The 135,143-nt window shown below is 37.1% G+C and overlaps 5 protein-coding genes across 8 annotated transcripts in view; 4 read left to right on the plus strand and 1 right to left on the minus strand.

The window, feature by feature from the left end:
* The window catches only part of LOC105233649 (uncharacterized), a 175,400-nt gene extending 135,899 nt beyond the window's left edge, over positions 1-39,501 (plus strand). Inside the window, exons 3-8 of one of the 2 annotated variants that reach the window (XM_049446695.1) lie at positions 14,383-14,443; positions 34,355-34,715; positions 34,779-35,013; positions 35,965-36,166; positions 36,220-36,542; positions 36,600-39,501. In XM_049446695.1, the coding sequence (XP_049302652.1) occupies positions 34,372-34,715; positions 34,779-35,013; positions 35,965-36,166; positions 36,220-36,542; positions 36,600-38,909 (3,414 nt within the window). In that variant the 5' untranslated portion in view covers positions 14,383-14,443; positions 34,355-34,371 and the 3' untranslated portion in view covers positions 38,910-39,501. The remainder of the gene's footprint in view (positions 1-14,382; positions 14,444-34,354; positions 34,716-34,778; positions 35,014-35,964; positions 36,167-36,219; positions 36,543-36,599) is intronic. The other variant, XM_049446696.1, reaches the window with a different exon arrangement.
* A 9,352-nt stretch (positions 39,502-48,853) lies between these two features.
* Positions 48,854-49,587, minus strand: LOC105233650 (thioredoxin-like protein 4A). The gene is made up of 2 exons (XM_011215783.4): positions 49,384-49,587; positions 48,854-49,307 (listed from the first exon to the last, which is right to left on the minus strand). The coding sequence occupies exons 1-2, from the start codon at positions 49,459-49,461 to the stop codon at positions 48,957-48,959; spliced, it is 429 nt and encodes a 142-aa protein (XP_011214085.1). The 5' UTR covers positions 49,462-49,587; the 3' UTR covers positions 48,854-48,956.
* A 270-nt stretch (positions 49,588-49,857) lies between these two features.
* LOC105233656 (leucine--tRNA ligase, cytoplasmic) lies at positions 49,858-55,714 on the plus strand. Its single transcript, XM_049446694.1, has 8 exons — positions 49,858-50,016; positions 50,188-50,781; positions 50,848-51,089; positions 51,155-51,726; positions 51,784-52,242; positions 53,333-54,573; positions 54,659-54,890; positions 55,308-55,714. The coding sequence occupies exons 1-8, from the start codon at positions 50,014-50,016 to the stop codon at positions 55,511-55,513; spliced, it is 3,549 nt and encodes a 1,182-aa protein (XP_049302651.1). The 5' UTR covers positions 49,858-50,013; the 3' UTR covers positions 55,514-55,714.
* Positions 55,715-58,137: 2,423 nt separating this feature from the next.
* Positions 58,138-61,173, plus strand: LOC105233651 (trypsin-1). The gene is made up of 4 exons (XM_011215784.3): positions 58,138-58,593; positions 60,108-60,313; positions 60,379-60,413; positions 60,506-61,173. Exons 1-4 carry the CDS (start codon positions 58,518-58,520, stop codon positions 61,059-61,061), a joined length of 873 nt encoding a protein of 290 aa, XP_011214086.2. The 5' UTR covers positions 58,138-58,517; the 3' UTR covers positions 61,062-61,173.
* An 8,749-nt stretch (positions 61,174-69,922) lies between these two features.
* LOC105233653 (protein timeless) lies at positions 69,923-118,416 on the plus strand. 3 transcript variants are annotated; one of them, XR_003845482.2, is made up of 18 exons: positions 69,923-70,216; positions 72,993-73,256; positions 86,157-86,417; positions 86,513-87,289; positions 87,422-88,283; positions 88,347-88,488; positions 88,545-88,832; positions 89,872-90,092; positions 90,156-90,354; positions 90,433-90,560; positions 90,628-90,781; positions 90,857-91,012; positions 91,073-91,241; positions 92,670-92,870; positions 93,384-93,756; positions 95,266-95,427; positions 96,430-96,840; positions 111,515-111,735. XR_003845482.2 is itself a non-coding variant. In XM_011215785.4 (18 exons), exons 3-18 carry the CDS (start codon positions 86,321-86,323, stop codon positions 116,785-116,787), a joined length of 5,001 nt encoding a protein of 1,666 aa, XP_011214087.2. In that variant the 5' UTR covers positions 69,923-70,216; positions 72,993-73,256; positions 86,157-86,320; the 3' UTR covers positions 116,788-118,416. The 3 variants fall into 3 exon arrangements, 2 of the variants coding, with proteins under 2 accessions (XP_011214087.2, XP_049302655.1); XM_011215785.4 differs by lacking the exon at positions 96,430-96,840 and adding an exon at positions 116,694-118,416 and having other exon boundaries at positions 111,515-112,492; XM_049446698.1 differs by lacking the exon at positions 96,430-96,840 and adding an exon at positions 116,694-118,416 and having other exon boundaries at positions 69,923-70,163; positions 111,515-112,492.
* Positions 118,417-135,143: the final 16,727 nt, after the last annotated feature.

Here is a 135,143-nt window from a genome sequence, read left to right on the forward strand (position 1 = left end):
AACTTAACCTTCTTATGGAGCCAAGAAATACGTGTACCAAGTTTCATCATGATATCTCAATTTTTACTCAAGTTATAGCTTGCACGGACGGACAGACAGACATCCGGATTTCAACTCTACTCGTCGCCCTGATCACTTTGGTATATATAACCCTATATCTGGCTCTTTTAGTTTTAGGACTTACAAACAACCGTTATGTGAACAAAACTATAATACTCTCCTTAGCAACTTTGTTGCGAGAGTATAAAAACAATATCAGAAGCCTAAGGACAGACAGTAAAATCAGAATTTCAATGGGACGAAATTTTAAGCGCCTATAATATAGAAACCAGACCTATCATTTGGTCTTCTCGCTCTTACGATTTTGTTCGGCTCCTCTACCCATACCCTTGTATGGGTACTTCAAACCAACGGACTAACCTAAAAGCTACTATCACTAACCAGTTGGACATTAAGAGAGCAAGATAACCACAAATAAAATTGCTTTTCAATTTAACTTGCTTTCCTTACGAAATCATACAAAAAGTTTCTTTAATGTAAATCCAGACACCTTTCGACCTCTTAGACAATAATATACTCAAACAATAATAATACTCAAACTTCCACGTAAAACCCAATCAAATAACATTTTTAATCAGCTTTAAAATATTTTAAAGAAACATTTTCCAAATTACCAAAAGGTTTTCATTATAAAATCATAAATTTTGTGGTTTCCATTTGCATATTACAAATGTCATTCAAATGAATTGGCGGCGACACTTCGTTACAGGCCTAATTACATACAAACATGTGCCGTTAAATGCGTCAAAAGTTTGCATATTTCAAGAAGTGAAGTGAATGAAAATTGTCGAAATTCTTGGCATTTTCTTTGCGGTTGGCTGCCTGATTAAATTCCTTGCAGTTAACATATATTCCGTGTACAAATATACCTTATACATTATATATACACACATTAAGGTGCACGGCTTTTTTCAAATTGAATTTTTTTCTTATAGAGAACCTAAAACTTCAGTTTTTGTCATAAAAAAAAATTAATGTAAAAAAGCTGCATATTTTCAATTTAAATTGTGCCTAAATATTAATTATTTTCCCAAGTATGTATTTATTTTTTTAATTTTTGCTTTAAGCAAATAAATCTACAACTCTGAAGCCATCATGTTCTAAAACAATATTTCCTACATTACATACAAGATGTGAATATTTTTACCATACAAACATTCTTTCAAAGTTATACGCAGTTTAAGCTATCCGTCAATGTACAAGTGCCTTATGAATCCTATGTTGCTCATACGGCATGGTGTACTAAATGCATATAATACATTTGATTCTTAGCTTTAGCCCAGTACAACTTCTAAGCTTTAATAAAAAAAAATAATCGACATATTTTTTGTAAAGCGGATTTTTTTTTTAAATTTCACTGTTTTACAGTTGAAGACTTTTTGTCGAAAAAAATTTTTAAATAAAAAAATTTTAATTTTTTAAAATAAATTTTTTTTAAATTAAAATAAAATTTTTTTAATATTTAAATTTTAAATTTATTTTATTTCAAATATTAAAAAAAAATAAAAAACTAAAATTTGTTTATTTAAAATAAATTAAAATTTTTTAAATATTTAAAATAAAATAAATTTAAATATTAAAAAAATTTTATTTTTTTTAAATAAATTTTTTTTTTAATATTCAAAAATTTAAAAATTAAAAAAATTTTTTAATTAACAGCTCGTACTTGAAAAGACTTTCTCAAGGCTATCTAAACATATATTTTTCAGAATATCAAGTGAAAATGAAATTTATTTTGACCCACCCTAATATGCATATTATATACTTTTCTAAGAAACCAGTATGAACCCACCAATTTTTTGTTGTTGCAATAAAAGTTTTAAGCTACTTATACTTTGATAAAGGTGTGTTTACCATATATATGAAACTTTTCGTTATTGTTGTTGTTGTATAGGCACCTTGGTTATAGCAAAGATTTACTTACCGCTTTGTGTAAACTTTCGCTGTCAGGTAAAAGTTTATTTTTAAGGCAGCAATGTTGTTGTAGTTGTTGCACAATGAATGCGCTGTTTGCAAATGCTGGCTATACACATTCTTATATGTATGTGTGTGTGCGCATAGGTGAGTAACTGTAGGTAGCTTTGTGTGCATTCGTACTTGTTGCGAACACGTTCGGTTGACTGCTTGTGCGGCTTTGTGAGCAAACACACACATACACATGTACTGTTACATACACACACATGTACCTTTACATACACAAACACATAGATATATATATCAATATTATGACTTCGGTTGCCTTTGTTGGCATGTAGCGATGATTCCGTAGCGCCGTTGGCACATTTCACTGAGTTGGAAGATAATTTACGCGCCTGTCGCTGCAAAATGAAAGGAGAGAAAATCATAATCATAATAATAATAATAATATGAGGATGACACAAAAGCACAAGAAGCAGACGACATAATAAAGGGACACTGTGGAGTAATATATGTGGCAGAGAAGTATGAGTTTAGGCAAATGAAATTGGCACACACGCCATACAAAAACGTATATATATCTAAAACGTGCGGCCACAAATAGAAAAGTCTTAGCGCCCATTAATTTTAGCACAAATCTTTTTCATTCGCGAAATTATAGTAATTTCGTCTAACGGTTTACTGGCGCCATTGCTTTTAACGGTAATTACATTGATTACCTTGACTGTCTCACCTGCGACCAAATTTTGCATAGAATGTTTCAAATGTTGAAATTTGGCAATTATTAGTGCACGAATTTGGCTGGTATGGCCTTTAGGAAATACAAATGTATCTGTAGTGGTAACATTTCCTTAAGATAGAAGTTGGACTTGATAAATGATAGAAATGAGGTTTCTTCTGCCGTCTCAAATTTTTTAGTTAATGATAATATCGCAATATCTGATTCTAGGGAAAGGTTGAAAAAAACAAAATGGCACCGCCGAAAAACAAACCATTTTTGTATCACATTTTTTCGACTATTTCGAATTCAAAAAAAAAAAGTAACAGAAACATTAAATTTTGGGATAAGAATAGTTCCAAAGAGAGACCAGTCTATAAAAATTTAAGGTAACTCAGCCAAGTAGAATCTGAGAAAACGTGGGTATAACTTTGAAAAAAAAAAAACAGTTCCGAGAAAAGTTTCGTTAACTATCCGAACCAGTTTGAATGCCGTGTCAACAAAAAATCTATATCTCTGAAAAAATCTGAATTTTGAAAAATGGTCTTGCAGACATATTTTCTAACAGTTAAAACACTGAAAATACATTGGGACAAAAAAGCACCTGGAATTTTTAATTAAAGTGCCAGAGTTAATGATATTTCAAATTTATTTGTTTGTATTTTGCTAAGTTGGTAGGACTATTCTTAATTACTCTGCCAAATATGAGCGCGATCTGTTAACCAGTTTGTTTACAACAGCTGCTTAAGTCGGTACACCTCAGTAGAAAGAAATTGTCTCAAATTTTTTTTGTAAATAACGTGTGTGGAATCGTTGAGTGCATCATACCGGACGACCTTCGACTTCTGAAACAACCGATGAAAATATTAAATAGAGAAGGATATGGCGAGTCCAATCGAATGATTTTGGTGAATATTTGGGGTTGAAACGCGTTCTTGCTCGACCCATATTTCAAAGGGGCTAAATATCAACCTGGCAAAAACAACCGTGGTCCCTTTTACTAAGCGAAGATCTCTTTCGGTCTTGATTCACCTAACACTCGGTGACAGGAAGTAAGAGGTGTCTAATGAGGTTAAATTGTTTGGCCTCACATTAGACTCAACCTTATGGTGGAGTAGGCATATGGATCTAACATTGGCCAAGGCACTCACGATATGCAGACGCCTAGACGGGAGATCCTGAGGCTGCAAGCCAGGTATCGTAAGATGGCTGTATACCATGATCGTAAGGCCTGTTATCACTTATGGAGAAGTTGCTTGGGCACCTAAGGCAACGTAGACTTCGGTAAGCCTTCAACCAACCGAAGCTGCAAAGGCTCGCCTGTGTCTGCGCTTCAGGAGCAATGCGCACTTTCCCCACTGCAGCAATTGAAGTCATACTGGAGCTCACACCGCTACATCTAATGACAAATAAGGTAGCGAATCAAACCATGTTGCTAATAGCAGCAGAGAGTCTCGGCAAAGGGAAAATAACGTCGTCTCAACAAATGAAGACCGTGGGGGAAAACACACCACTCGCCCTTCTTCCAAGAGACGGCGTTACAAACAGGATTAACTTTACAAATAATTTTAGAGTTACTCTCGGTAGCAAGGCGGCGTGGAATGACTGATGAGAGGCAGCATTGATACACTGACGGCTCGAAGAACATTGGAGCAGGCATTGCGGGACAGCATTCCAAACTATCAATACCAATGGTATATTTTCCGAGTATCTTTCACGCACAAATATTTTTTATAGTCAGTGCGCAGAACTCAATCTCCACCACAACTATCGCAACCAACGTATTGCCTTACTTAGCCACAGTCAAGCGGCACCAAAGGCGATCTCAGCGTATGAGGTTAAATCGCTTTTAGTGGAAGGCTGAACCGTCTATCAATGTGCAACTGGGTACACCTAACTTGGGTGCCGGGGCATAACAGGGTAGCCAGCAATGAGCTGGCAGATGAACTTGACCGCTCTGCGGCAGCGTTCAGGATGATGGAGCCAGAACCATGCATTGCAGTGGAATGGCAACATATTTTGAAAAAGCTGCTCCGCACGAGGAGAAAGTGTGGAGAGAACAGTATTGGCAGAGGGAATGTGATATGCCCAGCTGCTTCTTGGAGAGTACAACCTCGCAAGGTTTAAGGAAATAATCAACCTCTCCCAAAAACTAATTCCGCCTTCTTGTTGCGCTCTATACAGGGCATTGCAGACTCTGGAAGCACTTGGCTAACTTGGACATAGTTTCCTGGCAAACTGCCGGTTCTGCGACAACAAAGCTTCGTCCTTTTTGTCTATTTAATATCAGATTGATTTGCTGTTACATAAAGCGCCATCTTGCAATAGTCACTAATACGAATACTTCGGTTTTGGGCAAATCTGGCAGTGGTTTTGACGCGTCTTTTTATTCTTCAAATACTTAAAAAAAAAAGTGCAAAAAAAAATGCATTTGAAAATACGAAAATATTCAAATATATTCTCCCAAATGAAGAATCGACTTAGCAAGCCACCTATTTGGTCGTGAAAACAAATTCTTACCACATAAATGCAATCACCTTTCATACCCCTTCACCCAACCAAAACCAATTAGAAAATTTCATTCATCGACAAAGAAAATTTCCATTCGAGGACGTCACATTTCCGAAATCAAATGAGCGCAAACGAAAATGCTTCCATTTCGACACGATTGCACTTTAAGGAGGATAAAAGAGTATTTAGCGTGACAAAATAGTCTGCTACGCTTGGCTACCGCTGAGCGTGACTCAGTTGACACAGACGTAACGAAGAAGACGTAGAAAAAGCAGTAAAATACTAAGAGTTATAGGAGCACATTGTGAAAGTAAGTATTAAAAGTGAGTGAGGGTGAAAGGCAGACGTTGCTCCTACATACATTCGCTATGATGCTACATTCTCTGTGATGCTGTAGGTATGCGAGAAGAAAAGCAGAAGAATAAGTTGAATTTCACAGTCGGCGAACGCGTGCAAATTTGTTGCTCAACTAATTTCAGGAACCCCTGGAAATGAACTTCAAAAGGTAAGAGCAAGCAGCGCTCATTATGCAACTTGAATACTTAGTGTGATGGTTTTCTGCTCGATTTTTCGTCGATTTATATGATTGTAAAATTGTGTAAGAATATTAATGGTGAAAAAATAGATACATAAATATATTCAGGGTTTGTTCGTGCACCACTAACATGAGAAATAATTGAGATATTCTGACAAAACTTGATACATGTGTTCTCTCGAACTCTGAATTGGCCAAAACGTGCCTTTAATAAAAACCAAAATATAAAAAATAGGAATAATTAGTGAAACTCCTTACTAACCATTGAAGCAAATTCTGCCATAGCCGGTCCGAAGCCGTCAAGGGTTGTCAAAGAAGGAGGTTTGCATGTGGCACTCCGATTGATCTCAAGTAAACCTCACGGGAAATAGGAGAAAGAAACGAACATACGGTTAAAATGCTGAAAAATCGAGATGAGCGAAGGTGACAACAGCTTCGGCTCACAAGTGAACAAAAAAGTTGGAAAGAAGGAATTTTGATAAGAGATGCAGTGCTCAAACAGCAGATACTGGTTGTTGGAACCAACTATCAAGACGGTGAGGTCGTCCCTACAAATAAGAAACTTCAGTAATCAGGAAAACGACTTTGAACATAGGAGGTCACTACAAGCAAGAGACGGACAGAACGAGACAGTTATGGACCATCAGTTTCGAGGACCAGTAAGACCGTTCCTCCGACAGTCGGGTTTACGTATCCGGAATGGAGCCGAATTTTTTATCCGGCGAAGGACAGTGAACTTGACAGAATTCTGCCGCTACAACAACAACATGGCCAGTAAGATGAAAATCCCTAGTGATAAGGTAGGGGGAGATAGGAAATCTTACGCGGATACGACCCGTCATAATCCACACTGGTCGAACCCGAGAAAGTATGTCGGCGGAACAATAGTCCCTGTTTCCTTTTCAGCGATGGTCTAACCTAATGACTTATCCCGTCGTCAAAGTCGAATAAATTGTTATTTAGAATAGACTTGGCTCGCTTCGAAAGATGAGCTTCATTGCGTGAACTCTGCCGGACCTATGGGAGAATAACAAACAGCGCCTTGTGCGTGACAAAAAAAGTCATAAGTCCCATCAAATTTCGCATCTTTATTAGTGGTAAAATGGCCGTAATGTCCAAGGAGTTGATACTGATCTGATACTGGCCCAACAAAACACAGAATTGAGGACCAGTCTGTGGGAGGTATACCATTGTGACGGCACCCTAGGAAGTAATTCATAGTTGTAGGTGTAGACCAAGACTCGTATTTATTCTTCAGGTCCATAGGTGATGTGGCTCACTTGTCATTCTCCCACATTCAGTTCAAGGTCGGCCACCCCAGGACGCGAAATCACCTTCTCAAAAAGTTTTACATTGCCAACACTAGACAAGCGGGTGCCTAAAGGCGGTTGGAATTGCTATCGAACAAGACGTTTGCCGAAGAACACCCGGCAGTTTTCATATATTGTAATATCTATACATTCTCATACCAGAATTTGAAAACAGGTTAAATCGGACAACAACCACAACTACTTTCGAAATAGCATCATTATAAATTGCATTACTATTATACAGTGAAGGAAGTATAGCCGCCGTAGCTGAGAATATACACGAAGACCGTGGACTGACATATGGGACGACTTGGCACATTTTACGTTGAGATCAGAAATTTAAAGCGCACCAAATACAACTTGTGCAAGAACTGAACTCGATCTTCCCAAGCGACATGGCTTGCTCTATGGGCTCTTGAAAAGTTCCACGAAGATCAAACGTTTACGAGCCAAATTTTGTACAGCGATGAGGCCCATTTTTGGCTCAATGGATATGTAAACAAGCAAAATCGCCATCTTTGGGACAAAGAACAACATGAAAAGATTGAAGAGATGCCCTTTCATCTAGAGAAAACAAGGGTTTGGTGTGGTTTGAAGGCCGGTGGAATCATCAACACTTATTTCTTCAAAAATGATGCCGCTGAGAATATAACCGTCAATGGCGACCGTTTTTATGACATGATAATCGACTATTTGATGCCTGAAATTGAAGCTTGTGATCAAGCGCTGTCTTCCCACACGTCGCATCTACTAATGGATTTATTGAGAGCACTTCGTGGAGCAGATAATTTCGTTACGACTTTTTCCTATAGGAATATGTATGTAAAGTCTAAAATCTATTCGGACAATCCCTCTTCGAATGAGGCCTTGGAGAAAAACATAACGCGTGCATTCGTCAGTTAGCAGTCGAAATGATCGAACGAGTCATCGAAGATTGGACTCAACGGATGAACCATCTGAGACGTAGCCGCGGTCACATTGGTTTTTCTTTACAAAATAGTAGGAAATCTCGACATTGATCAGCCATTATTACCAAAGAAATGTAGTTTTAAAAAGCAAAGATCGAATAATAATATAATCTGAGAAGCGGACTGTCTAAAGCTTCCGAAAATCGAGCTCAAAATTTAAATTCTGCACAAATTGTACTCTTTTCCATGACTGATTTTCAGTTCTCACTTAAATTTGTCTTAATTAAATTAACTTAATGATTTTATGGTTTGCAGAAAGCGCACGAAAGCCGTTGAGAGGGTGTTGCGAGCACTTGGGAAATGTTGCGGCTTTCACGGCATGCACAGGCACGCACCTGCAAATGAATGTGTAAAATAATATGTACATACTTACATATGTGCATCTATATATGTGTAAGTATGTATGTGGGTGCATAGCAAAAGCAAACGTTAGTCGCGAGCAAAAAGGCAACTGCCAAGTGTTGAAGCGTTCCGCGCTTTTTGTTTGCGCCGCAATGAAATATTTTACACACACATGCGTGTATATACATATGTACAGTTATTTGCACGAATGTAAGCAAACGCAGTGTGCTGTGTACGCATAGCGCGCTCACAATTTTCCAAAACGATTACAAAAGTATTTCCACAAGAGAACGACAAGTATTTATTTAATGAGTGTCGAGGCGGAGGAGCAGTGCAAAGTGCAGCGGAAACGGAAATGGAAGACGCAGCTAAAATATAAAACGTTGTTGTGTTGAGCATTTTAATATGGAGATGTGCGTTTGTTGCAAGTGCAAAGTACAGTTAGTAGTATACGTACGTACGTATGTATTTATATACATTGCCTGCTTGTAGCAGTACAACAGGTGGCCCAATTGTGTCAGCAGCGCACACATTTAAGCATATCGAAATATTATGTATAATACAAGCACACATACACTTGCACATACACGCACACGAACAATAGCATTAAAATGCAGTTGGCACAGCGTTATAATGCACGCAATGTCCTTGTGATAGCACAACCAGTTGTTGCTGCTGCCACAAAGCTGTTGCTGCAACTGTTGATGCTGTCAGCCAGCCTGCCTGCCTGCCTGCTGTCGTTGGCATTTTCCGCCGCATGTCAACATTTTCCTATACATTCTCACTTTTTTGCCATTACTTTGCCACGGCTTCCTACACAATGTTTTCCCTTTTTTGCACGATTATAAACACTAGCGTCTGTAGGTAAACATATGCAACTTGGGTATACATATGCTACTACTGCTGCATACAGCTAGGTACAGGGTGTGCCATTTTTTAAGTTGGCATGCTTTGGAAACAAAATACAAAGAAAAACGTGTTTTTTGGTTGGCTTAATCGCTCAGTTTGTATGGCAGACATACGCTATAGTGGTCCGATCTTAACAATTTTTTCAGATATTGTACTGCAGCCTCAAACAATAACTCGACCGGAATTTAGTGAAGATATCTCGTTAACTGAAAAAGTTTTCCATACAAGCACTTCGTTTCAATCGGTCAGTTTGTATGACAACTATATGCTATAGTAGACCGATCTGAACAAATTCTTCAGAAATTCTACTGTATTCTTAAACAATAACTCCAGCCATATTTCGTGAAGATATCTCATTAACTGAAAAAGTTTTCCATACAAGGACATGATTTTTATTGTTCAGTTTGTATGGGAGATACACGTTATATTGGTCCGATCGGCACAATTTCTTTGTATGTTATATAGTTATCTTCAACAATAACTCTATTTAAATTTCATGAAGATATCTCGCCAACTAAAAAAGTTTTCCATACTAAGACTTGGTTTTGAACGGTCAGTTGTATGACAGCTATATGCTATATTGGCCCGATCTGAACAATTTTTTCAGAAATTTTACTGTATCCTTAAACAATAACTTCAGCCAAATTTCGTAAAGATATTTCGTTAACTGAAAAAGTTTTCCATACAAGGATATGATTTTTATTGTTCAGTTTGTATGTGAGATACACGTTATATTGGTCCGATCTGAACAATTTCTTTTTATATTATATAGTTATCTTCAACAATAACTCTGTTTAAATTTCATGAAGTTATCTCGTCAACTGAAAAAGTTTTCCATACTGGGAGTTGGTTTTGATCTGTCCTTCATTAAAAGCCGAAAGCGACTTAAAAACTGACACACCCTGTATTTACTAAATATTTATATCATCCATTTCCTTTGTAAAAGTATATATAATTTTTTGCAATTTGAATGGCGCCGCTTTGCTATTAAAAGTTGCAGGCAAAATATGCAAATAACGGCGGAGCTGGTGCATGCTCAGCGCACACACATGAACACATGCTCGGCCATATGTGCTTAAATGGATATGCGTGTAAACAGCGGTGGGAGCGTTATAGCATCACGTATTTCATAAACAAACAAACAAACAACAAACACATGCAAAGACACGACCAGTTATTGCAAATCTGTTAGGTAAACCAAACAACGGATGTTTGTAAGTCACCTTTTATAGGGACACCGTTGGAAAGTTGGCTTATCGCAACACCTTGAACTTGATGCGGAGTATTTTAAGGTCACGGCTTGGAAGAAAAGTCTAAAAATAGCAGAAAAGTCTTTTCACGGGCGGTTAAGTAAAAGCCAGTCAGATGAGGATCACTACTGTGCCATTTATGTTTCCCTTATGACTACACAAAGTAATGTATTAAAATAAATATTTTTTTTTAAAGAAAGCAATTAAGCTTGTATAACTTTGTAAGCCGAAAATGAATAAAGTGATACCTAGCTGGTTGATGTCCTCGTAAGAGTAAAGGCTGACATCACCGTCTACCAAGAAGTGCGATGGACGGGACAAGGATTGTGACGAGGTTCTTATGGCATTTACTACAGTGGTTATATAAAGGCTCAAATTTGTGTGGGATTCGTGGTGGAAGAGAGACTCCGTCGCCGAGTCCTGGCATTCACCCCGGTGGATGAACGTCTACCTCCAACCGAATCAAAGCGAAATTCTTTAACATATCGCTGATTTGTGCCCAAGCCTACGAAAGAGAAGGAAGAGAAGAACGAGGTGACGAAAGATGTCTTCTATGAGCGCTTGAAGCACACCTTGAGAGCTGCACCCGCTCCGATGTCAAAATCGTGTTTGGCGGCTTTAACGTCCGGGTGGGCAAAGAAGGTATCTTTGGTACAACGGTCGGTAAATTTATCTCTATGATAAAACATTGTCAATTGGGTTGAGGCTGATCGACTTCGCCGGGGCCCGAAATATGGTTATCTGTAGTACTAGATTCCAGCATAAGAAGATACATCAAGCTACCTGGCTGGCCCTGGATCGAAAAACCACCAAATAGATCGATCATGTTGTGATAGACGGAAGACACGTCTCCAGTGGTTTAGACGTACGTACGCTCCGAGGTCCTAACATCGACTCGGACCACTCTATTGTTGCAGAAAAAATGCGCACCCGCCTCTGTATAACAAAAAACGCCCATCAACAAACACAAGGAAGATTCGAGGTCGAGAAGCTGCAATCACAACAAAAAAAAAAGACCTGGACAAGCTTACTGACAGGGGTAATGCTCGAAAAATCTACGAAAAAAGATGCAGCAACTAACAGAAGGCTTCATGACCGGAACATACTCTTGTAGAACCCCGAGAGGTGATCTAGTGTTTTACGCCCAGAGCTCCGCAAATTATGGAGGGAACAGCATAACAACTGGTGATGGTGAACCCGATTCCACAATCGTTGACCACAGAGCAGACACACACCACTTCTTCTTTTACTTCCAAGGTTCCGCAAATACTGAATTTGGTATCTCCGCAAAAACTTATACAGCTGTATAAACTCATGTTGAGTAATACCAAAAGCTCGGGCATTGGCCATAATAACCCCGCGGTTAGTTCTGCTCTCATCAAGTTGGGCAAAGAAGCTAAGAAATTGGGTCTAGAAGTGAACGAGTGCAAAACGAAATATCTCCTGTCATCAAACAAACAATCGTCACACTGCCAATTTGGCTCCCACTTCATTGTTGGCAGTCATAACTTCGAAACCAGTAGTAATACCAAAACTAACGCCAGCCTAGGATGACTCTTGCCAACAGGTGCTACATCGCATTTGATAGAACGATAAGCTGTATGAGATATACGAAGACATTAAACCGGTGAGAACGTAACCATAAATGGCGATCGCGCCCAGATAACCCACTATTTCTTGACTGAAATTGAAGCTCGTGATCTTGGCGAGTATTGGTTTTAACAAGAAGGCACCACACACATCGCATAAATCAATGAATTCATTTAGAGAACACGTCTGTGAGCAGATAATTTGCCGTTTTGGATCGGTTGATTGGTCACCAAGATCGTGTGATTCGCCAATTACTAGTCGAAATGCTCGAACGAATTATCGAAAATTGGGCTTAACGGATGGAACATCTGAGACTTAGCCGCGTACGACATTTGAAAGAAACAATCTTCAAAAAATAAATGCCAACGAATGTTCTTTAATATGAAGTTTCTGTGTTTTTCATTAAAAAAGTAGGGAACCTCGAAAAGGATCAGCCTATAAAAGTAATAGAGATATGAAATTAAGGCTTGTTAAGAAATAATATTCCTTTCGACGTTGCCATCCGTTTTTTCATAATACTCTGTGATCAAAATGAAAGGTGAATTTTGCCTATTTCATGTCCTTCGTTAAAGGAAAAAAACAATTTACCGACTCAAAAAATAATAAACGATCGTTCGAAACATCCTAAAATAATTCAAATTGAAATATAAAATCAATACGAATGTCCGAAGCTTCACTTCCCAGCTCCACAACTTTCCTTCAATTATTCACTCTCTTAGTGCGACTTTTAAGTCGTACGGCGCCCTTAAAATGGGTGAAAATACTTCATTAAATGGTCGAAGCGTGCGCAGACATGCTTTTTCGCACACACTCGTATTTCTACTTGAAAAGTGTGATACTATTAACTATAAAATTAAATTAAATGGCGGAGTCATGACTCGGTCGTGCGCCAATTTCACGAGAATCAAGCGAAGGAGAAGTTAAGTGAACACATGAACTCAGCAAAGTGAGCAAGTAAGTGAGTGAAGAATCGTGTGTGGAAGTGAAATATATTTATTTATATTTAAGATAGTTTATATGTGTACAAGTGCAAGCAAGTATGTATATACATATGTATATATTATATGCTTGTGAGTATATTACATTGCAAGGTTCAAGCTCCTTAATAAGCGCATCAGCCACGTCGTCTTACACCGTTGCTAATACGTACATATCGTATAGTGTATGCGATATTTTGTGTGGTTTAGATTGTAGTTGTTGTTGTTGTTTGATGCTTTTAGCAGCACAACCTGCAACATGCAACACAAACTGTGATTTAATGACACTAAACTGAAACGGCTTTTAGCTTAAGTCGCATCTTAGCTGCTGTTGTTTTTATTATTTTTACCGTTACTAACAAGCATAGGCAGGCTAGGCTGCGGGCTTGAATTTAGCTATGCAGTGCTGAGGTTGATGAAGCAAACGTGTTAGTTAGTAAGGAAAATAAGGCTATTGTTCGCTTAATGCTATAATATATGCACCTTACACAGGCTGTATGTGAGCATGTGTGGGTGCATACAAGCATCACACATTTGCGTGTGTGTATAGAGCTTATTCCTACTCTATGCCAGCACGCACAGGGTATCAATTACATTTGAAAGATTACAACAAACACACACACTTACGATCACACTCACAGCCCTCAAAAGCAATATGGGAATTACTGTTAGTAAACACATACACACACATGTAAACACCTATCCAATTACATACAAAAGTAGATACTTTTGCAGCGAGTACATCCGCATATGACCGCCAAAATGGGTGTGGCAACTTCCACACCTCATTTAAACGCCTGACCGCTTGCTTGCCTGACCTGCCACCGTCGGCGATAAATTTAGCGGAGCGACGTTTAGTTGCGCAATTTATTCTTAGCCCTTGTCTATAATTACTGGTAGTTAGCCTTTAGCTTGTACTTAGTTACGTGTTGCTCGATTGCAATTTAATAGGTCAGCAAAGTGTTTTATTAATACAAATTGCGAATTTATTTTAAACGGAAAGGTAATAAGTTCATTGAACCGGATATAGACGAAGGGGCTTAAGAGTCTTTGGTGTATATTTGTTATTTTTTCTATTATAATTATATGATAAAGTAAAGATAGAGTATTAGAAAAACGACATTTTAAAATGAGTCAGAAAAAGTTATAAAGTTATAAAAAAATACAGCAAAAATGTCCAGCTCTCTTTGAAATATTTTTAAATAAATCTACTAAATTAAATAAATAAAAATATATAAATAAATATAATATTATGCATATATTTCTAATGCTCAATCATTCTTTAACTTTTTTTCAGCTATTTTCGGAATCAGTTTGCCTACTTTCGTTTGCCAGTGAACGCAGTTATTCGATGAAGTAAGTGAAAATTTGCAAAAATGCTAATAAATTTTACGAATATGACAAGTCATGGCATTTATTTTTTTGTAACGATCTTAAAATGAATACAATAGGGGTATTCAGACCAGCCTTGTTAATTCGTTAGTCGGTATTCGGTCGTTTTTTACATGTATTTTGTTTTTGTAAAATTAACAGACTATCGTTTTACCGAGTAATGAACTATCCATCTGGCAAGCTTGATAATTGCTTCGTTACTCGGTAATATCACATCAGCTGTTCTCCTGCTCCTCTGTACATCAATTTAAAGTACTTACCAGTAATAAATTTGATCTGCCCCACATAAAATGACTGACAATTTTTGAGTTTGCACTTTGTTGAGGCATTTTTACTCTTTAATAAAATTGAATCAGCTGTTTCGGAATAAAATTTACCATACTACAGAGGTAGAACAAAAAGTATGTTCACAGTTAAGCTTTTTAAGGAAGTATCAACTAACGAATTACCAAATTAACAGGCTTCGGTCTGAATACCCCTAATGAAAAAAGTACTATATATAAATGTAGCCTGAACAAGGTGTATTTAGCCTACCATGAAGTTTATAAAGCCAAGCAGAAAAACCATGAGAAACCCTATAAAATATAAACAATATAAATATATATAGTATATGATCAGTACGATCATTCAACAGAGGCGATTTAGCCATGTTCATCTGTTCTACTCTCTGTATAATTTGTGATAAAAAATCACCCAGAAATCCCAGTATTTGCTTAGTTAGTAGGACGGTCCTTAATTACTATGCCACATATGTATGAGCAAAATCAATGTCAACTAGTAGTTTGTTTACAGCAGCAGTTTAAGAGGGGAGCCTGCTTTAGAGGGCTCGATATATGAAAAATATGTCACAAAGCACCCCACGCTTTTCTCACAATAATGCAGGAATTTTTCTTTCATTATTATTGTTAGTTTATACAAAGAATTATTTTTCACTTTTTAGTTTGATATGCTTTAAAAGCGTGTTTTTTAGTTTTTTTAAACTATATTTATTTTTAAATTTTTAGTTTGATGCGAGAAACCCCAAATTTATTAAAATATGAACTATGACATGTAGTATTGGTTAAGTAAATCGATAATTAGGCAGCATTTAATATCTACTCGTAACCTTTCATTGACTAATTGTTACATTATTTGCGACCAAGTTCTATTGACGACTTTACGAATTATTACTTCTTAATTGAATCATTTCTTCTAAATCTTCACTGTTACATGGGGTTTTACCTGTCAACTTTGAACAGTCTAGTTCTTCAATTCGAATACCGTCCAAAGATCTACAACGACTAAGTGCTACATAAGCTTGTCCAGCAGCAAACAGTCGAGAGCCCAGATAAATTACTGCATGCTCTACTGTACAACCTTGCTTTTTATGAACGATCGACGCCCAACTCAGTATGCTATTTAAATGTCACCAAAACTAGTTTTATATATATGTTGCATACTTTTAAGCGCATCTTTTTGGTGAGCTGCTTAAACTTACTATCGCCTTCCTACAGTGTCGCTCAAATATTCTAGGTTTCAGTACCACTTAAAAAAGTTACATACATACATACATACATACATACAAGTGAAGCTAATAAAAGCGTATTAAAAAAGGAGTTTTCTACTACAGTTGCTTCTCGGAGGCATTTTGAAAACTAGTATCTGAATTTTTTTTTACTACAAAAATTTTATTATAAGTATTAATTTTTTTATTACCTAAAAGTCACATGTTTTGCATTATTTGATATTATTTCTTCTGGTGCGTGGTTACACTTATATATGTACATATGTAAGTATATGTATCTATATAAAGTATACATTCTTTAAGGATATACATATGAATATTTCAGTATATACATATGCGACTCAAATGTCGCCAAAACAACGGCCTGGAAAATCTTTATGCGGGCAGTTCTTTTTCATTACTTTAATATGAAGAAAACCTAATACTAAGCGACTAAAAAAATATGAAAATGAGGAACTGAAAGCATTACACGATGAAATTTCTTGCCAAACACATGAAGAGCTCGAAGAATCTTTGGGAGTCACATAAGTAGTCATTTTAAAAAGTTTAAAAGCAGTAGGACACAATAAAAGCAAGAAAATTTGCTGAATTAAAACCAAAAAGCGTTGAAAAAATATTGCACGTCAGAAATGCTGATTGAACGCGACAAAAAGAAATCGTTTATGCATAGCATTGTGACTGGTGATGAAAAAATTATCTATTACGACAACCGTTAATGCAAAAGAGAACAATATGTGAGACCTGTCCAACCAGCCAAATAAGCGACAAGCCGATTATGACGCCTAACCAAAATCAAGTATATTGTGGATTCAGCAGTAGTGATGCATTATAACCTTCTAAAATAGGGTGAACTAGTCATGGAGAGCGCTACCGACAACAACTCATCAAATCAAAGTGAATTCGGAACGTGACACACGAGGCAATAATTTTTCATCATGAAAACCCTTGGCGTCACGGCGCAAGATTGGTTAAAAAACTATTTGGAAAAGGGCGGCTTTGAAGGTTGTTTTCTTATTCGCCTTATAGCTCAAACTTTGACCCTTCTAACTGCCACTTGTTGCGTTCGTTGCAAAGCGCCCGCACTGGCATACGGTTCACAACCAAACAGAATGTCAAACATTGCTATAAGCTGAACAGTTTGAACAAATTGCCAAAAACATAGGAAAATGTTATAGCTTCCGATGGACAATACTATAGATAATAATATTTTATATGTTTTTCTAAAATAAGTGTTCAAATTTTGAAAAAAAAAAACACGAATATGTGTAGTTATAGAGCCAAAAATCTTGACATCTCATATTTCACCTGTTTATACTAAACGACTTTATAAAGGGTGATTTTTTAAGAGCTTGATAACTTTTTTTTAAAAAAAAACGCATAAAATTTGCAAAATCTCATCGGTTCTTTATTTGAAACGTTAGATTGGTTCATGACATTTACTTTTTTAAGATAATTTCATTTAAATGTTGACCGCGGCTGCGTCTTAGGTGGTCCATTCGGAAAGTCCAATTTTGGGCAACTTTTTCGAGCATTTCGGCCGGAATAGCCCGAATTTCTTCGGAAATGTTGTCTTCCAAAGCTGGAATAGTTGCTGGCTTATTTCTGTAGACTTTAGACTTGACGTAGCCCCACAAAAATAGTCTAAAGGCGTTAAATCGCATGATCTTGGTGGCCAACTTACGGGTCCATTTCTTGAGATGAATTGTTGTCCGAAGTTTTCCCTCAAAATGGCCATAGAATCGCGAGCTGTGTGGCATGTAGCGCCATCTTGTTGAAACCACATGTCAACCAAGTTCAGTTCTTCCATTTTTGGCAACAAAAAGTTTGTTAGCATCGAACGATAGCGATCGCCATTCACCGTAACGTTGCGTCCAACAGCATCTTTGAAAAAATACGGTCCAATGATTCCACCAGCGTACAAACCACACCAAACAGTGCATTTTTCGGGATGCATGGGCAGTTCTTGAACGGCTTCTGGTTGCTCTTCACCCCAAATGCGGCAATTTTGCTTATTTACGTAGCCATTCAACCAGAAATGAGCCTCATCGCTGAACAAAATTTGTCGATAAAAAAGCGCGAAACACATTTCGAACCGAACACTGATTTTGGTAATAAAATTCAATGATTTGCAAGCGTTGCTCGTTAGTAAGTCTATTCATGATGAAATGTCAAAGCATACTGAGCATCTTTCTCTTTGACACCATGTCTGAAATCCCACGTGATCTGTCAAATACTAATGCATGAAAATCCTAACCTCAAAAAAATCACCCGTTATCATCACGTAAACTGCAAAAACACGTATCATCAATAATCGAAATTGAGTTTTATATTGCTTAAGATTAACTATATCAGCTGACAAATATGTGGCAGATATAACCAATATATAACGAATATATAACCAATATGTAACCATTCTATAACCAATATATAACCATTATATAACCATTAAATAACCAATATGTAACCATTATATTACCAATATATAACCATTATATAACCATTCTATAACCAATAAATAACCATTCTATAACCAATAAATAACCGTTTTATAACCAAAACTCAAATTTTGTTTCTAAGTGGTTTCTGTTATAACGTTTTTCTTTCATCTCTAAACTTAAAAAAAAAACGATGTTACGTTACTTTGCATTTTAGTTGACGATTTGGATATTCAAATAAGTTTTAGTTATTCAAGTTAATTTTAGCTAGTTCTGTGGCGTTCGAATTCCATGCTATACAATATTCGAACTTATTCTCATAAAAGAGAAAAATGTATAAATTTATGCCGAAATCAGCACTTTTTCTAACACAACGACCTAAAGTGTGAAAAACTACAAAAATCAATTTAAGCGTTCCATCACACACATTGAGCCGCTGCCGTGTGCTTGCCAATCCTGACCACATTACTTAAATACTTGTAGTAATAGACAAGCAACCAGTGTCTAGACCAATTTATTTTATCTGCCGCTCTAACTTTGCAAGCGCCGTGCCATTTCCACCGACTAACGCACACGGGATAATGTCACAATAAATTTAAATAAAATTTTCATGAGCGCAGACGCTGGGGCGTATACGCAACTTTGGCATTTCTATTGCTATTGCCGGTTTGTGGCTCACTGCCTGCAGGGAATTGTTGTCAAAAAACAAAAACATGAAAAAAACACTAAATAAATAAAAGCGCTCGAGAGCAAGAAGTAAGTGAGCGGCGAACAAAGATAATCCAGCGAGAGCAGAAGTAATAAAAATAATGCAAATAAATGGATATGGAAAAGAAGCGAGTTTGTGCTCATTTCACTATTATTTTGCTCGAACGCATTGAGGCGTTATAGCTGATATCTGGCATTAGCGTTCGGATTTCCATAATGCCGAGATTAAGCATTGTTACAGCCAGTGAAATAGGCGTTTTTGTTGCCGAAAATCAACTGAATATACAAACAGTTGACTGTTTGCTGTGAATGGTGGGCATTAAATGGAGTAAATAAGAGGTTTTGATTGTTTGCGCTTTTACATTAAATATATTCTGTTCTATTTATAATAATAGCATTGAAAGCAAGTGCTATTATTATATCGCGATTGTGCAATCGTGAAATGGTGTTTGATTTTTATGATTGTCAGTTCTATTACAGCATTTAGCGCTTTCACTTTGAAAGCTTAGTTAAAATATTTTTTGTTCTGATATCAAATTACATAGATTAAGTAAGGTGTTGCCAAATAAAATATTCATTAACTATGTTGAAGGAAATGCAGAAATTAAATCAATTCCCTGAAACTTAGATATGCAGTATCTCCTCTGGAATAACGTAATGAGGTAAATAACAGAGAAGATGACGTCATAAATGAAAGGCAATATACAAATACGATTAATATGGGCTAAAATAACGGATTTTTTAATAGAGACGCTACAATAGTAGACGCCATATTTTTTTTTTCATATCTCTTCAGTAAGGTTTGCCATTTCATCATGGAAAAATATACGATCCAACAACGAGTCGAAATTATTCAAATTTACTAATGAAATTCGGAGTCAGTTACCTCAACTATAAGGACTATATATAATTCCAATTTATGGTCGTCATAACCATCCTGTCTGATCTACAATTGCGAATCTAGTGGAAAATTTTAAATCCACAGGCACAGCACAAAATGTTCCCGTGTCAGTGAGACAAAGAGGTGCCCGTGGTGTCGAGAATATCTGCCGCTAGCGCATCCATTCAGGATGACCCAAATCAGTCTCTCACACGTCGTTCTCCAGCATTGGGCATCTCTGTGATATCGTTATGGCGAATTTTGTGAAAAGATCTTGGCCTACATCCTTACAAGATCAAATTTATCCAAGAACTGAAGCCGCTTGAGTACCAGGATCGTCGTATGTTCGTGAATTGGGCTGAGGAACAACATGAAAATGATCCGGATTTTCAAAGAAAAATCATCTTTAGCTTATTTCTGACTGAATGGCTTCGTCAATAAGCAAAATATGCACTATTGATCAGGCAGTAATTCACACGTACTCCATGAGTCACCATCGCATTCCGAAAAAAATACGGTTTGGTGCAGTTTATGGGCTGGCGGCGTCATTGTAATGTCAGCGTCATTGAGACGTGATGATCAAGAGCGGCACGTTTCAATGAATGGGAATCGTTACCGCTCAATTATAACCGAATATTTTTGGCACGAATTGGATGATATGGACTTGGACAATATGTGGTTCCAACAGGACGGCGCCTCAAGCCATACAGCGAATGTCACAGTCGATGTATTGAAAACCAAGTTTGGTACGTGTTATCCCACGAAACTGCTCAGTCAATTGGCCACCTTAGTCGTATGATTTGACGCCGTTAGACTATTTCCTGTGGGACCAGGTCAAAACTATGGTTTATGCCAACAAGCCAGCGACGATTGACGAACTTCGTACGAATATCGAACGTGAGCAGCAGTATCGGCCCATTTATGCATGAAAACCGTCAAAAATTGGATTCAGCATATGGACTTCTGCAATCGTGCCCGTGGTGACCATACAAACTGATCGATCAAACTCCAGTTCTTGTATGGAAACCTTTTTTATTTCACGAACTGATCGAACGAAATCCTGTCTCTTTATGGAAAAATATTTTATTGGAAAATATGTTCACGAAATTGGGCACAGATTATTGTTCAAAACAACGATACACTCTCCGAAAAAATTTCTGAGATCAGACCACTATATATACAGCTGCAATACCAACGATCAAAATTAATATAAAAATCTTAATAAACAATTGTTTCTTAATTCCACTTGAGTGAAAGCATAAAGTCGACCCCAAATCCAGAGCAGCCTAAAAACAAATAGCATTAAATAAGAATCAGAAGAAAAGTTTATTTCTTTAATAACTATTACGTGTTCTCATCTAATTTCCCACCGCTAATCTTCCATTCATTCGAAGCACTCACTAATCCACAACTTACATTCAATTTAACTACATTTATGAATTGCTAATCTGAGAACTGGAGGAAATTCCAAAAATATTTGCATAACAAATACACTCGACAACACTCAACGGAAGGAAACAAACGGAAGACAATTGTAGTCGGCATTACATTTGCTTACAAATGTATGTATATTTAAGTATTGCCTTTGTTGTTTGTGTATTTGTAATTTAGTTCATTACATATTTATGAAGCAATAATTACTTAATTGGTTTAATCCCACTTGAAACTTGCATAAGGCAAGCACAAAATGTCGACACGTTCTCCACAAACCGCCAATTAAAAGTGGTGTCCACATAGAGGCCATCGCCGCCACCGGCACAGAGGAAGCAACGGACAGTAGAGAGCGTAACGAAATTTTAATTTTGTAGTCATAGAATATTATGTATGAAGTTGCATGTATTTGTGTGGGAATGTGGGGTAATGGTAATGCTGATAAGCATAGCCGTGACGTATATATTTCACCACAGCGTCGACCCCAGAGGACGTTTGTAGACAACAAATGATCAGCTCATTGCGGACAATTATTGCGAACACTCAAATGGACTTAGGGTTAACGGTGACAACCGTATATATGTACATATATAGAAACGAATATACATAAAAGTATGCAATTTGCATATGTACATAGAACTTCGTGTGTCTAGGGGTCAGCCTGGCTAGCAGCAAGGGAAATTTAAACAAATTTAAGTGATCCAGCAAAAATTAGAATTTGACCATGAGATAGCATATCAGGTCATTCAAGCGATAAGCTGTGACTAAGTTTTAATGAAATAACGATGAGATGGTAGAGAATTATTTTCTCATTTCCACTTCACATTCTAAGGTTCAATCAATTTAGTAAAGGTTATTTAGACTCCATGGCGGCACTTTGTGAGGAATTGTAAGTAATCTAGGAAACTTCATTAGTTCGTGGCCAGTACGACAAGTACTCAGCTTAGCAGATATAATTTAGTTCAAATGGCGATTAATTAGTCAGTATAGACTCCTTTTAGATCGATACACATCCCAGCTAAGCTACAACTTTTTTAATCCGTACAAAATACATATTCTGCTAGCGAGAGACATTTTCAAATCTGTAAACAAAAGTAGTCGCGCCTGGCCAAATCTGGAAAATACGGTGGATGTGGTAGCAGTTAGTGGCCTGGTTTGACCGATTTGACCGTATCGGCGATGGAGGTGTTGTTGATCTGACAAGACCTTTATGACGACCATAAATTGAACGAATTTCGGTAATAAATTTTAATCTCTTTGTTGGAGCGTATAACTGTCCATGATAAAATTTCAAATCTTACTGAAGAAAAATGTCAAAAGAGCGGAAAAAAATGGTTTGCTGCCCCTATCGGTCTACTTTTATAGCGTCCCCATTGAAAAAACCGTTATAACACAACCATCTAACCAATATATGACAATTGGTGTAACCTTCTAGACAAGACGTGTTTATTTCCCCCATATCTTTAGATAAGCTATCATGCTTCACGAACTCATGACTAATTATATATGAACCACCATCTTTTAATGCATACGAGGTATGACAATTAAGTAATGAGACTGATTCCCTAAAATCCGTATATTTGAAAATTATTCTACAACTCTGCCATCCCCTCAAAGTAGACCCCTTGGGCAGGTATACAGCGATTCCAGCGCGTTTTTCATGCTTCGTAACATTTCTGGAACATTTCGACTGGGATGTCCGCGAGTATCCTCGTCACGGCCGCCTGTATGTCCGTAATCGACACAAAATGGGTTCCTTTGACCACCGATTTTGTTTTAGGAAACGAAAAAACGTCACAGGGTGACATGTCGGGAGAATAAGGCGGCTGTTACGATACGGCGATCCCTTTCGAGGCCAAATACTGGGACACGCTGAGAGCGGTGTGGCACGGCGCGTTGTCGTGATGAAGGATCCAGTTACGAGCGATGTCTGGGCGCACCCTGTTAACTCGTTTTCGCAATCTTTCGAGTACTTGGCAAGAGTAAACTTAATTCACAGTTTTCCCCGCTGGAACGAATTCTTTGTGGACGATTCCACGGCTATCAAAAAAGGCAATAATCATCGTTTTCACCTTCGACTTGCTCATGCGAGCTTTTTCGGACGGGGGCGCGCGGAGACAACCATTGTGAGCTAAGGCACGACTAAGAGCACTATCACCATACATTCTTATAATTTTAGCGTACGTTTTCGAAGCTGTTTCGCCCAATCTGGCGCAAAATTTTATCGCGACGCGTTGCTCTTGATTTCGTTTTTCCATTATCGTGATGAGCGCTACAAACATACGTTTACTCAACTTGACGCGGCAGGCGAACTAAACAAGGTAGAGCAATGGTATATATCAATGGAGAGGAGAGGGATGCCGGAAAAAGAAAAAGGGAATTTCAAGGTTTACCACAAGCAATAAAAGTCTCATTACTTAATTGTCAAACCTCGTACATTTCCTTTACAATTTTCGTATACAGAGTGTGAGGATATGCGTTATTTCAGTTAACTTTATATCATATTTGAGGAATTGAACGATAAATACTATCTGGAAGCCCAGTCAGCGCAAGAAAAAGGGGTCACTGGTACATATTTTCTTCACTTTCGCTTGAATTACTCGTCTAAAGATTTTTCAGTGTGATAGAAGAGGCCGAAAATAGTTAGTATTGAAGTCTAAAATACCCTACAGAGGTCTTCAAAGTTTAGGGTTCATATTCAGCGTTTCTTAAAGCTTTATAAATAATGATCAAAACGGTTTTTTTTAGACAGTCCTGACAATTGTTGAGAATTATGTGAAGAGCACAACTGGCGATCTCGGGGTTTGGAAACCATACTCGGCATCATCGAAGACCAATGTAAAAATTTCCAGAGAGTGAGTGAGCAATTTAGTCTATGAGTACACATAGCAAAATTGAGCGGTTCGGGCATTTCGTTCCAAGGGGATAAATCATATGTAAGACGAGGCATATACTCCACCAAAATTAAACTTTTAAGTACTTAGAACTGCAAAAACAAATGGAAGTTTCGCAGTAATACACAAAAAATTAATTTTTGTTTAATTTTTTCTGGTTTTCCTCTTTTTTACGCTTTCAATTTGCAAGCCGTTTTACCCATTCCCATCCGTTCTCGTCAGAAGGCGAAATATGTGTTCATCAAACCGGAAATTTGAAAGCTTTATAAATTATATCATCCTTTTCCGCTAAACACTATATTTTATTCATACCAAACATGGGTCGCGCGTATCGGCTATAAAAATTTTAATAGGCTTATTAAACTCAATCCAGCGTGTAATGACTCAACTAAAAATCCATCAAAAGTATCTGCTGAAGTATTTTTCATATTTAATTATACGCCATCGCTTTCGTGCAATTTATTCATCATAAAAAAGTTTTGCAGCGCGTATTAATGAGGCAGATATGCAAGTATTGAGTCGCCACTCCCGCCTGCTTATCCGCTCACGCATACCGCTAACTTTACCATTAATTTTTCTACATTTCCTTCACAATGGATTTTATTGTTTATTGTGTCATATTTTAATGATTTCATCGTGACGCATTCCCTAAAGTCACAACAAAGTTGGCTGGTGGCTCGAAGGGCTGCACGCTGGGTTGAGGGCCTGACAGCCACGCATAAGTTTCCCGAGAGATTTGCGTCATAAAAGTCATAAAAAATAAACTTCAGCAAACGGTACATTGACGAGGAAAGCGGGTGATTATCCTACCTTAGGGATGGTGCGGCATCTATGCAATCAGAACAGATCTATGTGCAAGGCACCAAGTGAAATATGAGCAGGCAGTGGAATAATGGAATAACAAGGAAAAAATAGACACAAAAATGCTGATAAATCAAACAAAGTAAGGAGGCAATTTTAGCAAACGCATCAATAAATATTGTTTCAGTGAAAAGATACCGAGAGTTGAAGAGGGAAGCGGGACGCATTTGCAGACAAAAAAGGAGAGAGGCCGAAATGCAAGAGTACAAAGAGCTTGACAAGCTAGCCGACAGGGATGATGCCCGAAAATTCTACGAAAAGAGACAGCGATTAACAGAAAGTTTCAAGACCGAAGCATACTTTTGTAGAACCCCTAAAGGTGATCTAGTAACTGATGCTCAGAGCATACAGAAATTATGGATTGAACAATGCGGCGGGGGCCGATGATTGCCGGCCGAACTATTCAAACACGGCGGCGAAGAATTCGAAAGGAGCTTCTTTGTAGAATATGGTCGGACCGAAACATGCCCGACGATTGGATTTCAAGCCTGCCCTGCCCAATCCACAAAACGGAGACCCCACAATATGCGCCAATCATCGTGGCATAAGCCTCCTCAACATCGTATATAAAGTTCTATCGAACGTACTGTGGAAGCGCATCATCAACAAACTTATTGGACTTTATCAGTGTGGCTTTAGGCCTAGAAAATCAACAACAGATCAGATATTCACCATGCGCCAAATCTTGGAAAAGACCCGTGAAAAGAGGTTCCACACACGTCACATCTTCGTCGATTTCAAAGCTGCTTTTGGCTTCACGAAAAGCAGCTGCCTTTATGCCGCGATGTTTGAATTTGGTATCCCCGCAATATTAATACGGCTGTGTAAGCTGACGTTGAGCAATACCCAAAGCTTCGTCAAAATCGGGAAAGACGTATCTGAGCTTTTCAATACCAAACGGGGTTTCAGACAAGGCGTCTCCTTATCGTGGGACTTCTTCAATCTACTCGAGGAGGAAATAATTCGAGCTGCAGAGCTGAATAGAGAAGGTAGGATCTCGTAATGAAACAGCCGTCGCACTTGCGACTTGTCTCCTACGTCACTGTTGATACCCACAACTTCGAAGTCGTAAGTAATCTTCTTGGAACCTGTACTAGCACCAAAAACAACGTAAGCCTCAAAATTCAACGCAGAATAATTGCCAACAGGTGCTACTTAGGACTGAGTAGGTAATTGAGAAGTAAAGTCCTCTCTCGACGAAGAAAGACCAAATTGTACAAGGCACTCACTATCCTCGTCCGGCCATACGATGCAGGGGCTTGGAATATGACAACAACTGATGAGTCGACGAGTTGCGAGTTTTCGAGAGAAAGGTTATGCGGAAGATTTATGGTCCTTTGCCCATTGGCCACGGCAAATATCGCATTCGATGGAACGATTAGCTGTATGAGATATATGACGATATTGACATAGTTCAGCGAATTAAAAGACAACGGCTACGCTGGCTTGGTCATGTCGTCCGAGTGGATGAAAATACCCAAGCTCTGAGAGTATTCGACGTAGGACCCGCCGGGGGAAGCAGCGAAGGAGGAAGGCCCTCACTCCGTTGGAAAGACCAAGTGGAGAAGGAACTGGCTACCTTGGAATCTCCAATTGGTGACAAACAGTGAAAAGGAAAAACTGGGGCTCTGTTGTAAACTTGGCTAAACTTCAATAAAGAAGAAAAGGAATACTGCAGAGAGACACTTCGATTATTTATATCTTTATAACCAGATTGTGGATTCTTAGGTCACATATTTTAGCGAAAAGCTCTTCAACCTTAAGTACCTCTAATTATTGCTAGTTTAACTAAAGCTACGTGCGCAGCTTTCTAAATATGACATTATTGCATTCAACTAAACAACCTGCCAAAAATCCTTCACGTATCCAAATCCACTACTAATGCCATGAGCTGTATATGAGCATATTCAAATTCAAGTATGATGTGAACATTTGTATGCAGAGATGAACCTTAATTTTGTACAATTATCACAAAACAAAAATGTCGCACGTGTTCGCAAGCATTCTCATTCAAATGTGCAATCAATTGGAAGTGAACTGATAAAACTTGATTAGACATAGACAAGTGTACTACAACCGAGCACGTCAAACAGCCTACAAGAGTCCTCAACGCAGTACTTCCTGCGCTTAAACGAATGTGAAAACGCACTGTGAAACGTGTATTGTAACTGTATGACGATAAACCTCCATAGAAAATGTGAGTTGAATACTGATTGCAAACAAAGAATGCTTGAGTTTAGGTAATCAGATAAATTCTAATTTCATGCTGATATGAGCTTGTGAATGCATTGACATTTTTGCGCTTGATTTTCTTGCATCAATGAAAATGGAAATGAGGATCACAATCAACAATTAAGTGTTGCCATTCACGTGAAAGAGAGGTGAACTGAAGAAAACCTTTGGAATTGAAGTGATTCGTTATACGTAGTAAATAGAAAAATGCATAAATTACATATATAACGGATGATCCAAGTAGAGGTACGTTTTTCTTGAAAGAACACCCGTGAGTCGTGTCAAGCTGTCATATTATTCGTGTTTAAGATTTTTTGACATTTCATCATGGAAAGACTTATGCCTGAACAAAGTTTTCAAATCGTTCAACATTATTACGAAAATTCATGTTATGTAAAAAATGTGTTTCGCAAGTTCAGCTCAACGTATTGTAAACATAATCGGTCTACTGAGCGTACTGTTCGCAACACCATCACCCATCTTGAGGCCCAGCATTCATTATTGGATAATATTCCAACGAATAGAATAGCAGCCATAGCTGAAAGTGTGCATGAAGACCGTGGAGAGTCGATTCGACGAGGTTCGCAGCAATTCGAACTGGCGTATGGATCGACTTGGCGCATTTTACGTCGATATCTTAAACAACATACAACAACCAGTTTGTGAACTGAAGAACTGAAGCCGCTCAACCTTCTTAAACCACATCGTCATGTGAGAAATGTTATTTATTTTACATACATATGCAGATACGACTGCTTTGCATACACATATACAAATGTATACCTATGCATATTTGTATATGTACCAGTACATCGCATCGGCACGCATGACTAACTTATAACAATGGCAAGAGTAGCAATCATCTCGGACCAATTGATTTACCTTCAAAAAATCTTCTATGGAAATGGCTGGAATTTTACTTTCTACTCGATTTTTATACTCTGGCAACATGTTGCTACAGAGTATAATAGTTTTGTTCCCAAAAGGTTCTATGCATCATCTAAAACTAATCGATATAGATATAGGTTATGTATATATAAATGATCAGGATCACGAGACGAGTTGAATTCTGGGTAACTATCTGTCTCTCCGTCCATCCTTGCAAAATGTAACTTAAGTAAAAATTGAGATATCTTGATGAAACTTGGTATGCATGTTCCTTGGCAAAAAAAAGTATGAATTCGTGGAAGGACCGAATCGGACCACTGCCACGCCATTACGTATGACAATTAAACCGTATAATTATTCTACAACTCTGCCATCCCCTTCAAAGTAGACCCGCGTGTACATACACTCTTACAATTTTAGCGTACGTTTCCGAAGCTGTTTCGCCCAATCTGGCGCAAAATTTTATCGCGACGCGTTGCTCTTGATTTCGTTTTTTCATTTTCGTGACGAGCACTACAAACACACGTCTACTCAACTTGACGCAGCAGGCGAACTAAGCAATCTAGAGCGATGGTACATATATCAATGGAGAGAGGAGGAATGCCGGAAAAAGAAAAAGGTCACAGGTTTACCACAATCGCGACAGTAAAATCAGTCTCATTACTTAATTGTCAAATCTCGTAGATATACAATTGAAATTCAGAGAGAATCTTTTTCTGATAATAGTACCTCTGTATAACATGTACCTAAAATAAAGATTTTCGGCCTATATTTGAGATAAAATTGGGCGAAAACTTAACCCAGCCTCCAAATAAATAATATTAGGATTTCCGAACATCTCACTGACTTTGCTTTAAATGTTTGTATGTGAGGTCCTTTATGACACCCAGAGAACATTTTTTTATTATGTGGTATGTTAATAATATTCGGTATTGGGAAAATAGATAAAATCGGGTCGATCTTACCCTTACTCTTATATACTATAATATATATTTTATAATGATTTTCGTTTTTCTAATCAACCTAATCTAATCTTAACCTTTGCAAGTTGCACGAGTATAAAATGTTCGGCCGCACCCGATCTTTGCTCTTCCTTACTTATTTAGTTTTGCATTTGAGGTAGAATACTAGAATGTATGTATTCGAATAGATAACTAAACTTTTTTTATACATTTTTCGTACATGAAAAATATTCACATATTCAAATTGAAAGGTGAATTCAGTAAGAAAAAAGTATCAAGAACAAGCTTACAATGGCTGTTTCAAGAACTATTATATTTTTCCGTCAAATAGGTCCAAATAAAAAGATATTTCTCTATAATTGAATCTAGGATTTTTTTTTATTGAATTCGGAAGTTTTCTGGCAAAAAAAAGCTGTGCTTGACTCGACAGAGGACAAATTTATGAACTTTAGGGGTGACAAATCCCTAATTTAAAGGCACATTATTTTCGTAGAATTTTTTTAAACTTCATCTATATAAACATCCTTCTTTTAATATTTCGAGCTTTTACAGATTCCAAATTATTTTTCTCTCTTTCATTTTCTTTCTTCTCTAACAACTTCATTTTGACTGTAAAATTTTAAAGCAATAATGCTACTTAGCAGCTGTTCACCACATATCTGCATTAAAAGCCGATAAAATCAAAATGTCAAATGCGAAAAAAATACCTTCGTACGAAAACTCTCTCGAATAGACGACAATTATGAGCAAAATGAAGGCGCACAAGCGGAAGTGAAACCTTTGCTCACACTTAGGCAAAATCGTACCTCATGAGCACAAGCTATCGTATTATTCACCAGTCGGGATATCTTACGTGTCTCCCATTGTAGACGTGCCAACGAGTTAATCGGATTTTACACGCCTCTTTGGGTTATTGCATATACCTGAGTTTCGGTATTGTTATTGTCAACTCTGTTTTGGCTTTAATTGTGAGACTAACTTTTGTTGTTTGATACACAATAGCTTGCGGAAAATAGGCATTTCACAATATTTTGAGGTTAAGAGTCGCCGATAACAAAAATTATTTTTTTAGAAATGTAGTTTTCAATGAGCCAATGTCTTTTCCGGAGATGGGATAAGATAGATACCGAGTTCGGGATAGGATAGATACTGAGAGTTGAATAGGGAAGCGAAATGCATTTGCACAAAAAAAAAGAGGCCGAAATGCTTGAGAAGGCTTCAAGACCGGAGCATACTCTTGTAGAAGCCACAGAGGTGATCTAGTGACTGATGCCCAGACATACAGAAATTGTCCAAGGTTGAGTAACTCTTGCCAGTAGGTGCAACATCAGATTGAGTAGGCAATTGGGAAGAAGAAATCTTCTCTCGACGAACAAAGACCAAACTCCACAAGTCACTCATCATCCTCGTCCTGCTATATCGTATAGTGCACAGGCATGGACGATGACAACATCTGATGAGTCGGCCTTTGGAGTTTTCCGGAGAAAGGTTTTGCGGAAGATTTATGGTCCATTGCGCATTGGCAACCACGAATATCGCATTCGACGGAACGATAAGCTGTACGAGTTATACAACGACATTGACATAGTTCAAATACATAAAAACACTTAAGCTCTGAGAGTATTCGACACAGTACCCGGTCCTGACTACAATCCTTATAAAAAAGAAGAAAGAAGCCGCCTATAATATTAGAGTTAATGTGAAACTTTATAGAGCCATGTTTAATGAGTTAAACGGGCTTGAATTGCAGGATGTTGATGTGGACGACCTTTAGTTCCACCAAGACATGCCATATAGCCCACAAAACAGGTTGTGGAAATTCGGTAAGGACTCTAGCAATCATATACCTAAAAAAATTGCAAACAACTGAGGAAACCATGTGAGTCTCTATTAGCTGTGACGCTCTTTTGGGCTGCGAAAATTTGTCAAAGTTCAGTTCTGATTATTTTACAAAGAAGGTACACAGATCAAACAAAATTGCCATTAGGGAACAAAAAATCCGTTCAAGATCATCTAACGACTTTTTGTGGGATTGTAGGAGAAGCAAAGTTTACGAAAGTAGTCCTCAGACTCTACTTGGACTAAGTCCAGTTCGATACGCCACAAAAAGGGATGAGCTCTTTCTTGTGTCCTTATTAAAGTACCCTAAAAAATTAGCAAATACTTTCATCGTATGCTGTGTTTAAAGTTTCTTCTCACTATTTAACTACAACCTCCACCTATACATATTCATGAACATTTCAAACGAAACCGCTATGTACCCAGTTGTTCTCAATTTGCTTGCAATTCTTCGCCCAACTGCCCTACAATACTTGAGACCACAAAAAAGTGTTACAAAACGCTGACAGCGTTCAAAAGTTTATGTCTCGTATAATTTCCGTTGCGCAGACAAGGCCAACCAAGCAAACACGGGCATACAAAAAACACAAACGCAATTATTCATAGATACACACACACATACACATACAAACGATGCATCCGTAGATGCATATGTGAATGCGTGCACCTGGTTTTTAGACACCTTTTGAATTCCAAGCTGAGACGTTGACAATAATACCTCGTGCTTGGTTTTTTGTTGTTTTCTCTGGTTGCACCTTCGTTTCGGCACACAAAGGCGCTTGATAACGACCCGCAAACCGACAATGAACGTTGTACGAGTATATGTGATACTTCTGTACACAGACATGCATTGTACTCGGCTCAAAGTTTCTTAATAAGAGGCGACAGTTTTGACACCAAGTGTGTTTACTTTAACACCAAAAACTAAGCGAAGTGACATAGATTCTCTGTTGCAAGACATGAGGTGCGAAAAGAAAGGTGGAAGTCAAGGTAATTGAAGTGGTAATGTTAGTAGTCAGAGTTATAATGCAAGTAATCAAAGTGGTAATTTAAGTAATCGAGATGGTAATGTAAGTAATCAATGTGGTAATATATGTAATCATGGTACTAATGTAAGTAATCAAAGTGGTAACGTAAGTAATCGAAATGGTAATGTAAGTAATCAAACAAAAATCAAAATTAAAGTGGCAATGTCAGTTATAAAAGTGGTAATGTAAGTAATTTAAGTAGTAATGCAAGTAATTAAGGCGGTAATGTATGTATAGAAGTGGTAATGTTAGTAATCCAAGAGATATATTTGTAATCAGGGTGGTAATGTAAGTAATTAAAGTGGTAATGTGAGTAATCAAGATGGAAATATAAGTAATCAAGGCGGTAATGTAAGTAATCATAGTAACAAGACAAGTAATCAAAGTGGTAACGTAAGTAATCAAAGTAGTAATGTGAGTAATCAAAGTGGTAATATAGGTAATTAAAATGATCATCAAACAAAAAATCAAAATTAAAGTGGCAATGTCAATAATAAAAGTGGTAAAGTATGTAATTAAGGTAGTAATGCAAGAAATTATGGTGGTGATGTAAGTACAAAAGTGGTAATGTTTGTAATCCAAGAAATATTACAGTAATAAGATTGGTAATATAAGTAAGATGGTCAAGTAAGTAGTGAAAGTATTAATGTAAGTAATCAAGGTAGTAATGTAATTAACCAGAGTAACAAGACAAGTAATCAAAGTGGTAATGTGAGTAATTAAGGTAGTAATGTAAATAATTAAAATGGTAATGTAAGTTATCAAAGAAAAAATAAAAATTAAAGTGGCAATGCCAGTAATAAAAATGGTAATGTAAGTATAAAAGTGGTAATGTTAGTAATCCAAGAGATATATTAGTAATCAAAGTGGTGATGTAAGTAAGTAAGGATCGCTAGTAAGTAATAAAAGCGTCAACGTAAGTAATCAAATATGTAATTTAAGTAATGAAACAGAAAATCAAAGTGGCAATGTCATTATAAAACTGGTAATGTTTATAATCAAAATGGCAATTTAAGTAATCAAAGTAGTAATGTTAGTAATTAAAATGATAATGTAAGAAAATTCTTTTCAATTTTAAGGAATTCAGAATTTATTATGTAATGAAAAAAATTATATTTGGTAACCACTTCATAACGGTGGTACCCTGTATACAGACATCCATATAAGCAACTAGCTACATCTTTAATTGTTCTTGCCACAAAACACTTGTCGCCAACTAAGCAAGATGAGGTAAATAATGTCATAGCTTATATGTACTTACATACATACTTATAGTATATAGGTAAGTACGTATGTACGTGACTGAGCAAAAATTAAAACAATGTGTGGGTATCATGAAAAGTTTAGCGGTGGAAAGAGCGTTTGTTTGCAGCGTTCATACTGCTTCAACACTTTCTAATTAACTTTTTCAAAGTTTTTTCCTTATACTTAAAGTGTAATGCATGAAAAGTGCTTTTCTTGTTGATTTTTATGAGTTCTGATACATGTTAAATTTTTTTTGGATAAAATGTACGTGATCGAATCGAGATACGCCAGCACAAATGGTGACCTCTACTATGAGGTGCTCCCTTACGGTGAGGCTCTTAATAGGGACCCGTACCGCCAATAATTAGACTGTCTGGAAAACAACTTTGACCAATAGAAGATGAATTATGTGCCATCAGGACAATTCCAGGACACACACAACGATCGTAACTCGGCAGAAACTTCGGGAGCCCGTTTGGGAGCTTTTTATGCACCCATTTAATTATCCCCAACTCACACCATGTGATTACTGTGTGTTGCTGTCTCTGGCGAATAATTTTTTTGCTGATAAATTCACCTCAAGAGAAGCTTGTGAAAATGTTCTTGTGAAATGTCCTTGACTGTTCCAGTTTCTTGCCAATACAGATGAGGAGAGTGACAATATGAAATCACCTTAAAAGTGACACTTATCATCAAAAAAACGGGACATATTCTACCCATATAGGATAAATATAACCTCAAATTTCATGATGAACTTCTTTTTACTAAAAAATAATCGACAAAATATCGTTTAAATAGCTGTTTAGAACGACCTATTTAAAGAAACCTATATAAAAACTCTGTAGCGAATGTTTGAAACTATTACTCCGAAGTTCCCATATTCACTTATTCGATTTTACTTTCCTTAACCAATATATCATATTCATATCTTCCCACATTAAACACTGTTTATCTTTTTCTTTTTACAGAACATGTCTATTTAGAAATGGCAAAAATTACACGACGTGCCGTTGCCTCGTCGTCGGTAGCATCAACAACATCAACAGACACTTCAAGGTCATCTAGAGCAACGAGTTCTTCCACTTCAAAGGCTTCCAAATCAACTGCTGCGGCAAGCGCAACAATAAAAACCACAACGAATGCCAATAACATTATCTATGGCGGTAAGCCAGCACGTTTGGCCGCAACGGATATGTCGGACAAACTGGCAATGCCACTCACTGCATTTAATGACACTCCTCCTCTACACAGTAACGGCACTATACCCGATAAACAGTTTACAACTAATGGGCATAGCGCCTTACCCGCCGTCACGAATACAACGACTGGGTAAATACATATGACGAGAGCATTTATTAACTTTGCATTTAACTATTTATCTATTTTACATAGTACCGCTTCCGTATTCAACGGCTTCAATGGGCGTCACAGAATCTTCACGGGCAGTGGACGACACAATAAAAGTCTGGCCGAGCGTAGAATTGAACAGGAAGAATTCTATGCCACTTATGACGTGATGACTGGTGTACGTATTGCCGCAACGCTTAGCGGCTTCTTCGGCTTAATGGTGTTCCTTATTGTGTGGAAGAGTCGCAGTAGTTCCAATGAGACGATGAAAGTGTTAAAGGTTAGTAGTGGCTTGTGGTGATTGGAAATAACTTTAGCGAAGACAAGGGTCTATTGGGTTATCATATTGTTGTGCAATCTTAAAAAGATCAGTTGTTCTTAGTAGTTTCGATGGACTCTAGTGTCCTGTCAAATCCTGCTTCAAAGTCCTAGGAACTTTCAAACGAGCTTTTGTTTAAAATTTTCTGAAGACTTTCGAAGGATCTTTTTTGTGAAGATTTTCAAGAGTTTGGACAGCTGAAACCCAGATGATTTGTGATCCCTTAGGTATGAAACCAGAGACTCTCATGTATCGCATGTATGAGTCTTGATTGCACGGCCTACCAAAAACAAGAAATCCAAGATAACATCAGTCAGAGAATAGAGTCCCTTTTGGACAACTGAAAACCCGGTGCTTTGTGACACTCTTAGGTATGAAACTAAAGACTCATGTATCGCATGCATGAGTCTTGATGGCCCGGTCTACCAAAGACAAGAAATCCAAGGTATTGTCAGTCAAAGAATAGAGAGTCAGATTTGGAGCTCAATTCAGAGCTGAAACCCAGATGCTTTGTGACCCCTTAGGTATGAAACCAGAAACTCTCATGTATCCAATGTATGAATATTGATTGCCCGACCTACCAAAGAAAAGAAATCCAAAGTATCCTCAGTCAAAGAATAGAGAGTCAGATTTGGAGCTCAATTCAGAGCTGAAACCCAGATGCTTTGTGACCCCTTAGGTATGAAACCAGAAACTCTCATGTATCCAATGTATGAATATTGATTGCCCGGCCTACCAAAGAAAAGAAATCCAACGCAATATCAGTCAAGGAACAGAGAGTCCAATTTGGACACATGTAACCTCGATGCAGGTTCACTCTAAAGAAGCTGATGCTTACGCATTCTTTAAGAAACCTTAATCTTCATTTCCTTCAAGTGCTGCTGGTAGATACAATTTCAAATATTGTTTTAGGATCCCAAAATGGCTGCTGTGGCCGCCGTGTGTATGCAAGAGGAGGAAGAGCGTGAAATTCAGGAGGCGATGGTGGCAACTGGCATGTCGATATACCCGGATGAATATGATGCAATTCTCTATCGGCGACAACGAATGTTATCATTGGGTAATGTTAGCGCACCGCCCATGCTAAACCGAGGATATCGCTTCTCGTCAGTGGGTAAGTTTACTGTTCGAAAAAGTAGTGTTCAGTTGGTCATTAAGGCAAAAAAGATATTCCTGCTTTCGAAACTACAGGTGGTGGTGGCTACAGCAGCCTGCTGGAGCCACCTAGGCGTTTTTCCTATTCGGCAACTTCTGGTGTAGGCAGCTTCACGGGCGGTCGCAGAAAAAGTGGCTCCGAGTCGTCACGTATACTGAGTAACTATCCTATGGGCAGTAGTTTCGGCAATGATGATTACTTTATAGAGACCGAGGATGAATTGGAATGCACCGACTACCCACGTAGTGGGACACATCTTGACAAACTGCCCGATATGCCACAACGCACTGATTCAACGAAAAGTAAACGTGGTTTTCTGGAGGTACCGCCTGCGGTAAGTTAAACATTCCATAAATATTAACTCAATTAATCAACAAGTTTTCACATGCAGGGACAAGATTCGCGACGTAGCAGCGCAATGACATGTTGCAGTACTGAAAGCTCTTATTTGGAGCGACGCTGTTCGGCGTTTACCTTAGGGCTGAGCAATCTACCGCCGACACTTCAACGAAAACTATCGACAGCCTCACGCGCATCGAGCACCGACAATTGGGACTACTATTACCCCGATATACAGGTCATACAGCCAACACCGAAACCTTCGCCTTGTCCATCGGAGCGTAGTCTTTATGAACAACTACAGGCGCATGCCAACGGTGCTTCCACCTCGAGCGCCAAGGTGACTGGCAAAGGCGCTGAGGCACTGCCGGACAATTTACCCGTAGCCACCATCACAACACAGAGTAAGACTGGCACAACCAATACTGTGGTTACTGGTGAAGTGAGAGGCGCTGGTACTCCAACAGATTCGCAGAAATTTGTGCGCAAGCACAGTATAGCCTATTATGATCCGGAGAGTGCACAGGCAGGACGTAAACAGGAAATACACTCGATAAGCGCCGACACGGTAGACATCTATCCTTATAATCAAACCAATTACGAAACGCGTGGTACGTTTGGTTCCAGTGATGCTGGTGGTACCGCACACAAGACGCCACTACAAACTGCGCCGACAACAAGCACGCAGTACGGATTCCATTACACCGATTCGCCGACGGAAGATTCCCGTGGTAGTTTGCGCGGCAAGGTCACGGTAGTTGAACTACAACGTCTCACCTATCCGACCGAAGAGATGACGCCGCCGCCCATACCAGAGCACAATAATAATAATTTTTCATATTCCAGTACCGCTGCGGCCATAGCGGCTGCTGCCGTTGTTACCGCCAACTCCAGTAGCATCAGCATCGATAGCACGCCCATAAGTTTGGATAGACTGAATGGCAGCGGCAGTTTGGGCACCATATCAGCGAAAGCACTTTTCAATGTAGAAAGGCGAGCACCGCTCGCCTCGCTTAGTTCCTTTAAAATCTCGTCATTAGAGTATCAAGACTCGGAAGCGCGTTCCGTTGACGAGGACTCAGTATTCCTGGACAGCGTGGCCGACACCGATGAGGATATGCAGCAGCTGAGCAGTGACAGTGATGAGGTCAGCTTCGGTGAACATGATCCTACTAGTATGCGCGAGAATGTTGCCCTCGTCGTAACACAAGATACCGCCGGCAGCAACAATGCCGAGGCAACGGCAACTGTGCAAACGCGACCGCAACCACTCAAGTATCCCATCGAAAAGCGTTATAGTCTGGGCGCTGCTTGCAATGCCGGTGTCGCTGGCACGAAACTATCACGCGCACGACGTCCACTGCTGCAACGCCATCGCACAATCAGCGTTTCTTCCAGCGATCGTGTAGCTTTGATCGGCCACCAGCTCAAAGAGTTCCAACACACTGGCAGCGGCAGTCAAACACCGACCACCATCGCTGAAACGGTACCACTGGAGACGCACTTCGGTTCGATTATTTGCACCAGTAGCTCACCCACACATCTGCGACGCGCACAATTGCTGCAACAGTATAGCGATCCGCAAAGTCTGCCGACCACCACAACAACTACAGCCACGACGGAGGATGACACCTGCTCGACTTTGAATACGGAACTGTGCGGTGGTAATGCCGGCGCACAGGGACCGAGCGGTAGCGGCAGCGGCAGTGGTGGTGGCGGCGGCACCGGCGGTGGCGGTGGCTCAGCGACTCTGACACAAAACAGCAGCTTAAATACGGTCGTCAGTTTTGGCCGCTCGAGTCCGCTCCCGGACAATAACAAAACGAGCTGTAGCCTTAGTGCTGGCACAAGCGCTAACGCTCATCACCAGCTCTATACTACAGAAAAACAAAAGGCTTCGAAAAATCAAACGAACAAAACACAACCACAACTGCCATGCTCCAGACTCTATGATGACTCTTGTGCCTCCTCGGTCTCCGACTCGTTGATCATCACATCAACAACGCGACAACCAATAATTTGCATGCCAGCATCGCTGAAAAACCTCATCATACGCGGGTCCGGTGCCGGAACCAGTTCTACAACAAGCGCAGATAAAACGGTCGACTCGCCCAGTCTGTTGGTGAGCCGCAGCGCTACTAATTTGAGCGCGTCGAACACAAATGCGCGTGATAGTGAAGATCGTTCATGTCGTTCGGTTATGCTGGAACTGCCGCTAATAAAGTTACCTACCGATGAGAGCTCGGAAAGTTCGTCAGCATCGGAAGGGAATGCACAACGTGCGCAAAGTAAGAGTGAAGGTTCACGCGAACCCAGTCTGACAAGAAACAGTCGGAAATGGTCGAAGGAAACACTATTCTAGCTAGGAACCAAAGCAAGACGTACCAGCTACAAAATGGGTTGAACAAACCGGGCTCAAAGTGTTTACGTATACGGTACTCACAGTAGAAGGAGTGTTACAAGTAGCAAAGAGTTGAATAAAGCAGCGCAGGTGTGGCGTAAAAAATCGTATAGACGAAAGACTGCAGTTTGGATAGTGCAAAGCATCGTTAGATCCACGTTGAGCTCTTCGACTGCCCCGCTAAGGAATTGCATTTGCTGTTGTGTGACTCAAAGTTGGCACAATAACTTTTTACAGGAGCTTAGTATGTATCAGATTTTGCAGAAACCAAAAAACCAAAAACAAAAATAAGGAACTCAAAAAACGAAAACAAAACTAATGAACTATAATTATAAACTAAGAGATTTAGCATACAAATTATGTAAATGAGAATATTTATATTTATAAGTGAAGAATACAAATCACAACACGGAAACGGGTGAACTTAAAAGCATTTCGTGCGTAATTTATGCGATTCAAATTGTTATATGTACGAGTATTTGATAGTAAATAACTGCATACATACATACATACTTTATGAAATTATAAGAAAAACAAAAAACACTTTCATAAATATATAGTTATCTAGTAATTCATAAGCTTTAAAATTTACTTTAAATTGAGGAGCGAATCGGAACTCGAGCGAATAGACTTCACACTAGGAAATGGTATATTTAATGAACTTGAAATGGCCTTAACTTTCTTCCTTAGTTGCATGTAATAAAAGATTAATTTTACAGTGGGGAACATAGAAATGAGAACACATATTTAATTTGTAAGGGTTAATTTAATATTGAATAATTTTGGTATGGCAATGCTTCTAATAAAACCATTGTGAACCGATGCAAGACTGTCTACAACTATGAGCCAAAAATAGTAAGACTTTGTTCATAATTTTAAAATTCCTAATTTATTCTTCACCTCACCGTCCACCTCAAAGTAGTCTCCCTGGCCCCAATACACTAGTGCCAACGTTTTTCCAATCCTCGAAAAAGTTTTTATGATCAATTTCCGAAATAGCTTTCAATGCGCGTAGCGATTCATGCTTAATGTCTTCAATTGACTCAATACGGTTTCCCCTGAGCGGTTATTTGGTTTAAAATTTGGCAAAAAACTCACGAAGAACCAATGCAGTAAGCGACGGTACATTATCGTGGTGCAAAATTCAAGAGCCCATAATTCCGACCTATTTTTACGAATATCTCCGCACAAACGACGTATAACATTCAAATAGTATTCTTTATTGACCGTTTGGGTGGTCGGAAGAAACTCAGTGTGCACAACATCTCGATAATCGAAGAAAACTGTGAACAAAAACTTGATTTCTAACCTGCCTTGATGTGGTGTTTTCGGCTTCGGCTGACCTTTGCCACGATATTCGGCCGATTGATCGTCCGTTTCTGGGTCGTATACATATATCCAAGAAGACTCATCGCCAGTAATAATACGTTTCATGATATCCTGGTAGTCGAAAATCATTATTTCACACACGTTAACTCGACGCTGTTTTGGAAAAAATTTAGTGATTTTGGAACCAATCGTGTTTTCACTTTTCTTATGCCCAAATGATCTTTCAAAATGTTTTTTACTTGATCTTTTCGATATTGCAACGATGCCAGTAAGATCTCTGACTGAAAATTGTCGATTCTCAGCACCAATTTCTTTATTTTATTGACGTGTTGATCATCAGTTGATGATGGATGATGGTGGCCGTCCTGGACGTGGTTCATCTTCAACGCGTTCTTCACCCTCTTTGAATAATTTTTACAGATGAAAATCACTTGCTTGCGAAAAAGAATTATCACCGAAGACCTTTTTATACATTCTGAATTTTATGCCAACAGAAATTTGATCCCGCAAAATTAAATGGAACTTCTTTATGAAATCAGACACCGTAAAAATGGACGAATACACTTAATATACTTCAGTAAGACAAGCGTATACGAAACACGAATTATTATTTTGATGTGACATTTGTCACATATGTCTCTGATAGTCGTACCATCCGAGTAAAGAAATATCCGACGAATGGGGTTTCGCGCAAAATTTAAATTAAAAAGTCTTACTATTTTTGCCCACAGTATGTCTGATCTAAATATCAATGCCTACGCCTAAAAGAACCGACTAAATTCGAACGACGATGTGGGTAACATCAATTTGCAAGGCAGATAAACGAGTTTTATATGAATTTTTTTCTTGAAGAGACATTTTATTTAACAAAATTGGTTCATAAGGAATTGTGGTTTTCCTTAATCCATGAGAACCACCAAAACAAGGGTCTTGCGGTTTTTCTGTCTAAAATTATTTCAAATCCAAAAACTAAAGGAAATTAATAATGCTATAGATGGATATGGGTGGTAACCGAAAGACTAATTCGACTTTCCAAAAAAGTAGTTTTTTGTGACGAAATTGAGTGGATTAAAAAATTGAAAATATTATTAAATTCTTCGCTCATAACCTGATTAATACATCTAAGAATGTTGTATGAAAAAATTAAAGCAATAGATCTAAGCATTTTGGAGAAATTTTCCTCACCGTCTCAGAAAAGAAAGTGTTTCGAGCAAAACGCATTTAAACATTAAACGGTCGCGACAAAGTTTAATAAACAATGTAGTATGTGACGGTACATTATCGTGGTGCAAAAGCCAAGAGTTGGCGACCAAAAAACTTGATTTTTTGAAATTCACAAATGGATATAACCCCATAAGCTGAATTTCAGAGCGCCAATTCCTTAGTGCTAAATCAAATGCCGCTAAGAAATTTCTTATAAATCTCCACTTCACTATGAACACTTGAGTGCTTTTGTCATAGGCTCTATTCCAAACTTTAAAGTTAGAACACAGAAATAGGTCTAGATAAAGCCAAATGCGATTTTTCACTAAGCTTATAATCAGATACAGCCTTCGTATGACTTATAGGAGAGGTTTTAGGCATATTTTCTAGAAATTTTGATTACATAGATAGATAGACCCTCGTCTAAATCGCAAACACTGACCTAGCCCCAGCACATTGGTAAGGCCCAATATACTGGTAGGTGCTAGCGAAGGAATGTGATCCCTTTTTGGAAACATGGATCCTTGAACAAGTATATAAAAATATGCTCTATAGCTTTAAAAACTTTAAGCGGCTTTCTTTAAACTTTTACCGAGTTTAAGTCTTCAGTTGACTTCTTTGAGATGTTTTAAGTATATTTTTCGGATATAACCCTCAGCGACTCAGTAAACAGTACTTCTAAAAGTATTTTTATGGTTACAAATTGGTGTCGAAAGAAAAATGCCTCTTTCTCAGAGAAGTACTAACCTCTGGTTGAAATATTTTGGAAAAAATATTGTGGTCGATCGAAAAGTTCAGCTTCTACAAAAAAAATGCTCATTTTGTTAGAAAGCTCTGGATTAAGTGAATCGAGAAAACAAATATTATATGGGTTATAAGACATCTGCATGATAGGTAATTCAACTAATTCTCACTAAAAACTTATATCAGTCTATGTGCCCTTGCACATATTGGCGAGTGCCAATATAAAAAAATGCAAGCCATAAACGGCTGCTCTTCGACAAGCTTTTGAGTGTGTTGTGAATCGAACAAAGACATGGCATAAATCAAATAAGATCACAGAATAAATACCATTTTTATGAGTTAGGACCAAGAGAAGCGCGTATTAAACTCAAATGGACCGTTTTATGTTACATGACAAATAAAATGCTTGACAAGAAAGGCTATTATGACAACCAACAAAGTGGTGAGCCAAAGATGACTAGTAGAATACTAGATAAACCAGTAAATAATAATTTTTACGATGGAATAAACCTACGGAAGGATCTTTTTTGTACCTATTGCTGTAGTAAGGACTTTTATGGAATTACTTTTTTTTAGAAAATTTTTCGAATGATGATTATGTACGAATACTAACTACTTGAAACCCGTTCCCACGACAGTCGGATCTATGTACGTAACCGGAACGGATCTGGATTTTTTATCCGGTGAGGGACTGTCAACTCGACATAATTCTGCCGCTACAACAACAGCAATAATAATTGATGGCCAGATAAGTTCATACCTTAAAAATTTTAAATTTTGGCCAGAAAATTATGAGAGATTGGAGAGTTTAGTGCAAGCAAGATAGTCGAGAACTCCACGCATTAATTATAAAATATTTTTTCGCAAAGCAGTTTATGGTACATAGCGCTTGTTTAGCAGTTTTTTTGCCATAACATATTTTTTTTTTCAATTTCCATACAAAATATTAAGTTCACGAATTTTCCTCACAAAAAAAAAACACTGAAAAATAAACGTTCATAGACTTAGTAATAAGAAAAACTGTAAAACCAAAAGAAAATGCAACAACTTTAGGGACTATTAGCATGTAGAATGACTTCACTACTGATAAAAACTTCAAAAATATTTTTTTGTCAATACTTTACTCTTACAACTACAACTACAACTACTTTAGCGGTAGCGTATAGCAAAATAGCAGATAAATGTGAGAAATGTGTTACAGAAAGCATTGAAACTAATATTTCTTTATATGTATGTAAATGTAGCAAACGTGTGCCTCAAAGTTGACATACGCACATTTTCGAAAGGTTTCAGTTTTTGTTTATGAATATCTGCTTTAGTTACAATTAAACGAAAATTACGTACATATTTGTTTCGAATTCAAAGCAAGTGTTTAGTGTAATAGAATAACAAAAAAACACATATATATATATATATGTATGTGTGTCATATGTGAATAGAAACAATTAGGACTTCTCTTCATGCCTTCCTTCAAACCCACCCAAAGTGCATATACCTGAGAACAAAAATTAAAAACCAGAAAATAAATAAAAATAAAAAACAAAAACAAAAACTATAAAAAATCTATAAAATCAATTAGAGAAAAAAACGTGACTTATGTCATGCATGTGTATGTAATTTTAGCTAATTAAGTAATTTAAGTAGAGATTGCACGCATGTAACCCAAATTATAAGAAAAAATAGTAAAAAAATTAACAAAAACAAAAAAAATAAAAAGAAATAAATTTTTTATAAAACAAATAATGGTTATAATAAAAAATAGCAATAAAAAACAGTAATAAATGCAGAAAAATTATAGAACATAACTGTATATACGAAGAAGCGCATAAACCGAGTTTATGCAAAATATTGAGCTACTGTGTTTGTTGTATGTACTTCCGCGCCAACCAAATGACATACACACAAACCTACATACATATGTGTTAGCTACAACCACACATACATACATAGTTACAAAAATTAATTTATGTACATATATACTCCATGTGTACCGTGTGTTATATTTATAATAGTTAGCATACTTTATACTTTGTATAGACCTATTCCTAGTTTAGCCCACCTAACCAAAAGCGTGGCATGCACATACATACATACAATTATACTACATATATTCATGCAAATGTATGTATAATACATACAAGCAAAAACAAACAGCAATACTCATAGATAAATCATAGATAACAATGAAAAATCTATGGCAAGCAAAAAACACTGATTGGATTTCGTACAACAACAAAATCGCGTAATTATCTCTCGTATTTTTCTATGAAATTTCATATTACATGTGTATTTACTATATTTATGCATAGAAGACCATATTTTATACCTACATACATACATACATTTTAAACATATATGAGCTAGTGCTCGAAGCCAACACACTGGTACCTTCATGTTACGAATATACTGTAATAAAGTGAGCATATAAATATGTATGTATAAAAAATATCATTTTCCTATTAGATGCGTGCAAACATACCGACATACAATTGTATATGTATCTAAAATAAGCCTTTTATACCGTGCTAATAACAAATACATATGTACGCACTTGTAGAATATGTGAAAACTATACACACACATAGACATAAGTACTTTTTTCCAGCGAATTTAAAACAAAACAAGAAAAAACGTTGACTTTGGCTGCAAAGGAGCTACAAACTCTGTTACAGTTGCATTTTTATAGCATTAAAGTGGATAAAAAGAGCTTTGTTCTCATTTTGATCGGCAATTTTGTATGGCAGCTATAAGCTATAGTGGTCCAATCTGAACAATTTGTTCGGAGGTTGTAACGCTGCCTTGGTTTATAATCTTTGCCAAATTTCGTGAAGATACCTTGAAAAATAAAAGACTTTTCCATACAAGGACCTGAGTTTAATCGTTCAGTTTGTATGGCAGCTATATGCTAATGTGGTCCGATCTAAACAAATTTTTCAGAGACTGTAGCGATGCTTTGTATAATAAACCATGTCGAATTTCGTGATGATACCTTGACAAATAAAGGACTTTTCCATACAAGGACTTGAGTTTGAACGTACAGTTTGTATGGCAGCTATAAGCTATAGTGGTCCGATTTAAACAAATTTTTCAGAGATTGTAGCGATACTTTGTATAATAAACTCTGTCGAATTTCGTGAAGATGCCTTGACAAATAAAAAACTTTTCAATACAAGGACTTGAGTTTAATCGTTCAATTTGTATGGCAGCTATATGCTAATGTGGTCCGATCTAAACAAATTTTTCAGAGATTGTAGCGATGCTTTGTATAATAAACCATGTCGAATTTCGTGAAGATACCTTGACAAATAAAAGACTTTTCCATACAAGGACCTGAGTTTAATCGTTCAGTTTGTATGGCAGCTATATGCTAATGTGGTACGATCTGAACAAATTTTTCAGAGATTGTAGCGATACTTTGTATAATAAACTCTGTCGAATTTCGTGAAGATACCTTGACGAATAATAGATATTTCCATACAAGGACTTGAGTTTGAACGTACAGTTTGTATGGCAGATAAGTATATGGTATAAATGTCCGATATCAGAGATTCCGATGAGCAGCTTCTTCTTTCAAACCGAAATCTCAAAAACCGAGGTATGCGTTCACGCATACATATGTATATACAGATGGACAGACAAACCGACAATTACACGACTCAGCTTGACACTCTGGTTTTTTATATATACTTTATAGGATCTCCGACGAGTTTTGCGGTGTTACAAGTATCGTGGTTTTACGTTCATTCACTTCAAGGTACCTTAAAGCCTACCCTGCAAAATCCACAGCGACCACATTCCCCAACTGGATGAAGCAATACAAAATGGATCGGTAACTTAAATCTCGGCCGTCAGCAAACCCAAAATTACGGTACTCCTTAACTCCGCATACGTCTGCGATTATTAACAAAAACAGATCACTAACCGGTAGCACATTGGGTAAGGACAAAGAAACGTTGCTGGACACTCATAAGGCAATCGATTGGCCGGTCATTATTTATCCAGCCTTCATATGTTAGGTTGGGTGCAGCAGGACGCACCTGAAGAAAATACAGAACTTGGACTGTTCAGAATGGAAGACATGTTGCCTTTTTTAGCTCCTATGGACCGTGGAGGTCTTCTGTTGGTAACTCGGGTGGAGTGGCGGTGCAGTGTGCGAACTAGGCGTAGGTTGCACAGCCGTAGAGGCTAAGATCGCAGTAATGCGTAGGCAATATGGGGCCACGTAACTTGTGGTCCACTCCCTGTATGTCTTAAGGCCAGAGCAGGTTCCAAGATGGGTCCATGCCTTGCCTGTGTTACACCTGATCGAGGTGGAATTTGGATGGAGCCTTTTGGCGCAAACGCAGCAAAAAATTTCTCCCGGGCCCGGGTTGGGCTCAATGCCAGCACGAGTCAGGAGGATACGGATCAACCTTACTGTAAGGCGTTGCTCTAGTGGCGACGAGATTAAACTTAGACTTGCCGATCTTAACAGGGTTAGATTACCGAAATAACAGCCTTTAGCCTTTGTGGGAATTGTCTATCCTCCTAACAGGAATTAGGTACCCTTTACAACAACAACAACTATGCGAATGCCGTCATTGGGGTCGAAACACCATCTACCGCAGATCGTGTGCTTGCGTTGTCGCCTAAATCCAGAGTGACTTTAGTGCAACTTCGTTCTGGTTTTGCAGCAGGTGAAACTCCTACCTATCCCGAAAAGACCCCGACATACAAAATATATGTCATCCGTGCAAAGAGTTCTCAACCTCCTCCGTGCAAACCAACTCCTTGCATGCTCGCTAAACCCACTCACTTAAAATTCCCTTGATCCGACTCGATCGAAACAGCCCATTTCCTAGACTTACCGCTAAGTGACTTCGATGACAGCGCAGTGTTTGCACTTCCCTCAAACAGGGTTTACGTACTCGCTACAACAACAACATCTAACGGATTCATCCGACCCAACGTGTTTTTTTCGGCGATTTTACCCGATAATATTGGACTAAGAGACACTGACTTCGAAAATAAATCTACAAGAATTTAATTTTTTCGCTGGGGGAATGAAAACACACACACAGACACTCATCATTACACACAAAACTCAGATAAACCTAAAGATCTGGAACGCAAAGAATGCTGGAAGCATTGTTACTTCATAACTGTTAGAAATATTTCAAGTATATCGAAAATAAAAATAAAAATAAGCAAAATTAAAAAAAAATTAAATAGATAAATGCATGTGTAAAGTGTTTTAAGTGTAAACAAGGAATAATGTTGCAATTACACATGATTGTAATTTAACAATTGCTGAAGATCATTACTACCAAATTATTGAAAAAAAATACAAACTAAAACTAGAAAATATTAAAGAGAAGTTGAATTAGAGTTAAGCTGATATAAAAGGTTACAAAAATATAGCTGAATTAATTGTAGTAGGAATATGTTGAAGATCTTTAAACTTAAACAAAAATATATAAAGTAATTATGTACAGATATGAAGGCTAACAAAACGAAAATATGAGTATATACCGTTAGGATTTGAAGCAAATTGCAAAGCACAAGGAGCTAAAGTATTAATTAAAATAATATTAAAACAATATGATTAGCTCTTCAGTTAAGCTGTTACTAGATGAAGAAAAATAAATATTTTGGCGATTAAATTGCGTTAATGAAACGAATGCGTGCAATAAATTGAAAAATGGAAAACGTTGAAATAAAAAAAAAAGCTATTTTGCAAGAAAAAATAAATGTAGCTATTTTTCATACAAATTTTGTTCACAGAATGTCTAATTAATATGATTTTCTGAAGCTATTTTATTTTATAAAAAAATAGTATTTGCTTGCTTTGATTTATTTTTAAACTTCACTATTTTTTTTTTTCAAAACGCAATTGCAACTGAAAGTCAAACTTTTTAAATGCTAACTTGATTTTGTAACTATAACTTCTAATCTTAAATAATAACTTTAATTTTACGATAAAAAATTAGATTAAATTAACGATAAAAAAACTAAAGAAAATTATAAGTATTGCATACAATACAATGAAACGTGAAATTAGTTTGTAAAACGAAATCCTATTGAAAACTAAAATTGTTATTAGCGAAAAAATGTTATGAATTTTAGTTAAATGTTATAAAAAAAAAGCAACCAAATGTAACGGTAAGATAAATAATAAAATAACTTGAAAAGTGAGTTTATGTAAATGTTAGCGCTGTAAATTTAAGTAAAAAAGGGTAAAAGTAATTAAAATAAAAAAAAAATAAATAAATAAAGTGATAGAATAAACTATTACATACATACATTGTAAAAATGTGTTTGATTCTTTTATTTATATTATACACAGTTTACATTTTTTTTTTTTACGAAATACTACTTGAAATGCGCTTATTCAAGCGCCAATTCAGTTAAAAAAAAATTCACTAAAGCTCACATTCATATTTTATCGGGTTGTTTGCATTAAACTTTGTACGAATAATTTGTAATAATAAATTAATAAAATAACTTACCTTGGACAACTTGACACAAATTCTCTCAGCAGGCACACATACTTAAATTAATGAACGTAAACTTGCAAAAAATCTGGCAATGCAAACATTTGATACACACACACATACACTTGCATAAAATTTTATCAAAACAAATTGCTGTTTTTCCTTTTTGATATTTTTTTAATTAAATAAAACTAGTTAGTTGATAGATGAGATGAGTTCAATAAATGCGATGATGGGCGGCTTAATTATAATATTAAATTTAATATCTATATTTTGTAGAATAGTCTTTTGGCGATACGACTAGACCCCGACCTTTTCGTGCACCACGATACACTGTCTCTACAATATCGATCATTTCCTGTTTATCTTCAAGTGGCCAATTGATTTTGTTGTTATTACCAGTGCCCAAATCAATCATGATATGTTTGTTGCGGAAGAAAAACATTACGGTGCATGGATCGTATAATTCATACATCTTGTTAAAGTCGGGCACCTCAGTGATGTCGACCAAGTAAATTACAGCAAAATTTTTCACTTTCTCCGCTATGCTGTACATGACTTCGTCCATTTTCATGCAAGCGGGGTCCCAATCGTGGCCAAAACGAATAACCTGCATAAATTGATTAAAATTTGAATAAGACTAAACAGTTTAACGAAATCTTCTAGAAACTATTGAGTGCACTCACTACTACGCGATCTTCCTCGGATAGGATGGCCTGATCTACTTGCCAGCCATTGTGTAAATGTGGTAGCATGTACGACATATTGGAAGATTTTTATTTAAACGCACAAATTAATAAAAACTTATATTAAGAATGTTTTATACAATTCTTCACACACGCGAAGTTTTACACTTTCTTAAACGTTTACAAACGCACTATTGACAATCAGCTGTTGTATGTCAGAGCAGTTCGAAATTCGAAACTACAGCTGGTACGAATCTGCCAAAAAATTCGAATAAGGAAATTTGCCATTTACACAAATAAAATAATTTCAGAATATACACATAATATCTCAAGCCTACTATAAAATTAAACATAATTACACTCATCAAAATTTTGAAAAGGTACAATTTCATGGTTAGATGTTAAAAGAACAGAGCTTCAACTCATACAAAAATCATAAAATTGCTACACCATGCCTACCGCGTTGCCAACTATTTCCATGTACCGTCTGGCTGTCAAATATAAATTTTTTTGCACCAATTGCTGCCGGGAACACGTTGCAGTTTTGTTTAATCGCTCAGGTTTTATTTTATTATCGGGCAATTGAATATATTTATTGTATTTCAATAAACGAAATTGTGCGTTAAAAGCATGGTAAGTTGCATATGCTCAAATAAATATTCAGTCAACGGAGTGTAAAGAACGTTTACAGCGAATGTTTACTTTGTTTTCGCACTCGTGAAACATTCTGATGCAATATTCCTTGGCCAACCCAGTGATTCATGTTTTATTCAATTGAAATTATAATTCTGTATTAAAATATAGGCAAATGTCGAAAGAAAGGGCACCTTCAAGGTGGAATATCTCCAGCAAATCGAGCGTGAGATGCAACAGCGTTGGGAAAATGAGCATGTGCATGAAACGGATGCGCCAATAGAGCCACGCAAAAGTCTGGATGAAAAATTTTTTGTAACATTTCCTTTTCCCTATATGAATGGACGGCTACATTTGGGTCATACATTCTCGCTCTCGAAGGCAGAATTTGCTGTACGGTATCATCGGCTGAAAGGAAGGCGTGTACTATGGCCATTCGGCTTTCACTGTACTGGTATGCCCATCAAAGCATGTGCGGACAAGTTAAAACGTGAAATGGAGGATTTTGGTTACCCACCAAAGTTTCCAACCGATGATACACCAGCTGAAATTGAGGAACCCACACAAGGCGATATACCTAAAGATAAATCGAAAGGTAAAAAGAGCAAGGCAGTGGCCAAAACAGCAGCAGCAAAATATCAATGGCAGATTATGCAGAGTCTAAGATTGACTGATGAGGAGATTAAGTGTTTTGCTGACACCGAACATTGGTTAAACTATTTTCCGCCTTTGGCCATTAAGGATCTCAAAAATTTGGGAATACATGTGAGTGAAAGTAGTATAACAGTTATGTCATAAACAAATATTTACGAATTATTTTTACATTTTTAGGTGGATTTTAGACGCACATTCATCACGACTGATGCAAATCCTTTCTTCGATTCTTTTGTACGCTGGCAGTTCTTGCATTTGAAAAATCGCGGAAAAATCATGTATGGCAAACGTTACACTATTTATTCGCCAAAAGATGGCCAACCTTGCATGGATCATGATCGCTCAAGCGGTGAGGGTGTAGGTCCGCAAGAATATACTTTGATTAAGATGAAAGTGCTTGAAAAGCCAGCCAAACTTAGGTAAGATTTAAGTTTAGATCAACATAAAAGAAAATAAAATTATAAAACAAAAAACACAATTTCAGTGCTGTGAATGAGCCCATCTATATGGTGGCTGCCACATTGCGTCCCGAAACTATGTATGGGCAAACCAACTGCTGGCTGCATCCCGACATCAAGTACATTGCCTGGCAAGTTTCACGCACAAATGAAGTGTGGATTAGCACACGTCGTGCCGCACGTAATATGTCCTACCAAGGTTTCACCGCCGAAGAAGGTAAGGTTGTAGAGATCGCTGAGCTGACTGGCCAGGAACTGCTAGGCACACCACTGTCTGCACCTATGACATCACATAAAGTCATCTATACACTGCCAATGCTATCGATTAAAGAGGACAAAGGCACTGGTGTGGTAACATCCGTGCCTTCTGATTCACCTGACGATTATGCTGCTTTGGTGGATTTACAGAAGAAGGAAGCATTCCGCCAAAAGTACGGTATCACCGATGAGATGGTGCTGCCTTATGAGCCAGTGCCGATCATAGAGGTGCCCACTTTGGGTAAAACATGCGCCGTCTATGCCTATGAAAAACTGAAGATACAATCGCAAAACGACAAAGACAAGTTGGCTGAGGCGAAGGAGCTTTGCTATTTGAAAGGTTTGTGTTATCTTAGTGCTTATTGTAAGACAATATATTCAATTGATATATTTGCAGGTTTCTACGATGGCGTGCTTTTGGTGGGCGAGTTTGCCGGACGCAAAGTCCAAGATATTAAAAAAGATTTGCAGAAGAAGCTTGTGGCTGCAAATGAAGCTGAAATCTATTACGAACCCGAGAAAACCATTATTTCGCGTTCTGGCGATCAGTGCGTCGTTGCGCTTTGCAATCAATGGTACCTGAATTACGGTGAACCCGAATGGCAGGCGCAAACCAAGAAAAATCTCAACAAAATGGAAGTTTACCACGAAGAGGCACGCAATAATTTCGAAGCTTGCTTGAATTGGTTGCACGAGTACGCCTGCTCGCGCACATATGGATTGGGCACCAAGCTGCCCTGGGATCAACAATGGCTTATTGAATCGCTTTCCGACTCCACCATTTATATGGCATTCTACACGGTTGTGCATCTGCTGCAAGCCGGTTCGTTTAGAGGCGAGAAGCCGAGTCCTTTAGGTAGGCAAATTATGACAGTTATATGCTTTAGAGGTTCGATTTGATACATTTTCTTCGGAGATTTTATCGTTGCCTTGAAAATAATCCTTACGAGCGCGATAACTGCAAAAAAGACAAAGAAACGTTGTTGGCAACATACAAAGCAATCGGCCGGCAGGTCCTCAACTATTTTGTACCAATATGGTCGCCTGGATGCAGTGGAACGCTGATGAAGAAACTTCAGACTTGTCAGAACACTGCATTCCGGACTACGACAGGATGCCTCCTGTTGTCTCCCATTGAACACCTACACAGTGAGACGATTATGCTTCCAGTTAAGGAGCATAACGAACGCCTCTCAAGGCAGTTCCTGCTGGGATGTTTTCGCAGAAATCACCCCTGCAGCCACCTGCTTGGAGTGGAACCGCCTGCTAGGAACATCAAGAAGTCTTTCCTCAATTACGTCGACGACGTTGAACAATACGCCGACCGGACTTCGGACGCAACTAACTTCCGACAAGCACTGACCGCCATTCACAGTGGAGCCATCAACACCTTCACTGGCTTCCTTCCAGTGAATGGCGTCTTTGGAGTCAAAACGCCACTCATTGCAGACGAAGAGCCCGAGTTGCGAGAAACGAGAGTGGCCCTTGCGCAGCTTCGTTCTTGATATTGTAGCAGGTTAAACTCCTACTTATCCAGAATAGACCCCGACATATCCAATATATGTAATGCGTGCAATGAGTATCCGTATGACACTAGTTACCTCTTTGCATGCCCCTCCAACCCCACTCATCTGACACCATTTTCCCTTTGGTACGGCCCTGTCGAAACGGCACGTTTCTGGGGCCTCCCGTTAGATGATGTTGACAACAACCTAGATAATCCTTAGCATCCTAACGGGGATAAGATAACCGTTATAACTATAACTAAGTCGACTCGTTTCGCCACCCTGATACTGATAACATATGTATGTACTATGTATTATATACAACGGAAGTTTTCCCCTGGGTGTTACAATCTTGCCACAAAAGGGCTATTTAAATGGGACAAAATTTAAAGTTTTGGTACACTTTCGAAAAAACATACTCATAAAATTTCCTTCCTTTAGGCATCACCGCAAAGGATATGACACCCGAAGTGTGGGACTACATATTCTTCAGCGAAACCCCCTACACTGATAAGCTGCCAGTAAAGAAGGACTCGCTTGATATATTGCGTCGTGAATTCGAGTACTGGTACCCGATGGATTTGCGTGTGAGTGGCAAGGATTTGATAAACAACCATCTAACATTCATGCTGTACAACCACACCGCCATTTGGCCCAATGACGAAGGCAAATGGCCACTGGGCGTACGTGTCAACGGACATCTGTTGCTCAATTCTGCGAAAATGTCAAAATCCGATGGCAACTTCCTCACACTCTACGAAGCTGTTGAGAAATTCTCAGCCGATGGCACGCGTCTGTGTCTGGCCGACTCTGGCGATAGCGTGGAGGATGCCAACTTCGTCGTGAGCACCGCAGATGCTGGCATACTGCGTCTGTACACATTCATCGAGTGGGTGAAAGAGATGTCCGCCACACGTACTCAGCTGCGCAAAGGCGCCGCAGACACCTTCAATGACAAAGTGTTCATCAGCGAAATGAATTTGAAAACGCGCGAAACCGATGAGAATTATCGCAAAATGCTCTTCAAGGAAGCCTTACGTACCGGCTTCTATGAGCTGCAGCTGGCGCGTGACAAATATCGTGAGCTGTGCGGTGCACAAGGCATGCACGAAGACTTGGTGTTCGAGTTCATACGTCGGCAAGCGCTGCTGGTGGCGCCGATTTGTCCGCACGTCGCCGATTATGTATGGGGTTTGCTGGGCAATAAGGAGTCCATAGTGCATGCGCGTTGGCCGGAAGTGGGCGCCATTAATGAGATCGAAATCAAATGCTCCGAGTATCTCATGGAGGCGGCGCACACGTTCCGTCTGAATTTGAAGAACTTATTGCAAGTCAAGGGCAAGGGTGGCAAGGAGAAGGCGGTGGATCCCACAAGCGCGAAACCGAATGCTGCCTTGATTTGGGTAGCCAAAACATATCCGCCATGGCAATGTTGTGTGCTCGATACACTGCGCGAAATGTACACTAAAGAAGGCAAGTTCCCGGAAAATAAAGTCATCGCGTCGACGCTGCAACAGAAGGAGCAGCTGAAGAAATTCATGAAGCGCGTAATGCCCTTCGCGCAAATGATACGCGAGAAGGTGGAGAGCGGCAAGGGCGTTGAGGCGCTCGCCGTCAACTTGGAGTTCGACGAACGCCAGGTGCTGCTCAACAATCTCGACTACCTGAGAAATACATTGGATGTAAGTTCATGCGTGGAACAATCCGCCATTTTTTTTTTTTTTTGTAAATTTCTAGCCTCTCATTTCTAATTTATGCCTGCTTTAGGTTGTTAACATTGAGGTGAAATACACGGATGATCCAGCAGCGCCCGAAAAAACACGTGAGGAGGTGCGTCCCGGCTCGCCTTTCATCGCTTTCATCATCGCACCGAATGTGGCGGTGGAATTGATCAATCCAATTGAGCGTTCCGGTTTGTTTGAAGTGAATACCGTTATAAGTGAAGGCGAGACAGTGAAGCAATTGACCGAAAAACTGGCGAAGAAAATAAATTTCAAAGGTACATATAAACGTTATATTACCGTTATTTACAAAGCAAAAAAAATTATTCAAAATAAAATATTTTTATTTTTTTTTAATTTTTTATTTTTTTTAATTTTTTATTTTTATTATTTTTTTTTTAATTTTTTATTTTTATTTTTTTTTTTAATTTTTATTTTATTTTTTTTATTTCTTTTTTATTTTTTTTATTATTATTATTCTTTTTTTTATATTTTTTTTTATTATTATTATTCTTTTTTTTATACTTTTTTTTTATTATTATTATTATTTTTTTTTTTTTATTTTTTTTATTATAATTTTTTTTAATATTTTTTTATTATAATTTTTTTTTAAATATTTTTTTTATTATTTTTTTCATTTTTTAAAATTTATTTTTATTAATTAAAACTATGTATTTAATTTTTTCTCTTTCCAGCTGATTTGTCAACACTGAAACTCTGGCGTTATATTGATCCAGTGCTCGGACCACGCCAAATTCCCGCTTTTCAAGATTACCAAAAAGGCAAAACTCCACTCACAGACGGTACATTCACCCTAGATGTGGAGAAGAAGCTGGTTTCCTTGAAAGTCGAAGACAAAGTTATCGAAGTCGGTAGACACTTTATCTATGTCGTGGATTAACTGCTGATTGTTACAACACAAAGCAAGCAACATGAATTTGTTTAATGTAGACGTGCTTTAATTTATCTAATTTATATGCATCCATAATTATTTTAAAACAATGAAATTTTTTATTTTTTTTTCTTTGCTTTCTGCGAAGCGCTAAACGGAATGGATTTTGAATTTGAAGCAAATAAACAGCTCTTGCAGCTACAAAATGAAGCTATACTCGTATTTATTTATTTTTAATTTTTTTTATTTCTTTTTTTATATTTTTTATATTTTTTTTATCTTTTTATATTTTTATAGTTTCTTTTTATTTTTATTTCTACTTTTTTATTTATTTTTTTTATTTTTATTTTTTTTTATTTAGTTTTTTTATTTATTTTTTTTTTTTTTTAATTTATTTTTTTTATTTATTTTTATTTATTTTTTATTTATTTATTTTTTTTTATTTATTTTTTTTTATTTATATTTTTTTTATTTTTATTTTTTTTATATTTTTTTTTATATTTTTTTTTATATTTTTTTTATATTTTTTTTTATATTTTTTTTTATATTTTTTTTATTTTTTTTATTTTTTTTATATTTTTTTTATATTTTTTTTTATATTTTTTTTTTTATTTTTTTTATATATTTTTTTAATTTTTTTATATTTTTTTTTTATATTTTTTTTTATATTTTTTTTTTTGGTGTTTTTATATATTGTTGTTGATTTCGAAAATATTCCCCAAATAATTAAGATAAATGCCTTAGAGTTAATAATATTATATTTGGGCGAATACAAATTCGGTTCCGTTCCGGTTACATAGACTCGAATGCCTCGAACCTAACTATTAGTCTGATTTTCTGGGAGATAATTTTTGGCATAGTTCGCGTTAGGGTGGTAAGGTTCAGATAAGTTTTCAACGAAGTCATCCAACGGTAGGCTCAGCAAAAGTGCTGTTTCGACGGAGTCGGATCATAGAGAGAGGGATGTGAGATGTGCAAAGAGAAGAAGTCAGGCGTGGAATCGTTTCATGCATATATTATCTTGTTATTTAATCGATAGAAAAAATTCTATAAAGATTTTCGAACACTCATCAACCATGATAGTTTAGTTTGTGTGGCAGCAATATGCTATAGTGGTTCGATATCGGCGGTTTCGACAAATGCGGAACTTGTCGGGCAGAAAAAGACGTGTAAAAATTTTCCAAATCAAAAACAAAACACAGCTTCTGTGAGAACTGAAGCCGCAGGTGCTTCACAAGGGACTTCGCTTCGCTCTATGAGCTTTTGAAAAGTTCCAAGAAGATCCAACGTTTTCGAGCCAAACTTGGTTCGGCGATGTGGCTCACTTCTGGCTGAATGGATATGAAAATAAGCAAAATTTCTGCATTTGGGACGAAGAGCAACCTGAAGAAATTTAAGAGCTGCCTTTTCATCCAAAAAGACGTAACCGTCAATGGCGACCGTTATCTCGCAATAATAACCGACTATTTGATGCTTGAAACTGTAGTTCGTGATCTCGACGACATTTGGTTTCAACAAGGCGGCGCCACTTCCCACATATCGCATCAATCAATGAATTTATTGAGAGAACACTTCGGTGAGCAGTTAATTTAACATTTTGGGTCGGTCGATTAGCCACCAAGATCGTGTCACAACGTTCGACTTTTACTTGTGAGGATGGAGAAAGTTTAAAGTCTATGCGAACAATCCCGCTTCGATTCAGGCCTTGGAACAAAACATCATACTTGTCTTTCGCCAGTTACCAGTTGAAATGCTTGAATGAGCCATAGAAAGTTGGACTCAACGGAGGGACCATCTGAGATGTATCTGCGCCAACATTTGAAAGAGTTAATTTCCAAAAAATAAATGCCAAATAATGTTCTTTCAAAAGACAATAAACATTCCCCATTAAAATTGAATTGTTTCTGTGTTTTTTTTTAGTTGGGAACCTCGAAATGGATTATCCTTTATTATAGGAAAAGAAGCGTTACTATCGGTCGAGGTTTCTTGAAGACGTCTCGGTGGTTGCTCTGATAAAACTTGTCGTACTGATGAATTCATCAGAAGCACGTGGTCGTTTAGAGCGGAGCAAATAGAGTGAAATGGCTTTAGGCACATTGGTATAGGCCACCTAAAGGCCTAGATGAGTTGTGAAATAGTCACTCAACCTAACTACCACCTAACACCTGCTTAAAGCATATTGTTCTAGGGTGATCTGTTGTTCTATTTTGACCCTCTTTTAAATAGAATGACTAGGTCTTAGATATATATTACGTAATAAAAACAACAGAAATTTTTTCAATTAACTTTAAAAGTATGAGCATAGGCCTAATCTATATTTTTAGAATAAATATTTGCTTGATTTATAAGTTATTGTAAATTTATTGACTCTGTGCTCATTGCAAAATTCTTCGACTATTAATTTCACTCGTTTCAACTGGTTAGATTATCGCCGGGGCTATAAAGCTTGGCAAACAATAGTGGCAGACACAGGACCGACACTTCGAGTGGCGCATCGGACTTCTTATATCTGCAACTGCCACCCCTTAGCTGCACTGCTGCTTCATTGGCCCAATTTCCAGTTGCAGTGTCAACACAAGAGTTCGCTACGCCACGCGAGTCGAGTTGAATCGAATCGAGTGTTGGTCGTTAGAATCATATCTAAGTGTTCCATATTCAGCGATCGCACAGACATACCTACAAATGTCACCTACATTCAACACGCTCGTGTGGTCATATTAACTAGTCTATGTTGCAGATAACACCTGGTAAGGCGAGGCGTTATGAAGCCATGGGCGGTCAAGATTGTCGCGCTCAAGCGATTAGAAGCAACAAAAAGAAAACAATGCGAGTTTAGCATGAATGGGGTCTAGATTTGCTGGTTGCAAGCATTACTGTGCTATATAAGGTGCACCGATTACCAGCCGATTGCACAGTTTGACGCCGGTTCGGTTTCTGTGTGGTATTCTTGGCGAGTGTGTTGTGATATTGGAAATCAGTTTACATTAAAAATAGTTTCATAATAAAAAAAAGAATGTTGTGGAAAACATTTTCGTTAGCCATCACCTATTTTGTGCTATGTGGATTAACGACGGAAGTTGGAGCCGGAGGTGTGTGGTGCTTTATGTAGTTTGATAGAATTTAAATAGGAAAAATTTGGTTGAAAAACTTTGGAAGCGTGAATTACGAAGGCAGGACCTGTTCCAAAACATGACTAAAAATATCTTAAACAATTTTAATATTTTCTCTAACTATTAGGAACACCCTTACTATACAATTCTTGAAAAATGAAAGATGAATGGAAATATAACAAAACTGGAAAATTTTGCCAAGAAAAAACGCTTACAGGCTTGCAAAGTGCTCGGCTTCGATTTCTAAAGCTAAGCCTACAATTTTTAGTCACATTCACTGTTAAAATGTCGGAGCGATCTCATTCCAAAACTTGGCTTGGTAGGTCATAGAAAAGAGATAGATTACCTGGCATCGCTTCTAGTGCAGGAATGTATAAAACGGCTGTACAGTGTATTAGTTCACAACGGAGTTCACCTCATCTAGGTTCCACTTCACAAAGGGTAGGCGGTACGTAAACTGCCTGAAGAGATTTCCAGTTCTGTAGCTATTTTCAGGATGGTAGGACTCGAACTACGCCTAACAACGTTCGGTATGTTTAATGTACAAAACTGCTGACGACAGCCTTACCCCGCGATGTCAGGCAATTTGAGTACCAATTGGCAGTGTGGAATGGACACACTAACCACCTTGGTAGAGTTCGAGACCCATCTAAAACCTCTGCCCTACTTTAGGTCGGGCAACCGGTTGCAATGCAGCTCCACATTCAACTGACAAAGTGTCAGTTCTCCCCGCATTTGGGTTTTAACCACAATCACCACGATATTCCTCGAGGCGCTAGTCCACATCAATAGGTTGGAGCGAACTCCAAGGGCTTCTGCTCCCCTTGGTACCAGAATTAAGTTTCCGGTCAGACCTCGTAGTCGAAACTATTACCAGTTGAGCTTACTCTTCCTTACAGTAGTTCCACATATCATAAAAGAGCTGTTTCCAAGGAGTAAAGAGTGGGTAAAAAAAAAGTTATTAGCAACAACGCACAGGTCTGCGCCAGACTAAGTCGCTAATGAGTGGTTAAATTCTTACTAGGTTTAAAAGTATAATTAACCTTCCTAGAAACGAGTTCCGGCTAGTTGTAGTTGTTGAATTTTACAACGGGCAGTGTAGACTCAAGAAACTCTGCTGCAGATTTGCTCTTCTATAAACTGCCGGTTCTGCGACATGAAGTTGGAAACTTCTGAGGACCTGATTCTAGACTGCATAGCAATCTGCACGAATTACATTGCTTCAATGGCATCCAGCGATCCTGCGCCTTTATAAGCCTGTGTGACAGAGACTTCTAATTCCCGAACAATCCCGGAGAGTTTATATCGTACAAATCAGAAATCAATAGCACTTCTTCACTTGTCCGCTATAAATTCCAGATACTGTCACAACTCCCACTTTGCTCTGAGTTAAAAATCTCTTACACTAGTTCTATCGACCAAATACCCCTAGCAGCTCTCTAAACTTTATAAAAACCATGATTTCTATCATTTCTTATGTCTTCTCTTGCCAGCTTGCATTATACCACAACCGCTGAAGGGCCAAGAAATGAATTTGGTACGTGTGGATGACGAAGCTTTGCCCTCCGATGAAGTCTTGCCGCGTCCAAGACTGGACGGACGCATTGTAGGTGGCTACAAAGTGAATATTACGGATGCGCCACATCAAATTTCGCTGCAAACAAGTGGCGGACATATTTGCGGCGGTTCTATAATAGCGGTAAGTTGTGAACAAGTTAAAAATTAGGGTTTCAAATTGAAACTTGCAGTTTATTCTCTTCTTAGCCACGCTGGGTGCTCACAGCTGCTCATTGTACTGAGTAAGTTTCCTCCAATACAAACTTATTTATTTTTTCAACTTCTTCTAAAAGCAATATTTCTTATTCTATCCCTTTACTCCTCTCAAAAACAGCGGTAAAACCCCGGAGAAGTTAAAAGTGCGTATCGGTTCCTCAGAGGCAGCTAGCGGTGGCCAATTGTTGCGCGTCAAACAGATTGTACAACATGAGAAGTTTAATTACTCCAATGTGGATTATGATTTCTCTTTACTACATCTGGAGAAGGAAATACAGTATTCTGACAATAAAAAACCTATCAAGTTACCCGACGAGAAGGATCAGTTTATGGATGGCGATATCTGTTATGTGACCGGCTGGGGCAATACACAAAATGCCAGCGAGTCACGTCAGTGGTTGCGTCAAGCTGAAGTGCCGCTGTTCAACCATGAACTCTGCTCTGAGAAATACAAGCAATTTGGCGGCGTTACAGATCGTATGGTTTGTGCTGGTTATCTGGAGGGCGGCAAAGACGCTTGTCAGGGCGATTCAGGTGGTCCACTTATTACCAAAGATGGAATGCTGGTGGGTGTGGTGTCATGGGGCTATGGTTGCGCTAGACCTGAATATCCTGGCGTGTATTCACGTGTGCAATTTGCGCGTGATTGGATACGACAGCATAGCGAAGTTTAAGTCCGAAGGGAGAAGGAATTTATTATAAAAACTGGCAGGGATTCTTTAGTTCTTAATCGTTTATTCAACGAAGATTTTAATTTTGATCTTCAAATGTTTTATTAAATAAAATATAAAAAGCTATATTTAAAAAGTTGGAAATATGTTCTGCCGGCTATTGATTCCATTCCGAATCCAATTTTTAGGATTTAAGTAACAGCTGTAGCATGAAAGACACTTCTTAACTGGAACTAGCCCAAATTAAACTAACTTGCTAAAAACATTTCGGCTTCTACTTAAATTGTTCCTAGCTCCGAAGTTAGGATTATGAATAAAATGAGGGTGCCCACCATGACCAGATATTTCGTATAGCGTTCTCTACCAGCAGAGACATTCGTTTCGTTTTCTTCAGATCGATTGAACGTAATCTTTTGGTCTTTAAAAGTACCTAACGGAGTAGTTGAGAATAATTGAGCGATAAGGCTTGGTTCTCTATATATAATGGACCACATCCAGCACGCAGTGAAAAAAAATATACCAGCCGTACTTCAGAATGTACACGAAGACCGTGGAGAATCGATTAGGCGCCGTTTGTAGCAACTCGGACTGACTTATGGAACGAATGGGCGCATTTTACGTCGAGGTTTGAAATTGAAAGCGTACATCAAGCGACCTAGCGACATCGCTTCGTTATACGATCTTCGCTTGAGCTCACCAATCGTGCATTCCAGTCTGGTTAAAGAATGTCTTACCTCGTTATCAATGGCATCAAATTATCTTGTGATAAGCAAGGTCTGGCACACAGCCACAACTGAATGGTATATAACCGTTAAGCTGGCAAGGAAGTCAACCTACTTCCACTATCAGCAGATTGGGAACGGGTCGATTGTTTACTCCGCACTGGTTTTCAACTACTGAATAATTAGATAGACGTGAGAGCTTGGCTAGCGCTGGGCTGCCATCGGTTTATGCATAACGCAAGTCGACAAGCAAAAGATAGATCGTAACCTAAATCAGTGAACTCTTTGCCTTCAGTAAGGCTACCCTTTCGCTAGATTATGTGAGTTCTAACAGAACATTGCTATGTCGGCTTAATATTAAGAATCTTACCTAATGCCAGCTGCATTGTTCTACCTTTGCGAGATCAAGTCTTAGACTCTTAGAAGCACACACTTTCGGATGTCCTACCGATCTAGTGGAAATGGAAATTATAAACCTAAGCACAAAGTGCTTTACCGACTTATAAGATCGGATTCGGAGTTTATATTTTTTAGCTTCACAAAGGACTACATATAGAAGTTCCTAGTACGATTCTTGATTCAGTTATTGCCCCTAATCTATCCTACAGTTTGGATAGAGGACACTTAAACTCCGACCCTTAAACTCCAGATTTCCAATTTTACTCTTATTCCTAAGTATTTCATATCTTTATTCCACATATTGACGAAATTTTACTTTAAATATATTTTTTACACCTTCTTCTGGGTCTGCTTCCTCGACTGGCATAATCTAATATTCTACGTAGTGTCTCAAAAATATTACGATCGCTCTTTTCTTCGCTTAACGACTATGCCACTATTTCCTTTTACCCCTGGATAAAGGTTAACTAAAGTTACCTGGAGTTCTGGAGTAACTCTTTATGCAACAAGCGAATCGACCGCTAACTATAATGGTCCTCACTTTCCTACTCAGTATAACTAAGACTCATACACTATACGACCTCATTATCATCTTCTCTCTATCTATCATCATACTAAACCGACTTTCAGTTTGCAACCGTGTACACCTAATATGGGTGCTGGGACATAAAGGGGTAGCCGGCAATGAGCTGGCCGACGAACTAACCCACTCTGCGCAGCGTCCATGATGATGGGGACAGAACCATGCTTTGCTGTGGGTTCCCACACTATAAAGAAGTTGCTCAGCATGGAGGAGAGAGTTGCGAATGACAGCAGGCCAGCAGGAATACGCAATGTCAAGCTACTTCTGGCAGAATACAACCTTGCAAGGTTTAAAGAACAAATTCCGCCTCCTTGTCGCGCTCTTTACAGGGCACTGCAGACTGAGGAAGCACTTGTCCAACATGAGCAAAACTGTTGGTTATGGTTAGGTTAGCTTATAGCTAGGTCTCGCTTGTCAAGTTCTAAGGTTGTCAAAACGGAATGCAGACGACGGTGTTAAAGAGTTAGCCTTCTTTTATTAACTTTGATTTTTCATTCTCTCTATTTTACTGTACATAATATATACCTTAACTCTCTGAACAAATAAAGTCTTCCTAACGCAACTCTAAACTACAAAACTTATGAATTACAAGCAGGCTTTTGCATTTTCCCAGTATTGCATACATACAATTGTATTATATATGTAGATATAAACTTTTGCTATAATCTCTGTTTGTGGGCACTATATCTTTACACAGAATTCGTTGACCAACAGTAGCGACACAACAACATTGCTTTTGAATGTCAATGTCAAAAGTTAAATTAAAATAAGTCGCACTCGTTGTAAGAAATTGAGAGGCTAACTACGTCACGTAGTCTGACGTAGGCGTAAAGTCACACGAAAAGTTGCAAAATGCAATGGAAACAGCAGCGCAGTGCTTCTCATATATTTTTGAATTGAATCTTTACGCAACTTCAAGTTCTTAGTGGAAATTTTTTAGCAACGAGTCATTAGGCGATTCGGTAATTAGTCAAATGAGTGCAATTAATAAGTGATGAAGTCAAATAATGAAGTTTTTTTCATAATCTTTACAAAGAGTACTACGCAAAAAATAAATGAAAATTGTTGATGAATTCTATGGTCATAAATGGCTTAAGTCGGCATGAGCTAAGGTATGCATTTTATATATAATTTAACAAAAATATGCCTCCCAGCTTGATGACCACTTTTGGAAATAATTGAGATCGTTTTTAGTATGTTACTGTGCCGAATATTATCATCCGAGGCGTCAACCGTCTCGGCCATAACTGCGTAGATATACGACTTCACATAACCCCACCAAAAATAGTTCGGCGGTGTTTTGGAGGACAAGCCACAGTCTAACGACCGAGATAATAAGCTCATAAAAAGTTTCTCTCATTATGGCCGACTTCATTTTTCATGGACCAATGACTTTAATCCAGAGATCACATCACTTCAAATGCGATAATTTTGTTTATTAAAGTATCCATTCAGTCGAACCTCACCGTTGACCAAAATTTTCTTGTGAAACTTTAGACCCATTCACCGAAGTGAGTATGTCCTTTATGAAATGGCAAACCAAGCAAACTAACCCGGTAGATTAATAAGTTTTAAACGACTCAACCTAGAATTCCATCGAAAATGCCCGAAGGCGAAAAGTAAAAATTGTTTTTGAACCGACTCTAACTAGTCAGAATGGATTTGGTAACTAGGCTTCCATACAACAGAGCCATATTCCAATATAGGTCTAACCAAAGTTGTAAAAAGTGTTTGAGTAACATATGGGTCTCTAAATTATTTAGACCAACGTTTAACAAAACTGAGAATACCTTTTGCTTTCAAGACTACGGTATCAATATGAAGACCAGAATTAAGCTTAGGGTGCATAGTAACTTCCAAATCATGCTCTAGTAAATGGTCTTTTATTACATAAGGATACCCAGATTTACAAAAAAACCCATCATTCTAAATTTTTAGAGATTCAATCGCAAATCATTTCTATCACACCGAGCAACTGTCGTTCGATACTGATGAAAGCACGCAAGGCTCGGTTCTAGACCCGTTTCTATCAAACCAAATGTATGATGGGCTGCTACGGAGACCAACTAAAGGTCGCGTGCGCTTCAGCCGGCGATTTTTACTCACAAAGGTAATGAGATCGGTTTTACATATTATATGCGGCTCTAATATGGATCCAACCGCTAGTCTTTCAAGCTTATGCCAAACAAATAAGCACTGTGCACAGGCCGTCGACACTAAAAGATATCAGTGCATTCCGAACAAAATCAAGTGGTGGTTTTTCGGTAGAAAATTTAACGACGCTCATACTTGTATGCCAGTCCACTGAGAACTGGAAAGCTGAAACTGGGACATACTCGTACATATATAGCAGATTAGGCCTCCGTCAGTCCGTGCCCTAGAGGAGACTTAAATGTCTTACCACTCCCACGAAGTAACACTTAATCAAGTGGTTTCCGCTAAATAGAAGCTCCGCACAAAATCGGACCAAGATGACTATCTTGCGGAACACTTGAAGAGACATTAATTGAATTTGAAAGAATATCTTGAAATATCACTCATTGTGTTCTATTATAAAGATAAGAAGATCGAAAGAACATTACTTTATTTGAACATACATACTTTAGGCAACCGAATTATATCGAGATGTGAGCCCGTCAATTAATTATCGAGGTCATGTAGTTGGACCCCGTTCTACTTTTTATGGTTCAGCTTATGGTATTTGCGTATGAACTAGTTAAAAAATAATAGAGAACTTATCTGAGCATATTTGACTGAAATGGAGAGAGACCCTTGTCACACCTATTTGCTATTCTAAATCGACAATTCGAAGTACTATACATCTGCTGGAATTTAGCATGAATAATTTAAGTGACAAATATGATAATCTCTATATTCTGAAGATTATTGAATTTACAATAGATTTCTCAGAAAATAAGTGAAATATGTTACCAAAGCGATCCATATGTCCATATCAAGGAAACGGTACATCATAGATACCGAACATAGTGATACATCACCGTTTTCATAACTTTTTTGTGGGAAGGTGCTTTTGGGAGGTAAGAAACGAAGCACCAACTTCTAGAAAATGACGAATTTGCTTGGGTTTCGTAAATTACGTGTCACGAGGCCACGTAAAAAAAAACGGTGATTTGAAAGAAGGCGACTGATTCGAGTACTACACGAGAACTAAACGAAATATCTCACATCATAACTAACAACCAAACTTCACAATAGGCAACAGCAGAACAAGGAGCATAACAGTTCCGCTCAATGGAAGTGCTTAAAAGCGATTCTTAGAAAGATTTCTGCATATCAAAATTTCTTCAAAATGAAGCTGCATAAGATTTACGAAATTAATTGTAGAAATCGCTATTGAGTACGACGATGGAGACGATGACGAGAAGTGATTACCATTACCAAGTGTTCTAATCAAATATATAGTATGCACATGCGCAAAATATTCGAGTTCATATAGTAAAATTACGTATTGATATATGGATTGTGGGTAACAAGTACTCTCACACATGTACGCATACCTTAGCATGTTCATTTACCGATGCGAAACGCGAAATGCGAAATGCGAAAGCGAATAACATGGCAAAACAAATGTCAATAAAAATATAAACAAACTGCTGACTTTACAAGAAAACGAGAGAAGAACAAACATAAATAGACAATGCGAAGGCCAAAACAAAAGCTGAATGCAGCTAATGGGTTGCCGAGACCACAGGCGGGGAGCAAAAGCTCAATTGCAAGTTTTTGCACAAACACAAATGTGAGTATTGTATTAGATAAAGCAATCTCATATATGTATGTATGTATAGTCGAATGTGTACTATCTAATGTTAACGTAATAGACGGAGCTGATTAAATAAATCTGTTACTCTATCTACATATATACATAGATATACTACGTAGCTGATTCGTAGTCGTACTTAAATATGGTACACACATATGGTGTTGTGGTTGGTGATTCAATGAATAAGGTATTCTTGTAATTTGGAGATTTGGAATTGTGAAGTATAAAACCAATAGAATCTACAGTTTTGTTATATGTCCTCTTTTTAGAAGTTTTCCAGTAGAAAAAGATGCTAAAAACGGACTATTCTCCAGCAGATAATATATTCCATACAAATATGTATGTATATATGTATGTATACACGACATTTTCTAATGGATGTACGGGGATACCTTGGCATCAGAGAGACATCAAACGGTCTCTTTATCTCTTATGGATCGACTCAACACATTTTCGCTAACGGCTTGAATAGGAAACGAGTCAATTCTATACTCGTCATAGTTATTATTGTTGTAGCGGCAAAATTCTGACGATTTGACAGTACTTGACCGGATAAAAAATCCGGATCCGTTCCGGTTACGTAAACGCGACTCGTCGTATTAAAGACTCGAATCTTTTGCAAAAACAACGTGTAGTAGAAAACAAGATACTTGAGGAACCCGACAATCATCAAACGCATCATAACTGGTGGCAAGACGTGGGTTTAGTAATGGGACATTGGAAGAGTCAAACAATCTAGCGAATAAAGCTTCAAAAATGAAAAAAACTTTAGGAACTAAAATTTTCTGAAGTCGCTGAAGATCATCCCAATCGAGACTTTTAATAAATGTATGGAAAAATGGACTAAGAGGTAGGATACTTGTGTTGGCTCAAAAGCCTACTTTGAAGGAGATAATAAAAACTAGAATTAAAATACGTGTTTTTTTTTGTTAGTCCGGGTCAAATTTGATCAGACGTCGTTTGTGTATGTTGGTCGTATGAATGAGTAATACAGAATAATATTCAGAATCTTTATGGCGTTTCTTGAAAAAATTAGTACGTTTGAAAATCTCATAAGTTATGTGAAGTTCCACGTTAGAGGACATTATGACCTCAGTACAATTGTCTAATAGTCAATAATAAACTTTCACCAATTTTATGGAGCGGACGAGCGGAAAAAGAAAATTTACATATTATGGGTCACAGGAAATGTAGATTTCCCTGACAAAAAACTATGATTGATTTCAGAGAACAAATCACTCTAAACAAAAAGGTTCCAATATATTTCCTATATTGAGATACAAGTATAATACTACATAGTTCTTCTATCAATTCCCAAAAGGTCCAGCGCAAGTAGTAAGGCTTGTGAGCCTTTTTTTTATAATAAGGCAATATCCAGTTTTACAGTTACAGATTCCGAAGCATTAACGATGATTCTAAGCCTGTGAAAGCATATTAAAGTTGGTTATACTCTTTATACCTTTACAAGTTTAAGCGTATTCAGAACTATGATAACTCCTGATACTCTTAATCTTTCCTTGTTCATAAAGTCTGGTGATCTAGCTCCTAGAATCTCTGAATTTGAACGTACAATTTTATGAAAAGATTTTTTTTTTACTTGAAGTTTTCTGAAAAAGTATCATTAATATACAGGATTTATTTGGAAAGTAATAGGACTGATTTTCTTCCACCGCGACTGCACTTCGGAGCGTGCGCGCACTGACTGGATACGGTAGAGGGCGTTCCTAGCTAACGAACAAGCGACCGGTAAGTTATTTCCGAGCACCTGGAGAGTCGGGACAAACATTTTCGCGCGACGTGTTTCTGTGAGCGGTACAAGCCGAAAATGCAGCGTTCGTTAGAGCAGAGGTACGCGATTAAATTCTGTGTGAACTCGGTAAATCTGCGACAGAGACTTTTGATATGATCAAGCAGGCTAACCCAGATGTTGCTTTGGTAAGAAGTTATGTGTTTCGGTGGCACCAGGCCTTTTTGGAGGGCGAAGAAGAGGTCGCTGATGAAGACCGTGCTGAGAGACCTGCGACTTCGACAAACACCGATAATGTGACTCGTTGTCTTTTTGACATCAAAGGCATCGTCCACCATGAATTTGTGCCCTTAACGCCAAGTTGTACGTGGAAGTCCTCAAGAGACTCAAACTACGAGTCAATTAGCTGCAACAAGACATCGGAGCCGATTGGAAGTTGCACCACGACGACGCCCCGGCTCACACCGCCCTTCTTGTGAACAGCTATCTGACTAAGGCCGGCATACCCAACGCTTCCGCAGCCCCTCTGCAGCCCAGATTTGACCACCGCGGGCTTGTTTTTGTTTCCTTGCCTGAAATGGAAGATGAAAGGCAAGCATTTTGAGACAACGGAGGGGATCCATTCAAGCAGCATGCACCTCAGCTTTCAAGACTATGCCGGAGATTGCCTTCCATGAGGGAAGGAATCTCAAATCAAATTAAGGGCCAAATTTGCGTCTCAACAATACCAGTTTTAGATAGTACAAAGTTCGTCGGGTCAGCTGGTGCTTACATAAATTAAATATAATAAACACTCTATCGGCTCACCTGCAAAAATTTAAACAGTTCCGTGCGGCACCCGGTGACCGCTGAAGTCATTAAAGTTTTTGAGAAAATTTCCGCAACTTATAACTTATTGTTTGTTTGAATATGTAAACGTATGACAGGCGCTAACTGACCACGCTCACCCCATCACCAAGGCAACCCTGCAGCAGTGCTTTCCTCGCGCCACACTTACCCAAATAACGGCAACAATGCCGATTTCTCATTGTGTGCACGCCACAATCAATGTCAATTTCCGCCCGCGTCTGTCGAGTTGCCGGCTGCCTACGAGTAAATAAAACTTTTACACAGACACAGACGCGCATTCGCCGTGAGAGAAGTGTGCGCAAACAATGTAAAGAGGAAACAAGAAAATAATGGTTATTATTTGTGCGAAATCCGGCTTTCTTCTGCCACCGCGGCCACTGGCGCTGCAGTAGTTGTTTATTGAGCTGTCCAAACGTGCGCACGTTTCGGGTACACGTGAGCCGAGCAGGCGCGCAGTCAACTTCGGAGAACGTTTTCCATAACGTGCCGCAAGTTAAAGTGGGATAGCATATCAATCAAGCGCAGTCGGCATAATGGCTTGCTTGTGTGGCCGGCAAAAAGCTCTCAGTACGGCATCATTTCGACATGTGTGTGTTTGAGTGTGTGTTCTGCGTTCAATCCGTAGCTATTGTGCTCGCAAAAGTAGAATAAGCACAATGCACGCACGAACATTGCCGTTATGGCGCCTGCACCCCCTCCAAACTATTGTGGACTCATGTAATTGCATGTGAGTTCGCGTGGCAATGCAATTTCGCATAGGCCAACCGGCTCTCAATGCTCTGTGCATAACTCACTAGAACGCGAACTATCGCCGTGGACGGATGTGCTTGCGCGCAAAAGTCAACGAATATTCGGAAAAAATTAAATACAATATTTCCCAAGTGAAAGAGAAAATTCATTTTTAAGTAGAAAAGTTCTGCTAAAAACAAAAACAAATATAACACATTTACAACAGAAGTGCCACAGCATCGTAAAAGAAATATTTATCGTTATATTTATCGATAACGCTTACGATTTGCCACTCGTAAATATATAATTACAAATATATAATTGCTGCGCTGGCTTAGAAATCGTTGTGTAAGTGTCGAAGTGCGACGTTGGCGGTGCTGAGGCGGTGGGAGTAAGAGCGCGCCTAGGTGCTAGCTGGAGAGCGGTCAGCAGGGGTGTTTGCGAAGTGCTTAGTGCGACGTTAGACCCGTGTTATGTGCACTTAAATGACTTAAATGGAAGAATTTACAAAACATACATATATACAAAACTAAACAATAGAAAGAATTTCAGTTTGAAAATTCAATAATTTTCCGATTCTTCGGTTTTAAGCGTCGATTATGGAGAGAGCAGACGAACAAATACCACAAAAACAGTTGCAAAAAAAAATAAAAAAATTATTAAAAAATACAAAAAATATAAAAAAAGAATAAACAACTAAGTACTCAGCACAACTTTTGGTTTACGTCAGCTCAACTAGAATGTGTCGGCGTTGCAATGCAACAAAAGCTTGACTGCAATTGTAATGAAAACTTGCGAACACTTGAAAACAAATAAACGGCGGCGCACAAGTGGAAATTAAAAAATAATTAAGTGCAGCCAGCGTATAATCAACTTTAAGTGATTTTTAGTAAACACACTATTATTCAAGCGAAATAAACACATATTGACAACAAGCCAAAGTCAACCAAGCTTTTGTGGTAGAAATGTGAATGCTAAGAAAAGCACAAATCTGTGTGAAGTGTTTTCGAATGAGTGTTTTAGAGCAGATATTTGTTTTCTGTAGTAAGAAAGATATTAAAAACAACAAAAAAACGGAAACTTCGATACCGCAGAGAACAATCTTCACAAATAAATACGTTTCTATAGAACAAATTTATTTTGTTCGGTCGGTTTGTATGGCAGCTATAGGTTAGAGTGCTGCGATCTAAACAATTTCTAAGGAGGTTATGCCGTTACTTTATACAATTAGTTGTGCCAAGTTTCGTGAAGATAACTGTTCATATGAAAAAATTTCCCATACAATGACTTCATTCATATCGTTCAGTTTGTATGGCAGCTATATGCTATAGTGGTCCGATCTAAATAATTTCTACGGAATTTATACCATTGCATTAGAAAATCAGTCGTGTCAAGTTTCGTAAAGATAACTGTTCATATGAAAAAGTTTCTCATACAATGACTTGATTCCGAACGTTCAGTTTGTATGGCAGCTATATGATACAGTTGTCTGATATTGGCGGTTCCGACAAATGAGCAACGTCTTTGGCTGAAAAGCACGTGTATAAAGTTTCAGAGCGGTATCTTGAAAACTGAAGGACTGGTTCGCGTATTTACAGCCAGATATGGCTAGATCGACTCGGCTCAACCCGCTAATCATTTATTTTTATATATTCTTTATAGGATCTCCAAATGTATCTTCGTGACGCACATAATATACCCTATTTAAGCTATAATAATAGAAATATTGACAACAAATTGGTTAATTGTGATCAACTCTCTCTAGCCGATATAACCGATGGTCGCCAAAATCACCTCAAATGGTATGAAACCAACACTCAGTTAGGTTACACCCATACAGTTATGACTCAAGCTTCATTATAAAATAGTCGTGCTCCAAACGAATGGGTCTATTGGGCTATTGTGCCTCTCACATAGGGTCACAAAGGTCCAGTACTGTGATCATAAAGGTCCAGTACTCTGAAGATGGCTCATAGATGGAACCTAGGGCCTTCAGTCTGCTTCTACAAATTGCTGGGCAAATATCTAAAATCAGGTGTTCTGAAGTTTTCCTCCAAAATCGGCAGTTTGCGCAAGAAACTATGTCCTTGCTGGAGAAGAGCTTCCTGAGCCTGCAGTGCCAGTGTTTTTTTGTTCACGCCATTTAATAAAAAAATATGACCACTTACTCAAGGCGAAAGTTAGTCACTAATTTAGTACTTAATATGACAGCGTCGATTGCCTTTATAGTCTGCTGAAAGCAAATAGCTTATCTTTCAATCAATTCTTACAATCATTAAAGCAACAACGAAACACGTGAGAGGCTTAATTACTCTTAATCTAACTTTGATTATGAGTTGCCACTTCAAACAGACTCATTACGTAAAATTAGCAATAAAATTTCTATTTGTATAGTTGTGATCTGGTGATATTTTATACTAATTTTATGGGATTTGAAGCTTTTCTATATACAAATATGTACAACGGCAAAATATAGACATACATACAAATGTATATCGTCAACTAAAATGTTAAATAACGTAACATCATTTTCATAAGTTTACAGGCGTTGAAAGAACGAAAATTGAGTTTTTAACCAAGATTTGAGTTTTTGTTATAAAATGGTTATATATTGGTTATATGTTGGTTATAAAATGCTAATACATAAGTTATATATTGGTTACATATTAGTTATATATCGGTTATATCTGACAGCGGAAGCTGAAAGTTGTATGCTTTATATATGTATATAGTATGATGTAGTGAATCGTAAGCAATAAAAAGCTCAATTTCGATTTTCTAATGATACGTTGTTTAGCATTTTAGGTGACGATATACAAAAGTAAATATTTTGCTCTCAAGTGCTGTACAATCAAAACAAACTTTTATGACTATTTAAATTATTTCCGTAGTAAATTAATGAGCAACAAATCATATCACTGCAAATAAAAAAGTGAAAATGAAAACTTGCTTTCGTAAACAATTCAGTGCTGTGCTTTCTACTACCGCCGCCAAACGCCCTGAACTCTTAAAGAGCTTTTGATCAGCTTTTGATCACTCACAATTTACCGCTACTGCAAACGTGAATACAAAATAAATTTATATAAATGCTAATCCTGTATTTAATTTACATATCTCTGAATAGAACTGTTTCACTGAATGAACGTTTAGTGCCATGCTTGTATGAGGCTTTGTAAACTACTACTACAATAAGGAAAAGTAAATAAAAAATTAAGAAAATAAAATAAAAAAATAAAAATAAAAACTAAAAAAAAACTAAAAATAAATAAAATAAAAATAAGAAATAAAATAAAAAACAAGTACAGATCTCGAATTTGGATTACAAATTTCGCTTCGAACGAGGTCAATAAAATTACGCAGCACAGTGTGATAAAACTTATAGATAACGGTGAGTTTTGTTGTTTTTATATATTAAATTTTTTTAATTGAATTTAAGGTACTAAAATCATTTATATTTTTTTCAGAAAAAATACAAAAATTAGTTAAAGAAATATCTGTAAAAAATAAGTTGTAGAGAAAACTATTGTCCTCTCACTTTTTATGAAGCCATTTTTATAATTTTTTTCTACGCACTTTTTTCTACAGATATTTAATTAACTTTTGTATTTTTTTCTAAAAAAAAATAATTAATTTTTTGCCATTTTTATATTTTTCTTTTTAACTTTAATGCCAAATGATTCATTTTCCTGAACAACAGCATTTATCTGTGAGTTTTCAGTTTTAATGGAAAGAAATCATACATAGAAATAATTGAAAATTATGAGAGCTGGATACTCGGTATGAATTAATTGAGAAAATTTTTTTTCCCCACCAACCTATTATAACTTTCTAAACGCAAAAGCTTCAACAAAAGGCTGGCAAGTCTCTAAAAGTCAATAATTTATAAACATGCAGAGAATTTCAGGTTGTGTTGGCCAGCTGAATGAAATACTTTGCTTACCTTAAAGGTCTATTTTTTTTATCAATATATGTTAGTGTTCGGTTCAGTTCTCGTAAGCGGTGTCTACGCCAGTAAAGGAGGAGTAGTTGTAAGTATGTGATATCTCAATTTGCTTTTTGGGGAGTTTGGGACCCAATGGCTTAAATTACCCGGAGCATATAAAATTCTTAATACCATTATACATATAGCAACCGTGGATATAGCCGACAAAAGAATTGCTATGAAGATTGCTATCTCTGGAAAGCCGGGCACATTAAGGATTCCTGATCGAAACATTTCGATATCCACTCGCACTTCGATTGCAGTTCTAATAATTTGAACCAGTGTGCCGTGGAGCCTACTCCTCGCGGCAGTTTTTCGTCGCACATATCTCCGAGGGGTACGATTGGGGACGGGAGTCACTGTTGAAGACGCGCAGTGAGGTTTTTCACGGCTGAATCGAAGCTCAAGAGGAAGGTTGCATGCATACCTCCCTTAAAGAAGCCGCATTTCGTTGAAGAAACAAAAGACTCCCTTTCAACGAGAAATGGCAGTTATTAAGGTAGCAGCAGATATATTTCAACGAAATCCGGCATCTTTTAGGGAGGTATGCATCCAACCTGATAGTAGAATTATTATACAGGCCTTGAGTTCGCTGACAGTGAGCTCAAAGCTAGTCAAGGAGTCTATGAACTCACTCGCTGTGGCATCAAGCCACTTCCATATTAAAATTGTATGGCTGCTTGGCCACAATGGAGTCGTCGAAAAGTTTAAAGTCGCTGAGCTTACAAATAATAGCATCCTCACCCATCCATCAATATCAGAACGAGCAGATGAGTCCCTGTCTTCGTGCACTCGGGCACTGGATCGATGTACCTCGCGTGTGCTCAGTAAGCGTTGGTCAGCAACCAGAATTTGTGGGGTTGTGAAGGTCGTCTGTTACAGACTACAACGATAAAAGGCGCATGGAACTACGTATACTAGCTACTAGTAAAGTTTACATGGCTGCAATGATCGATGTCCTAACTGGACACTGTTCCCATTGGCACTCACGCGATGAGGCTAAAGATTTTGGAGGCCACATTACAATGGAAAAACGTTTCTAGCTGTACAAGTGAGAGCATTCGTGACTTCTCGAATATCAGCTTAATATATACCTAACCTATTATAAAGTATTTGAGGTGGGGTCCTTATATAATAAATACATTTATTTTTAAATCGTTGTCCGATCAAATTTGATAGAAATTTTCTATAGACTACTGTGAACGGTTGCACTGTAAAAATATAAGGCTGAACTATCCGCTTTACGTAAAAGTTGAATAAGTTATATATTCACATAGAAATGGAGTTATATATCTACCGGAGATCCATGTGCATATGTCTTGTCAACTGAAATTCATCAGAATTTCAAATTAATGACGAAGTTACTTAGATTAGAAAACCATAGTTGAGAAAGGAAAAAAACAACTTTCGTAACTGCTAGTTAGTATTGAAAGGCATTGAAGAAAACGGATGTAAGTACATGAGTAGAAATGTATATATACTCGTATATATAAAGTAGGTATATATTTATATACATATTTCTAGTGAATGAAAAACTCTACTGAAAATACTCGTACTTACATTAATGTATTGATTTGGAAAATTTATTCAAGTTTGATTTGTGATCTTTATTTCTGCTGATCAGTTTCTACAATCTAAGATGCTTAGTGGAAGTTTTTATATTTAGGAATATTCTTTTTTTTATTTTTGATAAAACATTCCATAACATTCACTTTTGGAGCTTTTTTGTTAAGGCTCATTGAAGGAGAGTCATTAACAAAAATTGAATTAAGTTCATCGTGGCACTGTTACTGAGTTAATACACGTCGAAAGTTGTGAAAAATGTTCGCGTTTTAATTCTATTTCTTGTGCAATTCGAATATATTAAGTTACTGTAAACAACACAAGTAGTGGTCGTATGTCAAAACGTTCCCCGGGTAAATGATATTTCAAAAAAATTATTTTGATTAAATTTTGTCAAAAACGCAAGCCAAGAGTGGTACAAAGCCATCAAAGACAGACGAGAGATTGTTGAAGACATGCCTCGTTCTGGACGACCTTCGACATCTTCAACTGACTAAAATGTTAAAAAAGCGAAGAATATGGTGCTTGAAAAACATCTGACAAGTGTTAGAGAGATAACAACAGAGCTCGCCATCTCTACCGAGTCCGTTCCATTGATTTTCGTGGATATTTTGGGTATGAAATGCGCTTTTGCTCGACTCGTCCCGATAAAGCTGATTTTTTCTTCAAAAAGAGTACCGTAAATAGGTCCCTTTGGACATGCTTGATAATTCGAATTCCGATTCCACATTCATGGAGAGCATTATGACTACCGACGAGTCATGGGTTTATGAGTTTGACATACAAACAAGTCAACAATTGTCGTGTTCGATTCGCCATTTCTTGGCTAAATTTTCAAATATCTTAGCAGCAGTTGAAAAAATATAGGCTTTTGTAAGGCCTTGAACGACAATCTGTTTAAACTTTTCATAAGCTAACACAGTTTTGGCGTTTATTAGCTTAAATAAAGCACTTTATTAAATTAATTTACTAATTTTTCATTAAATTTTCATCAGCATCACTTTAAGCCTCAATTTAAGATTAGTTGTTGTTGCTTTTTTGGCCATATGGCCATTTGGTGTGCCATTATTTTGCATAATTTTCGAATGCTGCACGTTTTCCTGACACTGATTGATGGCTGTGTGTCTCTCGTAGACAGCGCCGACAGGAAAACAAACTGTTGCTGACAGTAAGATATAAGCCCATATTTCGTCTATTGTATAAGTCGCCAAAACAACAACTTTACGGCTATGCGTAAGGTGTGGAAGCAACAACAATAAGGTGGAAATCGGCACACGTTTCCGAAAAGCATTTACTACGCCTATCAAGAACAGACGAAGAACACGTTTGGCTCTACGTGAAAAAGGGGTGTGTCATGTTTACAGCAGTCCTTGAGCGGTGCGTATGCATGGACTTACGCATGTGTGTGACACACATCACATACATATTTATGGAGAGGTTGGGTATTTTTTGTTTTTTGAATTTAATAATTTTATGGAGGAGATTTTCAGTTGTTTGGTTGTATTTTTTGATTATATTAAAACTGCAGGATTTCTTAAATGTGTAAAACTGAAAAATGTGTTAGGAAGCCGCTTAGAAATGTGATTTTATGTTATGAGCTTGTCACGTGATGTGAAATAAGGTATAACATCGTTTTAGTTACGGAAACTTTTATCAAGTAGAAAATTTTGGAAGAAGGTTTGGAAATTTTTCTCCAATATTTTCATGCAATTTAACTTCCCAAAGCTTTCCTGGCTTCATACCGCGTTTTAATTACTTATTTTATAATAAAATAACTGCTATATTTTTATATATAATTTTCTTACATAAATCCACATATTTCAAGTTAACATTTACATACCCATGCAATCAGTTCGCTTTCATTCTGCTTACTCGTTAATTATATCGGGTTGCACAAACTCTGTTACGTGCGCCCATAGAAGTGTGGACGTGTATGGTAGGTGAGCGGCGGTAAATCGTTTACTTATTACGTCACAAGTAACAAGTATACAGTCACCTGAAAATTAAAAAAATAATGTTTTATATAAATTTTAGTTTAAAAATAGAGGATTAGCTGAAAAGCGAAATTCAAGCATTTGGAAGCGTGATAAGAAAAGAATATTCAACTGCATATAAACTAACGTATATTGTACATATAAATATGTATATATATATATATATATATAAATTCAATATTTCAATTCTGTATTTCAATCACGTGTCGCCAATCTTTATAGATGTTTGACAGCAAGCATGAACTTTTCACGATATAAGAGAGAATAATATTTTCACACATTTTTAATGCTGATCTCAAAATATTTTTAAGAAAATGTAGCTATGCTTGAGATAATAATCTGTATCAAATTTCTTGAAGATGCTTTATCAAACAAAAAATTTTCCCAAAAAAAGACTTCTTTGTTTTAATAGTTGGAAGATCATTCGAAGGCAGAAGTGCCGGACTTTAATCCGCAAATCCTAACCTACTTCCATCTCATGTCTCTCCTACGGGACCACTGGACTAAGTATTACCTCATGGGAGAGAAGAAGTCATTTAAATCTCTTCTATTGTACGCACTGACTGACGCCTAATCTTGTAAATGTGTCAATCTTATCATAACTCTTCGCTGACACCTTTCCATTTTACAGAGAACTCACACACATGTTAAACTTTCCACCGTGAGAGTACTTCCAATGGTGGTATTTCTCTTATACTTGAAAATCGAGGACAATGATAGATGAATAATTGTATATTTGTTTGGGTAGCTTCCAAAGCACTGAGTAATTGCATCAGGTGGAAGTCTATATCGATTTTTGTATTTGTCTGTGGGTCCACTGTCTTTTACTTACATGAAGTTTGCCACCGTTGCTGCCAGATAATTTTAGCTATTTAAAATCGTCGGCTGGAATGCACACAGCCTTTAATTGCCATCATTCGATATAAAGCGTTATAGATTTTAGTTGCTTTTTATGTCGTAGTTTCCAAGTGCCGCTCCTTGAGTTTGAGTCTTGAGTCCACTATTACACCAAGATTCTGTGGCTATGAAGTAAACAAACATTCCCCTATGGTGAACGATATCTTTTCCAATTTTCCGGCAGCAAGACTTCTGTTTTCTGCTCAGCCAGCTCTAGACTCTTGCTAGCAAACCATCAGCGCAAATCATTTATGCAATTATTGCATTTGATCCGGAGGCCATCCAGATGATTAGCCAAAGCTACTATTATGAGATCATTCTCAATGCGATTGTCTTCACATTTTTTGGTCGATGTATCCTTAGCAGCTCGTCGTTCCATAGTAGTGGACCTAAAACTGAGCCTTGCGTTACTCCACACGAGTTCAGTCAGTCAGTTTGTATGGCAGCTACATGATGTAGTTTTCCGCTATCGGTGGTTCCTACCAATAAGATCGATATCTCAAAAACTGAGCGACTTTTTCGCGTATATACAGACGGGCGGACATGGATAAATCGCCTCAACTCGTCACGTTAATCATTTACACATACTAAATAGGGTCTCCGACATTTCCTTTTAGGTATTAGAAATATGGCGTCAAAATTAATATATCTTGTTCAGGGTATAAAAATATATAGGAAAAACTTCTCAATATGTTAATGAACATTAGCTTGATTATTTTTACCAGGTACCAGTTAAAAATGCAGGAACATATTCTTATGAATGAACAAACCATACTTTTTTTGAGCAAATTATCGAGGTAGAATATTAAATGTGGTACTCAAAACTATAACCAATGAAAATCATGAGGTTTTCGAGAACATGTGATATTTTGAATAAATATGGTAAATAAACACCTGCAAAATGTCCATACTAGAAGCATTAAAAATAAACTTTACAGAAAAGTAATTCGACACTCTGAATTGCATAAGTTTGTTTTAAGCCTTTAAGAATAGTTTTGTATCTGATTAAAAATAAATAATTATAAAGAGCTCTTTCTTGTAAACGAGGGGCAAAATAATGTTCAAGTTTCATACGATTTCAGCGACGTTCGTTCTACAAAGCAGGTGTTTTGAGCGCAGACAGTTGGCTGAAAATTCTCGTGTATAAATTTTTAATTTTATTTAATATTTTTTTAAACATATTTTGGCAAACTTAAGAATATTGTAGAGCTGGCGCTGCCGTCAAAAAGAAGGAAGAGGTCAAAAATAGTAGTTTTGGTTAGTAGTCGGAGTCAGAGGAAGACGACGACATGGGTTTCGGTCGCTTCGACTAAACAGCTCAACACTAAAGTTATTTTTTTTGATGATTTTAATTTATATTTTGGCGAGTACTATTTTTTTTGGTTTAGAACGAGATAATAACGGATACTGAAAGTATGGGAAAAATTATAAGAACAGAATTAGAGAAGTTGTCATTGTAAAGCATATTAGTTGACATATTCATGATGGAAATCAGAGATTACTACTCTATGTTGTAGCACTAAGGTGGGTTAAAAAAATATTATTTAAAAATATGTATATGTATTATCTAAATTTTTTTTTGCTTTTTGTTCTGATAAATTGTTTGATAGACACCTCAAAAAAAAGTATGAGTGTTTATTATTATTAGGAAGGTCTAACGAAAAATTATATCTCGGCATCTACTACGTGAAAAATATATTACTTTCACTTTATTCTCCAAAAAATTGTTTCGTAAACACTTCGAAAAAATTCCCCAACTTTAAGCTTTTAATATTAATAAGAAGGTACAACGCTTTTCAGTTTCCTATTTTTTACATACTTCAAATTTATTTTATTTATTATTAAAAAAATTATTGAAAAAAATATTTTTTATTATTAAAAAATTTGTTATTGTAAAAAAAATTATTTATTATTAAAAAAATGTTTTATTGGAAAAAAATTATTTTTTATTAATAAAAAATTTATTATGAGAAAAAAATATTTTTTATTATAAAAAAATTTTATTATTGAAAAAAAAAATATTTTTTATTATTAAAAAAATTATTGAAAAAAAAAAATATTTTTTTAATATTAAAAAAAAAATTATTTAAAAAAAAATATTTTTTATTATTAAAAAAAATTATTGAAAAAAAAAAATATTTTTTATTATTAAAAAAATTATTGAAAAAAATATTTTTTATTATTAAAAAATTTGTTATTGTAAAAAAAATTATTTATTATTAAAAAAATGTTTTATTGAAAAAAAAAATATTTTTTTTATTAAAAAAGATTATTGAAAAAGATATTTTTTATTCTTAAAAAAAAAATTTATTTTGAAAAAAAAAAATATTTTATTTTTCGAGTTGTGAGATCTTAATATTAATCGGTAGATATTCCGCTTTAGTTTCATATTCTTTCCTTATTGTTAAGTAGAAAAAATCATATCTCAACATCAGCCATTTGAAAAAAATATCTCGTTCCCAACATGTGTAGGAAATTGAATACTCTACAAAAATGATATGATATCTTAAGTTTTTTTCGGAAACCCCACCTTTCAAAAGTTACGAAGCGTTAAAAAGTTTAATTATTTTAGGGCATATTTTGTTTTTTTTTATATGAATTCGCTAAGAAAAATGATTTTTAAACATTTTAGTGAAATATAAAAAGTATGTAAGAAATTATCAAAAGCAACTTTTTTAATGGTCTACAGTCTATAAATTGAGTTACTTTCACTTTCATTTCACTTGCCTTCAAACCTAAAGAAGACAAAAATAATCTTCGCACAATGCTAAGGCCTATTTTTGCTACAATATATCTACACATATGTATGTAACAAATACTTTTTTTTAAGCTGTTGCATGCAACCGGGAAATGCAGCTATTTTTAGTTGACTTGCACTCAAAAGCATAGCAGTTAACAAGGTGGTAGTACACATATGTACATATGTAAGTACCAATAAAAAAAAACAAAAAATTTTTTTTTTGAATCACCCTAATATACACCCACAAGTGTTTTTTTCCACGTATTATTCGGGAGGCACGACCTGCCTAAGTCTTCTTCCCTTACTTATTTTTATTTTCCTAAGCTCTTATGCGCGCAAAAGCTAAAAATATCCACGTATTAATAGGTTTGGTTTGTGTTTGGTCCACTGGCAGGCATTGCCCAGTAGCCCAAGGCTCCACCATACAAAGGCGCACCACACATACACCTACCACAATCGACATCCGTTTGCAAAATGCTTCGTTTGCACGATTTCCAACGCGCGCTTAGCTGAAAGTTGCACATTTCGCCGAATGTGCAGGCCAATGTGAGCGGCTACCAACCAGGTCGACACGCCGAGCCGTGCGTGTGTCTGCGCGCGTTCCAGTGTTTACACAATCAGCGGCAGCAGCAGCAGCAGTTAGCTCGGAGCTAAGCAGTGCATGCAGTTGCTGCCACAATGAACGCGTTGCAATGGTCACATGCGTCGGACACACGGTCTGTTCACGGTCGTGTTGATTATAACATGAGTGACTGACTGCTGCTGCTTGTGGTAGAAAAAATACAAATAATATAAGAATGGAAATCTAAAATAGTCATTCACGGTTTTCAGCAGAATTTTATATCGGCACGAGGATTCTTAAACAGTTGTTATTGGGATATAACAAGTAGAAACGTGCACAGTTTGGGTGGGGCAACATTTTCTTTGAAGGCATGAACATAGTGAAGTTGAGTACGTTTCTCAGTCATAAGTTTTGTATTGAGCAGAGATATCTGAAAAGTAGATGAAGTTACTATGGGTGATAATCCTTCGAATTGGGCTCAGCTGCAGACTCCAGACAGCTTCATGAAGTTACTGAGAGTGAGCATCTTAAGAATTAGGCTCAGCTTCAGACTTCAGACAGCTCCAATTGATGCATTCATGGTCTGGCGAGTTCGAGATTTCAAGACCGTCTGGTTCTACAAAGTATGTTCCGGGTGTTTTACTAACTATTTTTATATCCCCAACAAGGTATATCAAGTTCGTAACACCAAAAAGAATCCGCGGAGACCTTATGAAGCATATATATAAATGATCAGCGTGACAAGCTGAGCCGATTTAGCCATGCTCGTCTGCCGGTCCGTCTGTATATACGCGAACTAGTCCCTCAGTTTTTCAGATATCGACTTGAAACTTTACACATGTTCTTCTCTGACCTAGAACCTACTCATTTGTCGGAATCGCCAATATCGAAAAACTATAGCATATAGCTGTCATACAAACTGACCGATCCAACCAAGTTCTTGTATGGAAAACTTTTTTATTTGTCAAGGTATCTTCACGAAATTCGGTATAGATTATAGTCCAAAGCAATGCCACTATATCTGATGAAATTGTCCCGATCCAACCACTATAGCATATAGCTGCCATACAAACCGACTAATCAGAATAAAAATAAACTCTTTTTATACACTTTTAAGTTATAAGAAATGCACCCGTGAATGATATTATAGTTTCGGTGCAGCCGATGTTAACGTTTTTTCTTGGTTTTAATATATTTTGCTTTAAAATCGACATTAGTTGTGGGCGTACAGGCGCTACTTTGCTTTAGATTCTACAAAAATTGAATAAGGAATACCTGTTGCAAGCTGCCTAGCAACCATTTACCGCTAATTTGGTGACACACGCGAAAATATGTCTACATATATACCATACACATATAAATCTACACGTTTTCATTGTCATTCCCCCAAATGTATGCTATTTTTCGTTTTTTGCTGCATACTTTTAGGGGTGTGTTTGTCATTTTTTCATAGGCCATTGTTATAACTGCTTATTTTATGCGTTGATTACGTACCGACAAAGGCAAATCTCTTGTTTAGTATATACATACATACATATATACAGAATCATCTCCGCTCACAGTTTTTTCATGTTGCGTGCGCATATAAGTCTTATAAACATATGTTTATAACATGTGTACATTTTTATATAGTATACGCATGTGGGCTTGTCTCGCTTATCACGTTTCATTCCAGCTGCTACTTGTTGCTATACCCGCATTGTTTTCTTTGTGTGACATTCGTGTGCCGACGAATTGATTGTATAAGCGGAATTGTTAGTTTCTTTGTAAATTTGTTGTTGAGCATTTTACTGCACGTTACGGTTGTAAATGTGTATATGTATGTACATATACTATATATATATGTGTGGATATAAGTATGTATGTAAGCAAAGTATATATGTATGTATATATGTACATAAATATATTTTTTTTGCTTCGTATAGTTTATATAACGGTTTCTCTTTTAATAGCAAGTCGTGATTAGTTCTAAAACACACACGTAGCTACAAAGGAGAGGGGATATAGTTAACATATGCTTCTAAAATTAAATTTTTTTTGAACCCAGATTTTTAGAAAATTTCGTAAAGCTTCAAGAATTATAAAATGTGATTCATTATTAATGAAAAATATGGTTTTATACGTAATGTTCGCCGATTTTATATAAATATATAGTATACAGATATTTCCTCCTCTTGGCACCGCTTATTTATAAATTTTTATTTAGTATATGTGTTTTATTTATATATGTATATGACTAGAGCAATCTTACTTTTTAGTTCAAAGTACATCGACTCTTATAACAATCACACCTTCTACCCATGCAACAACATTAACAGTTCTGTAAAAACGTTTGAAATGCTTCATGTACGAGTATGTACATAAAAGTGTTAATAAATATACGTTGAGGCTGAAGTTTTAATTTAAAAAATAATAAAAAACAAGAAAAATTTAATTCGAATGCACGTAAAATACGATTTATTGATATAATTTTTACTCTAGATTGTCAAGAATGTGTTTATATAGGTAGCTATATGCTATAGTAAGCCGATCTGAACAATTTCTTTGGAGATTACATTATGATTTGGTTAAAAATATCTATTTCTTCACCTCAATTCGGCTTAATATCAGAAAAAAGAATTTTTTTTACGAATTTTATGACGTCAAAATAACTGCTTGTTAAAAAAAAAAGTCATTAGAAAATCTATCGGCGCTGATAGAACAAAAGTATATACGATCGTACTTAACTATGGAAAAATTACCAATAAGTTCTGTTAAAAGTTTCAAGAAATAAAAGATCGTTTTCGTTTGTCTACATTAATGTTATCGCCTTCAAAATAGTCCACATATTTTATTATGCTCTTTGCCAGCGCTTCTTCCAAACGTCGAAACTGCTTAAACTCGTTTTGGGATGGCCTATATGCTTGTAAAACTACGGCCCTTGAAGACTTTTTTATTATTCAAACCCCTTTTAGCATCAAAGTCGGTCGCAGGGTATTCGGAGTGTACCACACCTCAGTAATCGAAGAAAACAATCAACATAATCTTGATTTTTGATCTGCTTTGGCGTAGTTTTTCGACAACGCCACAACATTCGGCTTCTGATCGTCTGTTTACGGGTCGTAAGCCTAGATACAAGACTCGTCGCCACTAATCATACGTTTCATGACATCCTATTAGTTGGAAAATAATAAGTGATTTTGAAACCAATCACGCTTTCATTTTCTTTAGATCCAAACGGTCTTTTAAAATGGTTTTCGCTGATCCCTCCGATATTCTAATGATGCCAGTAAGATTCTCAAGCATCAATTCCTTTATTTTATTGACCTATTGATCATCAGTTGATGTTATTGACCGTCCGTACATATATTAAATTTTTTTTTGCTGATTTTAATGAAATTTTATCTGCCTGTGATGAAATTATATATTTTGATGTTTATGGCTATGCGTACTTTAGGTGAATTCCACGTAACTTATAAAGTCGACTCCCATCTAAATAATGATCATTAATATTTGTTGTTTGTTTTCGTGCTCCAATCACGGTGCGCTTGCACGTGAGTCGTGTGAGAGCGGAGTTTTGAGATGAGAGCTGAGTTAATTGCTTATAGTTCATAATGCTTTAATACTGTTATTGTGTTGTAGTTATCGGTGACGCATTGTTGAGCACGTTACGTTTGTTATCTTATATAGTATATATATATATTCATGAATAGGGTATGTACTTATATACATTTTATATATAATACATCTCTATTTTTTTCTCTTTTAAGAAATTTTGGGTAGTCGAAAAAGTCTTTTCGTATTTCTAATCGAACTTCAACTTATGGTTTTTTAATTATACTAATAAATAAATATGTACCATTTTGGTCGACCCCTTTTTGCCATTTTTTCGCTAGAGATATTATTCCATCAGTGTAAAACTTTCATTAGTGTAAATCGAAATTTCGAAATTTCTAGAACGGAAGCGAGCGATCCATTGTTGTACTACACGAACTGATACAGCATCGTCTCCGTAAGCCTCACAAATTTCATTGGTGGCTTGTGTGGAATTCTTCCTGCCTTTTTTTATACAAAATTTTCAAAATATAGCGAGGTTCTTCATTATTTTCACGAAAGACGAAAAGACTTTTTCGGCTAACCAATATAAGGGTTATTTTAATACTTAATGGCCTTTAGACTCTTCCCATAATACCCGCATATCCAATTTGAAGAATTAATTATCATTGCATATCTACTCATAAACCCCATATACACAATTGCGTCTCCCGAAGCAATATTCGGCTTAGCAAATAACACATACATTACATAGCACGACAAAGAGAAAGAAATGCAGCTGGCTCTTAGAACTAAAAACTCAACTTCGGATATGTGTGTCATATTGGTGACAAATGGCTTATTTTTATACTCGAAGTTGTGAAAAGTTATCTGACTTTTTTTTCTGAGATATTACTCGACCACACAAGAGCCTTTTTTTGGGAACTATTAGTCCACCATACTAGAGTATTGAAGGCCCACACAACTTTCAAAAGCCTTAAAAATTGTCTTATTTAAAATTTATTCCTTCTTTACAGAGTATTAACTTTGAAGATTTTGGAAAGACGCTAGCCTCTTGATTGCTAATACGCTTTTCCAACCCCGTTCCGCTAACAAATCGGCCAAATGAGTGTCGAAGAGGACGAACACGTTCTACAAACTTAAAAGTCCATCAATTAATTACAATAATAACAAGCTTGTAATGGACTGGTTATTGGCAACGCCACAGATACACAGCGCTTTCTCATCATTGGGTTCCCTCGAGGGGGATACCTACGTTGTTGGTCCCAATGCGTTATGTGAGTATAGCATTACAATATTATTGCAAGCAAAATATTTATAATTTTTATTATTTGTTTTTTTTTTTTTTTCATTAACACATACTACCTTGCAGCAATCCTGGATGAAATAAACTATAAGCTCACCTATGAAGATCAAACGTTGCGCACATTCCGCCGTGCCATCGGTTTCGGTCAAAATGTGCGTTCCGATTTGATACCGCTACTAGAGAATACAAAGGATGATGCGGTGCTCGACTCGGTCATACGCATTTTGGTTAATTTGACAGTGCCTGTAGAGTGCCTTTTCTCGGTAGATGTTATGTATCGCACCGAAGTCGGTCGCCATACCATCTTCGAGTTGAACAAGTTGCTCTATACGAGTAAGGAGGCGTTCACCGATCCGAAGAGCACAAAATCGGTTGTAGAGTATATGAAATACTTGTTGGAGTCCGATCCGAAATTGTCACTGCAAAAATGTGACAAAATCAATAATTGCCTGCTATTGCTGCGCAATGTGTTGCACATACCCGAGACGAATGTGAACTTCGTAATGCCGTTGGCGCATTCCCAGCAAGGTGGTTCACATCCGGTGTCGATGCAGAATGCGATACTTTGGAATCTCTTCATACAGAGTATTGACAAGCTGCTGCTTTATCTGATGACTTGTCCGCATCGTGCTTTTTGGGGTGTAACTATGGTGCAACTGATCGCTTTGATGTATAAAGATCAACATGTTAGCACGTTGCAGAAACTTTTGAATTTGTGGTTTGAGGCGTCGCTATCGGAGAGTTCGGAGGATAATGAGAGCAATACCTCACCACCGAAACAGGGTAGTGGCGACTCGAGCCCGATGTTAACGTCGGATCCCACATCCGATTCATCGGACAATGGTAAGTCCTATCACATGGTAACTATTGAAAAAGTTACGGCAGAGTTCGCCTTGCTGCTGCCGCCAGCAAGATTGAAAACCGATTTACGTACACGCATAGGTGCACTAAAAAGTCACATTTGTGTCTCTACAGGTAGTAACGGTTGTAAGAATGAGTGTGCCGAAGAGCGACGTCAGGCATTGCGCGAGGAGGCGACCGTAGCCACACTGCAGGAGGTTAGCCGCAAAGGTCACGAATATCAAAACTCGATGATGTGTGATACGCATGTGAAGAAGGAGGTCGACGACGTCGACTCGGGCAGCACGGACAATAACGGCGAGAGTGAACAGATGTGCACGTCCATGTTGACTACAACACGTAGTACTAATACATCGCCGACATCCATTAAAGTCGAAGCCATGGATGAGATGGCCGATGGTGACAGCGAAGCTGGTTGCTCGGGCAAAACTAACGGTGACTCACCACAATCTTGTGATATGATTGGTGAGAGCAGCAACCAACAACAACAACAACAACAACAACATAACCAACAACCAACTGAACCCAAACAAAGCACTACCACTGCAGAGGCGAAAAAATCTGACGCTGATGCGGTTAAATTTAAGGCGCCCACCGGTATCATAAAACCGAAGCCACTCTCGCAAATGTTGGCCGACATGCACGAAGAGGAAAACGATCCACCACCACAGAAAATGTTCCAGAAAGTGCCACACTCGGGCCAATTGAATTTGACAAAGGGTAAGAGTTGTCCGCAAAAGCGTGAGTGTCCCTCTTCACAGTCGGAGCTCTCGGACTGCGGTTATGGCACGCAAGTGGAAAATCAAGAATCCATATCCACGTCAAGCAATGATGATGATGGACCACAGGGTAAACCGCAACATCAGAAGCCACCGTGCAACAGTAAGCAACGCAGCAAGCAACGTATTGTGATGGCGATGGTGGACAAGAAGGAATTGCGCCGCAAGAAGCTCGTCAAGCGCAGCAAGAGCAGTCTGTAAGTTAAGCACAAAAATGGTTTGAAGTTTCTTGTATAAAAAGCGTTTCTAAATATTTGCAGCATTAATATGAAGGGTCTGGTCCAACATACACCCACCGATGAGGACATCTCGAATTTGTTAAAAGAGTTCACCGTCGACTTTCTACTTAAAGGTTATGGTTGTCTAGTAGGCGAGTTACACTCGCAGCTGCTCACCAATATTGTAAGTGTACGCTTTAGCCTGTAATTTATTCTCTTAATAAACTCGCTTTTCTTTAGAAAATACCCATCGATACATCGCATTTCTTTTGGCTGGTTACGTATTTTCTGAAATTTGCCGCCCAGCTGGAACTCGATATGGAACATATAAATGCGGTGCTCACCTTCGATGTCATCAGTTATCTAACCTATGAGGGCGTGTCTTTGTGCGAACAATTGGAACTGAATTCCCGTCAAGAGGGTAGTGATTTGAAACCATATCTGAGACGCATGCATTTGGTCGTAACGGCTATACGCGAGTTTTTACAAGCCATCGAAACCTACAAGAAAGTAACACATTTGAGTGAGGTGAGTTTCTTTGTCGAGAATTTTGGAGAAGCAGGCTCAAGTTTCCTTCTACGTAGACAGGGATCACATCACCTCAGTAGCGCCCAGCAAGCTCCTGGAGTGGTGCAGAGTGCTGCACCTTTGTGACCATTTGTGATATAGAAGAGGGCACAATAGGCTTTAGGTCGCAGTGCAAATCCTCAATTATTTTCTATCCGTTCGGTTTATAGGCTTATATAGGTTATTAAATAGGTTAGTGTGGCTTTGAACTCATTATTCCTTATATTTTATGCCTTTTTAAGGAATATTTGGAGCTCTAAGTGGACTGTTTTTAAAAGTTAACTCTGAAACATAATCTAATATTGGTCGAAAAGTTTTGATCGGGAGTTTCTCCATATGCTCAGCCCTTATTTCGATCAGCGGAGAGATATCTCTGGTTGCAGATCTCACATTTAGTCAATTAGATTTTTCTGTTAAGAAGCTATATCTTAGCTTTTTTTGGGATATTTAATTTCTTTGCTTTACACAGGTTAGATTTTCTAAGATTAGCCATAATTTGAGGTTATGATTCGTTAATGATCGGATCGGATTATTCATACCAAAAAAATAAATAAATTTTGGGAGAATCTTAAAACAAACGCTTTATATAAGGTTGTGTTTCTTTGAAAGCTTATCTTTATCCAGATTTTGTGGTAAAGAGCGCTCTTTAACATGGTGTGTTATACCCGAAAGATCAACTGTCAAGGATTAAATTGAGGTTAGGTTGGTCGTAGAAACACCGAATATAGTAGAAAACCTTATATAGTGTCAGAAATTCAAGCGGAGGGATTGGTATCGCTGGCGACAGGCGACTCACTAAGGTCATACTTTGACCAAAGTGTTATACTGCAGAAGTCTGAAAAGCTCTTTTAATAGCAACTTATGCCAATTTTGGTGTGGTTATAAACTAAAAATGTTGTAGTAAGGAAAGAACCAAAGTTTTTGATATCCCTCCGGCCTTCCAGCACCTTCTGTCATATTTATAATTTTACTTATTCTTTAACTTTCCCCAAATTTTCAGGATGATCGCTTACATTTGCGACGTCTACAGACACAAATCAGTTCCACCGAAGATTTGCGTTGTCTATTCGTCTTACTTTTACGACGATTCAACCCAAATCTACACACCAAACAGTATCTACAAGATTTGGTAGTAACCAATCATCTGCTACTGCTAATACTGGATTTTATAACACAAACCGAAGGTGATACCAGCATCAAGATGACAGAGCACATTTCACAGTGAGTAGAACTCTCTTCTTCTTCCATCTTCTGCTCATTAACATGTAAAAAACTGCAACTTAGATTCGCCACACTCGAGGTGATGAACTATTATGGCATGCTGCTGGAGGACTTCAACAACAATGGCGAGTTTGTTAATGATTGTATATTCACGATGATGCATCATGTGGGCGGTGATCTCGGACAGATCGGCACATTATTTCAACCGATTATATTGAAAACCTTCTCACGCATTTGGGAGGCTGATTATGAGCTTTGTGATGTAAGTTAAGCGACTTAAGTAGACTTTAGTCATATTTTTACTTCCGAACATCTTTTCATAAATATTTTTACTTTCTAGGACTGGTCTGATCTAATTGAGTATGTCATACATAAATTCATTAACACACCGCAAAAAAGTCCCTTGTCTTTGCCAAAAACCTCACTGACCGAGCTAACCAAGGAACACAACCTCGAGAACACAGTGTGGTAAGTGTCTTCGCTGTAAATATTAGTAAACCGCATATAAAGTTCTCATAATTATTTGACCAACTAGCGCCTGGACACAAGAAGAAATGGACACCCTATATTGGTATTATGTGCAGAGCAAGAAGAATAATGATGTAGTTGGTAAGATCGTGAAACTGTTCAGTAATAATGGCAATAAGCAAAAATCACGTATCTCGATTATACAGCAACTGTTGCAACAGGTGTGTGTTAGAAACCATTCTCTACATTTTTATCTAGAGTTCCTTGCATTATGCTTTCTTTACTTGCTTTCACAGGACATTATAACCTTAGTGGAGTACGATGACCTTATGAAATTCGAAGATGCCGAGTATCAACGCGCTTTACTAACCACACCAACTTCGACGTCCACAGAATCGGGCATTGAGCTGAAGAACTCTTCCACTTTTGCTAAGCCCTCCGATGATATACAGGTATTTGCTTATACGACTCTTTCTCTATAATATTTTTGCTTATAATTTTTATGTTTGCAGATTTTACGTGATCTTATTGTTAAGGAGAATAAGGAGAAACATTTAGTTTGGTTGCAAAAGATATTGCTGGAATGTTGTTACATCAAATTAATTTTGAAGAATTGCTTGCAACGTGAAGATCGTCAGAATTTACAATACGTTATGGAACCGGTAGCTTATCATTATATATGTAAGTAAAGTCCATGTCTTTTGAAATATTCAGAAAACTGAAAAAATGTTAGAAGTGCCATAGTTAGTTGGAGAGAATTAGAGATCTTTCAAATAAGTAAAGTCAAAGGAGAATGGGACACTTTATGAAGTTCTCCAAGATTCTCAGAATTTTTTACATTAATTTTCATAAAGTTTGCTCCTAACCTTAAGGGCCTAGGAATTAAGAACTTGGTACAAAATCAATTCATGAATATAAGATCCTGTTTTCCCAAAAATGGGTCGTTTCTTTGACTGTATCTTAATACTTAGTTAAAAAAAATTGGAAAACCTTTATATATTTAGATAAATGAATCGATAGTTTGACCTTCTTGGGAAAGTATTTTTATTGTTAAGGATACCGGAGGGGAATGCGGGCTCACTGATCCATTAATTTTTGGAAAAATGGGAAGGGATCTCCCCTCTCTCTCGGCCTCTGCTTATATCTTTATATATTTAGATAAATTAACCGAAATTTAGACCTTCTTTCGCAACAATTTTTATTTTTATGTTTTACATATGGCTGAAACTTATATACACGGTCATAGAGAAAAAGCTAGGGTCTGGGGAGGAATGCAAGCCCTGATCCATAAATTTTTTTAGAGAAAAATCTGCAAAAACTTGTTGCAGAACACTTGAGAACTACGGGCGGATCAGGAAATGTACTTGAACTCCGCTCTCTCACAGTATCTTCTCATATACAGAAAACCGAGCTTCAATAAACAATTCTTAAGTAGTTCTCACTTAACCTAAAAAGAATTTTGGACAGAAAAATCTGCAAAAACTTGTTGCAGAGCACTTAAGAACTTCGGGCCGGACAAGGAATGTTCCCGATCTCCCTCTCTCTAGTTCTCTGCCTTTATCTAGTAGGACAAGCTTCCATAAATAATTTCTACCTAGTTTCCCAGGGTTGAGAGTATAAGTCTGCGTTCAGAAGTGGCAACTTTTGTTACGGCAACCTGATGTTTGCTTCGAGGTGAGCGACGACGTAGAAAGAAACCAAAGAACAGTACAAGTTAGTTGGACTCATTCCCAATTGCTGATCAATCTTAAACCTTCTAAAAATTGTGAGTATCGACGTAACTATTACCATTATTAATTTTAAGACTAGATAATGCCCCGAACGGCAAGCGAGGAGAGCTGCCATGCTTTAGTTGAATCGTGCAGGTCAAGAAGAGATACTAAGATGATATCACTGTCCTATTTTTTATGTACATTCCATAGCAATCAGATAAGTTTTAAATTGTATGGGTTCAGAACTTTTCAAACCCGCTCTGCGACCGCAATAGTTATGCAGAAGAGTCAGAATGTATATTTCGAACCCACATTCCAGGATATGAAAACCCATATCAATGGCATTCTTGTTTTTTGGACCCCGAATTATAACAATTTCTTCCATTTACCATTTCAGTGAAAAACAAATCCATACCGGTTGTGCAGTGGAACAGCGATCAGGCGACAACGATGCTCTATCAACCATTCGTATTGCTGCTACACAAGCTGGGCTTCCAGCTACCGGCGGATGCCGGTTCGATATTCGCACGCATACCGGACTTCTGGACCGCTGAAATGATGTTTAGCTTGGCGCGCAAGTTAGGACCCCTAGACAAATGTGAGTAATTATTAAAGGTGGGGTATATGTTGAGTGGTCAATGTTAACAATTTTGAGCGTTTCGCTTTGTCCTTCTTTTTCTTTTCTCTCTGCCAAATAATAACTAAATAAATAAATCATAACAAAATTGGACAACGCAACAACAAATAATTTCATATTATTTTCAAATGGATAAATAATAATAACAAAAAATAACAACAACATATTTTCGAAACAATTGCCACAAGCAAAAACAAATCGACAAAAATTAATAAAATTAATCGTATTATCTACTTTTTCATAAAACAAAATAAAATTAAAAAAAAAAATTTAAAAAAAAATATATAAAATTCCATTTGTAATATTTCGTATTAAATGTCAATGATAATGCACCCCCCCGCACGTTCATCATCGTTCATTTTCTTTGTGTAAACTTGCAATGTTGTCTCCTATCTTTCTATTATCCTTTCACCACTCCACTCTCTCTGTGTGTATTTCTCTCGCTCTGTCTCTCTTGTGCTTTTGATCTTGTAGTGTTGATCAAGTTCGATATGAGTCAGTTTGAGGAAGCAAATGCAATAGAGTTGCAGCGTTGCCATCATGCAACAGCGGCGCGTGGTTCGCTCAGCTCAATGTCCAGCCTGGAGATGGATACCGGCGGCAGCGATGAGTACACGACATTGGTAGCAAGCGCAATGGAAAATGCCAACGTGAATGGTACTGGAAATGGAAATGTCAACGGAACTGGCACTACAACTGGCAGAGTGAGCAGTAATAGGCGTTCCAGTAGCGGCAGTGGCAGCATGTTGGCGCCAGTACCCGAGGTAGATGCGAAATTGGAGAAGGCGAGCGCGGCTAGCGATGTATTTGCTGTGCCAAAATCAAAGCACTGCAATCCGATTATAAGGTAAGAAACATAACCTATGCCTAACTTATATACAGTGTACATAGGAAATATAGGTTAGAATGGGGTTTAGTGGTAGTTCCTAGAAAAGACTATTTCACACAAGTAAAGTGGATGACATCAAAAGATGCCAGGCATTTTCAGTACAAAATTGGTTTTGTAGAATGCACACACTAACCATCTTGGTAGGGTTTGAAGCCCATCTGAAACCTTTACCGTACTTTGGGTCCGGCACCCGGTTGCAATGCAACTCCATATTCAACTGACAAAGTGTCAGTTCTCCCCGCATTTGGGTTTTAACCACAATCACCACGATCCTCCACGAGGGGCCAGTCCGCATGAGCAAGTTGGAGCGAACTCCAAGGGCTTCTGCTCCCGGTTGTACCATAATTTAGTCTCCGGTGAGATCTCGTAGCTGAAACTACTACTTGTTTAGCTTCCATACAGCTCTGGACTGGTGGCCAGGAGTTGGACCTCATAGACACACCACTCATACCAAAACTAACCATAATGCCCAGCTAAATGCCTTCGCCGCTTAAACAACTTACTCGCAAACGACCCTAACTGTTCGGAATTCCGACTAGTGAAGATCACATCACGAACATCTAATCGTCCATCAGTCCAGCTAATCCCCATACCACGCAGGTCCCTAATGTTCGAGTACATCGGGCATTCTGCAATTAAATGCACCCAGTCCTCTACCTCCGGCCACACAAAAACAACTCGACCTATCAGATAGGTGCCTCTGATGCAAAAATGCATTCAGAGGCCCATGCCCCGTAAGAAGAAAACTCAGACTCAGACAAAATCTGAAGTCTGGGTTATCCTCAATAAACCCAACGTTCCGAATATATTCATAAGTCACTCGGCCGTTAGGACTATTGTCCCAACGTTCTTGCCACCTACACTTGACTCTATCATCTAGAAGCCTCCTGCTCCCTAGATATCCTTTCCTCTTCACATCACGATCGGAGATCCATATTCTGCAGCAATGACACACTCAAGCCCCTCTAAATGCAACAGCACGCTGTATGACAATCCGGTCAAAAGGGAGTGTACCTAACAGAACCTGCGTAGCATTCGTTGAGACGGTGCGGCATACAGGCAAGTATCATAGAAAGGGGTCGGCTCTCACAATAGTCGTTATATGGTGTTCCTAGTCTGCTGCCTCATCTGTAATTCTTATAGGGTTCTTATATCATTCCTTTTCAAATTGAAATTGTCGGGTTGTGCGGCCCATATTTCCTTCATGTCACATTGATTGATTCCACCGGAACTCAATTATATATATTTATAAGATGTTTGTCGATTAAATATCTACAAGCAGCCAGAGGAATATAAATTCCCTCTTTTCCGGAGTCTAACTGTAGAGTGGGCCCTATTGTGGCTGCTTCGCAGTTACCAGGCGTGTCACTATGTCCTGGAACTCATGCTAGGCTTTAACGCTTCTGGAATATTTTATCTAAATGTTCTAAGTATAACTAACCTCAAAATTCTATTAAACATTTTCAGATTTACACCCGACCCAGCACCATTGCCGCCAGTGCCAAATTGGCTGCAGTTGGTGATGCGAAGCAAAATAAATACGAATGTCTCAGCGACAACGGAAACCGCCCACAATAATATTAATAATAATAACAATAACGCAGTATCAGCAACAACAACAAGTGAAAGGTAGGACGGAAATTTGGTAAAAAATCGATGTTATTATACAATTAATAATTTCTTTAAAAGGGTGACTTTTTTAGAGGTGCAGAACTTTAATTTTAAATAAATTACAAAAAAAAAATAGTGAAATGACCGACATTTTGGTTCTAATATCATTTTCGTCAAGCTTTGAAAAAATTTTAAATTTATTTATTTTTTATTTTTTCCGTGTGAGCATTTGCATAGTAATTTGTCACAATGTGCTTCATAAGAAATGTCACACACAGCTGATTTGACAGCCATCCTTCTAGGAAATTCTATGCCTCTAAGAAAGCACACTATACATAGTTATATCTGCATGGTATATATGAAAGGATACTCGGTATTGATAGCTGAGAATGTAGTTACCGTTAAATCTGTGTAAATTAAGTGTTGGATTCGAGAAGTTGTGGTATAGTTTTTGAAGTCAACGGTTTTAAAACTCAGATCAGATGTATTCCTTGCGATTTTACTCACTTTAAGTTATACTCTGCCTTAACTGCCATATAACAGAATTCGGTACGAGACTGGTCATATAAAAGCGGAGATACCATCGTTATATGAATAGAACTTATTACGGGTTATCGCAGTAATATGGAGCGCCCGAGAAACCGTAATAGAAATCCATCCTGCAAGTCCAACTGTCATATAATGGGATTCGTTACGAATTTTCGAAGGAATGAGTATGCTCGCATGAAAGCTAAGATACCGTTCATATGTATAAGAGTAGATTCTATTGCGGGAACATGGATTATGCAGGGCAAAATGACGATCTGGCGGTAAAGAGCGACAATAGTAAACCAAACATCATGCCCTTAAACCAATAGTTCCACACTCCGATTATATCATAGCTATTCTCTCACTAAGTACTAGTGTCTTAAGGCCCCAAACATACATAAAATCTTGGAGCACGTCTTTTTCTCTCGATAAATATTATTATTATGAATGAAATTGGTTATTAACATGCATGATTTTTGTTTCTTATTTAAGGTTCCGCGCTTACAATGATGCTTTCGCACAAGCACATGTAGAAAGAATGCAATATTAAGATGATAAAAATTAAACGAAAAATGTGTGAAGTGGTGGGAAGTCGTTGTATAAATATATATACATATACAAACGCACGCTTTGAAGTCTATAAATTGATTCTATATAAAGAAATATACGAAATCTTCTGACGTTACAAACATCCAAGATGTACAGCTCGCGTACATACGGAAGCAAATATACATAAATATATCTCTTTTCAATACATATACATTACTAGATATGAAAATTTTAAATGAAAATTTAATACGCGGACAGCAAAAACAAAAAGAAAGCGGGAGCATTGTCATGCAAAAATGTACTTGTACACTAAACGGCGCTACGCCTCGGCCAGCTGTCGTTCTATCCATTCGCGTAAGCATACAATTATTCATTCATATTTATTAAACAAACAACAACAACTCCATATGATTTTCCACTTCCATTAACCAAAATTACTTTAAATGAAACTTTTTCTATATTTCGCTATGACACTGCTTCTATAGTATTTGTATCGCTTACTAATGGTCTGTGTGTGTGTGCTAATCCTATTGTAAGAACTTTAGTGTTAATTTTTTATATAAATGAAAATTCCATTCGTTACTATATAGTATAGTTGGAGATTGTTTTCACCTACTTGAAAATCTTCATGCGGGGATTAACGTTTTGTGGGTATCATATAACCCCTATTATCTTATATTCTATGGGTTTCTAGCGAGCAATAATGGAGAGCTGTAATTTCCTCCACCTTAAGTTCCTCTTACTTCCACTTTTTAGATATATAAATAAGTTATTCGAAGAAGTTCTTAGAAAACGAGGTTATGGTAAAAACTGTTGGTAAAAAGTTATGGCCATTCAAGCGAGGAATTTCGAAAATAATTTCGTTTCTAACCTTCTTTTTCAGTGTATTTAGAGATAGTAGAATGTTTCTAAAACCTAAGTACAAAGAAATTATTTCTGCTAAATATTTACCTCATCTTTTAAGACAACATCACCTACATATATTACTTATTAACAAGAAAAACGTAAACTTCATTTGCATCGAAGCTTTAATACCCACACAAATACAGAAGATTCTTTATAAGAACTTTGATCGGCTAGTTTGTTTGGCACTCGATCTGAACAATTTCTTTGGAGAATGCACCGTTTTCTAATATAACAGCTATATACGTAATCATAGATATTCGATTTAAACAATAACTTTCAAGATTACCTCATTGTCTTAGACAATAGTCCTTGACAAATTTCTTGAAGATATCACGTTAAATAAAAAAACTTCCATCTTCTTCTTCGTTATTGTCGTTGACACCTCTTACGGGGCTATAGCCGAGTTTACATTTCGAGATTTCAAGTGTAGTCAGGTTCATGGTCTTTCCAAAGCAGTGGAGTTCTTCCTCTTCCTTTGGTTTCTCCAGCGGGTACTGCGTCGAATATTTTCAGAGCTGGAATCCTTTCATCCATTTGGACGACATGACTCTTAATTCGCTGAACTATGTCAATTTCTTCATACATCTCGTAGAGCTCATCGACTGCGGTATTCACTTTTGCCAATGCGCAAAGAACCATAAAACTTTCGCAGAACCTTTTTGTCTAAGTTCGAAGTAGCATCTGTTTATTCTGGGTTGAACGTTGTTGATGGTGTTAATGGTTCCGAAATAGACGAAATTATCTACGCCAAAAAGCTTTTCATAGAAGCACTTTATTCCGATTGTTCAGTTGGCAAGGCAGCTACATGCAATAATGGTTTGAGTTCGGCCGTTCCAACAAATGAGTAATGTCTTTAGATCGGTATCTTAAAAATGAAGAGGAAGAGTAGCTAAATCGACTCAGCTCATCAAGCTGCTCATTCATTATATACTCCGACTTTTTTTCCGACTGTTAGAAACATCGTGGCAAACTTAATATACCCTGTTCGGGATATATATAGATGATTTACGCTTGCATAACATCTCTATCAACGACCACTGATGAGTCGAGCATCTTAGCTTCGCTGTCCTCAGAGCGGCTACGGATGGGCTCCGCTTTCCTCTTACGAGTTACTAATGAACAGCTAAGTACAGGTATGTACATAGTCAGAAAATGGTCTGGCGGACTTCAGATGGTCCATCCGTTTAGTCCATTTTTTGATGAATCGTTCGGCTGGCAATGCGTAATATTTCGTTGAAGGCCTGAATCGAAACGGGATTATCCACATAGACTTTAGACTTAACATATTCCCACAGGAAAACGTTTAACGGTGTGAAATCACACGATCTTGGTGGCCAATTATCTTCTCACCGAAGCGTTATTTCAATAAAACCATTGATTGAAGCGAAGTGTCGGAAATAGTGCTGTCTTGTTTAAATAGTCGGTTATCAGAACGCGATAACGGTAGCTATTGACGGTTCCGTTCTCACCGCCATAATTTTCGAAAAAATATGGACCGACGAACCCACCGGCCTACAAAGAACACCTTTTTTTCTAGATGAGATGGCAGATCTTGAATCTCTTCAGGTTTCACTTCGTTCCAAATGCAACAATTTTGCTTGATCCAGAAATGAGCGTCATCGGTGAAGAAAATTTAGCTCGAAAACATTAGACTTTCTTGAAACTTTTAAAGAGCCCACAGATCGAGGCGATGTGGTTTGCGGAGGTCGAGCGCGAAGTCATTCCTTACAACAGTCCGAGTTGCTGCGAACGGCGCCGAATCAACTCTCCACGGTCTTCGTGCACACTCTCAGTTACGGCTGCTATGTTTTCTTCACTGAATGCTGGACGTGGTCTATTTGGACGAATATTATTCAATAATGAGTGCTGGGTCTCGAAATGGATGATGGTGTTGCGAAGAGTAAGAGTAGGCCCATATACTATTCTTTCCAAACGTGAATTTTCGTAACAAAGTTGATCGATTTGTAAACTTTGTTCAGACGTAAGTCTATCCATGATAAACTGCCAAACACTACTGAACACAAATAACAACAACAGCTTGACACGATTCACGCGTGATCTGTCAAAAACGGGGTATTGCAAAAAGTATCTATATTTGGATCATCCTATTTATAGGATGTTTAATGCTAGTTTACATTGATTTTTTTACTTTCTATGATGTCCGCCTTGACGGTGCCAAAGCAGGAAGATAGTAGGTCTAACATGGCTCTGTATGATTACGAATTTTATGAGAACTTTTGGCAATGGCGAAAAAATGCTCGATCTATGCCACCACGGCCTCCATAAAGCAATAATTCACGTTTTTGGTGCTCTACGCAATAAAAGCCAACAGACAACAAATTCGGTGTTAATTTTAGACCGAATTTTAATTATTTAACTAACTATTTTTAACTAACTCAGCAATTTAAATGTAATAACATTTAAATATAATTTAATCATGTTAGACAATATAAAATATTAAGCAATCGATTGGTTATGAAGCAATATATATTTATGAATAATTTCATTGTTTAATGCACCTCTACGCACGATCCTTCTTATACTTAAACACAAACGCAATGCAACGCAACATTCCTTTTATGGACGATTAACTGCCAACAACCCAAGAACGAATACGAACACCGTTAAGTAAGTGCTGCCAAATATGAGCAGAAATATTGAAGCTTAAAATATACAGTGCTGAAATTCTATGTTGTTGTTGCTTTTGGACCGAAATGCTCGCAATCGACAGTCAGCAAACGTTTGCTATTTTACGACTTGGCAGATAAGAAACACGTTAAAGGAAAATTAATTAATTACAAAAATCTAATAGCATATGTAGTTAACGGTTTGTTATACATACTTAATATGCATTTACATACTTATCTAATTGCGCATGCGCCAAGGAGTGTTGCTGCAGCAGGTACAAATTAATTAAGGCAAAGCGATTGCGGCAAAATGGATGAGAATATAAATTAAGTTTCACCTCGCAAACATACACACATGCATATAAACAGACACATACATACAAAAAAAACACATACATGCTTACAAGTACATATATACACAGAGAGTGATTTAAATTGCTCATAAAGCGATAACATAAATATTAATATATTAATTCACTTGAATTTGAAATTAAAAAAAAATAAAAAAAATGTAAAATGTTTTCAAAATGTTGTGTGTTGTGAAACGATAAGCCAGCGCTGTTGGAAAAAGGGTGTCTGTCGCTCATTTAATGCTCCACTGCACATCCGTATTGCCATAAATATATTGCACAAAAAAAGCAGAAAAATGCAAAAATTGAAACTAAAATAAAAAACCGAAAAACCAAAAACCAAAAACTAAAATCCAAAACCGAAAAACATGCATTAAATCCATTAAATATATCTGATGAACTGAAATGGGTACAAATCGCATGCGATTAGTGAGCAATGCCAGCGCGTTATGTGATAGCTAAGCGCTAATGTGGAATATGTGCGTAATTAATTCGCGAATTTATGGCGGTCGCTTGCAAAAAAAAAAAAATAAAAAAAAATCAATTCGAAACTGAAAGGTGTGCGAATAGTTTGTATTGCATAATAGTTTGTTGACCGGTCGCTAAAATGGGAATAACCAAACACATATTTATAAGACACCATTACTGTGCTAATATCTTATGAAAAAAATATGTATAACAGTGAAAGCACAGTAAGCGAACTAGATTGGACAAGAGAAAGCATAACAATAACTTTCGAAAATCATTTAAACTCAATGAAACAGCAATGAGTTTGTCCCTTTTTTGGGTGACCTTTTTTATTGATTATTGATTATTTATGTATATGCCTGAGGAAGGTTGTTGGCTGTCTTCACAGTCGAGAACCAACCATCACTACCAGTTTTATTATTGGACAGCTGGACATGGTAGTACCAATGCGGTCGCAAAATCCTTCTGGATGAAATCAAATTGCAAGAGAGCCGAGATAAAAATATTTCTACACTTTCTTCTTGATTGTACCGCTTTCGCCAGATCAGGGTTAAAACTGTTGCCCGTCGTTTCACCACTCTTTAAACTTTCGAAAATCGAGTCTATAGCATTATACGTTGTCACATTTAAGGAACGGTTGTTTTAATGTGTTTTTCAATAGGGACGCTACAAAAGTAGACCAACTAGGACAGCAAAAGTCGCCATTTCTTTTCTCACTCTTTTCACATTTCTCTTCAGTAAGGTTTGTCATTTCATCATTGAAAGATATACTATTCAACAACTAGTCAAAATTATTAAAATTATCTACCGAAATTCGGAGTTAAGAATGAATTTTTCAATAAAAGCCTACAAAAGGTTTATTTTTAAATAAAAGCGGTTGGGATTACAAAGAAATTCTCTATTTCTGTGAAAGTATGTACATTCCAAGTAAATTCCATGAGTCACCATTGCATTCCGAAAAAAATTATGATTTGGTCCGGTTTATGGGTCGGCGCCGTCTTTCGGCACGCTACTGACCCTCTTTCTCTCAGTGATAACCGAATATTTTTGGTCCAAATTGAATGATATGGCCATGGACAATATGTGGCTCCAACAGAACGGCACCACAAGGCACACCAAAAAATGTCACAATTGATTTACTGAAAACCAAGTTTGGTGAACGTGTTATCTCATGAAATGGCTCAGTCAATTGGCCGTCTCGGTCGTGCGATTTGACGCCGTTTGACTATTTCCTATAAGGATACGTCAAGTCTATGGTCTTTACCAACAAGCCAGCGACGATTCGACTTCGCACCAATATCAATTGTAAAATTGCAGCAGTATCGGCCGATTTATGCTTAAAAACCGACGATAACTGGGTTCAACGTCTGGACTTCTGCAAGCGTACCCGTGTTGGCCATGCAAAAGAAATCGAGTTCCATACATTGGCATCGAAAGTACTTTCACAGAAACTTTTGTAGCGCTCTTATTGACCCGGACCGACAAAAAATAAATTTTCACGTAGCCTTGCATGGGAGTTTCAGGTTTTTCGGTTTCAGCTAATTTTTGTAGCGCCAATTGCTGGATTATGCGTTAGATGAATGTAGTGTACTCAGCTACATCGAAGTCGACTTTTTATAATAAAAGGTTCAGTTCTTTTTTGTTGAGTCTGTTCAAAAGAAATTTTTAGACTCTTTCCTATGACTGTAAGCCAACATGACGATTTTCAAGCACTGTTTATTTAACCTTCTCAGTGTTATCGTCATTAGCACAGGTAGATGGACAAGTCGTATGAGGAAAATATCGATGACTTCACGACCTTCACGATTGCATTATCCACTCAAAAACTTGTTTTCATTATAAAGTAGATTACCCAAAAGATTTCCGTAATGTTTTCATCGATTCTATTGCTTTAATACAATTGAAAGCACAAAATTTCAAGCATTCAATTATGCATTGTTTAATTTTTTCACGGTGAAAATCTTCAAGCTTTCCAACTAGTAGGCAAACAGCTGCCAAGCAAGCACGCTTAATTGGCATATGGAGATCAAACTTCACACGAACAAAAAAAAATTGTAACACTTTAGGAAACATTTTTTTAATGATTCAGTTTGCGTGAGTTGTTTAAATGGCTCAGTCCAGTCAAATTTGATCAGTTGGTATATTGATTTAAGGTACCTTTAAGTTAGAAATTGTTGTCAAAAGTTGGAAAGCTACTAAAAAAGATTCAATACCTGCGACTTTATTTGAAGAACAAAATTCCTATGCAATTGTCTCACCTGCTGCTCTATGGCACTAAATCCCCTCAAATTCAACTGAATCAATTCTTTTTTAATACAGTTTGTATGTAAACGTTCATCTAATATACAATATGTGTAACCATTAATTCTAGCATCTTTCATGCATTTTCATTCACAACATTCATTCTACATAGAACATACATACTTAACTCTACATATTTCTCCACTGAAGCATCGAATCATCAAAGCATCAAAGCACCAAAACACCAAAGCACATTAGCGTTGTTATAAAGCTTGGTAGCGCTTGCCGTTGAACACATTTTACACACCTTCAAATTGTGCTTCATTCGCTCTTTTTGGCACATATTTTTTTTTTTATTTGCAGATTAGCATAAAATTTGCAAGATATGTTAATTTAATATGATAAAACTAACAGCACCGGTTTTGGTGTGGGAGCGTCTTTTGTATGTCAACGTCTTTGGAGCCAAAGTGGCATATGACTTCAATAAGCTCAATGAGTTTACAAAAAGTGTATCCAAAAAAAATACAAATATATTTTTTTACAAAAATCAAAAAAAAAATGGAAACATTTTTTACAGGAAAAAAAAAATTGCAAATATTTTTTTTTCCAAAAAAAAAAATAGCAATAACTTTTTTACAAAAAAAATAAATTCCAAATATTATATTTTTTCTGCATTTGTCATTTCGCATATTCAGTTCGAACATCCGTCTCTTCTCGCGGAGCTTGTTTTCATTAAAGTTTTGGTATATCGTGGCATTTGGCTAACTTGGAAATTTCATTCACTAATTTTTATAGCACTGCGAAAATTCCTGTCTTACTTTTATGATATTTAGCAAACAATTAAAAACCCACTTAAATATTTTTTAGTCAAGTGCTAATCTTGTCAAACTATAAAACTTTAGTTAACACTTTGTTTGGAGCAATTTTTGACATTTATTAGTAAAAGAACATAGTAGAGATAATAAATTAAGTATGCGGGTGTTTGAATGATTTAGGTATGTTACCAGAAAAGATCTTAATGACATTCTTTTGATAAAACTCAAAAGTTATATAGTATAAGTATAAGTAATAGGTAGCATGAAAGTAAAAAGAGTGAAATGAGCTTTAATTTTGTTCAGTGGGCTGCTCAGCTCAGAGAGCAGGTTACAAGCAGATTTTGCCCTTAACTATAAGTTCCGACATTATTCACAGTCAAAGGTAGTAATAGCAAACTTTTGAATACTCTGTTATTAAATAAAATCCTTACTTAACTGGTGATAGGATATAAAAGGTCTAGTAAAGATTAGATTGATAAATGAGGAATGCACCGCGACCCCTAAGGTCTATTGTGCCCTCTCCTAAATCACAAGGACTCACTTAGCCCCAGCACATTGATAAAGTTCAATATCCTGCCGGATGCTAGTGAGGCAATGCGATCCCTATCCGGAAACATGGATCCAAGGGCCTTTAACCTGCATCTACAGACTGCTGTGCAGTCGATTAGCAGGCGTTCTGGTGTTTCAGGCACCCTGTCGCAGAACCGGCAGTTAGCGCAAGAGGATAGGCCCATGTTATATATGTAAATGCCTATTCAGCTTGCAGTGGCCGATGTAAAGATAAATATATTATTTTTGCAATATACATATGGCTTCAGTAATCTGTATAACGCGTTGTTATACGCGGTTATGGAACAGAGTTACGTTATATGACGTTAGAAAGTTCATACTAAAAAATCCCTCAGACAGTTTTTTGATTGCTTGCCTTAGTATCGTTTGAGGATGCGACAAAGATGGACACCAGCAAAGAGAATATACGCCATATTTCACCGGTTTTCTTCAATAAAGGCGAAGGCAAGTCAGGTGATCCTCAATATGAATAGGGTTTGTGGTCGTGAACTCTAATTAAACTTTGGTTTTGCCAATTCCGATCCGCCAAATTTTATGTCACAGTTGAACCACTCTCTGGAAGATCATTTGTCGAAGATATTTTCTCAAGTGTTTAGTGAAACTGGCGAGGAAGCATCTACTATGAGTTTCCTTCCTTCAGCCAAACTATTTATTCTTATACCGTGAGCAATTGGATCGTCTTAAAGAAGCAATCTTAGGCCAAAAAGAGAGGAATTGTTTTCCACAAGAACTACAGGCCAGGCCACCCAAATCTATAGTGACTCCTTATAATCCAGACAAGTTTGGTTGGAAGGTTTTTATGTATACACCATATGGTCTGGACAGATCGCCAAGTATTTACTACCTATACCTCACTATGACGAATGATTCGTTTCAAGAGAGGCTTATAAAACTCGATAGTACCAGATTTTTGGCTATTGGAACAAGTGTTTCTATAAGAAAAGACATTAAATTTTATCTTCGAGATGGTATGGGAACCGGTGTGAAAATTGAACTATAGGCGTGGCACCTCCCACTTTTTGGTGATATCACATATCTTGGAAAAGCTGGACCGATTTCGACTAAAATTACTGCATGACATTCTTCTCACGATGGAGCATACGTTCCATTGCCCGACCATGAAGAAGTTCAAATAGCAATTTGTGAAGAACGGATGAGGAGCATGCATCGGCTTCTTTGTAAAATATGGGCGGGACGGGATAGATACCGAGAGTTGAAAAGGGAAGCTAGACGCATTTGCAGACTGAAAAAGAAAAAGGTCGAAATGCGTGAGTATGCAGAGCTTGACAAGCTGACCGGCAGGTGTAATGCCCGAAAATTCTACGAAAAAATGAGGCGGCTAATAGGAGGTTTCAAGACCGGAACATATGTACCTTTGTACAACAGAGGTAGTCTAGTGACTAATGATCATAGCATACTGAACTTATGGAAGAGACACTTCTCAAGCCTGCTGAATGGCAGTGATCCCGATCCCCTCGACCATGAAGAAGTCCGAATAGCAATTACCAGTCTAAAGAACAACAAAGCGACGGGATCCGATGGTTGGCCGGCCAAATTATTCAAATAGGATGGCGATGAACTGATATGGTGCACGCATCAGCTTCTATGTAGAATATGGCCGACAAAAGCATGCCTGACGATTGGAATTTAAATCTCCCCTTCCCAATCTGCAAAAAGGAGACCCTACAATCTGCGCCAACTATCATAGAAAAAGTCTCCTCAACATCGCATATAAGGTTCCATCGAGTGTATTATGTGCAAATTAAAAACCTTCGTTAACAAGCTGATTGGACTATCAGTGTGTCTTTAGGCGTGGAATCCCGTGAAAAGAGGATCGACACCACCTCTTCGTCGACTACAAAGCTGTTTTTGACAGCACTGGCTCGATGCCGCTATGTCTGAGTTTGATATCCCCGCAAAACTACTAAGGCTGCGTAAACTGACTTTGAGCAATACCTAAAGCTCCGTCAGGATCAGGAATCACCGAACCGTTGCAATACCAAATGAGGTTTCAGATAAGGCGTCGTCCTATTGTGCACCTTCTTCAATGTTTTGCTGGAGAAAATAATTCGAGCTGCAGAGCCGAAAGGAGAAAGTACAATCTTCTTTAAGAGTGTACAGCTGATGGGATGTGCCGATGGCATCGACTTGCAACAGTCCTCTCAGGCTTTTTGACTTCCTTAAATTTAACAATTGTTTGAAACGAATTTTCGTTTTCTCACAAACCTGTTATATACGACTCGGTGGACAAACATTGCAAATATATTGCAAGGATTAGTTTCCTTAACCTCTGCAATTAAGTGCTGCGCAACAACAATTTCGATATAAACTCACAACCAATTCAAGTTTAATTAACAAAAACATCAAAGAATTAACTGAAATATACTAAAAGCTATTGACTTTCAAAATTAATGATTATATTGTTTTCACTCTTTACGTTTGCCTGTTGATTTTTGTTCTTTTTTTTCTTAACAATATTGACATAAAGTGCCATAACCTGCAAAAACTGGGTTTGGTCGCCATTTCAGCGCTTGATTGGCATTAACAATGCACGAGCTGCAATTCGCTTCTACAATTCTCGGCAGTCATTCATGCCACAGTGCATAAACTGCAACGCAAGTAAATTGTTGTTGTTGTAATTTTTGGTTGCTGCAACACAAACATCAATCAGTCACATAAATCAATTTAATTATTGAGTAAACAACGCTTGGAAGTCAAAAGTCTACTCAACGGGCAAATACATGGTAGCAGCGGTGGCAGTGACAATGGCCAACAAACATATATATGCTTACACCGTTACGTCGCTATGTGAGTTTAATGCACGTAGCTATGGTTGTCCACGGGCTGTGGGTTGGCAGCAACGCTTTGAACCTAATTATAAAGGGCAACTATACATTTAGTATATCCATAACTCTGGGTTTGCAGTAGTTCTAGGTGCTCCCCTCACCTCTCACAAATTATTGCTGTTTTGATGTTTTTTTAATGCACGAAAATATATGTATTTACAAGCGAAAATAATACAGTTAGTCAATTGCTTATAAATTGCTCGAAACGGTACTCATGTATATGTGTTTGGGGGTGTGTGTGCGCTTCGAGGTGTTGGCATTTATTGCTGCCTCGCTTCGTGCGCTGTTGCTTGCCACATTTATTGACTTAAAGGTTTCCAATTTCCTAACATATTAGCTGCTAGACATATGTACGTTTGTCTGTATGCAATTACAGCTAGAAGCACACACGTACACACACATATATTTATATATATGTACATATATTTAACTCCATTGAAAATATTGAGTGTTGATTACAAGCCATAAAAATCTAAGTCAGCAACTAAACTATAGCATTTATTGTTGCGCTGTGATTTTATTGTTGTTTAGCCATCAATTGGCAATTTTCGAAAGCAATAAATTTGATGAATTGCTCACGCTTGCAGCGAAATACGAGCGCGCATTTACACCTAAGCGCTTTTTCACATTTCAAATATGGGCTTACATGTGTATGTGTATAGGTGTGTATGCAACATAAATGCCACTGTGTTCTATTTATACTTAGCAGCGAGTTATTGGCTAAGCAGCTTCTAGGATGGATCAGCAATTTATTATCTCGTGGTTAACTAGAAATTTTTTATTGCTCTAAGCTTTTGTTAGGGTAAAGAAGAAAACAAAACAAAAATAGATTTTGTTGTTGCCTTTGTTTACCGTTTTTCAGTTCACACCTCGTTCGACCATCAGGAATGTACTTCCATATTTAATGTATGTCAATAACAACTTATCCCATATAAAATCCATAGTAACACCGCGCATTATATAGATTGGGAACTGCGACTTGAATTCTTGTAATCGTAACTTTCTGTATAGCTTCAACTTGAAGTCGTCGTTAGAGACCCATTTCTCATGAACAGTTGTCATCCACATCAACTCGTGTGCCGTCATAAAGGCAACTGCCTTTCGTGCTATCGAAAGCAGCTTTAAAATCGACGAAAAGGTCTTGTGTGTGTCGATTCTCTTTTCACCGCTCTTTTCCTAGATTTGACGCATAGTGAATATCTGGTCAGTTGTTGAATTTCCAGGCCTAAAGCCACACTGATAAGGTCCAATCAGCTTTTTGACCGTGGGCTTCAGTCTTTGACAGTACGCTCGATAGAACCTTATATGCAATATGCAGGAGACTTATCCCACGGTAGTTGGATTGGATTGGATTGTGAGCTCTCTCTTTGGTTTGGGCAGAGCACATTTAAATTCTAATCCTCGGGCATGCTTTTTTTTACAAAGAAGCTGATGCATGTTCCTTATCAGTTCTTCGCCGCCGTATTTGAATAGCTCGGCCGTCAGTCCATCGGCCCGCCGCTTTGTTGTTCTTCAGGCGGGTAATTGCTATTCGAACTTTTTCGTGTTCGGGCAATGGAACATCTCCTCTATTGTCACCGATTGTGGGATAGGGTTCATCATCTTCTGGTGTCATGTTTTCACTGCCATTCAGCAGGCTGGAGAAATGTTTCCTCCATAATTTCCGTATGCTCTGGGTATTAGTTACTATATCACCTCTGAGGCTTCAACAAGCATATGCTCCAGCCTTTCCACCTTGTCTGCAAATGCGTCTCGCTTCTCTCTTCAACTCTCGGTATCTATCCCATCCCGCACGTGTTGTGGTCAATTGTAACATTCGGAGATAGGCAGTGTTTTTCTTCACTGCGACACGGCACTCCTCATCGTTCCTGCTGTTCGTTTGTCCTTTCCGAAAACCTATGGTTTGGCTTGCAGCTGTATGTACAAACTTCTAGAAACTTGAAATGCCGCACCCGTGCTTTTTGAGAGAATGAATGAAATTCGTATAGAAAATCGTTTAGCTGTCCATTGTGATTGCCGCTTCTTGACGTTAAACCTACCTTGTCTTTGTTGACGTGCGGCTGCACAGGGTGTGTATCTTTGATGCAACAAGATAGTGGTCCCAGTCAATGCTAGGAGGCATCGGTGCATGAAAACGTCTAAAACATGTCTTTCGTCTACGTATATAAGAACATAATAGATCTGATTGATGGCTTTTCATTCCACACACAGCCAGGTAGCTTGATGAATTTTTCTGTACTGGCATATAGTACTTCTTCTTCTTCTTAATTGGCGTAGACACCGCTTACGCGATTATAGCCGAGTTAACAACCGCGCGCCAGTCGTTTCTTCTTTTCGCTACGTGGCGCCAATTGGATATTCCAAGCGAAGCCAGGTCCTTCTCCACTTGGTCCTTCCAACGGAGTGGAGGTCTTCCTCTTCCTCTGCTTCCCCCGGCGGGTACTGCGTCGAATACTTTCAGAGCTGGAGTGTTTTCATCCATCCGGACAACATGACCTAGCCAGCGTAGCCGCTGTCTTTTAATTCGCTGAACTATGTCAATGTCGTCGTATATCTCGTACAGCTCATCGTTCCATCGAATGCGATATTCGCCGTGGCCAACGCGCAAAGGACCATAAATCTTTCGCAGAATTTTTCTCTCGAAAACTCGCAACGTCGACTCATCCGCTGTTGACATCGTCCAAGCCTCTGCACCATATAGCAGGACGGGGATTATGAGAGACTTATAGAGTTTGGTTTTTGTCTGTCGAGAGAGGACTTTGCTTCTCAATTGCCTACTCAGTCCGAAGTAGCACCTGTTGGCAAGAGTAGTACTGCAGATAAGCATATTGTGAGCACCGGCGAAGTCGATCCGCCGCAACCCAATTGGGGATGTTTCATCATGCAAACTGAATTTAAGGACCGTTGTGCCAAATATGCCTTCATTGCTTTCTCTGATATTAAAGTCGCTAAGCGCGGATTTTGCATCGTGGCGGAGACAGCTCTGATAGGTGCCCACCAAGCCCTCGTAGTAGACTTCTTTCGTTACATCGAGCTTCTCTTTCATCGTAACATGGGTGTAAATCGGTGATATGTTGAAGAACTTCGCTTTGATGTGGATTGTGGCTAGACGTGCATCCATCGGAGTAAATGCCTGCACTCAGTGACGGAGTTTCTCTCCTATCACGAATCCCATACCGAATTTGCTCTGCTTTAAATGTCCACTGTAGTAAATGCCGCTGGGACCTACTCTTCTCGGTCCTTGTCCCGTATATACCAACTGGTGGACGGCAGTGAGGTCAGCCTTTACTCTTACAAGGACATCAACCAGCTGGGCAGCGGCACCTTCTCAATCAATAAGCCGGACCGTCTTTCTTTCTGTATATACTCGAACTGATAGTTGAAGCATTGAGATATCAATCTGAAATGTCACCCATTTCTCTGCAAAGAACTGCTCATTTGTCGAAACCGCCGCTATCGGACCACTATAACACATAGTTGTCATACAAACTGAAAAATCAGAATCAAGTTTTTGTAAGGAAAAGTTTTTAATTTGACAAGATATCTTCAAGAAATTTGGCATACGTTACTATCTAAGGCAACGGTGAAATCTCCGAAGAAATGGTGCAAATCATATCACTATATATAGCATATAGCTGTCACAGAAACTTACCGAGCAAACTCAAGTTACAGTTATTTCTAAACTCTTATTTGCTAGAAGAAACGTACTTTTTGAAGATAATATCTCTCTTTTAAGATAATACCTATATTCGATGCAACCAAAGTTGAGATTTTTTCATAAATGTCTATTATTGTTTTTATTTTTCTATTATTGAGCAACTAAATTACTTTTAAGTGCCGAACAATACATATATGCTGTGTACACGGTGATCAAAAATGTTTTTGCCGATATTTTTATGTTAATTAAATTCCTGCCATTTGAACACACATACACACATGCATAAATACTTGTGGGTGATGTAAGTGGCGAAGGCAATTTCAATTGCCAATTCAAAAGCAACTTTGATGCATTTGAAATGAAACGGATTGTGGCATTTTGAATGAAGTTAATGGCTGACTTTCTAGCAAGCTTCGAGCGAAAAGCGTTTTGTAAACAAAGCAAGATATACATACATACATACAAACATATGTATGTACATGCATTACATTGTTGTTATTATTATTGTAATCAACTCAAAACGCTTTGTATTCTTTTCACTTTTTAGCACAACAACAACGCCAACACTGGTGACAACGGCCTCAGCCATAACGCCAACAACAACAACAGCAACAATAACAACCATACAACAACAAAATGTTTTAGTTACAGCAACAACACCAACGCTGGCTTTAGCGCCAGCCACAACAATACTAATCCCCATGGACCCGTGTCCATCCATCAACAATATAATTGGCTTGAATAATGAGGCGAATAAGAACAACAGCAACAACAAAAATAATAATAAAAGTGGCAAAACTGAGTGCAGCACAAAGAGTAGCAACAACAAAAATGTCAACGATTTGAACAAACACAAGAGTGACAGCAACATGCTAGCCGCCAGCGACAGCAGCAGTAGCAACAGCAACAACAACAATAATAAAAGCAGCAGCAATGCTGGTTTGAGTGTAGGCGATGGTTGCTATGCGGGCAGCGAGAGCGGCGGCAGCAGCAGCAGCAACACAATCATCAATGGCGACACAAATGCCAGCAGCAACGTCAGCAACAACCATCACAGCGGTAAACATGAGAGCAACAACGCGGTAATCGCACAGCGTGACATGCGCAAACACGCCGCATTGCCGGCAAGCGCAACAATGTCGGCGGTGACAGCAACAGCGATGGCAGCGGCGGCGGCGGCTGCCGTGGCAGCAACTGACAATTTTATCATCTATCAGAAGCAACAACAGCAATTGCAGCAGCAACAGCAACAACAGCAGCAAAGTCATCAGCAACAATTGTTGCTACAACAACAACAAGCACACTTTGATACCGCAATAAAGACATTTGATTGTGGCGAGCAGACGGCATGCATCGATTTGAGTTTCGGTGGCATTGCTGTTGGTGTTGGTGGCGCTGGTGTAGGTATCGGCGGCGGTGGCGGTGGCGGTGTTGGTGCATTGAGCACGCTTGGCGGTTTGAATAGCAATTTGGAGAGCGAATACAGCGCTATGGTCGCGTCGGTGTACGAGCACGAGATCGCTTGGTGAGTTTTATATATATAACCGATTTACTATATATGAGTTGTGTTTTAAAAAAAAATCTACGGAAACTTAAGCTGAAGGGTAGATGTCGTGTATTTGGCCTTTATTTGGTTATGGTAATCTCAAACAATATCTCGAAGCCCAACAATTATCTCTAATAAGACAGTTCTCTCATAATGAAAATATTCCTTCTGTGGGGTTTGAACTACGAGGTTTGACAATTAAGTACTGAGACTGATTTTATTGTCGCGCTTGTGGTAAACCTGTGACCTGTGTTTTTATGGAATCAGTCTCATTACTTAATTGTCATACCTCGTATTAAAGCACTTATATACCGAGCCAACGGCCCTCAACTCGAATATTTGATATTTATTTGTTCCTGGTAATGTCAAACAATTCCTTTTAGCCTAGAAAGACTTTAATTACCGAATTTTCGCGCACAGAATTCCTATGATTTTCCCATCATTTGGAATGTAGTGACAAAATTAGACAACAGCCACAAACAACAAACCCTTGACAGACAATGTAAGAACTCGGTATGTCGTTATGGAGTCTTCTTCGATTTTTTTCTGATAAATATGTAATACTACAGTTTTCAAGGCACATTCGAACATCTTCCGTATTGGTTGAATACTAAAAAGGAACTTGGATGGAAGAAAGTAAAAAATGCTCTGAGTTCGAAGTAACTCTAAAAATTAGTTGTCTTCTTCTTCTTCTCCTTTATAGGCGTAGACACTGCTTATGCTGTTATAACCGAGTTTCCAAAAGCGCGCCAGGCGTTCTTTTCGTTTCGCTGTTTGGCGCCAATAGGTGAGTCCAAGTGTAGCCAGGTCCTTCTCCGCCTAGTCTTTCTAACGGAGTAGAGACCTTTCTCTTCCTCTGCTTCCCTCGGGTGGTACTCCATGGAATACTCTCAGAGCTGGAGTGTTTTTCATCCGTTCGTACGACATGTCCTAGCCAGCGTAGCCGCTGTTGTCGTATATCTCGTACATCTCATCGTTCCATCGACTTCGGTATTCATTGTTGCTAATGCGCAAATCAGCATAAATCTTAGGCAGAATCTTTCTCTCGAAAAGTCGTAACGCCGACTCATCTGATGTTGTCATCGCCCATGCCTCTATATGCAGCATGCCATATAGCAGCATGGGGATTTATAGAGTTTGGTCTTTGTTCCCACCCACTACCTACTCAGTCCGAAGTAGCACATGTTGGCAAGAGTTATTCTGCGTTGGTTTTCTAGACTGTCGTTGTTGTTAGTGTTAATGCTGCTTCCAATATAGACGAAATTATATACGACTTTGGGCAATTTCTCAAACACATAACAACAATTTGCTCATAAGTTTATATACACCTACAAAACCCCTCGTATACTATGCGTGTCATTCGCTAATTTCAAGTTGTTCGCATGCGCCGTTTTGCGACTAGCATGCGTTCAAAAACGTATTTGCTCATAATTCCGCACCATTTCACAGATAAATATTCAGCATTTTCGCGCAATCAAAGTTACAAGCGGGTATTTTGCTCCAAGCGCACTAAAATGGGTGGAATGTTTCATGAGCTTACCTTAAAAGTTAACTCGAGACAAGCCTGTATAGAAACTTAACTATTTCGACTTACGTACTTCTGTCTCTGACGCCACTGAATACGAACATTATTTGATATTGTTATTGTAATTTGCCGTTGTTACTTGAGACAGTCAGCTTACCTAGCTGGCGAAGCTAGTGAAGCGCAAAAATCAGGTGAAAAATGAAGGTATGAAAGTTAAATTGATACGGATGACTTTATTTGAGACACATGTGGTTGAGGTTGGATAAATCTATAGGCATAGTTAAGAGTTATTACCTCTGAGCAGATTCTCAGTAAATTAGGGGCAAATTCTTCCACATAATTTTCGAATATATACATAAGTTTTCCACTCATAGCTGCGACTCCTTTAACTTTAAAAGTTTGCGTGATCTCTAGGTGAAAAAAATATTTGCTTTAGAGAAGATAGTTTATAGTCATGGGTTCTTCAAAATGCTTTCTAAAAAAAGATACAACTTCTGATGGAAACGTTCAACAGCTTTGCAAATACCGAAGAGTTGACAGTTCTTGGCCAGGTCAAATTCTGGGTTTATACCGGTCTGTCTTGAAAACGAGTGTAATTTGTTATAGAATGATGTGGTTTACAAAAAATTTACTCCATTCTCAATATAGGAAGCTTTCATAGAAGCCGTATATGAAAGCGAGAGCAAAAAATGCATCGATTGCATTATACTGCTGTAGAGGAGCCATTGGCAAAAGGTGGAGTTTCTCACCGAAAGTGTTCCTCTAGCTCTACGACAACATAGTCAAAGCTTTTATTTTTTATGGCGTCTTTATATGGTGGAGGGCTCTAGAAAGGACCACACTTACAAAAAACCTCGAAAGCGTTCAACGGGCGGCGCTCAACAGCGTGTGCGGTCCACTCCACACTCGGAAGGTGTATGGCTGCGAAAGTTGCTATCAGACTTACATAAACTGGATTCCTAAAAAACCTGAACACTCAGAAATCCTCACACTCTTTGAAATCGTGGAATCGCCAAACCGAACTTTGGCGGCTTCTTCTCTACCCGTATACTGACGAGGGAGTTCTGGGTGAGGAGAATCCGTTGGAGGAGATGGGCATTGAGCTTCTGTACGGATGGTTCAAAGCTTTGGGTACTCTTGGTGGAAGGGTTTGCTGTCAGGAGTTCTGTATCAACTCCAGCTTCAGACTTCCTGACTAATGCAGTGTCTTCCAAGCCGAGGTTATAGCCGTTAAGCTAGCGGTAGATTTACTGTTCCGAAGTACATACATCCTTCTTCAGAAAAGTGACCATCCACTCAGTTAGCAGAGCGGCAATACTAGCCTTGAACTCATTGACAGTGCGTTCAGGGTTGGTCAAGGAGTGCCTAACTGCCTTTGTGATTAGACTGGATGTCAGTAAAGCTAGCTTCTCCATTTTAACAGGCAATTACCTTATGGCGTTCATGCTGTAAGTTTGAAAATTTTATGAGATGCCATCTGCAGAAGTTGTATAGATGAGGTGGACACAACTCAAGCCTTCCTTCATGATTGTCCCGCGTTTGGGAGGTCAAGACTTAAACACTTGGGAGCACATACATTCAGACACTGGAGCTCTTCTTTTTTATAGCTTCACAAGAGACTACATATAGCAGTCAAGTGCGAGCTTTCTAGATCAGCCGTTTAACAGAACCTAACCAAAATATAACTAGCTCATTCAAAAATGCATCGATTTATCAACTCGTCCTCGTATAACTCAGATTCATAATCGCACGCTCTTACGAGTATATTTAACTCCATATTAGTAAATAGTTCTTTATGTTTGTTGCCATATTTGAGCATTGCTGCTTGCAATTGTTTTACCATCTACTATACTACGATATATAGGCTAGCTCCACACGCCAACAAACAAAGACACCAGTAGTGAGGTTCATATTCGAACTGGCTGCGCTGAGCGTTATGCTGTACGCTTGCGTTATATTTCTTGCCATTTTTGTCTAATTGCCGACAAGCTGCCGGTTATTATTCGCTTACCATTTGGCCGCTTGTAAAACAACTACCATTTGAGTACCTTAATTCTTATAAGTGCATAAGTACAATTACTAAGTAATGCAAACATACACGTGTACTTATTTTAAAAGGTACTAAGTATTGCGGCTGTGTGAGTGCAGAATGCGTTAGCGGAATTTTTATGGTTTTATTGGTATGGATTTTCGTTTACGTTACCAATTCACTTGCCGCTTGAGCGAATGGCGCCAACATTGCGGAGTTTGTGAATGTTGTCTGACTTTTCACTTACATAAACGCATAATTTTTCATTGATTACTTATAAATATTTATTGCTTACAAGTTTGTTTTAATTGCGATATTTAGTAAGCTATGACCATGGCGGCAGGAGTCAGATTAGCAAAGCGGCAAATTAAAGGTTTTACATTAGCCACCCACGTTGTAGCTTTGAACTAGTTGTAAGGCAATTTCCAAGTGGATTGAGCAAGCGGAAATTCTGTAATATGGACTATGTTGGGTGTGATAGAAGAGTGTGATAAAAGTATATCTATGTATAACCGATACTCTGGTTATATTGTTGAAACTTCTGATAGTTAGATAAAGCATCTAGAACTCTATAAAACCTTCAGAAATTGTTCTTAACCATCTAAATTTTCATTTTCTCATTACAGCAGCGACTGCGCATCTGTGGCCTCGGACTTAACTCGCATGTATGTCAGCGATGAGGAGGACAAAAATGAGTTTCCTGTCACGCATTTCACTTGAAAACGTTAACGAAACACTTCCACTACACATACACATACAAAAAACAAAAAAACAAAAACATATACGTATGAATTAATGTAAAGAAGTAAGAGAACAAAAGTGTAAAGATCTATTCGATGTTAAAACTTAAGAATGTAAGAATATGTAAACACTTTCTTTCTACAGATGGCCTTTACAGAGTAAAGAATGTGATTTTGCAAAGGGAAATGCTTTATACAATTGCATATTGAAATGTTAGGTGAAAAAGAAAAAGTAAAACTAATACTAAACTGATTTCTATAACGCTGGCCTAGCTAATTAATTCTACCTAGCAAATGTATCTCTCACATATAAATACAAAAACAAGTACTTGCTGCCGGAGTACACAAAATGCTATTACTTTCCTATTTTTCCATTTTCTAAACTAAAGTAAATCTAATAGTGACAAGTACTGTTATTATATGAACTTTTTGTTATTTGATGCTCAGAAGCGGAAATTCAAGGTTTTTAATAATATTTTTGAGATAATTAAATTTCGAAAACAATTTCATGGCGTTAAAATAAAATATAAAATTTTGTCAAATTTATTAAAATTATTAAAATTATTTCGGGATTTGGAATTTTTATATGTAATTCCGAAATTTCGGGGAAAAAATATTACCGCATTTTGCAATTTTCTATGTAATCCCGAAATTTTGTAAATTGTTTGAAATAAATTTTTTTGTTTGGTTCAATAAATTTTTGATCCAAAACTGTTGAAATTGCTTTCAAGTAAAATTTTGTTGATATTTTTTTAAATCATTGAATTACAAAAAAAAATCGTCAACTTAAAAATAAAATTAATTTGAAAAATTTGACAGATTTAGTATAAATGCGAATTTCGGGATTTTTTTCTATGCAATCCCGAAATTTCGGGACTTGTGCGCACTGAAATTTTCTATTTATTTCGGAAAATATTTAACTACATTGAAATTGCTTTCAAATAAAACAATTTTAGTGCTTTTTAATAATAAAAATGAAATTGGTAATTTTATTATAACTTCGGGATTCAAATAAAATTATGTTGGTATTTTTTTTAATTTTTAAATTACCAAAGAAGATAAATAAACAATTAAATTTGTCAGATATAGTATAAATGCGAATTTTGAGATATCGGGATTTTTTTTGCAATCCCGAAATTTCGGGATTTTTTCGCAATGACATTTTTTTATTCATTCCCCAAAAAATGTATCTAAATTGAAATTGCTTTTTCGGATTTCGGGATCCCGGTATTTCGGTATTGATATCTGGTGACATTATTTTCTTGAAATTTTTTTAAATGAAAATTTTTTGGAATTGATTTCATCATTAAATCGAAATCAAATCCGTCAAATTAGAAACACCAATTTCTAGATTTCGAATTTTTTATGTTTCCCGAAATTTCGGAATTGTTCTCTGGATTTCGAAATTCTTTTCATGTAATCTCGAAATTTCAATCTCATATAATCAATAGTAAATTAATTCAAAATTAATCAAATTGTTTTGAAATATCATTATTTCCATTTCTTAAAAATTTCCTTGTTGTAAATAATATAATAGCTCCATTTTTACTTTTGAAATTATGTACGATATGCCTCAATTCATTATTTAAATCTCTGTCTAACGTGCAACTATAAAAAAAATGTCGGGATCCCGAACCCAAAACTCCCTAACCCTATACTCGCAACAAAAAAAATTAAAATTTTTTAAATTTGTAAAACTTTTGGGATTTTCGGGCTTTCGCGTTGGTTTAAAATCGTTTTCAAAACGTTTTTAGAATTTACAATATTTCGACTTTAATAAAAACATTAAAAATTGAAAACCAAAGCTCTGAGGCTATGCTTTCAATAAACCCTTCTTTAGTTATAGTTTATAAAGTTCTGGAAATTCTGGGTATTTGGTGATGGTTTAAAATCATTTTTGAAATATTTCAATAAAGTTTTAAGCTTTATGAATCATTAAAGGCTATTAAACTATCTTTGGTGTTGGGTTATACATACATATGTATAAAATATTAATATTAAATTATATTTTCATTAACACAAAAATAGCAGAAAAATATTTTTTGATTTTGATTTTATTTGATTTAAAAAATATTTTTAACATTTTTTTTATTTTTAATCTTCTTAATTGGTAAAAATAAAACATAAAATAACTATGACATTCATTTATAAAGAAAATTTATGAATATCTGTTTTTAAAAAATTTGAAAAAATTTCTTATTCATAAATACATATTTTCAAAACTTTTTAAACATATTAAACTTATATCATATTATCAATGTAAAATTTTAATTAATTAATTATTAAACTATGTTTACAAACAAAAAAAATTGTGTTTTTGACTATCAAGATTTGTATTTCACCAAAAAGTTTTAAACTTTTCAAATTAAAAATAAAAAAAAAAATTCAAAACTTTTCAAAATACTTTTTTTTTTATTTCATAAATTATTCAAATATTTTTTTTAAAATACACAAATTTTTCAAAATATTTTTTTTTTAAATTTCAAAAATTTTCAAAATAATTTTTTTTTTACAAAATAACTTTTTTTTGAAAACGAAATTATTATTGAGTACATAAATAATTGTAGATCACCAAAAATTTTGTTAACTTTTCAAAAAAAAAAAATTCAAAATAAAAATATATATTTTTTTACGAAAACAAAATTTTTAATGAGTATATAAATAATCCTAGTACACCATAAATTTGTAAACTAAAAAAAATTTAAAATTTTTAAAAATTAATTTTTTTATTTTTAAAAATTTTTCAAAAATATTTTTTTCCGATAACATATTTATTATTGAGCATATAAATAATTCTAGTTCATTTGAAATTCGTTGAAAGGATTTTCTGTATTTTAAACCACTTAATACTTTCAATTACATATATTTGATAATTTTTCAAAGCTTTGTCTATGATATTTCAATACTTGTAAAGTGTTTAAACTAAATACCGCATAACTAATTTTAAATATAATAATAAAATTATACAATTAAATTTATTAAATTAGGTCAAATTTACCAACGATTTTACTAATTTTAATGTTTTCTGCATTAGGGCTGCACTTTTTTTAAATTGTATGTAATTACGTTTTGAAAAATTTAACAAATTAATAATTAATTTTCTTCAATTAAAAGAAAAAAACAAACAATAATAAAGAGAAGCATAAATAAAAATTTAAAACTAAAAAATAAGAACAACCCTAATAAATATTACTTTTTATTATTAATCATAATTGTTAAGTCATATTCCATAATTGTGCTCATCTATTTACTTATTGCCTATGCAGCAATTGCAGTCATTATACAACTACATTTACATACATACATATATACAAAATAACATAAATTTACTATAATTATACAAATCATATATATACATATATGTATATATATTTATCATTTATTATATTAATGTTAGTACTAAAATGCATGCTATTCATACATACAAATATATTTACATAGAAAAAAATAAAAAGTAAAAAAAAAAATTAAAATATTGCATTGTGGTTTATATTTCAATAAAAAATTGCGGTTAACACTGGATCACCAAATTCTTTTTTATTTTTATTATTTTTTGTAAGAGATTTCAAGTATTTGAAAGCAGATTAGCAATAGCTTTGTCATATTCTCACTCAGTATACAAACCCTAATGTTAAGAACTTTATGCTGTGATGTGAGAATCTTGTGAAGGCTCCAGTCATAACAGTTTCTTAGCCAAACCTACCCGAAATGAAAACCCCAATTGGGCAGTTATTGACAACTTCTAAACAGAATCTAAATACTCATCGTTCAACAAAGCATTCTCAGCTCTTCACAAAATGAGTGGCAAAATTTTAGCCACATCGCTTGAATAACCATAGGACGATGTCCGTAGAACCGCACAACAAGGGAAAGCAATTCCTGGCGAAGGCAAAAATCTCATTACACCTGTTGCGACGTATAGTAAACCGTATTAGGATAATCCGGCTACCGCGCGAGTTCTTACCGTCGAACAATGCTTACCAAGCTAGGTTAGTGCTGATTCAAGATGGACGGATCCCATTTGGACAAATATTTTTTTTTGTGTTACCTATAAAATCCTAAAAGTGAACCACCTAATTCTCATAGATCAATTAATCGTTTTGGACTTACCACAAATTTATTAATATCAATCCCAGCGACCTCGCTAGGTTCGCCAAAGGTGGGTCTACCGTGGTATTTCAATTTCAGTCGGATGAGATAATTCCACCTCGTCTTCCTCTATAGAGCTTCAGCGAAGAGTATTCGTCAAATTAATTATCGTGTGTAAGCCTATCGGACAATGTCCAGTTAGAACACCTACAATTCCTACGAGACTGACTTTGCTAAGACCCAATAGTTCAGCCGGTTCACTCTGGGCCAGAAAGATCTCGCAGACGGAAAAGTTCTGGTTGTTGATCAATGCTTGCTAAGCACACTGGAGGTGCAAAAGACGAACACCAGAACGTAAGAAGACATCGGAAAACTAATTCGCTTCCAATCGGATGAAATAGAGAAAAGGGTGATTAGCAAACTCATCGGCTTTGCAGTTTTCGACGATTCCGCTGTGACCGGATATCCGAACAAGACTATAATATAAAAGAAGCTGGAAGCTATTGCTAATGAGGTCATGTACTTCTTGCCTGATTTTGAGCGCACAGTCAGCAAGCTCAAACACTGTATAGGTGCTCGATTATCGGAGTGATTGCACACCTCTCTTAAGAAAGCTGTGCTTTGGAGCAGTACATCTACTGCTGCCTTGATAGCAGTCACCTCCACTTGAAAGGCGTTACAGTGGTCTGGTAGTATGAAAGTAGAGTTGATGGAGGGCTGCCAACAGCAGACTTCTCCTCCTAACTTCGATCCTTTCCCTGTTTACTCCAATACATCCGTAAAAAAGCTCACTGAACTTCATCTCCAACGGCTTCGCTTCGCTCATAGATCCCTCGCAGGTATGTAAGCTGAGAAGAACCTCCAGGATAAGGTCCTGCTCATTAAACTAACGGGTGGTCAAGCTCTCCGGTAATAAACCGCGGAAAGCAAGAATGACTGTAACTCGTTCGAAGTCTGGTGATTTTGAGAGAATCAGTTCAAAATCATATTTTTAATAGGTGTAGTTTTGAAGACCTACATTGTTACTATTGCAAACTATGGTACCAAGTTATGCTATTTTCATTGAATTTATCATTGTTTATCATGACTGCCATTGATCTTCCTCTCACATAAAATCTTTGTCGGAGGCAAGCTATCAAATTATTGTCATATTGTCAGGCACTGCTGGGATAATCATATTTCTTCTTCTTCAAATATTCCTCGAGTCTTCGTACCTACCTCGACTGGAAGTTAAACTTCACTATATTTTTTGGAAGCTTATGAACGTATTTCTATTTCTTTTCTGAATCGTAGAATTGTTGCTTCTAAGTATCAAATACCTTCGACTGCTTTCAGCAAGTCTCTCTTATTATTCTAGTATTAATAAGAGACAGTCTTGACACCACCGCGACCATTTCTGATTAACCAGCAAAACAAGTTCACACAAGTCTTTCAGATTCAGCATTCTTTTATAATTTTTTTTCAAAAGCCACCCACAAAATCATAGTGCTACATATGAATATAACAACCTGCAACACCATATTTGCATGCTGTTCAAATAAATTGTTTAATAATTTGCTGCAGACACGCGAGAGTGTTGTATGGGAATGTCGAACAGTAGAGCACGGAAGCTGAATGGCCAAAATCGCCAAAGTCACGTTTTTATGAAACAAAAAAATCCAAACAATATGTGTATGTTTGTATATATTCATGTGCAATGCACATTCTACCAACAACAGGTGTCAGCTTTACACATGTTGGCAACAACTATGCGAACCAATACCAATTTAATAATAATTAGAAAAAGGCATACAAATTTTTTCCAAATTAAATCCGCCGACTATGGATACCGAAAATAAAGGCATCAGCCACATTTGGCGGTACAAACTAAATGATTCGGCGAAAAAAAATCAATAATAGCCTGCTCGGCATCAATGAATGAATGAATGAGAACCGAAATAGCCAATTAACCGAAACACTTCATTAGTAAAAACAACAAAAATGCTACACCAAATGACAGCGCCAAAGGCTAAAAAACAAAACGGAAGGAACCGCAGGGAGAACTGACAAAATTGTAGTGGCTAGAAAATGCCAAATCCACACGAACGTGAACCGCAAGACCGAGTAGGTAATTAGCCACAGCCAATTTCGTATGGAGACACCAAGCGGTAGCAAACGCTAATGCTTAGCGAGGCAGGTAGCCAAGCAAGGAGGGTTGTGGAGTTTTGCAGTAAATACAATTTTGAACGGTTGCCTCTGCGCCACAGTTCAATAGTCGTATAATACCTTCTTGCCGCTTTAAGCGGAACCACAAGCTCATGGCTTCGCTTCTTTGGTTTTGCCAGCCCCCCAGCTCAGCCGTCACACAGCAGGTAAACAGTCAAGTGGTAGCCTTATTTTGAACTTTTACGCCCGTCTCACCGGGGTCACACATGCCGACCGTGTGGGTCGCAGAGTTGCTGTTCGCCGTATTAAACTTTCGTTGCGGGGTGAGTAGCTTGTTTATGAGGGTGGTTCAAAATGTATTTAGTCTATAAAAGAAAAACCAAGAATTTTGGCAAAATGGCTATTGGATCAACGTAAGCTTCTTTAACTCAACCTACTAACCCAAATGGAAAATATGTTTTCTGGAGAAATGCAAAAAATGTGCAACGATAATCGGCTGTCTCGACTAAATTTTTTGACGAAGGAGTGACTTTTTCACGTTTGGAAACCAAACAAAGTCCAACGAAGCCACGGTATATGGAAGGATACGGCCTAATTCAAACAGATTGATAGTGGTTACAATGTAAAGATAATTCTCTCCTAAAATCGTGCAGTTTTTTCTACAATTCGACGTGGACTCAGTCCAATAGTTCGACACAGTAAAGTTCTGTCATCGATTTGCCTTGTACAAGTAGTTAATGTATATGACACCTCGAGAATACCAAAAGCGGCGACGATCCAGCTAATAGGACAATCTTCGCCTCATTCGGTTCGCAGGGGAAATCCACTGTTTCTATTGTTCTGTAGTTCCCTGTTTAGTCGACGATCACAAGACAACACACAAACTGCTTCGCATTGCTCTCACGGCTGCGATTGTTATCCGAAGGGAGAGACCGGCACCCGAAACGCTGACAATGGAGATGATTGCAATAAAACAGCAATCTGCTGATCGCGAACATGGACTTTGGTCATATTATACTCCATGGTAGCTGTCTACGGAGTTCATTGAAAGAAAGACTATATTCTAGGTGTTTTCAACTGCGAGCCATGGTCTATTGCGGCCTCTCCTATATTACATATTGTCACAAAGGTCCAACACTCTGAAAAATTTCAGGAACTTTCTGGGCGCGACTGAGGTGATGTTCTCCCTGTACACGTAGCTGGAATCTAGAGTCTTAAGCCTGCTTCTACAAATTGCTGGGCAATCTAGAATCAGATGTTCTGGAGTTCCCTGGTCCATAACGCAAGACTGACAGTTTTCGAAAGAGACTATATCTATGTTGGACCAGTGCTTTCTGTGCCTGCAGTGCCCGTATAGAACGCAACAAGGAGGTGGAATTTGTCTTGGGGGAGGTTCATCATATCTTTAAATCTTGCGAGCTTGTAAACTCCCAGTAGAAGCTTGGCATGTCGCATTCTTGTTGCCTTATACCAGCGTCATTCTCTCTCCTTTCTGCGGGGCAAATCTTTAATAGGATCACCCTGGACGCTTCCACAGAGCGGGCTAATTCGTCGGACAAAACAAAAAAACAACACTATAGGACCACCCTCATATTTGTAGGCATTCGTTGGCCGCGCGCGAACAACAACACGCCGGTCGTGTGCACGATATTGCCGCTGTGGTCATGTCGCAATTACCAAAACGGCCGCGGCGCGCTCGCTGAGTGCCAAGCATGCAGTAGAATCGCGTCCAAGTCAAGTCACAAACTCAAATAGACCTTCTTACTATAACAAATAGCTAAACAATTGCGCGCAATTACTGTTTTTTTTTGCGCATGCGCCTTCACTTTTATTGTTTTTGTCTTTAATTTAATTTTACTCTTTGTTACCTTTGCTTTATTTTTATTGTTGTTCACAAATTGTAATTGAAATTGTACGAGTATGGCATTTGTTATTGTTATTGCTCATAATTCTTAATATTGTTGCCGTTGTTATTGTTATGAGTTGTTAATTTTTCTAAGCGCTGCCGCTAGAATTTATCAATTTTGGCGCTTTGTCGCTTGGCGCAGGTCAGTTCAACGCGGTTTAGTTTAATTTGGAGAGAGGCTCGAACTCTTGCCCGGCTCTTAAACTTTACTAATTGCTGGTGAGGTAGTCAATGTTCTTCGCTTTTGGGTCTACATTCACTTTTATTGCAGGCTAATGTTTTGAAATTGGTTTTTAATTTAAAATTTAAGTCATTTAGTTCAACTCAAAAATCCCATCAACTTTTTGGAAGCTAAGAGTTAGTTATGAGTGGAAGGCTTCAGTAAGTAAATAGAAGCCAAACATTCCATTTTTTAAAATATTTCATACTCTGTGCACTCAGCTCGACTATTATTAATGAGCTTCGAGAGTTTCGGTGTGGTAATTCGAGGCAGATAACACCTTTTATTGCTTCGTAGGCGAAAAGCTTCAAAGTCTTTTGTGGAGACGATGAATTTGATAACTCATTTGTGATCTTTAAATATCACTCTACACTATTCAACCTCAACAAACTAAAAACGACAATAACGATGCTTTGAATAAAGAAGCTGGAAGCTTGTTTGTACGATAGTTTAGAAAGGTTTTATAAAAGTTGACTTACATATATATACAATACATATATGTGCAATGTTTAATGCTAGATTTTAGGTCAAAGGATGGAGTAATGTGTTGAAGTTCATGCAAGTGAGGAAAGGTCTCTGATTATCATCCACTTGGGAGTGGCCAGAAACTATCCTTTTAAATATAGCTCCAACAGCTCACGAGTTCCGGTCATAGACCAAGTATCCTCAGGGTAGAACAGAGAAGGCAAACCATCCCTCGCCAGGGTTGTGTGCTGGGTTTTGAAATCACCACCAATGCATCCTCGGAAGAGTTGAAGACCACGGCAAACGCACTTAGAATAACGATTTTAGGACATGCACCTGGAATGTGCGGTCCCTTAATTGGGAAGGTGCCGCTTCCCAGCTGGTTGATGGCCTCGCTGGAGTGAAGGCCGATATCACCGTAGTCCAAAAAATGCGATAGACGGGACAAGGACTGAGGCGAGTAGGTCCTTGTGACATTTACTACGGTGGACATAAGAAGGAGTGAAAATTCGGTGTGAGATTTGTGATGGGAGAGACGTTGACGTCGAGAGTTGCAGAGAGAAGCGAGACGCATTTGAAGACAACAAAGATAGAGGCCGATATGGGTGTGTATGAAGAGCTTGACAAGCTGAACGAAAAGATGAGACGACTAATCGAAATTATCAAGACCTGTGCATTCTCTTATAAAACACTCAGAGGTGATCTGGTGGTTGATGCGCAGAGGATACTAAAAATATGGAGGGAATACTTCTCCAGCCTGATAAATGGCAGTGAAAGCATAATACATAAGGAACATGCATAAGCTTCTTTGCATCTGGATTCTCTCTTCAACATCGTCGGACGATTGGAATTTAAGTGTGCTTTTTCCAATCCCCAAAAAGGGAGACCCCAAAAAGTAGCAGAATCAAAAGCAAGGCAGACCGTACTCGGAAGTGTTGTAAATGGCTCATGAAGATCGAGTCATTAGGTATCCACTTTTCGTTTATTTTTCGAATAAAACAATTCTTCGAAGGAAGTTGAAACATAAAAGATAGCTGACAAGATTTCATAACCGAAATTGTAAAAGCAATTTCGTTAAGATGAAGAGGAAATTGTTTCTTTATGCGTTAGAAGATTCCAGAACCACACACCTCAATAAGTAACCAATACTGTTTCTCATACTCGGAACCTAGTAAAATACAATTGAATGTGGAACGTACGAAATTCCCGATTGTTTTTTTGGATTTACATTGGCTAAACGTTTTTTCTCTAACTATTTGAAGTTATAGCTTAGAAATTTAAATAATCCATTAAATTTTCGTGTGAAAGACTCCACAAAATATAAATCAAAGCATACAAAGAAGCAACATATCTAAGCCTTAATGAATTGTATAACATTCCAGCTGTCGTGTGCTCCAGTTATTCACTGGACTTGTGACTTGGCAAGCAAACCAAAGATTTCAGCTTAACTTGTTGAGTTAATTGCAAGTACAATAAAGCACAATAGAATTATTAACATTTTTGCATTGACTTCAAAGTGACCCATTGATTTATTGGAACGGGTAAGCCAAGCTCGTATTTAACCTTTCCGATTTCTACATCACCAACCGTACACCCCCCTCCAAGCACAACTAAGAAAACACAACTTGAAAGCTTCGGTCAAAGGCTAATAAGAATCTCTACACAGACAATGTAATCTCTTTCCCATAACTGAGAATATGTATGTGGCTGACTATTGAAAACAACAATAATAACAACAAGGAAAAAAACAGTTCGAATATGTTCAACGAGCTTGTAAAGCTACCACATACAAGCGTGTGCTTGTAGCGCGCTGCGACCCGCTCGTCTATCAGCGCTTGTCATCAGCTGTGTTTTCGCACAGCTGCAATAAATAAGCAAGGAAAAGTACCGCTATGGATGCAACGATTGCATTTTGGCGGCAAATGCAAATGAAAATCTCATAAAAATACAATTTCGAAGCGGCAGTGATGGTTCTATTAAGCACAGGGTGATATATTTGAATAAAATATAACATGTAAATATATATATATAATAAGTATGCTATATATACAACATTTGTACAAAAACCAATATATACTTACATATATATGTTGAACCGCCGATCTTTTCTTATTACCCAGAAGAGTGAAGTGGTATGCATACCACTTAAGTTATGGGCAAGCCTGGTCATTGCTGTAATAAAATAAATACACGCCGTTAAGCAAACTTATATTAAAAAGCCATAATTTAAGGCAAACAAAATCGACAATAATAATAATAATAATTTAAAAATAGCGAAGCGCTCGCGTTCAGCTGTAGGCGCACCTTGAAATAAGTCCGAAATTGAATTAAAGCTCACAAATAAACAATTTTCGCAATGGTCAATAAAAATAGAAAATAATCGATTACCAATGCTATAAATGGACTTAATTAAATGTGAAAAATTTAATAGAAAATATTTGTGCATTCACATTCATATAAGCGGCCTTGTTAGGAGAATACACCCACAGCTTTGTGGGTTCAAGCTCCGGTGGTAAAAATAACAAGTAAAAAAAAATTACCACACAGCTGACTAAGCTATAGAAATGATATTCATAAAGTATATTAACTATAAGGTGGGAGCTCTGCTGCATCGATCAAGTCAAAACATATATCTCTTGGTGATAGTAGAGGATCTGAGCATTGGAAGTTCAATTATATAAACGGATGACTCAAGTAGAAGTACATACTTTTTTCAATAGCCTTTTTTTACAGATCACCCGTGAGTCGTGTAAGGATGTTATGCTATTTTTGTTCAGTATCGTATAACCTTTCATCATGGAAAAACTCAGCATTCATTACTGGATAATATTCGACCGAATAGACCAAGTCCAGCACGCAGTGAAGAAAATATAGCAGCCGTAGCTGAGAGTGTTGACGAAAAGCGTGGAGAGTCGATTCGAAGCTGTTCTTCTTTGCTCGGACTGACGTATGGAACGACTTGGCGCAATTTACGTCGATTTAAAAGGTACAAAATAAAGCTTGCGCAAAAACTGAAGTTCCAAGAAGATCCGACGTTTTCGAAGCAAATTTTGTTCAGTGATTAGATCCATTTCTGGGTATGTAAACAAGCAATAAACAACCCCGTATATATGTATGTATATATTTTTCATATTTATAGCACACATTTCCAACCTTGTCACTTTTCATCTAACGGTGAGACACTTCATACAACGTTGCCAATTTTCTTCCAAGTTCGTGATTAAGTAAATCGATGAAAATCTTTTCAGTAAAAATGAAACGCTATACTTTACATGCGTAGTCTAGTTCAATAGATGATAGGACCATCGATTTTTTTATGGATATAAAGCAAAATCTGATATTTTTAATATATAAATATTTTATAAGGTATAGAGGTACAAAATCAAGGTCTTTCCCACACCATCATTCAAAGTAATCGTAATAAAAGAAATCGCACATGAAATTAACTGAAAATACAAGCACTGCTATGAATAAGATAAATTATAAATGATCTGCGTTGTCTTCAAGGGTCCAAAATCCGTTAAGTTGTTTAAATTAAATCAAACTCCACACGCCGTTGAGAAGTAAAAAGTGTCCTGCCTAAGTTAATATCAAAGTCTTTGCTATAACATCCCTTTAACTATGTAGTACATATCTGGGTTATTGATATTTCCACATATACCATCTTATTTCTATTCGATGAATTTATATATTATTCAACCTAGCGAGGCTATTTACAAACAATATTAAACTAGTCTATAAATTTTGCATATTACTTACAAATATGTTGCAAAAAGTTCCCAACTGTAAATAGGTAAAAGTAATATAATGTAATGTCTGATCTTTTACTCTTACTTACTCCATTGACAAGGGAAGTTTTTTGCTTAATCTGTCCTTCAATCGTTTTGGGTTTGGATTGAGTTCTTTTGGGATCGATCTTCAGGTTGTAATATCCTCTTACTAAGCACTCTTGATAGTGCTGTTAAGTCGGAACAAACTCAACGTCAACTATATTTGGGCAAACACTTGGCTGTGTCTTGAAATTTAAATGTAGTAGAATCTCTCCAAAGTCATTTAATTTTGATTTACTGAAAAATGTTGTTCTATCTACAGAGCTAAGCTCTTGTAGGAAATTACTGGATAAGGTTAGGTTTCTAGAAAACTGACTTTATAATTAATATATCCTCCATACTAACTATGCTAAGCTCTCTAGAATCCTAACCTTATTCAATATTTTAGTTTAGAGTTTAGTTCTAGACGTACTATAGAACTATCTTTTCCAGTAAATCTAAATTAAATGACTTGGAGAGGTTATACTACATTTAAATCATCTCTAACACTGCTAATATAAATGAAATAATGATTATTTAGAAATGAAATAATAATTATTTGGAAAAGAAATAATGAAGAAAAAAATACCCCTGAATGTATAAAAATTCCACTCGCAGCTAACGTTTGCTTCGCTTTGCTGCCAATTTCATTTAGATCGAACCACGCTTACACGAGGTTACAAGTTAAGAAGTATTACATGTCCAACGGTAAGTGTTTTCTTATTTCACTCTTCGTTTTAGCATTTTATGTGCGGGCCAACTAGAGTATCAAACGTGACTATACGCTCCCGCTGCGCTTTGACCTGCGCAACAAACTTTGAGTGTTTGATTTTGTTTTTGTTTAGTTGTCTTGAAGCGCAATATTTCACACTTTGTCCATTACGGCTGACATTTTATTGAACGGCTTGTGTGGTGTCGTAAATATTTTTCAAATATTTTCCAAGACAATGTGAGGGTAATGTTGTTGTTTCTTTTTGTATAGTAACAATTACTGTGTCGGCATTTGTTTGCAAAAGAGGCTTCTAGGGTTGTGTTTGTGCTAAAGTAGACTCCTCAAAACACTTCTGCAACATATTCAACGAGTCAACTCGTTGTTCAGTGTTTTTTCTTCCACAGTAAAAATCCTTACCTAAACTTTTCCCGTCGTAAACAAACAGCTGTCAAGAGTCCCAGTTAAGAAGCGACCTTTTAATCTAATCGAAAAAGATTTTGCAATTACCTTGCCTAGTTGCACAAAACCTATTCGTTGTGGCACTGTATAGCGAGGTAATAAAATGACTTGAAATGCTTAACGTGAAGATCACAGCCACTTAAACTTGTTAGGAAGCGAATGTCATGCCAAATAATAAACATTAAAAATTTGAATATTTTTTAAAATAATTTATTTGTGTTTTATTATTATTTTTATTTGTTTTTTGGTGTATTGCACCAGATATTTATCGCATGCTATAAATTCTATTTGAACTTGAAATAGCATACTTGACTCTCAAGACACATAAATTTAGTGAATGCTTGTCAACTCTGGTGTCGTATGTCATATTAAGCACCGACAATTAAAAAGCAACATCTTTGACAAGTAGCATTAAGTCATTCGCATTAGCACATCAATCTACCGAATGCAAATGCTGAAAACATTTATGAATTAAGTAACCCTATAGGAAAATTAAGTACTTAATAATTGTGAGTTTTATTATTTGAAGCATTCGACAAGTTTTTGAAAGCAATATTAAAAAAATAATGGTAAAAAATAAGAACAAAATGTAATAGAAAACTATTTATGGTGCGATCGTCTTCGAAAATATAGATCTTATAATATAAAATTTTAAAAGTCCAAAAGAGCTATCAGAGCTGGAAAAAATATAATATATCCTTAGCATTAAGGTCTTTCGTAAGGAATCATTATATTTTATTCAGCTCTGACGCCTCAAATTATCATAAAATACAAGTAAATCTCTAAAGTTTAAATTTTTTAGGCTCTTTCTTGAAAAATGTCATCGAAGCACTCAAATAACATAACATCACTTTTCATGAGTTTACAGGCGAAGAAAAAACGATATAATAGAAACCACTCATGTTCAAACAAAATTTGAGTTTTGGTTATAAAATGGTTATGTATTGGTTATTTATTGGTTATTTATTGGTTATATATCGGTTATATCTGACAGCGGAAGCTGAAAATTTTATGCTACATTTCAGGTGACGATATAATAAAATTATACAAGATCTTTATTACCTTTCAGACTCATACCTTTTTACCTAAACATACATCGCTTTCCTATTAGGTCTTTATACTCATATATAATGGATACAAATGCTTAGATTTTTACATTGCCAAAAAATTTATGATCGCATTGAGGCGTGAAGGTCTCATTAAGAAAAGCTAAGTCACATTAAACATTTCAGAAGAGAATAGAAAATAAAATTTATTGCTAGCTCAATTATTTATAGCTTTTGACATTAAGTAGTTAAAGGTGGCTAAGAAATAAGAACAAAAAATAATTGCTTGCGAAACAATGTATTTCAAAAAAATTTAAAAAAAATTGTTATCTATACTAACAATTCATTATTAATGAGGGACACTCATGTCTATTGGCCAAAACTGAAACAGTAGATTTTCACTTGGTTTCAAGTTTCTCTTTAGATGAATTTTTCACTAGTAACATGAATCCGTTTTCAGGGAAAATTCTTCCTTTGAACAATTATTAACAGTTCAGGACCGAATTAAGTGTTTGGTTGTAAGAGAGATTCTGCCAATACCACAAAACATAAAGCAGAACCTTCTTGGACGGTATGGCCGCCGATAGCGCCGACTCAGTGCGATGCGACAAAGACCATTTTCAGTTGACGTTGTCGTGAGGGACCCACTTTTTATCTTCAGTTAACCATATGACTTTTTAGCGATTCAGCATTGATGTTCAGATAGAAATTAATGAGATTTTTCGAATGGACTCATGTGGCGTCCATGCATTGAATGTATTTTGGTATCCGACCTTTTTTTAACGGTTCCAAATAGTGTTTTGTTTGGCTTCTAAGCAATCGATCATTTTGGTCGAATTCGATGATTTCCATTATTTTTCATAAAGCTGTCTTAAATTGAGAAAATTATTTTGGCATTTCCCATATTTATACATTTTAAACGTTGCCAATATTCAGCCAATGTTGTGACTTTTCATACAGCGTTGTCACTTTTCTTCTAAGTTGTGATTAAATTAATCGAAAAAAAAGTACACAACTGTAAATCGGATGGAAAACATCTAAAGTACTGTAATGTAATGTCTGATCTCTTTTGCCTACTCTATTGACAAGGGAAGTTATTTGCGTAATCTTCTTCTTCAAACATACTTGGATTTGTACTGTGTTCGAAATCGATATTTAGGTTAAATTATATTCTTATTGGGCACCTTTCATAGTGGCGTGAAGTCGGAAGAAACTCTACGCAAATTATATTTGGGCAAACACTAATCTATTTTTGGAATTTAATGTAATAGAACCTCTTCAAAAACATTTTTTAGATTTACTAAAAAAGATAGTTCTATAAAATATATCACATGTTTGTCGATCAAGCTTCGGCAAGTATATAAATTACCTCTTTCGCTTACATTTTTTAAAATCTTTCCGCTTCTTATTCGGTTATATATATCGGTTATAAATATGTCCCATAAATATTATCTTCCCTAAAAATTAACTTTCATTCATAAATAATTTCGTTATTATTAAAATAATAATTTGTGGTTATGGCTTTCGCTCTCATATAATATCAAGGATTCAAGCAATACAAATATTTTTAAAAAAAATTTAAAACAGTCTACAAAAAATGTAAATCAATAAATATAGTCATATTTTGTTAAAAGCTAATTATCTACCCCAGGCGTTGATACCAATTTACTGCAAAATTTGATTGAAATCAGCCTCGCGAGGAAATCATTATAAGCCGAAAATCATACACACGTAAAATATTGCAACAACTCAATTCACTTTACCTGCCAAACAAAAACAATTTTTACATATAAATATTCATTATCTACAACATGCAACATCCAACAACCAACCTGCCACATTGGCTGATTACGAACAATTTTTGCTTTACAAAATTGCATTGTGAAATATCTGCATCCAAATCCACTTCGACATAAAATCACAAAAATAATCATAAAATAAAATCATGACAACTAAATCAATTGTTAAACAGCGTGAATATTTGCCTACATGCACAAAGTAGCGCTGCTTACGAGCATTAGGAGAGCACAAGGGAGAGTATGTGTTATTTATGAACGCATAAAATATGCAAAGCCTTATTTGAGATATTACATTTGCAATTTGTTGTGTATGAAATGGTTTTGAGCACCTTCCGGCTACCGATTTGATTGCCACACTTTGAACTTGTGACCGGCATTTGTTGATGCCTCAAAGGCTTTGGTGGAAACATAGTTTATCGCATGCTGATTTAACTGATTTATTTGTCGTTAGACACAAGTTACGAGAGATATTGAGTTATATTGAGCAAACGCAGCATATTGAACGGTGAGTGCGATCAATCAGGCAATGTAATGAACGAAGACATTTCGTTTGGGTATGAGTGTTTGTTGTGGAAAGGTTTTAGAAAAATTATAAATTTTTTTTGTATTTGGAAGTATGATTTTGAATTCGAAAACACTGAAAAGTGGGGTTATTATCAGCACTACAACATTAAGTTGCCATACAATCGTTTTTGAAATATCAAATTTGGTCTTAGAACTCCTATACTTACTTAGTTATGAGCTTGAATTGTCGTTAAATTTATAACTGATCATTAATATAAACGTTCTACAAAAGTCATTGGGCGCCTAAAACATAAAGCTGTCATACAACTTATTGTTCAAAAATGATATTTTTAGTTGTCAGGGCTATAAATGATTAGCTACAAACCCAAAATTTTGCAGAGAGTTTGCATTTCGTGGCTAAAAAGTGGACGGGTAAAATCAAGAAAATTAGTTAGCTGTAACATATAGCTGCCATATAACTTATTGTTCGAAAATTTGTTTTTGTGGCTTAACTTGCGAACTAATGCGGCTACGAACACGAAACTTTACGAGGTTCTTACTTATGAAAGCTAAAAAGTACACTGCTAAAATCATCAAAATCGAATGGCTATAACATATAGCTGCCATATAACTTTTTATTCGAAAATGAGTTTTTCAGGCATAATAACACGAAACTTTGCAGAGTGTTTACATATTATGATTAAAAAGTGGACGTGTAAAATCATTAAAATTGGTTCACTATGTCATACAGCCGCCATATAAAATATTGCTCAAAAACAATATTTTCATTTATAACTCATAAAAATGATAAGCTAAGAACACGAAACTTTGCAGAGTGTTTGCATATTATATCTAGAAAGTGGACGCGTAAAATCATTAAGATTGGTTGACTATAGCACAAAGCTGCCATATAAATTATTTTTCAAAAACAACATTTTTGATTATAACTCGTAGAAAAGATAATTTAATAACATGAAACTTTGCAGAGTGTTTGTATATTATGATTGGAAAATAAACGTGTAAAATCAAGAAGATTGGTTAGCTGTACGATATGGCTGCCATATAACTTATTTTTCAAAAACTGCTTTTTGCCTAAAAATCCTTCAAAAATGCAACTACGATTATGAAATTTTGTAAGGTTTGACATTTGGTGACAAAAAGTGGACGCGTAAAATAAATGAG

Source organism: Bactrocera dorsalis, chromosome 1, assembly GCF_023373825.1.
Source record: "Bactrocera dorsalis isolate Fly_Bdor chromosome 1, ASM2337382v1, whole genome shotgun sequence".
Classification (NCBI taxonomy): domain Eukaryota; kingdom Metazoa; phylum Arthropoda; class Insecta; order Diptera; family Tephritidae; genus Bactrocera; species Bactrocera dorsalis.

Excerpts from the sequence above, each read along its gene's own strand:
- LOC105233656 (XM_049446694.1), top strand. Across the intron at positions 52,243-53,332 it reads CGAGAAGCCGAGTCCTTTAG|GCATCACCGCAAAGGATATG; the intron begins GTAGGCAAATTA and ends TCCTTCCTTTAG. Across the intron at positions 54,891-55,307 it reads GAAGAAAATAAATTTCAAAG|CTGATTTGTCAACACTGAAA; the intron begins GTACATATAAAC and ends TTCTCTTTCCAG.
- LOC105233653 (XM_011215785.4), top strand. The coding sequence starts at position 86,321 with ATGGACTGGTTATTGGCAACGCCACAGATACACAGCGCTTTCTCATCA. Across the intron at positions 86,418-86,512 it reads TGTTGGTCCCAATGCGTTAT|CAATCCTGGATGAAATAAAC; the intron begins GTGAGTATAGCA and ends ACTACCTTGCAG. Across the intron at positions 90,093-90,155 it reads ATGACAGAGCACATTTCACA|ATTCGCCACACTCGAGGTGA; the intron begins GTGAGTAGAACT and ends ACTGCAACTTAG.
- LOC105233650 (XM_011215783.4), bottom strand. The coding sequence starts at position 49,461 with ATGTCGTACATGCTACCACATTTACACAATGGCTGGCAAGTAGATCAG. Across the intron at positions 49,308-49,383 it reads CCGAGGAAGATCGCGTAGTA|GTTATTCGTTTTGGCCACGA; the intron begins GTGAGTGCACTC and ends CAATTTATGCAG.
- LOC105233651 (XM_011215784.3), top strand. The coding sequence starts at position 58,518 with ATGTTGTGGAAAACATTTTCGTTAGCCATCACCTATTTTGTGCTATGT. Across the intron at positions 60,314-60,378 it reads GCGGCGGTTCTATAATAGCG|CCACGCTGGGTGCTCACAGC; the intron begins GTAAGTTGTGAA and ends TTCTCTTCTTAG. Across the intron at positions 60,414-60,505 it reads ACAGCTGCTCATTGTACTGA|CGGTAAAACCCCGGAGAAGT; the intron begins GTAAGTTTCCTC and ends TCTCAAAAACAG.